The sequence below is a fragment of the Coptis chinensis genome, chromosome 3 (genome assembly GCF_015680905.1).
Source record: "Coptis chinensis isolate HL-2020 chromosome 3, ASM1568090v1, whole genome shotgun sequence".
NCBI lineage: Eukaryota > Viridiplantae > Streptophyta > Magnoliopsida > Ranunculales > Ranunculaceae > Coptis > Coptis chinensis.
In genome coordinates this window covers 29,812,793-29,956,971 of record NC_141458.1, presented here as the reverse complement: position 1 = coordinate 29,956,971, position 144,179 = coordinate 29,812,793, and the positions used below count along the sequence as shown (strand labels likewise).

Here is a 144,179-nt window from a genome sequence, read left to right as displayed (position 1 = left end):
CCATTTTAAAATGCAAAGCAGGTGGTTAGTTATAAGTGAATTATAATATTTTAAAATGCATTGTAAAACATTGAGATCAAAATAACTTAATGAATTTTAAAATGTTGAGTTAAAATGCAATACAAAATGTTTATTTTCAAATGCATTTTAAAATTTATGAAATTTTAGAGATTATGGGAGAGAAAATATAGTTGTTCAATAGGTGCAAATAATTAAAAAGATGGTATTTTTGTCAATTGTTGTAAAAAATGGTTAATGTGACAAATTATGGTTTTGGTGTAGAAACTAAAAATATTATGCCTATGGCTTTGGAGTCCAAACAATTATTTACCGACTCCCTTAAACTAATTTTCTAGTTTAAAAATTGGGGTTGTTATAGGAAGAGTAAGTGTTCTATGTATTTTCGGATCTGGAGATGAACCACAGTCATGGGGTCTCGCTTGTTTTTCTGAGCCTCTGAATACTAAATGCTAAATGACCCATCTTATGAATGTTGAATGTTGAACTCTGAAATACATATTTGTTTTCTGTCAAAATGATCTGGCTCTGGATATTGAATATAAATCATCATTTGGACAATTTCACCCATTGTTATATATTTTGAACACAACTTGATTGTTTATAAAAACAAAAGATATGAAAATACCAAGTTAAATTAAATTACAGGTTATTATTATAGAAGTGAAAATAAATGCATTATTTATCTATTTATTTTTATTTTCAGATAATTAGTTAGAAAAATGTGGGCAAGTTACCAATTTGTTGTAGAAAAATTTTCATTGGCTCATTTTTCTTTTTTAAAAAACAATGGAATGGGTTTTGCTTTTTAATTAGTTGTCATAACTTGTAACATGTAAGCAAGACCATTGTATCATATACCCACCCATCCCATTATCGATCTAGAGAACCCAATTGTTCATCTCACTCTCTCAAAAACGGAGGAAAACCCCATTGTATTTCGTGTTTCTCTCTCTCTAACATGGTTGAAAATGAAAGGGCACTACTGGAATTAGGCAGCTAAAACAAATAGATTCCACATTTAGGAAAAAGATTGCCGCGGAACGCTGAAAACTAAAATTGGAGCTATATACTGAATAGAAAATAAAAACAAACAAGTTGCTGAATGCTGAAAACTAATTATTCAGCACTAAACAAACAACCCGTTATTCTTGTCATTTAACTTTGTAAAACCGTGGAGGTGACAAAACTGAGCGTGGAAAAATGCGGTCCCTTGCATTATAGAGGTGATATCCATCAAGACTGTTACAGAGAGATGATTGAGTGAAAAACAACGATTGAAGCTTTGAAAGACATAGATGAACCACATGGTGGCCCCTCACGGACAATTGGACAAAGTAGAACTTAAGGACAATTAAAATGAACCCGGTAACCAGAAATGGAAAACCATAGATGAACGGCAAAATAAGTACAGATAACAATTGAATTATGTTCCAAACGTGTCAAAAGCTTGCAATCGATTGACCTAACATTTTAGATAAAATATTTGCATTTGGGAGACAGGGAACTAAGATGTCAAACGGTCATTTTGATACAGAAAAGGAAGAAATGTTGCACTCAAGGCAACGTACGAGGACAATGAACGAAATCAACCCACTCACTTTCTCACTAGTGGGCCACATTTCCTTGTACACGGTGAAAGGGACAATTGATGGAGGACATGTTCACTAGATTTCAATTCACAAATAATCACAACTCACATTCATACACAACAAAAATCTAAAGTAGCTTTTGAACCACATCAAGAAAGGTAGCTAGCTACGAGTTTCGGATGAAGTGTAAAAACTAAAATTCTATCACTGGAGAAATCAAAATTTGACTGTTTTAACTTCTTTAACCACACATAACCTTCACATCTATTAGTGTATATGTAATATATAGAGACATAGATCGAGTTCAGAGAATGTACTGTAACTCAACAGGAAGCATCATAGTTCAGCTCAAACTCAACATTGTGATCTCGAAGTACGTTCAGTATAGAGAATGTAACTCCTATAAGAAATCAAATCAACTGTTCCTATACATTCAAATGTATGTCCACAAATTTATTAACCACTTTTCGTTGTAAACAAAACCACTTTCGCAAATCGTAAAATTTGGTGGGCCTACCACAGTCACGGGGCACAAATGTTTTTGGACTCTAACTGATTGGATGCGTAGAGCGTACCTTCTTTTACATGGGCCCATGTAAAACTATCGTTACTTCAGCATTCGATCACAATCCGAATGGGCCTTGTTTCATTCATTACTGCAAGGTTTCTGATAAAGACCCATTGCTCTTTGCTGCAACTGCCATTGTACAATTTTGAAACTTGGAACGTGAAAATGACAGGGATCTATTACAAGTTTACAACCAAATCCACCCCCAATCATGCAGATGGTGAAAATTTTATTCCTGTGAGTGGTGAATGTATGAACATCAGCACAATGTAAAAAGATGGAGTCTAGCTGAATGAACAATGAACATAGTATATTTTAGTATTCCTTGTTACCTGATTAGTATACGTTTAATTTAAGCTAGGAAATTTAACTAATAAAGAATGTAAATGTAAAAAAAAAAAACAAAGAGAGAAAGAAACAAATAGAAGTAGAACTTCGTCAGCAACCACATGCACATTTTTTTCTATCAATTATTCAATCATACCACTACATAGCTAATTAATATACTAGTATCTGGACCACTTAGCTAACACATACCGACATACATTTCTCCACAGTCGCATGAAGTGCAACATATTCGCTATTCGCTAATGCAAACTACGTTTCATTTAAGGTGATTTGAATGATGGCAAGAGCCCCATGCAATCATCACCGTTGTTATTACTCTAATGAAGAGTCAATCTTGTTGACTGTTCGGTTGATTATCAGATTTGTTTTTCTCCGTTTCACCTTCATTACTGACGGCTTGACGAACTAACATTTTAGCTGTTGGATAATTTGGGTACTTTCCTCTTTTCCCACCTCTTCCCTCTTCATTGTTTGCTTCCATTATTGCTTCTTCTCAACGTTTCATAGTGTAGTGGTACGTTAAAGCTCCATGAGAATGGACATTTGTCAGTACTCAGTAGTTGCCAGCTGTAACAGTTATAATTTGGGCCTCCAGATATAAGTGTAGTGGGCCCATAAAATCCAGCCTAGGATTTCATCAGCAATCGATCCAAGTTCCTCGTTCCTCTTAATAGGGTTTCGAGGCTTGGTAAGAGGAAAAGGAGAGAACAACAGGTGAATGATCCGATTTCTGACTTGTCGGATCTTGATCTCGCTATGGGTTTTGCCTGTGCCACATGGCGCTCTAGAATATTCCTATTTGGGGGTATGATACTGACACTGTTGTCACTGGTACAAAAAATGTCCATTATTGTGACCTCGCCAATAAATCCATAATGATTCCATGGGATAGGTATCTTTTCAAAGCAGTAACTTTTGGTAACAAGATTTACGTGTTTGGATTGTATGACGAAGCTCATGTTACAAACCCTTAAGCTGAGGTATACGACCTTGATTCATGTACATGGTCACCTTGCTCGTCCGAGGTGGACTATTTGTTCTCGGGTTTGCAGTGGTTGATCATGAAAGAAAGATTTTACTATCTACAAGTCATGGATCAATCTCTCTTGATACACCTCTTGTCCAACGACCAAGTTGGGGCCAATATTATAACCAAGGCCGGACCTGAATTCCAATGGGCCCAATACAAGCTCTCCGCAAATTGAACTTTTTCTAAACTATAGTGAGCTTTTATTAGTAGAAGGGGGCTTTGATTTTCATTTATTTTTGGGGGCCCTATGCATGGCCTTAGGCAACACTGGGCCCTAGGCCGGGCCTGATTATAACCCAAAGAATGCAGTCCTAGGAAATGTGTTGATTATATATATATATATACCATGGTTTGTACCATAGCCCGCAATTTCACCCACAAGACGAACAAAAACCTAATTTTTTGTGGATATGTCCGACAAACCATGACTATCACTTCCACAAAATTTCAGCTCATTTGATGGTGTTTAACATTGTCAAAAGATGATTGCAAAATCGAAAAATCTAAGCCGTTAAAAAATTTAAAGTTGTCAACAATTTTTAAATAGGTTATAGATTTTCAAATGAGCCGAATTTTTGTGGAAAATCCACCCATAGTTAGAAGATTATATCCACAAAATATTAGCTTTTAACTCATCTTGTAAAGGGGCGTGGTATAAACCATGGTATAAAAAATCATGGTAAACGGATCCCTCCCCTATATATATATATATGGGGCTGGCTACCTTGACAGTTTATTTTGATAGCTTATCTTGACATCCACAAGTTATACAATGAACTAAGAGCTGATTTTTTGGGAATATATTCTCCATACAATAGATATTATCTCCACAAATTATCAAGACATTTGAACATGTCTAACCTTGTCAAAAGTTGTGTTTAAGTTCAATATTTATCTAACTGTCCATAATTTGAGACGAGTTTTGGTGGAGATTCTATCCAAGATAGGAAGATCTTTTCTACCAAAAATCAGCCCTTAGTTTAATGTACAAATTCACTTTTAGGTTTTGGATGTCAAGATAAGCTGTCAATACAATACCCCTTGAAAATGTGAACTAAGCCTTGATTATTTGTAAATATGATCTTCAGACCATGGAGATCGTCTCCACAAAAATTCAACTCATTTGAAAACTCCTAACCATGAGAAAAATTGCTCTCAATCTATGAATTTTTATTAACTGTCTAGAAATATCAATTTTGTAACCCTTTTTTGGCAAACTTAGAAATGGTCCAATGACCCGATTTTTTGGGAAATCATATACATGGTGAGAACATCTTATCCACAAAATATTAGCCCTTAAATCATCTTAAAGGGTTTGGGGGGGGGGGTATTGTATAAAATGTTGTATAAAAAGTGTTGTAAATGGAATCTACCCCTATACACGAGCAGGTTCCATTTACCACACTTTTTATACCATAGTTTATACCATGTTCCACAACTTTACCTACAACATGAATTATAACCTAGTTTTTTGTGAATGTGTTCAACTAACCATGAAGATCACCTCTATAAAATTTCACCTCATTTGATAATGTTTAACTATGTCAAAAGATGATTGCAAAATCGAAAAATCTGAACCGTTCAAAAAAATTCAAAGTTTACAACAACTTTTAACTGGGTTAGAGATTTCCAAATGAGATTAATTTTTGTTATCTATTAGCACTTAATTTATCTTGTAAGGGGGTGTGGTATAAACTATATTATGGTATAAAAAGTATGGTAAACGGAACTTGCTCGATATATATATATAGGGAGCTGGATACATCGACATACAGAAATGACATATGGAATTGACATACGCAATCCAAAAGCGGACTTGCATATTGCTTTAAGGGCTGATTTTTTGTAGATATTACCTCCCTACCATGGATAATATCTCCACAAAAAATCAGCTCAATTGGATGTGTCTAGTCTTGTCAAAAGAGTGTTAAAATTCTCAACAGTCATATAAATTTCAAACTTGAACTCAATTTTTGGTAGGGTTAGACATGTTCAAAGGAGCTGATTTTTTTCGGAGATGATCTCCATGTTATGGATATCACATCTCTAGAAAATCAGCTCTTATTTCATCGCGTAGGTAGGTAGAATTGCCTATGTCAATTATGTATGTCATTTCTGTATGTTGACGTATGTAGCCAACCTATATATCTCATTTCTGTATGTCAACGTATGATATATATAGGTTGGCTACGTCGACATACAGAAATGACATATGGAATCCAAAAACAAATTTGCACATTACACTAGGGGCTGATTTTTGGTAAAGATGACCTCCCTACCATGGATAGTATCTCCACAAAAAATCACCTCAATTGGATGTGTCTAGTCTTGTCAAAAGAGTGTTAAAATTATGAGCCGTAAGATAAATTTAAAACTTTAACTCAATTTTTGGTAGGGTTAAATATGTTCAAAGGAGCTGATTTTCTTTGGAGATGATCTCCATCATGTTGTAGATATCACATCCCCAAAAAATTAGCTCTCAGTTCATTGTGTAAGTAGGTTGGATTGTGTATGTAACACCTCTATTTTTATTAATGTCCAAAATTAATTATTTCACAAAATTTAATATATTATTGACTATGTCTTAAGTTGACTATTAAATTTAAGTGAATATGTACGCTTGACTTTTTGAGAAAAAAAAGGGAAAATAGTTTGTTTAGTTTGAAAATGGTTTAATATGAAAGTTTTTAAGTTTTAAAATAATGTGAAAATATTTTATTAATAAGGAAACATGAAGAGAAAAATTTCGTAATTTATAGGAGAAAATATGGAAAGACTTTGATGAGAAAGAAAATGTCTATAATTTGTGGAGAGAGAAAAGTTTTTATTTGAAAATAATGTGTAGAGAATTTATAAATATGGAAATGTCTTGAGTTTGTTTTAGATCTAAAAGAAATAAGAATAAAACAAAATAGAGAAAGAAAAACAAAAGAAGATTAAAAATAATAAGAGAAAAAAAGAAGAAGAGGAAAGAATGAATAAATGAAGTATTTCTATTGCTTGGTGATATGGATTTTACATGGCGTTGATTCTTTTCTATGATTGTTCTTTCGATGACAACAACAAAAGGGTGAGTAGATATATTTTCCTCAATATATATATATATATATATATATATATATATATATATATATATATATATATATATATATATATATATATATATATATATATATATATATATATATATATATTTTTTTGTGATTTTTATCTTGTTTGCTTCATAAATGCTTCATTATCATTTTATAAAAGTTTCATATTTAATTATGAATGTTTGATATTTGTTTTGAAATTTTAATTGTCGTTTGGAATGATGATATGTTTGCAGAATTCTGCACAAGTACTGACTTGTGACTTGAATTCAACTAATTACATGATGTAACTAGTTTTTTGACAGAACTAAACAATTTTAGTTATCTGAGTCGTCTTTCATTTTCAATTGGCCTTGACTGATTCCATTTTATATTCTATTTGATGTGAATTTTACAAGAAAGTGCGTCAAAAAATTGAAAAGCAGAATTTAAGTTGTTGGGTCTGTTCCATCACATAGTCTAGGGTACATACTAAACGAATTAGTGTTTAGGAATTTTTGTATTGAAATGGATTTTCTGTCTAATTTTCAGAATAGTATAATTGATTCAAAACTTTAATTATATAAATTCTTTAGAATTTTTAGAATGAACAAAGGTCAAACTGTCCTAACCAATTTCTCATGCATAGAATAATATACGTAACTTATTAGTGTACGTAGGTTTTAGTTGTACAAGAAAAAATGTAATAATCATGCAATTTGTATCGTATTAATATTTTAAATAAATGTGTATTGATTGGAGGAGTAATTATTTTATTTGTCTAAAGAGTTCTATTACATGTATTGGAATAAGAGTTGCATGTATAATTGTTTGATGAATATTGTATGTATAGAGCGTATATTGATACCAGAATAAATTAAATTTTTTTGGATGATGACAGTGTATGTATTAAATGTTGGTTTCGTATGAGTATAATTATTTATAGATTTTATTAGCATGTGATATACGTAACAAATTAGAAATGTTGTAATTGGAAAATTTATTTATTGTTAAAACGCGTTTGATGGCTAAATGGGGTTCGGATGGATTAATTAGAAATATTTGTAATGTAAATCAAAGTGTACGTATGATTTCAGTGTGACATGACATCTCTGAAATGCTATAAAAATATTATGCAGTATGTTTAGAGCAATGGTGATATAATATTGTATGTTATAATTGTTGTTCTGTTAAATGATATGATACGATATGATATCTATTAAATACGACATTTTTCAAAAATAAATGTAAACGCTCCATTATTATATTTGTGAGATGTTATATGAGGTATTATAGTCTTTGTGGATATTTCCAAAGGGATTGTGGTTTAGTACAATAATTTTATTTGGCACATGAAATAATAAAATGGTTATGAGATGGATGATGATATTTCCAAACGTTGTGTTTTAGTGTAATATATTTTATTGGCATATGATAAAATGTGGAATGATTACGAGATATAATGGTAAGATATTTGAATAAATTACGTAACGAAAATCTTTGAACCTAGCTACCACAACTCATGTGATTAACCCTTATGTAGGGCGTACATAATATGATTGACCCTTGTATAGGGTGTATAAGATGTTGATTGACCCATGTGTAGGGCAATCATAGCCGAATAGTGGCTTGATTATCTCGTTCGCAAAATTTAGAATGAGACGCGCGATATTTTATGCTGAATAGTGGTAGTACTCACCTAATGATGTTTGTGTGAGGGTTACATGGTATGCGATATCCCGCTTAGGGTAATTACATACGGAGTGGTTCATTACGTGAGGGGAGGCATGTGGATGTACATGTTCAGCGTTGGAAAACGATTGTGGTAGCTAAGGAAACTAAGTAAAATATATAGACGACGTGATTCTAGAGACACTTGAAGAAACTCTAAACAATAATTGTGATGATATATCAAAGTGTACGTTAAATCTGTAATAGATAAATGATTTATTGTGGTTATGAAATTGGTCATTGAGATTGTTCTTGTTGGTTCAATGAGATGATTGGAATTATGTATATAATATGTTGTTTTATTGTAATTTATTTTGCATTCACAATGGTTTTGCAGAAGGGTGGGTTGCATTGATTATTTATGCAGGTGTGACCTACTCTGCGATTAGGCCTACTGATAGATCGATATTTAACCAACATAAATAAACAGGTTAATTAACTCCTATTACTATTACTACTTGCAAGCGCACAAGGTCTATTGTAGTAAGTGTACGAGAACAAGGTCGAACCCACAGGGATTGTGATATAGGAATAACTGAGTTCTAAAATAATACTTAATCTAATCCGAATATTATAGTTGTTGATTGAAAGAGTAGTTAACTACTTCTATTTTAATTATACTATGAAAATTATGAAACTTGTATTAACTACGAATGGTGGAAACACCAAGGCGTTTGATTCCACCCTAGACTCTTATAGGTTATCTTAATTCACTATTTTAAAGTTCTCATGTAAGTACGAGTAGCATGAGGGAAATGAAACCCTAGCTTTCTCGAATATGTGTTCGTTTAAGTCCTGATATACATCTATACATGAAGTCGAATTGAATTTCAGCATGCAAACATATGAATCCCTAGCAAGAGTTGCCTTCTTACGACACAACTCCTCATAGATTCAATATACAAGTAAAAGCCATGCTATAATGCTAATGGAGTAGTAATCCTACGATTAACTAGTCAAGGTATGAAATTTAATCATTCAAGATATAATCAATGCAAATAAACCACTAACATTAGTGTGAAAACAATATATTAATCATTGAAAATTGTTTGAGAACAGTAACAGTAGCATAAAGATATCCTACACAAATCTAGGGCTTCACTAAAGCCCTAGCTTTTAGTTTAGTTACTCATAAACATGGTGGAAGAAACAAAGGAATAAGGAAGAGAAATCATCAACAAAACCGTGGTGGTAGGCGTTGACTTCTTCTCCAGCAACTCCACTTCTTCTTCTCCAGCAAGCTCTTGAACTGTTCTTGAGTTTTTGTGATGGGGGCGAGAGACCCAGAGCTCTCTACTTCTTTTATTTATATAGAGATCCCTTAGGGCGTACAAGCCTTGGAACCCCTTTAGAAAGCTTCCTTTCCGTGTTTTGGACACTTTTGGAACTATCCAAATTGAGTTCAAGCGGTGGAAGTAAGCTGCAAGGGTGTTGTGAAAACACTGGAATTCTGCGTTTTTAGAAGGGGGCGTGGGCGCGCTCTGGCATAAGCTTCTTATAGCGCGGGCACGCTATTACCTCTTGACAATAGTAGCTCAACTTTTTGCAGTAGTTTTATAATGTCATACACATGTTATTTCATATCTCGTTTTGTATAGTCTCTCTGTAATCACGACGTGAGAATCTCACAATTTCGTAAACTCTTCGGTCTCAGCCCGTTTCGTATTCGCGTTGATTTATGTAAAACCAAAGAAATAGACTAAACAAAAGAAGTTATATTAATTAACTAGAGAATATAACATAAATATGGGCATACCCTATGTAGCATTTAATTGTGTGTAGTTTGGTCTTATGAAAGGGACTTTCATGATAACTCTGTGAAGAGATATACATGGTGTGTAAGATTTGTGGTCAACGAGGGTTCAGACTCTTCTCTTTGTGCTGATATCAGGTCCCGTGCGACTTATGATGTTCCTGATGCCATTTCTTTCGTCGATTGCTTGGCGGTGTAAGTAATTTTTTTTTTTTTTTTTTTTTTTTTTTTTTTTTTTTTTTTAACTCTCTTCCCAGCAAAAGCATGTCTCATTAATCACACGTTCCGTTTCCTGCCAGCATGTATTCCTCATTACCATTGGTTTTCGATATATGCGTTGTTGTGTGTGCCGTCAATAGAATCCTGGAAATGTGAACTGGGTTGAGTATCAATCATGAGCACTCCTAAAATGGAATTAGTTTCCTACGAACGTTGTCAATTTTTGTTTTCTGTGCTCTCCAATGTATAGACTCATGATAGTTTTGAAACTCTGAGGGTTTAATTGCTTGTTTCGAGAACTGCTAGATGACTTTCAATATAGCCTCAGCCCTGAGGAGACTGTTTGACCGATCACAAATTTTTTTCGTCTTCTTCATTTTTCACTGAACAATCATTTTGTTGAAAATAGTCTACATTTCTGCCTCACTAGTAATGCCTTATTGCATGATAGACTATGAACATTTGTTCATGTGGTTTTTCATATATAACAGGTATCTCGTAATTGCACGGAGTAACTGTGATGTGCTCCATTCCAACTTAAATGCTTATGTTGTTTTATGTTTCACTTTTATTTAATTTAAAGCTTTATTAGAGAAAGTGCCATTTGCCGCATAATAAAGACTTTGGGAAGAATATATATACATCCTCATGATGTGTCCAAATATGAAATTTGAGTTATGGTTTGTGTTTTTGGTATACTAGGAGAGTTTAATACTAGCAAATAAGGAGAACACAGAGAACTGGGAAAAGAGAAAAGTAGGAAAACAAGCAAAGTGGTTGATGATATCAATAAGATTTTCAGGAATTTCTTATGGACAGATCCAGACTGCAAACAATCTCATGCCTTGATAGGATGGGATGATATCTGTTACCCATATGAGGAAGGTGGGCTAGGGATACGTAATATAGAAAAGGTTAACCAAGCAGCAACCATGAAGCCTCTATGGAAACTCATTACAAGGACTGATAATTTGTGGGTACAGTGGGTACAAAAGTATCTAGTCAGGAAGAGAGGATTTTGGCAGCTCAAAGTACCAAGTGATTGTTCCTCAAGTTGGAGGAACATACTTAAAGTAAGGAAAGAAGCATCATCAATAGTTCTGCATCAGATAGGCAATGGTAGAGAAACAAGTTTCTGGGATGAACCATGGCATCCCTTTGGTATTTTAAGAGAAATGTTCCCACAAGGTCTGTTATATAACTCAAGCTGTAACAAACAGGCAAAAGTAGCGAACTGTATTTCAAATGGCAAATGGGTGTTCACAAACAATGTCAGACGCCACATAAGTGAGATTACTGATGCAGCAGAAAATGAGGTGGAGATAATGGGTGATGAGGATAACATTGTTTGGTCTGCAGCAACACATGGAGAGTACAACATGAAGGACACTTATGATAGTCTGAGAGGTATGAGGCAAGAAGTTCAATGGCACAAACTGGTATGGTTTACAAACAAAATACCCAGACATTCTTTTATCAGCTGGATGGCACTTAGTGGGGGACTTAAAACACTACAGAAAATGAAAGCACAGAAGGTTGTGGACTCGGACACTTGCATATTCTGTTGGAGAGAAACTGAAACAGTGGAACACCTATTCCACTCATGTCTCATACCACAATCCCTATGGGGAATTCTACTTCAAAAAATGGGATACCACAGGACAATAGAAACCACATGGCAAGGGGAAATTTTATGGATTGCATCTGTAGCGCAGGGGAAAGGAATAGAGCATGATACAATGAGGTTAATGTGGAATGGTTTCAATTATTGGATATGGAAATCGAGGAATGATAGGATATTTGATAATAAGGCAGTGAATGTTCAGCAGATAGCTCGAGTTCTGATCGGTGATGTCAGATCAAAACTGAAGGTGATACAAATCAAGATGAATAACGGTCCAGAAGTGGAAAGGTTCACTGATATCTGGAATGTTGATGTGCATATTGAGCAAAGGAAGAAGAAATTAGTTCAGTGGCAGAAATCAGAAGATGGATCTCATATTCTCAACACAGACGGCACACTTCAAGCTTCACTAGGGGGTTGGGCAGCGGTGATTCGTGATAATGAAGGGAATGTTATAGTGGCAAGCCATGGCAGATCATCAAAGAACACGATCGATCTTATCGAGCTGGAAGCAGTTGAGCAGGGGTTGAAAATGGCGATGAGTAAAGGAATAAGAAGAATTCTCGCGCAAACAGACTCCATGAGTGTCTTAGCATTCTTAACCGACACGTGTTAGTATCCCTGGCAGGCCGAGAACATGATTCGGGCCATTAAGCGATTGAAGGCCCATTTTGAACAGTTTAACATTATTCATGTGTTTAGGGAGTCCAATAAACTTGCTCACACTATTGCAGCGAATATACCGCCATGTAATTACATAGAATTAGTGCCAAGCCTATTTACAGAGGATGTAAAGAATATTATAGATGATGAGCTAGGGGTAAGCAATATGTGAGAGAGTGAGAATGTAACAAGTTATTTTACAATTTTATTTTCAATAAAAGGGGTAGGGGACCTCTCTAAAAACCCCGCTTATCAACCAAAAAAAAAAAAAAAAAAAAAGTGTAAAGGGGATGCAAGTGCCAACTAGCAAAGTTGGTAAAATCTTTGGGTGATGATACCAGAGGTCTGGGGCTTGAACCCCACCAGCACCAACCAAAAAGTTATTGATCTCGTTTAAAACAGATTTGCCAATAAAAAAGAAAAAAAGTGTAAAAGGGATGGAGGCGGAATTAGGCTTTTAGAGAGCTTGTCTCTATTCAACCCAAAGCTTGTTATTTATATTATTGAATATCGAACGTGTGATATCACATAATCTTTCTAATATACTACTCAACACTTGCAGAATGTGTGAGATCATTGACAGAATATCCCTAGTATCTTTTTACCTTTTGATTTCCCCTCTTCTAGGATCATATATAATCACCTCCTGTCTAGCAGTATTTTACAATTGAAGAGAGATAATTGCCACAGTTGATGAGCCTGTATCTTTTTTCTTTTGGTTTTTCGCATTTCAATACCCGTTTTTTGTTACATTTTAGCTGCATATGATGATATGACTTTCGTAAAACAAATTAACCGTCCACTTAAATGTGATACAGGTAAGGCGACAGGCTTTGGACATGAGAACTTTGTAGCAGCTATGGAGTTGCTTCAATTGGACATTAAAAACCTTGGATGCATTGTAGCTCTGGTGCTGGACTAGTATATCACGCTTGGCTATTTTGTGAGGGGATATTCTCAATTAGGTTCGTTGTTCAGTACTGTAAGGGAATAATATCCTCATTAGAGAATATTAAGCACGCGTTAAGCATAAGTAGAGATCGCAGCGCAATCAGGACATCGTCCTCCAAGATCGACTCGCGAGTAGCTCGCTTTATGTAGGTGGTACACGCCAGCTCGCTCAAGAACGTTTCAAGAAGACTGAACGACCTAGAGCAGAACGCTTCAAATAAAGACATGTTCCTTAATCCAAGGGTAATCATTACCAAAGTCATATCTCTACTTCCAATTACTGGGAATTATGAACTACTGCACCCACTCCCAATGATCACCACCTTCCTACCATAACCAACCTAACACTCATTCGTAATCTCCACCTTACATATGTACAAGGGAGTACACGTGTCTCGAAGATCAACACTCTCTTGTGCCTATAAATACCACCTACATGAACTACGTGAGACCTGATTCTTCTCTCCTCCCAGAATCAAGAGAAGATACGTAGGCAACTCGCTACTTAGCGAACTCGGTCTTTCCCAAATCCAAACCCTTTCTTCTTCCCCCTGTATATGTAAGGAAAAAACGCCCCTTTACATTGGCGTCGTCTGTGGTCTCAATTACTTGAGATACCAATTTCACATAAATCAAAACTCAAAAATCGAAACTCTCAAGCCCACGAAGCATGGCAAGCCTCGAAACTCAAGTTCAAAGCCTCGCAAACCAACTAGGTTTAACAAATGAAAGCATTTCCTTGCTCCGGTAGGAAAATGCTGCTCTTCGTGCACAAGTAGATGCACAGCAACAACCAGCTGGGAACGTCACCGAGAACGGCATCAACGAAGTTAATCAGCAGATTAACGAACTATCGCAACGAATAGGCCAAAGCGCAATAAGAAAGGACGCAACCCAGATCGTCTAGAAAATGCTCAAGACGTACCGCGCATCGCCATTCACCACAGGGGTACTAAATAAACCCTCTCCTCATGAATTTTTTCAGCCACGTTTTCCGATGTACGACGACAGCACATGCCCTGGTCAACACATGGCTCGTTATATCCAAAGCTTGGCACTCTATAGTGCACTCGAATTCGATCACCTCCACTGCCGTTTGTTCTCAGCCAGTCTCAAAGATGACACACTCAATTGGTTCTTCTCACTCGAGCCAAACTCGATAAAGACCTTCGAACAACTTACCGATTCGTTTGCTAGTCAATATGTGCACAATAGACGTAAGAAGGCTGATCTGGACTCACTGTTCCAGCTCTCACTAGGCGAAGACGAAATAATTCGTGAATTTTTAGGTCGGTTCAAAGCCGAACTACTGTGCATGGAAGCAGGATTGAAAGAGTCTTTCGCCACCTTGGCATCCTACAATGCTTGCCGTGTGCGAAACACGACACTCGCCAGATCGCTGATGAAAGAGCTCCCCGAGACGTTATTTGAGCTTTACGCTCGAGTCGACAAGTATATAAAGTTGCAGGAAGGCCTGAAGCATCAAGGCCTACCAGAAGAAGAAGAGGTCGCAGCAATATCAGATGACCCCCCAGTCTCCAAAAAGCGGCCCCGACAGCAAGAGCGAAAGCCGTGTAACAGAACGAATAACAACCGAGAGTTCACCGTCCTGACACGCTCGCCTAGTTACATCTTAGAAAAGATCAAGCGAGCTTCATATTTCCGACCTGATGTGAGGCAACCAGTGGACCGACCTGACAAACCGTACTGCGCATTTCACAGAGCCAAATGTCACGAGACCGATGCATGCTGGGGGCTAAAACACTACCTCCAAGATCTCATCGAAGCAGGACATATCAAACAGTATACTAACATAGCCGACGGCGACTTACGCTATAAACTCATGGCTCGCCGAGTGCGCAGTAGATCCCCACCTCGTCAGGACCATCAAAAGGTTCAAGCTCGCCCCCCGCGCCAGGGCGCCCCGCTTCCCGGTCGCGGACCGTTCTCGCCATGAACGCCGGCCGACAAAGACTTCATCGATCGCGATAACGCAAGAACTATTCATATGATCACTTTCCCAAACGATTCCGTGACATCTTCCAGGGAGAAACACAGGCGTGTCAGCGCACTTCAAGAAGTTTATCATTTTTCTTCACAAGCGTCACACGCCCTGCGCAGTTCAGGTCGAAGCGCAGGAGATATTACTTTCACCGAGGTCGACCTCAACAAGGTTTGCCTCCCTCACAATGATGCACTTGTCGTCCATGTCAAGATCAGCGACTGGACAGTCAAACGCGTCCTGATAGACCCTGGCAATTCATGCGACATTCTCTTCTATCATATAATTCAAGAAATGAACTTACCTAAGTCAGTTTTTATAGATCTGATAGCTCCTCTTTATGGGTTTAATGGCTCCAAGGCCGACCCAATCGGCGATATCATACTTCCAGTTTCAGTAGGATCTAAAGAGGACAAAGTCAGCTTCAATACACGCTTCAGCGTTCTAGACATAAAATCGTCCTATAATGCTATTCTAGGGCGGCGTTGGATTCATCAAATACAAGCTATTCCATCCACATTGCATCAAGTCCTCCGTTTCCCAAGCCCAAGAGGCATGATGGAGCTTCGAAGCAATCAACTCGAGGCTTATCATTGTAATCAAATTCTCTCTGCAAAAAAGACCGCTGACCTGCATACTCACACAAGGAACGAGCCCACCAGTAATACAATGGCCAAAGACCTGGTTGCCGAGGTTAGAGCCAAAGCACCAAAACAGCTCGCTAGGGGCTCCAGCAAGAAGGTCCAGTCGTCTGTTTCAACTCCAGAAGTCAATCCAACCATTGTTGCTCCACCAGGTCGGACCTCAGAAGTCACATCAGTTGTTGTCAATCCAGCCGTCAAAACCCCAAAGGTCGCTTCCACTGTTGTCATTCCACCATTCAGCACCCCAGAAGCCGCGCCATCAGGTTTCGCACAACCAATATCAATTTCGAAGATCACTCCAGACTCTATTGTCATGACTACAGAAGCCATTCTAGCCCCTGTTGTCGTCACCACAGATATTGCTCCAGCTTGTGCAGCCAATTCTACTCTCCCTTAGATCAATAAAGTATCACCAAGTGAGGAAGCATCCATGCCAAAGACAACATCTCAGCATGTAGACAGAGAGCGAGTGAACCTAGGAACTGAGGATGATCCCAAGTTCGTATATGTAGGGGTTAACCTTGACCCCACACTCAAGGCCCAGCTTGTAAATTTTTTGGCCATGAATAAAGATGTTTTCGTTTGGTCGTATGTCGATGTGCCCAGAATAGATCCCAATGTTGCTTGTCATAGACTAAATGTGAACCCTAATGCCAGACCAGTTCGGCAACGACCTCGACGACTATCCCTGCGATTCCAGAAAGCCATCAATGATGAAGTCGACAAACTTAAGCAAGTCGGATTCATTAGAAAAGTAGATTATCCAGACTGGATCGCTAACATTGTCGCAGTTCCTAAAAAGAACGGCACAGTTCGTCTTTGCGTCGACTTCACAAACGTTAATCAGGAAACGCCAAAGGATAGTTTCCCTCTACCTCGCATTGACCAACTCGTAGATCAAACATGTGGCCATGAGCTCCTTTCTTTCATGGATGCGTACAGTGGATACAACCAAATCCCACTCGCTGAAGAAGATCAAGAGAAAACATCATTCATCACGGAACAAGGAATCTATTGTTACAACGTCCTCCCCTTCGGACTTAAGAACGCTGGCGCAACATATCAACGCCTCATCACTGACATGTTCCAAGACATGTTAGGTGACACCATGGAAGTCTACATTGACGACATGGTCGTCAAAAGCAAGAGAGCGGAAGACCACCTCACTCATCTCGAGAAAGTGTTCTCCAGGTTGCGCCGAACTCGAATGAAGCTTAATCCTGAGAAGTGCCTCTTTGGTGCGTCCTCTGGGAAGTTCCTTGGGTACCAAGTATCACAAAGAGGGATCGAGGATAATCTAGACCAAATTCGAGCATTCTTGGACATGCCTGATCCCCAGACAAAGAAGCAAATTCAGAAGTTGTCAGGAATGGTTGCGGCACTCAACCGATTTATATCAAGGGCATCAGACAAATGCTGACCTTTCTTGCAACTTCTTAAAAAGGATGAGCAGTTTTCGTGAAACGATCAATGCCACCAAGCGTTCTCCACCCTCAAAGAGTACCTGACTACACCCCCCGTCCTGGCCAAGCCTAAGGATGGCGAAACGCTGGGGCTATATTTGGCGGTATCAGACTTTGCCATTAGCTCAGTTCTTTTCAAAGAAGAAAACAATTCAGAGAAACCGATCTACTTTACAAGTAAGACGCTCACTCCAGCTGAGAAGAATTATTCGTACATTGAAAGAGCAGTACTCGCATTGTTATACTCGACAAGAAAATTCAGACCCTACTTTCAAGCACATCCAATCAAGATTCTCACCGACCTACCTTTGAAGAAAATTCTTCACAAAGAAAACAAGACAACTCGTATGGCAGTATGGGCCGAAGAGCTCGGAGAACACCACATGGAGTTCGTCCCTCGCATTTCACAGAAAGGGCAGATCGTGGCTGATTTCCTAGTAGATTTCCCTGTCGATGACCCAAATTGGGAACCAGAAGTAGAGGTCGTACCCACAAAGGAAGCCACCAAATCAATATGGTCTCTTTTTGTCGACGGTTCTAGTAACCCTGGAGGAAGTGGGGTCGGAGTCGTCTTAGCATCCCCAGATGGAGTCATGGTCGAGAAATCAGTTCGCATTGACTTCGCGACTTCTAACAATGAAGCGGAGTACGAAGTGTTAATTATGGGACTTCGCATGGCGATGCAGCTCGGTGTAAAGGAGCTTCAGGTCTTTAGTGACTCGCAACTGGTTGTTCGCCAGATTGCAAAAGAGTACACTACCCATGAAGGTAACCTCGCTAAATACCTTTAAGTCGTTAATCAGTTACTTCCTTCTTTAAAAAAAGTCACGATACACCACTTCCTGCGTGACGAGAACCGACACACAGACAGTTTAGCTTATTTGGCCACTCAAACAGCGAACTGGGCCCCTAGACAATTACTCATTGAAGTAGTTGACTGACCTGCTTATCAAGTAGACCATGTATTAGAAATCAGCAACCTATGCCCACTCTCTGCCAATCAGATGAGCCAAACATGGATGCAGCCCATCATTGAATACATCTAACACGGCACGCTCCCAGACAAGTGTACCAAGGCCAGGCAAATCCCATATCAGGCGCGCCGTTACTGCGTGCTCAATAGCAAGTTGTTCAGAAAGTCCGCTGGCATCCCTCACTTGAGGTGCGTAAGCCCAGAACAAGGCCAACTGATTTTCGCTGAGATTCATGAAGGAGAGTGTGGAAACCATGCGGGAGGTCGCTCTTTGGCTCACAAAGCGATCTCCCAGGGATACTTTTGGCCTCGCATGCAGATCGACGCCAAAGCATATGTACTCAAGTGCGTCAAATGCTAGACCTTTGGTCACAACATCATACAACCAGCTCGTGAGTTGATTAGCATCGCGATCCCTTGGCCATTTCACATGTGGGGCATGTACATCATGGGACCATTCATCCCACAGAAAAGTACTGGATTCCGCTTCGTCTTAGTTGCAACTGACTATTTTACTAAATGGGTCGAAGCTATTCCACTCGCAAATGTCAAAGAGTCACATGTCAGAAACTTCATCTAGACTCATATCATCACCAGATTTGGTTTGCCGCACACATTGGTGATAGACAATGGCTCACAGTTCAAAGGCAAAACGGTCAAAGAATTTCTGGCCAAGTGGAAGATAGTTCATGCATTTTCCACTCCCCAGTACGCACAAAGTAATGGTCAAGCTGAGGCTAGCAACAAAGCAATCTTAGAAAATTTGAAGAAAAAGATTGAGAAGACCAAAAGCCAATGGCCAAATCAGCTAGAAAACATTTTGTGAGCTCACCGCACTACCAAGAAGTACTGGTAATCGCCATTCTCCTTATGTTACAAAGACCACGAAGTCGTTATTCCCACCGAAATGGACAAATACTACTACTACGGGTCGAACTTGTTGAATCTGGAGGCAATGATTTCGTCTTAGCACGAGAGGGCGATCTGCTGGAAGAACGGCGCGACCTAGCCACCATCAGAGTAGCATCCTATCAACAAATTCTGAAGAAGTCCTACAACAAGCGAGTGTATCCTCGATCTTTTCAACCCGGCGATCTAGTTTTGAAAAAGACTCAAGATGACTCCAAATTAGCACCAACTTGGGAAGGCCCATACATAGTGGAACGCGTTGTAAGCAACAGAGCATACTGGATCAAAACTCAAGAAGGGAAATTATTACCACAACCTTGGAACACTTATTTGTTGAAGAAGTTCTATCAATAAAATTACATTGTCATATATCCCATGTTTTCTCTTACTGTAAATTCAAAGTTAATTTATTTTTATTTATTATTACAATTCACTTCATTTACTCACAATGGCAAATCTCGCAACACACTTTCATAAGCCCACACACTCTCCATGAGCAGAACGCTCAGGAGCTTACAGGCTCCACAGCCTCTCCGAGTCTTGCTAGTCGAGGACCTATACTTCTAGGATCGACTCAGCGAGAATGCTCCCAGTGAGCAACACGCTTTCATAAGCCCACACGCTCTCTGTGAGCAGAACGCGCTCAGGAGCTTACAGGCTCCATAGCCTCTCTGAGTCTCGCTAGTCGAGGACCTATACTTCTAGGATCAACTCAGCGAGAACGCTCCCAGTGAGCAACACGATTTCATAAGCCCACACGCTCTCAGGAGCTTACAAGCTCCACAGCCTCTCCGAGTCTCGCTAGTCAAGGACCTTTACTTCTAGGATCGACTCAGCGAGAACGCTCCCAGTGAGCAACACGCTTTCATAAGCCCACACGCTCTCCGTGAGCAGAACGCTCTCAGGAGCTTACAGGCTCTACAGCCTTTCCGAGTCTCGCTAGTCGAGGACCTATACTTTTAGGATCGACTCAGCGAGAACGCTCCCAGTGAGCAACACGCTTTCTTAAGCCAACACACTGTCTCCGGGCAGAACGCTCTCTCCAGCTTACATGCCCCAACGCCTTCCCAACTCACCTAGTGAGAAATCCTTAATATTAAGCTCAACTCGACGAGAGTACTCTCAATGAGCCTCACAACAGAGCGCAACATCCACGAACGAAAGCGATAACTACAAGCGTAACGCTTCTTTAAGATAAACCACAGGTTCCTTAGCCATTCCATCCCATACGCATTATAAACAAGGTGCTAGCTATACACATTCAAGCAGAAACATGCATTCCATACACATTCAAGGGGAATACTCGGCCAACACCAAGACACTAATTCACCAATCTGCTGGGTTTACCCAGGAAATCCAGATCGGTACTTCTAACATGTTAACAAAACATCGAACTACCACTCTCGAGGAAACCAATTCTCGATATCAAAATGGCGAACTGCTCAGGCAAGCCTGAAGACACAGCTCTATTGTTAACTCTCATATAAGAGAGGTGAACTTACAAAATATTTATAAAATTCCCACAACTGACAAAGACAAGAAGAGACATCACAATCAAGAATCAGCCACAACGTGCTTATCTTTCGGGGCAACGCTAGTCGAAGGGGTGTGCCTGGCAGATCTCAACACCACACGCATACCTGATCCCTGTTCCCCGCCGTGACTCGCCTTTTTCAGCTGGTGATATTTCTCGTCCAGCTCAGCATATTGGACACATGCCATGGTATATGCGTCTTGCGCGCCACCCTCTGACATTGTTTGGCATATTCAGTCACTTTAGCCAGCTCCCCTTGCAAATCAGTCATAGCAGTAACCAACACAGCGTTCTCGTCAGCAGCATCCTGACACTTCTTGGTCATCACCTCCAGTTTCTTCTTGTCAACTCCCCACGCAGCTCGCATGCATCCTAGCTTGACGTGCGGGTTAGTGTCAGTATCGGCGCGCTGCACAGCGTTCTTCAACTTGTCATACCCTGCAAAAAACTGCAGGTACAAGGTTAAAGTCAAAACTGCCCAAGTAACAGAAACAAAAACATCACACATAAATTACTCACCAAACAAGCAGCCATGTCCATGGTCCCCAACAGCGTATCCATATCTTCATCCTCTACCTCAGCCCTGTCACCATCCAACACGATCCCCTTTAGAAGACTGGTCGCTATGGGTGCCGAGTGGAAGGTGCAATCAAAGCGTTTCACTGCACGCTTCTTCCCCGTCTTCCCCATGTAGTATAATTTGCTCCCCACATCACCGAGACGCGGAGACGAACTCTCACCAACAACGTGGTGACTTTGCCCTAGGTTGCTACGCTCCGCAATATGCCGATCGGCATCGTCCACTCGCTGGGGCGACCTGAACACAACGCCCCCAGTCGAACGACCTGATCTTCTAGGTTGCTTGTTCCCTTTGGCCTCTACAGCAACAGATTTCCTTTTGCCCCGACCACCATGCACGTGGGGATGGAATTCCATTTCCTCCATTATCAGAGGAGAGGTCTCCCTCAAACTTTCTTCTCCCCTTGTATATCTGCGACACCTGGCCATAGTGTAATCTACGAGCAAGAATGACAATACGCGAGTTAACAGCCAAAACACCAGTTTTTGTTCCAACATGGTAGCCATATAAAGAAGACAGACGTACCTGAACAAGCAACGAAAAAGATGAAGCAACACAGGTTGGAGACGAAGAAATGCAGTACCAGGAAGGGCAAATGGGAACAAATGCCTTTGCTCTTCTACGAATAGTGTTACTTATTGTGTAATAACGTATTTTCCCTAGGTACATCATAATTACATCGAGACGCCAAACGTCAGGCCACCTGGCAGCCATCATTGCACATAGCTAATCGCTTTCTTTGCCTACACACATGCATGCACGCGTAACTATTTTACTTCTACAGAACGGAGATATCGACCTACGTCCTACTATCTCCGCAATGCCTAACGAATCACCAACTTCGGCGTTACGGCGACTTCCTATACAATGAAGGCCCTAGTAAGGACAGGGCGCCCATTTAACGATCACAGGTTACTTAAAGTCAACTATGGTCACAAGGAAGCGTCTACACAGATATAGCAATACCTCCATTCATACATTTAACCATACAAGAGTCTTACAAAGCAAAGAACCAAGTGTTAAGCATAACATATAAGCAAAAAGCGATCTGCTAGGGCGGACCCAAACATAGTTCACAGGTCAGCTGAGCTGCTGAGTCTACTCATGAAATCTAGCTCGGCTAACCAATATTCATCATCATATGGTCGTCCAGTATTATCAAACAGAAATCAGAAAAGCGAACTGCCCAGGTTATCCCGGGAAACCAGTCCTATTGTATCACAACTAACAAGCATTCAAATTACCAACCTTACATCACAACTCGCTAGTTCCAGGCATAACGGCCAAACCTCCGGCCACCAGCGAGTCGTCAACTTCAACTTCTTTCCCCTCAACTACTATGGACACACCGTCCAGATTTAGACTCATAAGAACATCGACACCAGCGGCGGCCCCGGTCGAGGCACAACAATCTCCGGAGCAGCGATGGAAGAAGGAAGAGCACCACTGATATCTCCTTGTACCGGTACCACTGGAGGATGAAGAGTATATCGTCCATGCTCCTCTTTCAAAGCTTTATAATCAGCTTCTAGATCAACAAAGTTAGCGTCCAGCTCGTCATAAGCTTTAGTAAATAGCTTGAGCAACTCCTTGCGGTCGCGAGAGCGTGCTCATTCAAATTACCAATTTCCACAGTCGATGCATTAACGTTCTCTTCAGCACCCTGTAGTTTCAGCTTCATCTCTTTCGTCTCAGTATCTTTTAGCATCTTCGCCAAACTAAGAGCTTGGTACGTTTTTTTTTCAGGTCTTCAAGCTCCTCGCGTTCCATCTTAGCAACGTCCTGAACATTCTTTAGCTCCTTGGTCAACTTCACCACAGTTTCCCTATCTGTCTCAGAGAACTGGGCAATCTCTTTCAACTTCTGAAATCCACTCACAAGCTACAGATGCACACATATGCTAATAATCAGTTCACAACGAGTTTAATAAGCAAGCAAATAAGTTAAAGCAGGACAGCCCCACGACCAGACATTGAGTGATTTCCATCCATTTTAAGTTATCCCCTCTCATCCAGCTCCTTACGGTTGCCATCCAAAGCTATATGATCAAGCAGACAGGCCGCTACCTTACTCGACCTGAAGCTATAATCAGTCCGCTTCACAGTACGCTGCACCCTGTTGTCATCCAGGTACACAAGTTGGGTCTCCAGGTCCTCAGCAGTCATAGTTGACTTCCCACTCCCCTTACGGGAACTCTTCGCCTTCGCTGGCGGACTAGGCTCTCGCACCCCCGGCAACGAGCTCGGCCTAGCTCCAAAAGTAGCCAGATCTAGAACCTGCTCCGGTCTCGCCCGAGTCTTGCGAGTGGTAGTACCACCAATTCGACCACCACCAGAACCACCCCCAGTGCTGGAACTCTCCCCCAAAGCATGCCTCGCAGCTTTAGCAACCCTTACAGCGTCTTGCTCAGACGCATCAACTTTCCTCTTCGACGACCTGCTCCTTACACGAGGGTTGAAGACCACCGTCTCCAACTCTACAGGAGCCTCAATCGACCCACCCTCAGGTCGCAAGCTTGACCTACCGCACTTGAGGCACCAGCACCTCCTGAGGGTCGTCTGGAACTAACACGACCCCGGTTTCTATCCTTCCTGGTTACCAAGTCACTTGCGCGCTTCTCCATCACTTCCCTCCTAGCTTGACCTCGAGCTCAATCCTTCTGAATCCTTCTTTTCTCCCGAATCGCTGGACCCACCCCCTTTCTCTACAAAGAAATGGGCAACTTCAGGCAGCTTCGCTTGTTTCTGCACTCGAGTCAACCGTGCGAACCACTCTATTTCCCCACGATCAGTTCGTGTTTTGACAGAAAAATCTACAAGCAAAGCAAAGACACAGGTCAGTTAGAATAGCAACAACTTACCCATTAAAATGACATGTACAAGACACTCCCACCCACCGGAGATATTGCAAATTCTAGTTTGCAACCTACACCCGCTAGCACAGTAGTTGCCAACTAGCAGCAACGGCCTCTTGGTCCAAGCCTCGTTGCTTACAACGTCGGTCACACCAGAACGCGTTGTCATAGTTTACAAGCTAAAGTTGAAATTACCAGATCGCCTTACAACGAAGTGCTCAGTAATATCAGACACCCCTATGTGGTACTCGCCACTTGCATTCAGCAGGTCGAACACCCTGAACAGCCGTCAGGTGTTACCAACAAACTGACAAGGGAATTTCCAACAATGAGCTAGAAAGTCGCAAACCAGCTTCGAGAACAGTATTTGCATATGCGCTCTCAGCTGGCCCTCACAGATTATTACCCCACCATTCGGCGGATTGTATTCTTCACTCCGCACATTTTCACTCGACCTTGGTTCGTATATCTCTAGGTCCGGTACGTTTATCCCATAAGCTGCCTTCAGTTTGGGGAATGCACTCACTGCACAACGATCCACCGTCCTAGGGGGCAACCCACTTGAAGATGACCCCACCCCTCACTACGACCTGACATGCTAGCCACAGAGCCAGATCGTACATTACCCTCATCTCCCCTAACTTCCTCACCATACTCAGATTGATTACCAAGACACTGACTCTTCCTTATCATCCTCATACTCACCACAACTTAAAGAGACCTCTCGAACCTCTTCAGATCGAGTATCGTCAAAGTCAGACATTTTTACGTTTTCTTCTTACCGACTACCCAAACTTAAATAATAAAGCCTAACACCGACCTATCTGCTAAACACACAACGCTTGACTAAGATGAAAGAAAATGGAAAATGGAAAGGCAGCAGCAGCAGAAACACTCACCTGAGAAACCCTAGCTTGCAGTTTTGCTGAAGACGAAAACAAAAAATAATTTTGCAGTTGTCCCAAATTTGATTTTGTGCAACCGCCCGTTCAGTTACCAAGGAGTTATGATTACAACCTACGGCCTAGCCCACACACGTGGCTCAAGGAACTGTCTTTTCACGATTTCGGAAAATGTGGCGACATGTTTCTCTACCAACTGCTATGATTCGGTCACATGCTAATCACGTGACAACTTTTGTTTTCCAACTGAATTGTCATGCAACCCAAGTCAAACATTACAGCGTGCCAATTACTCAATTTACAACAGCCACTCGTCCACTCATGCTCAACACGTATTGCTATTTTCTCTCAGCAAATCGCTTCAATGAACAGCACAATCTACTGAGAAGGGGCTGTGTAAGGGAGTAATATCCTCATTAGAAAATATTAAGCACGCGTTAAGCATAAGTAGAGATCGCAACGCAATCAGGACATCGTCCTCCAAGATCGACTCGCGAGCAGCTCGCTTTATGTAGGTGGTACACGCCAGCTCGTTCAAGAACGTTCCAAGAAGACTGAACGACCTAGAGCAAAACGCTTCGAATAAAAACATTTTCCTTAATCCAAGGGTAATCATTACCAAAGCCATATCTGTACTTCCAATTACTGGGAATTATGAACTACTGCACCCACTCCCAATGATCACCGCCTTCCTACCAGAACCAACCTTAACACTCATTTGTAATCTCCACCCTACATATGTACAAGGGAGTACATGTGTCTCGAAGATCAACACTCTCTTGTGCCTATAAATACCACCTACATGAACTACGTGAGACCTGATTCTTCTCTCTCCCCATAATTAAGAGAAAATATGTAGGCAGCTCGCTACTTAGTGAACTCGGTCTTCTCCAAATCCAAACCCTTTCTTTTTCCCCCTGTATATGTAAGAGAAAAACGCTCCGTACCTATCCATACTTGGAATTTTAGGTCTTTTAGTTTTGAGTCAAGCAGACTTAGTTGCATGTCGTCTGTGCAGTCCATTTTCATTTTGCCAGGTTCTGTAGATGTAGATTCAGTTGAATATTGATTTGTGTACTGCAATGAACATACATGTACTTGTTATAGGATACCAGGATATTATTGCCTGGATAATACTGTGGTGATGTTTTCGTAGTAGTTGTTCGTTCCTCTACTGACCTGACCTGTATACAGTATACTCCAATGAACACACAATCACTCACCATATATATCATGTGGCTTTACTTTTTCCATCATTTAGAGCCATGGGTAGGGTGCCTGAAAATGGACCATAACCTAAAAATGCCATATATCTGTATACATGGTGTAAGTGATGATTTCTAAATTAATACTACAAGTCCACAGGGCACTAGATGGCAGCTAGCAAGTGGTTAACATGAGGTGGCAGTACAATGCCAAATGTGTATGCTTCTAGCATGGCATTGAAATATGGAATTTAAGATGAGGTGGAATGACAAACATAGTGGCATGATGTAGATACATGAGGTGGAGCATAGTGACCATGAGGTGGCATACATGCTCTTTTCTAAAGAATTCTGCCTTATAGCTCCTAAGCTACTGGACCATTAGGTGGAGGTGGTGATTATTGGAGAGAGATTGTCATTGAATATGTATATATTGAGAAAGGAACAGAACAGGGAAGACACACAACAGTTGAAAGAAGACCTTTTAAATGTGAGCAAGAATTAGCCGTGAGCACACAAAACATATACTCTGTGACAAATCATCAAAACTGTAACACAATATTTACCAAGCCACAAACAATACCTTCATCGCCCACTTTATCACAAACAATTTATCAAAGTTGGTATATCCGTAGTTACTACGCTAGCGTTTCTTATCTGTACACCCGCAGTCATGATTCGTCGTTGCTCTGCGAATCAATTCTTCTACCGCTCCTCTTATTGTTAGAGGCTAAGTAGGATACCATTGTTAATGGTAGAAATTTGGCTTCAACAAATTGCGCCGTCTGTGGGGAATGCAACAAAAAGCTATGTTTCGACTTTCAAGTTTAAAGATATTGAAGTGGTGGAATTGATTTTTTAGTACGCATACAAGAGTGTTCAATTTAAAAGTTTATAGCATCAGATTTGAATGCAATCCAGTACTGTGTTCAGACTTCTTAAGTATTGTATATATGGGATCATGAGTACTTGGTGTCATAAGGAAGCCGTATCCATCATCAATTCATTCTTGGGCGCCACCAGAACCAAGAGGAACCAATACAGCGTACTCAGCTATTTCACCTAAATTGAACACATGCTAAGGGGTTGTTTGTTTTTTTTTTAATTCAGCATTCAGAGTCTCTTAAACTTAAGTTTTAAGCATTCAGAGGTTCAAAACTTGGTTGTTTGTTTTAAGTAGTTTAAGCATTCAGTGGTACTTTTAGCATTCAAAGATTCAAAGACCAAAATTTCTTACGAATCTTTGAATTATAATACTTGAAACAAGAAAGTCCCTTCTTGCTTTTTCTTAAGAACCCAATCTTAAGAACCCATCTACTTTCCTACCTTGACTTTTATGACTTCAAAATAAGTTCTTCAAAATTTGATGTTGGCCTCACGGGTTTTTTCATTTTTTTAGGTAAATGATATCCACTTTGTTAAAAATAGAATTATATATATATATATATATATATATATATATATATATATATATATATATATATATATATATCGGTTTGTCTAGGGTGCCACTCTTAGAGTGCCACCCTTATCTCACTCTTCATTTGAGCCGTCCGATCGAGCCCTCTAGATCTGAAGATCTAATTCACCCAATTTACCGATATTTACCGATATTTCAATATTTCAAAATTTTCCTCATCATCTTCTCTAAAAAAAAAAAAAAAAAAAACCGATCTTCACCAAAGAGTTCAAACCGATCTAACCAAAAAAAAAAAACCGAAATTTAGATTCTCTCTCTCTATCCCTCTGCTCTCTCGGCTTCTTCTTCTCATCATTTGGCAATTAGGTTTCTTCATTTGGTTTCTTCTTCTCTGACAGGTATCATTTGGCACTTCAACTATAGTGCACATTTGGTTATGGTGCTTGCCTATTAATAATGCTTTAATTGACACTTGGATTGTCATTATACCATAAAAACTTGAATTTTGATTTAATTTAGGTTGCTATGATTATAGTTATGATTAATACCCTCGTTTAAAGACGGCGACAATTTCGGTGAACTCTGTCGTATTCTTCACGTCGTATTATTCATGCCGTATTCTGTCAGAGTTTTGAACTCTGTCAGAGTTCGGTGAACTCTGTCGTATTCTTTATTCGGTGAACTCGCAGATTCTTCATGCCGTGATTCTCGCCGAGTTTTGAACTCTGTCGAGTTCGGTGAACTCTATCGAGTTTTGAACTCTTCGAGTTTTGAACTCGGCGAGTTAGTTGAGAACATATTCGGTGAACTTCGTCCGAGTTTTGAACTCTGTCGTGATATTCTGTCGAGTTCAAAACTCTTTCGAGTTCGGTGAACTCACCGTATTTCTTCAAGCCGTGATACGCCGAGTTCAAAACTCTTTTCGAGTTCGGTGAACTCGTCGTATTCTTCATGCCGTGATACGTGAGTTTTGAACTCTGTCGAGTTCGGTGAAGTATCATATTCGGTGAACTTTGACTCGTCGAGTTTTTGAACTCTGTCGTATTCTTCATGCCGATGATCGTCGAGTTCGTTGAACTCTGCCGAGTTTTGAACTCTTTTAGAGTTCGGTGAACTCTGTCATTATTCTTCATGCCGATTCTCGGAGTTTTTGAACTCGTCGAGTTCGATGAACTCTGTCGAGTTTTGAACTCTTTTAGAGTTCGGTGAACTCTGTCGTATTCTTCATGTCGTGATACGTCGTGAGTTTTGAACTCGTCGAGTTCGGTGAACTCTATCGAGTTTTGAACTCTTTTCGAGTTTTGAACTCTGTCGAGTTCGTTGAAGTAGCATATTCGGTGAACTCTCGCCGAGTTTTGAACTCTTTAGAGTTCGGTGAACTCGTCGTATTCTTCATGTCGTGATACGTCGAGTTTTGAACTCGTCGAGTTCGATGAACTCTATCGAGTTTTGAACTCTTTTCGAGTTTTGAACTCTGTCGAGTTCGTTGAAGTAGCATATTCGGTGAACTCGCCGAGTTTTGAACTCTGTCGTGATTCGTCGAGTTCAAAACTCTTTCGAGTTTCGGTGAACTCGTCGTATTCTTCATGCCGTATTCGCCGAAGTTTTGAACTCGTCGAGTTTGAACTCTATCGAGTTTTGAACTCGCCGAAGTTTTGAACTCGTCGAGTTTTGAACTCTATCGAGTTTTGAACTCTGTCGAGGAGTTCGTTGAAGTAGCATATTCGGTAAACTCGCCGAGTTCGGTGAACTCTGTCAAAGTTTTGAACTCGTCAGATGATACGTCGAGTTCGGTGAACTCTGTCGTATTCTTCATGCCGTGATCGTCCGAGTTTTTGAACTCTGCCGAGTTCGGTGAAGTATCATATTCGGTGAACTTTGACTCTGTCAGAGTTTTGAACTCTGTCGTATTCTTCATGCCGTATTCTGTCAGAGTTCGTTGAACTCTGTCAGAGTTTTGAACTCTTTCAGAGTTCGGTGAACTCTGTCGTATTCTTCATGCCGTATTCTGTCAGAGTTTTGAACTCTTTTAGAGTTCGGTGAACTCTGTCGTATTCTTCATGCCGTATTCTGTCAGAGTTTTGAACTCTGTCAGAGTTCGGTGAACTCTATCAGAGTTTTGAACTCTTTCAGAGTTTTGAACTCTGTCAGAGTTCGTTGAAGTAGCATATTCGGTGAACTCGTCCGTGATTTGAACTCGGAGTTCGGTGAACTCGTCGTATTCTTCATGCCGTGATTCGTCGAGTTTTGAACTCTGTCAGAGTTCGGTGAAGTATCATATTCGGTGAACTTTGACTCTGTCAGAGTTTTGAACTCTGTCGTATTTCTTCATGCCGTGATTCATCGAGTTTTTGAACTCTTTTCGAGTTTCGGTGAACTCGCATATTCTTCATGCCGTATTCTTTCAGAGTTTTGAACTCTGTCAGAGTTCGGTGAACTCTGTCAGAGTTTTGAACTCTGTTAGAGTTCGGTGAACTAACATATTCGGTGAACTTTGTCAGAGTTTTGAACTCTGTCAGAGTTCGGTGAACTAGCATATTCGGTGAACTCGTCGAGTTTTAAACTCGACGAGTTCGTGAAAATAGCATATTTGGTTAACTCATCCGAGTTTAGATGTTTAAGTTATTTACACCGTTTATGTACATTAGGATTTTTGACCGTTTAAGTTATTTATATTTTTAATTTTTTCGATTTATAGAAATGGAGACGAGAGACATCAATCAATATCGAAGAAGACGTGGTTGGGTCTTCGCCTACTAAAGCCCCCGCTCAAGACGCAAAACATTAGCCGCTCCTTATATAGGAATGACTTTTACAAGTATTGACGAGGCAAAGACTTATTACAAAGGGTATGGTCAACAAGAGGGATTTGAGACTTCGTGTTCGGACGACTTCTAAGCAACAAAATCGGTGGATTTGGTTAGTGGTTGTTCTTGGTTTGCTCACGTGAAGGGGTTAAGACTCCTAAGAGAGATGAAGTCCGATCAAGAAATACATCAACTATCCGGTGTGGTTGCCAAGCTAGAATTCGTATTAAGAAAAGAATGCATGAAGAGATATATGAGGTCAGCGTTGCTCATAATGACCATAGTCACGGTCTGGTGACCCCATCGAAGAGAATTTGCATGAAAACTAACAAACATATGCCTGAAGCAGCGAAGTGCTTGACCGAGATATTTAGTGATAACAGTTTATCTGTTGGGAAAGTGGCATCTGTTTTCCATGGAGAGGAAGTTGGGTTTACACAGAAAGATTGTTGGAACCATTATTATGGTTTGACCAGAAAGATGCCTAAAGAAGGTGATGCAACCGCCGTTTGCAATATTTTATCGCGAGAAGAGTCTTTGAGGATCCCCGGTTCTATTACGCTATTGATTTAGATGAAAATGGGACTGCGGTGAACTTTTTCTGGGTTCATGGGAGGTCTCGATGCCAGTATGAATATTTCGGAGATGTTGTGTCTTTTGATACCACATATCGTACCAATGCATATTCCATGCCTTTTGCCCCTTTTACTGGAGTCAACCATCATTATCAGTCGATTCAGTTTGGTTGCGCATTGTTGCTTGATGAGACAGAAGATACATTCATATGGCTATTTAAGGCCTGGCTTGCAGCCATGGGTGGTCTGCGCCAACTGCAATCATCAATTGACCGGGATAGAAGCGATGACGGCAGCCATTGCCAAAGTGTTTCCTAATACTCGTCATCGTTACTGTCTTTGGCATATTATGCAGAAATTCCAAGAGAAGATGTCATTTACCAAATTTGAGACATTGGTAACTGAGTTGAAGAACACTATTTCTTTTTCGTATAGGATTGTTGATTTTGAGAGAAGATGGTGTACAATCATTGAAAAGTATGAGTTGTCGAAAAATCCTTGGTTGACAGAGATATATTCAATCTCGGGAGAAATGGGTTCCTTGTTATCTCGGTGGCACCTTTTTTTTTGGTATGCACACACGGTAGTCAAAGTGAATCGATGAATGCTCATTATGACCGGTTTGTCAATTCGGCGACTACGCTTATGCGGTTTGTACATGGTAATGAGAAGTCTTTGACTTTGCTTGCTTGCTAGAAAGAAAGAGATTCGATTACGCGACGAGCATAGTTCACGGTTATTGCCCTAACGATGCTTTCATCCTTATGCATGCCGCGAAGGTCTATCGATCTCAATATTCAATAAATTTAAAGAGCAACTAGAAAAGGCAAAGATGGAGTACAAAATTGATGGGGAACAAATTGGCGTATGGAACCGGAAGCTACATGGTGAAATGGAGAGACCCATTTGAAGAATTCAGTTTGGAGAGTGAGTTTCGATAGAGGAACCTTAGAGAGAGATCGAATGCAAGTACTTTCAGTTTATGGGTTTGCTTTGTGGTCATATCTTAAAGGTTTTATATCGCTTCTGAGATTGAAGAGATTCCAAACCATTTTAGATTGACGCGGTGGATGCAAAAGTCTAACACTTATAGAGCGGAGTTTGATCTTTGGATTTGTGGTGGGAATGTCTCAAATGAACCTTTGAGAGTGGCTCATTCTATCAAGGTTGCTTCTCAAGTGGCTTACGATCGTCGCATACTTTTGAGGGTTATTCATATTTTATTGAAAAGATTGGTGAAATGGCTATTGAAATTTCAAAGTTTAATGAGACTTCCTACAAAGGAGACGAGAAGTCTCGCAGAGCCTCGATTCGCGAGCCTTCGATACCTTACGGTTAATACATCACGGGTTTTTTTTATTTGAATGTTTAATTTGATATAAATTTAGTGTTTAATTCGTGTTTAATTTGATATAAATATTTATTTTAATTCGGTCTTTATTTCAGCTATTGATTTTGAATCCCAACATTTCTCAAACAAAAGGGAGGGGAAGAAGAAAGCGGATAGATGGAAATCCCCAAAGAGATAGCCCTAAACAATTCGGGAAGAAAGTGTCACGGATGTGGATGATTGCTAACCATGACTCGAGAAATTGTCCGGAGAAAAATAATAATGTCATCATCGATTGTAAGTATAGATTTATTCAAAACTCTTTGATTCTAAATGTTCACTAGTTCTAATGATATTTTTATCTGCGCGTCATGGACTTCATTGATGTCTGGACTTGTTAAGAGTGGTTTAGATATGGCAGCCTTGTTAGAGTTTTATCAAGTGTTGTTAAGTTGAACTGTGTCGAGGGTTGTGTTCCATTGCATCATTCCATTGGATAGTATCTAATGTTGTCTGCTAGCTAGGCTCTAGATAGGAAACATCATAATGATAGACCGGTGCTTTTTTTGATAACTTCTTTCCCCCTTTTTATTTTCAAATTTTAATATTGCTGGTTTAGACTGAGTTCTAATCTCATTGATATTGTAGAAAAGAGAAGTATGGCTCAAGGAGAAATGGAGAATCTGGAGGCAAAGCTTTGCTTTAGGTAAAAATACTGCCTACTCATCTGTTCGTTTCCAGCCCCTCGACTTTGCATCAATCGATCTTCAGTCTTTTCATCATTCTCTGCGGTTATGTTTCTTACTGCTACAGTTCCACAAGATGCCACAGTATCACTGCCACCTTGACTATGCACCATTCGAAGAAAGTGCGCCAAAATTGAGTTATTAGCTATAACGGGAGAAATTGTCGTGAAAAGAGCGAGAGAAGAAGCAGAAGTGTTGAAAGAAGGTGGAGAAGTTGAAGAGAGCTGAAACTTGGAGTGAAAGGCTTGAACAAGCCAAAGCTAGGTCTTGGCGGGCTATACTTGTTGCTAATTCATTACGATGTGCTTAAATGTTGTAATCTGAGAACAATAATATTTGGGATTGCATAAAGCATTTTGATGTGCTTATTATAAATGTTCTTGTTGTTACACAAAGCGTGCCCTTGCAATTTTGTTCCGTAAGTTGATATGATGTATTGATCACGGATACTATACCACCGATTATAATGCCAGCGTTTGTCAACAACAAATTTACCTCAACTCATATGATCATCAATGAACATCAACACAAACAAACCAAACGATAAATTGCCAAAACATCAACATCAACGATATGGACTTAAATGCGGCGATATCGTTTGGATTTAATTTGGATAAAAAAAATGGCGTGTTTGTTTGGACTTTGTCCCAACGGCATGGCCAAACCGTTTGGACTTAGTCCCAAACGGCATGGCCACACCGTTTGGCCTTAGTACCAAACGGTGTGGCCATGCCGTTTGGGACTAAGTCCAAACGGTTTGGCCATGCCGTTTGGGACAAAGTCCAAACAGACACTATTTTTTGCAAGTTCAAAGTCCAAACGACATGGCCAGACCGTTGGGCCTTAGTCTCAAACGGCATGGCCACACCGTTTGGAATTAAGGCCAAACGGTGTGGCCATGCCGTTTGGACTTTGAACTTCCAAAAAAAATGGTGTCTGTTTGGACTTTGTCCCAAACGGCATGGCCACACCGTTTGGACTTAGTCCCAAACGGCATGGACACACCGTTTGGTACTAAGGCCAAACGGTGTGGCCATGCCGTTTGGGACTAAGTCCAAAGCGGTTCGGCCATGCCGTTTTGGGACTAAGTCCAAACAGACAAACCATTTTTTCAGTTCAAAGTCCAAACGGCATGGCTGGACCGTTTGGACTTTGTCCCAACGGCATGGCCACACCCGTTTGGCCTTAGTGTCAAGCGGTGTGGCCATGCCGTTTTGGACAAAGTCAACAAAGTCAAAAAGTCCAAACAGAACCGCCATTTTTTTTTGCAAGTTCAAAGTCCAAAGCGGCATGGCGGACCGTTTGGCCTTAGTCTCAAACGGCATGGCCACACCGTTTGGTACTAAGGACAAGCGGTGCAGCCATGCCGTTTGACTTTGAACTTGCAAAAATGGTGTGTCTGTTTGGACTTTGTCCAAAAACGGCATGGCGGAACCGTTTGGACTTTGTCCCCAAAAGCGGCATGGCCACACCGTTTGGAACTAAGGCCAAACGGTGTGGCCATGCCGTTTGGGGACAAAGTCCAAACAGAACCGCCATTTTTTGCAAGTTCAAAGTCCAAACGCGGCATGGCGGACCGTTTGGCCTTAGTCTCAAACGGCATGGCCACACCGTTTGGTACTAAGGACAAAGCGGTGCAGCCATGCCGCCATTGGGACAAAGTCCAAACAGAACCGCCATTTTTGGCCGCAAGTTCGAAGTCCAAAACAGACCGCCATGCCGTTTTCTAATGCAAGTTCGAAGTCCAAACCGGACCGCGACCGCCATGGCGCAAGTTCAATTGCTAGATTACTACATTGCTTTAAGCATTTCAACCCGATCAAGCAATGCATGGCTCATGCTGCTCGCTAAGATACAAAAATTAGACAACCAATTTGTATCAAAGTTACCCGAAGCAAGTAAAATAAATTTGAAAGTATATTCAACGTTACATTTGTAAATTCTACCTAAACGGTAGATAGATTTCCACGATTGGGTAAGATCGGCAATACATATCTTTGAGCTTTCACCATTAATGGGATCGATAATTCAGTATATATCCGGTCATTGTTTGAATTATCATTTCACGGGGCAGGTTTGGTTCAACTTTAGCATATATTTTTACGAGGCCACTTATTTTCTTAGCAAGAGGGGATCAAAATATCTTTGCTATTTAAACCTTTATTGATAGAAGTGAAACAAAAGAACCGAGCGATGCAGAAAATGAAACCACATTCACTGCAAATGACAAATGAGAGGACAACCAATAACCATTCAAGAACATAAAACCATATGGAGGTATCGAAGTTACAAATGTCTTAACCCTTTTCTTTGGTAATTTACACGAAGATAATCTTTGACAAAACCGAAAATAACGGACTTAACGACACCTCTATCACACAACCTTTTCCTACCCGACTTACAGCTTTCATCATGCTATTATTATACCGTCGAGAGCACCCCCAGTCTGGTGCAGCATCGCATCAATTTCATCACCGTCCTCCATTTCGAGCTACAAACAGCATAACATAAAATTCAAATTTCAAATGCAAAATCATGATTTCTAAGATTTTCATATATATGCCATTGTCCAAAAATATCAAACTCATAGTTTGGGAAATTACTGCTCATGAGAAGTGGCAGTTTCACATTGAGTAGACTAACTACACTCTAGACCCCAGAAATACATTAAGTAATTGCTGCATCATGAGAAACACCACTGTTACATGACCTAATCAAGACTTAACACTATCATATTTAAGTGACTGCAATGACAATTTGCCAAACTAGCTATGTTTTCTAAGACCCTAGCAAGTCCTCAAACTTTGTCGTTATATGTCTACTAAGAAAAGATCCAACTAATGTCGAAAAGGTCGCGAAGTTCCTCCTTTTTAAGCATAAAACACTATTGTTGATGCCATTGAACAGTAGGGTGTCTATTTCAAACTCAAAAGTGGTGGTGCTAGAGATAACTAAATCATATGAAGTTAATAATCTCTATCTTTTCTCCAATTTTCCCTCTTCATATGTGTATTGTGTATGAGTTTTATCTATGTATATGCTTTCTTGGGGGCCACAAAGCAATCCTATGCTCAACATTTTCAAGAGCAAAAATGAAGCAATTGGCCGGATACTAGGGAAGTGACTATATGGACACCTACATATAGGACAATGAGACTCTCCCATTCCACTCATTGCCCGATGGACACACCAAAAACAAGATATATATGGCCACAAAAGCTGCAATCCTATGCTCAACACACCAAAAACAAGATATATGGCCACTAAACCCTAAACCCTAAACTAACCAAACTCAACATACCTAAATCCTATGCTCCTTCCGCGATATCGTCCGCCAATGAACTTGCACGGGTCAAATTGTATGCCTCCATGAACTGGTTACGTGCATCCTCTGGAATCGCGATCCCACCCATTCGCGGGCCTTGATTGAGCAAGCGAGAAATTTCATCGGCGGCGAGTCTTTGTCAAAATTAAAACACAAAACTACATTAGTATATACATTTACATTTATAATATACCAAAACAAAACAAAACAAAACAAAATTAACGTTGTAAGATATTAACTCACCGGATTATGATATGGAAGACTCGTAGGGAGTAGTGACTAAGATGATCGGGGTTTATCATTCTCATATGACTATTGTTTTCGTACCAACTCATGTATCTACTAACACACTCCCATGGATAAGGCGGAATGGGTCAGCGTTGTTCAAGTTGAATCAAGTGATTACGCCAATTACTCGATGGGAAGGCCTTGATATTAAATTTCACATCATACCCGCGTCCGGAAGTAGTTAAGCGTCGAGGTCTTTGGTTTTGGGGGATCACGAGGGTACAAACTGCATATGACCCAACGGCGCTTTTAACCCTCGCAACATTGTCTTTGCTTTCGACATTATCAAGAAAGCATATAAATCCCTCGAAAAATGCTATTTCATCCACCGCCCGTGTAGCTCGGACTTCAACATAGGGATACCATTCAACCTGTCAAATAGCATATGATCGAGGAAATTAATCATTAATCACATACTAATAATATTAATTAATAAATAAAACTATTTACATACAAAAATGCTTACATCGGTACAAGTCATATTATCAATGGTGGCTCGGGTATACTTCAATGCAGCTGTTGTGCTAGCATAAAAGATCGAAATGGCGAGTACCTATTAGCACGGGACATGCTCAAATGATAGTCCTCATTTGGGTATGGCCTGAACACTGGGAAGTACTCATAAATCCATGCCTACATTAATATAGACACCGAGTTAATATTGTAATAGATAGATAAAATTGACATTGAAAAGAAAAACAAAAAAACTAATACCTGTAGGAGAGTGAAATAGCCTGAAACACCCTTCACCTTGGCACTTGTGGCAGTCCCAAGACCCCACGTACAAATAAGCCCGTAAAATTTTGCACCCCAGCGTAGTCTCGATCTCGGCAAATTTGGCGATCTCGGATAACAAACGGGAACTGCGGTTCGGGCGATGTCGGTGAAGCGGTACATCAAAAGAAAAATAACGGATAAGCTCTCCGCGACAAACTGCACCTCTTTTTTGGGTTGGCGCCTTCTTCACAACAACTCCATTTTCATCCGTAAATCTTCATCTCTTACCTTCCCGACAAAAATGCTTCATCAAAGAAATCATCATCCTAACTTTGGAAGTGAACTTATTGGATTTCATCTCCGCATCTATTTTATCCATGGGTATGCCAAGATTTTTGTGGAGAAGTCTTTTTAATCTGTTCCAAGGTCAAATCGGTGTCCCCGATCCATTTGCTTTGCCTCGATCGGAACTCCTAAGAGTTGGGAAACATCGTCCAGCGTGATTGTCATCTCGCCCCACGGCATATGAAGCGTGTTGGTCTCGGATGCCACCTCTCCACAAACGCAGACCCAACCGGGATCGATGCTGTATACACCTAAGACCCGAGCACATAAGCCGGTCCTTTGAAGCTCCACGTGAAAAGTAGAACGGTCGAACACTCTCCTCCTCGATATCCCATTGTACCAACTTGTTGAGGTGCCCATGGCACTTCACACCTACCCTCGCCTAAAACAACAAAAAAACTTAGTATTAATGTATGCACAAGTTTAAGTAATACAAAATTTAAATACTAATAGACACTATATGATAATATTACCTGCCCTCCCAAACATCGCGAGCCACGTGCGTGCATTGCATAGTCATACAATAGATGTGACACACAAGGGCCACCTCCATAAACACCTCTCTTGAACTCCAAGTCATTGTTAGACTTTCTCACAATATTCACTGGAGGTGCAGTGTACATGGACTTCCTCGTCATCCTCCTCCTCGATCCGCGTCCTCCGTCCCTCTTCCTCCTCGTCGGTCTCCTCTTACGCATCATCAACACCCTCTTCTTCACTATCAGCATGACTTAGAACTACACTCTTCCCCACGATCCATATTTACGTCATGGTCATCTACATCTCTACATCTACATCTACATCTAAATCTAAATCTACATCTACATCTACATCTACATCTACATCACTCATCTCTGTCCCCTTTCTTCTCTTTTGATTTCCTAACTCTACACCACTTACAACATTCTTTGGGATCATCCGGCTTTCCGATCCCTCTCTACGAACCCGATGCGAAGTGGTTGTTCTCCTTCCTCTCTTTTCTCGGGCTCCTCATCGCGACCCGAACTACTACTCCCCCCACCTAACAACTTCTTAGCACCCGTGAAAACACTTTTTGCTGCATTCTTCACATTCAGATTCTTTGTTCGAGGCATTGCTACAAAATAAATAGGAGTTAAAAATAAGACATTCAACTAATTCAAATTGTTGCAATACCAACGTGAAAAACAAAAAGAACAAAATAAAGGCGATTGTGCATGCCAATCTATATCTAAGGTGTGCATGTATCTAGGCAAACTATACTCCTCTATTAAATCCCCCCTCCACACACTAACAAAAAAAACCCAATCTAATTCAAGCATGCGAAATCGACTAGGAAAACTTTGCGAGAACGACTCATGTAAAACTTTAAAGCCGCCATGGAGATAATGAACATCGAAAAAAGAAGCACATTTGTAAAACGAAAATAGTCGATCTTTGCATAAGAGAAAAGACAATATAAGACATGTGTGATTCGAAAACTAGCAAGTCGGGTAACCTCTTTTTAGTTTGTGCTGGCGTGTGAGTTGAAATTTTACAACATCTAAACTTAAAAAGAATTTCTTAGGCCATAAGCTTTTATTAAGGGGTGGGACTTTTTCAAAGCCTTTAAAGCTTTGTGGAATCTTCTGCTGCTAGCAATCAAGGTATGTCATCAAGCATCAATAAACCAACTTTGAAAGCTGCGGCGAGTTCAGGTTATTTATTTGAAAGCCTGCCTAATCACTTGAGATCTTTGGGGGTGCCCTTAGAATAGAATTCTAAACCAGGTGGCGCTTTTGATCAATAGGAAGAGGATCACTCCGCCATGGTGAGCGTAACTCTTGGCAACTTCCATCCATCTGCCGTAGCAAAGCGCTGGCTTAAGCCCGACCTTTAGGAAGGCCTATATGAATGAGGCTAAATCAGGGGAGCTTACTCTCTCTCTTTCTTTATGGTTTAGAGAGTCTTGGCATACTATATCTTTTTATACTTATTTTGCGCATTTCCTATTGTGAGTAGTGATTCATTTCCTGCAATATAGTTAAGCTCCTTCCCTTGTTAGAGTTGGAGCTGCGAGCTCGACCTAAGTCTGTAAGCTCTCGAACTAAGTCGTTCTCTCTCCCCCCCAAGAATTCGTTTAAGCTCTATCGACCTAAGAAGTTAGTGCTTTAGAGAGTTATGAGAAAACTTCTCATCTCAAGACCTATAAGTATAAGCATAGTTCTCCATTCTCCATTAGTTAGTAGCCGTTTTATCTTAAATCTCAAGAGCTTTACATCTCTTAGCCCCTTCCTTGCCTTACCACTGCTTTGCTCAACTAGGGGCGTCCCGGCATGGGTTACATACAGATCGGTCGATTATATAAGATATAAGATCCCTGCATTAGTTCACAGTCACGCCTCGGACGAAAAGTGATTGTGGGGTTAGTCCTTTAGCGAAAGCTTTATGCCGGCCCCTTCTCGGGCTTTTAAGATTTTGAAGTCATCGTGGATGGCGAGAGTTGAGGAGTAGAATAGGGTAGGCGTTGAAGGCTCTCTTTAAGTAAAATCCCTTTTGTGAAATAATAGGTTCTCCCCTCTTTACTTTTATCGGGCAAGCTACTTTCTCTCGTTTCACTCCTCTTTATACCACGAAAGCAAGAGAAATTGAGTCTATAAAGAGCGAGAGCTTGATGACCTAAAACCGGGAGCTTCTTTCCCTAACCGGAAAAGAAGATCGAGGTATCTGACTTAGCATCAACGGGAAGAACGACACAAGATAACCTAACGGGTTTAACGTTTAACGAGTCCCGCCTTGCTTGAATAGGACTCATAATAACAACAAAAAAGCTTACTCCAACTACGGCTTGCAAGAATGACAAAGCCAAAGCCTGTTAAGCTCACTTGACTCGGTCGGCGGCTAAACCTTGCTTTAAGACAACTCCGCGAAGCCTGACTAAAAAAGAATGTGCACGAAGGCACTCTTTTCGGATATTGCACTTTTGAACACATATATCCTTATATGTATATATAACGTAAAAAAGTGCCTCTAAGGATAAAGTCTATCGGAATCCCTAAACCGATAGAGCTTAGACAAATTATGCTTGTTTAGATCACGGTAGCTCTGAACAAAAGCGTAGCCTTGAGGTCATTAGGTAACTAGCCCACGTCAACAACATGAACCGAGAATTTGGAACCCGACTTCTCCTTTTTTCAATAAATAAATAAGAAAAACAACAACGAGGTTGGAGAGACCTATCGAAGAGCACTTTCTCACTTATTTAGTTAGAGAAGTCGGAATAAGCCTCCAACCCAGTAAATAACGGCGGACGGTGGAAGGCAAGGAGGCGAGAGATGTAATCTCTTTCCCTTGCTTTCGAAGGGGAGTGAAGTGAGAGGAGACAACCAACCCATTTTGATTCCAGCCGAGAAGACTAGTAAAAGGAAGGATCGAATGTCATATATCTCGGGGAGCTAGATCGGTTCAGATAAACAAGTAAGAATTGCCTCAACCAAAATTGATGGAATTGGACCTAAAAAGCCATTCGGGTTAAGTTATCGATTAGGTATCGATTGGGAACATCAAGATAAAAGAGTTAACTAAGTATCGGATCGATCAAATGGAACAAATGATAGGTCAAGATCATGTTGTTCATTGGGAATTGAAGAGGGAGAAACGGCGGACATCGAGCGATTCATTTCTATTTCTAGATTATCGTGGAATTAGTCATCAAGATGGATGGATACCTTACGTGGTCAACGAACTCATACTAATGCACCTCGGGTTTCACTATCGAGCTATCAAAAGAAAAAGTAGATCATACTCTTAGGCGTTCACGCTCCTCCCTCTAGATAGAGGAGGGACCTCGCTTCACTCCCCTAGAGAACTGCAAGCTAGATAGATAGAGTGAAGTTTGTGCTTGTATTTATTTCCTATTACACCATTCTAAATGGTGTCACAAAGAAACTTGTCTAACTTCACTTCTCGATTATCAACTGATTTATCCTTCCCGAGTTTGGTGAATGCAAAACTTGATATCATTTGATGTGGATCTTCACGGAACGATATCTATATATATCTGCTATACTTGCGAAAATATAAATTTTGTTATACTTTCGAAATCTTGTGAAACTTGTGTTAGATGGATGACCACTAGCTAGGTTCACTTTATTTTGGTTTTCATGCATTCTTAACTTCATTTTAAGAATGGGTGATATCAACGAGGAAAGTACAAAATGGGTGTCTAGAATTCAAAAGAATTGAATCAAACATAACATTATATATATAAAAAAAAAGATAGAAAGATAGAAACGGTTACGAAAACGAGCTATATATTTATTTTGAATCAAGCAAGCGATACTCCGGTCGATATGGCCTCAAATAAAAATCTAGTGATATCAACGGGGAGAGACAATAAGTTCATAACTTCATTGTTTGATTTAATGATTTATTTATTTTGAACTTGGATAAACATATATTGATGTCTATGTCCCATTTCTAAAATCAAAAAATTAAAAATATAAATAATCTGGCGATCTAAAAAACAACCATATATACATTGCAAATTTGATTTCCATCTCTTCTTTTCTTTGCGGTATGTTAACCAAATATAATTCACCACATCTAATTTAGATCAAAACTCTCCGTTTATGTTGTTAGGTTCTAAAAACTATTTTTTGTTGCGTGGTATATTTGGTGGCTCGATGCATTTCAGCGTTGAAATCAAAAGGTTAAAACTCGACGATGCTTCCTTTTTCTCGATAGCATTTCATATATCTTTAACTTATATTAAACTGAACCTTATTAACTAATAAAATTAAACCCGGAATATTCTTTTTGTTTTAAGAATGTAAATTTACTTATGAAGTGGATGTGATTTAACTTGCATCTATGTCACATGACTAGAAAAACAACTAATAAGCCGATAGAAATATTGGATTCGAGCATTTTGCTTTGTATTATTTGGAAGATCAAATGCAATATGACTAGAAAACAACAACTAACCTATCGAATATCCTTGAATAACTCGACACCACCCTTCGACGTATTCAAAACTAGTCGTTTTAACTCGCGAGTTCATCAAATATCTTAACACCTAATTAAACACATTTAGCTTTAATTAGGTGTTAAGCATATTTGATGAACTTCATGCGAGTTGCGATGTTAAAACGACTCTTTGAACTAATACAAATTAGTGAATGGTGTCGAGTTCTTCAAGGATATTGGATAGGTTAGTTGTTGCTTCTAGTTTTGCATTTGGATCTTTGAACTACATCGAGTTCAAAATGTCGTCGAGTTGATCCAATATTTCTATCGGTTATTAGTTGTTGCTTCTAGTTTTGAACATTGATGCAAGTTCTAAATCACATCCAGTTTTGAATTAAGTAAATTTTGAATTCTTAAAACAAAAAGAATTATGTCTTGGTTTTGAACTTTTATTCTAAGTTAATAAGGTTGATTTAATATAAGTTAAAGATTTATGAAATGCTATCGAGGAAAAAGGAAGTGAATCTGTCTAACCTTAAATTTCAAGTTGATTGAATTGAGCCACCAAATATACCACTGTCAACAAAAATAACCTTTTTAGTTCCTAACAACATAAACGGAAAATTCTGTCTAAATTTGAACTGGTGAATTAGACCCGATATTTAGTTCACATACTGTCAAGGAAAAGAATGTTTAAATTATTTACCTGTTTATGTACATTGGGATTTTTTTGTAGATTTTAAGTTATTTATATTTTTAATTTTTTTTTGGTTTATAGAAATGGAGACATAGACATCAATGTTATGTTTATCCAAGTTCAAAATAAATAAATCATTAAATCAAACAATGAAGTTATGAACTTATTGTCTCTCTGTTGATATCACTAGATTTTTATTTGAGGCCATATCGACCGATCTTTTTTGCTTGATTCAAAATAAATATATAGCTCTGTTTGGGGTAAAGCTGTTCTATCTTTCTATCTTTTTTTATATATATAATGTTATGTTTGATTCAATTCTTTTGAATTCTAGACACCCATTTTGTACTTTCCTGTTGATATCACCCATTCTTAAAATGAAGTTAAGAATGCATGAAAACCAAAATAAAGTGAACCTAGCTAGTGGTCATCCATCTAACACAAGTTTCACAAGATTTCGAAAGTATAACAAAATTTATATTTTTTAGCAAAGTATAGCGGATATATATAGATCGTTCAAGTAAGATCCACATCAAATGATATCGAGTTTTGCATTCACCAAACTTCGGGAAGGATAAATCGGTTGATAATCAGAAGTGAAGTTAGACAAGCTCTTTGTGACACCATTTAGAATGGTGTAATAGGAAATAAATACAAGCACAAACTTCACTTCTCTATCTGGCTTGCGGTTCTAAGGGGGAGTGAAGCGAGGTCCCTCCTCTATCTAGAGGGAGGGCGTAACGTCTAAGAGTATGATCTACTTTTTCTTTTGATAGCTCGATAGTGAAACCTGAGGTGCATTAGTATGAGTTAGTTGACCCGCGTAAAGGCGATCCATCTTGATGGCGAATTCCGATAGCGAAAATAGAAATGAATGGATTCGATGTGCCGCCGTTCTCCCCTCTTCAATTCCCAATGAACAACATGATCTTGACCTATCATTTTGTTCCATTTTGATCGATCGATACTTAGTTAACTCTTTTATCTTGATGTTCCCAGCGATACCTAATCGATAATCGAACTGAAATGGCTTTTTAGGTCCAATTCCATCAATTTTGGTTGAGGCAATTCTTACTTGTTTATCGGGGCCCCGATCTAGCTCACGAGATATATGACATTCTGGATCCTTCCTTTTTACTAGTCTTCTGGCTGGAATCAAAAATGGGTTGGTTATCTCCTCTCACTTCACTCCCCCGAGGAAAGCAAAGGGAAAGATTACATCTCTCTCCTTGCCTTCCACTGTCTGCCGTTATTTACTTTCGGTTGGAGGCTTATTCGTACTTCTCTAACTAAATAAGTGAAAAGTGCTCTTCGATAGGTCTCTCCAACCTCGTTGTTGTTTTTCTTATTTATTTATTGAAAAAAAGGAGAAGTCGAAGTTCGGTCTACGGTTCGTTGTTGGCGTGGGCTAGTTACCTAATGACCTCAAATTCTACGCTTTGCTCCGTAGCTACCGCATCTAAACAAGCATAATTTGTCTAAGCTCTATCGGTTTAGGGATTCCGATAGACTTTATCCTTAGAGGCACTTTTACCGTTATATATACATATAAGGATATATGTGTTCAAAAGTGCAATATCCGAAAGAGTGCCTTCAGGCACATTCTTTTTTAGTTGTGCTTCTGTGAGTTGTCTTAAAGCAAGGTTTAGCCGTCAGACCGAGTCAAGTGAGCGAACAGGCTTTGGCTTTGTCATTCTTGCAAGCGTAGTTGGAGTAAGCTTTTGTTGTTATTATGAGTCCTATTCAAGCAAAGGCGGGGACTCATTAAGCGTTAAACTGTTAGGTTATCTTGTGTCGTTCTTCCCGTTGATCACGAATTTGTATACCTCGATCTTCTTTACGGTTAGGGAAAGAAGCTCATGGTTTTAGGTCATCAAGCTCGTTCTTTATAGACTCATTTCTCTTGCTTTAGTGTATAAAGAGGAGTGAAGCGAGAGAAAGTAGCTTGCACGATAAAAGTAAAGAGGGGAGAACCTATTATTTCACAAAAGGGATTTTCTGAAAGAGAGCCTTCAACGTCTACCCTATTCTACTCCTCAACTCGTGCCATCCACGATGACTTCAAAATCTTAAAAGCCGGAGAAGGGCGGTCTGACTTTCGATTAGCTAAAGGACTAACCCCACAATCACTCTTTTCGTAGGTAAGCGTGACCCGGAACTAATCGGGGGATCTTATATCTTATATAATCGACTTGGATCTGTATGTAACCCATGCGGGGGCGCTTCCCTAGTTGAGCAGTGATGGTAAGCAAGGGAAAGGGCTGGCGAGGAAAAGCTCTTGAGGCGAAGATAAAGCGAAGCTACTAACTAATGGAGAATGGAGAACTATGCTTATACTTATAGGTCTTGAGATGAGAAGTTTTCTCATAACTCTCTCTAAAGCACTAACTTCTTAGGTCGATGAAATAAGCGACCCTTAGGGGTGGAAGAGCATAACGGTTACGGAGAGCTTCTGGACTTAGGCCGGAAGCTCGCTCTCCAACTCTAACAAGGGAAGGGCGAACTATATTGCAGGAAATGAATCACTACTCACAATAGAAATGTGCAAAATAAGTATAAAAAGATATAGTATCGCAAGCCTCTCTAAACCATAAAGAAAGAGAGAGAAAGCTCCTGCATTTAGCCTCATTCATATAGGCCTTCCTAAAAGGTCGGGCTTAAGCCCGGGCGTTTTACTCTGGCGGATGGAAGTTGCCAAGGAGTTACGTTCACCATGGCGGAGTGATCCTCTTCCTATTGATCAAAAGCGCCGCTGGTTTAGAATTCTATTCTAAGGGCACCCCGACATCTCAAGTGATTAGGCGGGCTTTCAAATAAATAATCGAACTTCGCGCGAGGCTTTTCAAAGTTGGTTTATTGATGCTTGATGACATACCTTGATTGCTAGCGGCCATATTCCACAAAGCTTTAAAGGCTTTGAAAAGTCCCACCCTTAATAAAGCATGGCCTAAGAAATTCTTTTAAGTTTAGATGTTGTAAAATTTCAACTCACACGCCATTACAAACTAAAAGGGTTACGACTTGCTAATTTTCGAATCACACATGTCTTATATTGTCTTTCTCTTATGCGCATCGACTATTTTCGTTTTACAAATGTGCTTCTTTTTTAGATGTTCATTATCTCCATGGCGGCTTTAAAGTTTTACATGAGTCGTTCTCTATAAAGTTTTCCTAGTCGATTTAGCATGCTTGAATTAGATTGGGTTTTGTTAGTGTGTGGAGGGATTTAATAGAGGGAGTATAGTTTGCCTAGATACATGCACACCTTAGATATAGATTGGCATGCACACCCTTATTTTGTTCTTTGTTTTTCCGTTGGTATTGCAACAATTTGAATTAGTTGAATGTCTTATTTTTAACTCCTATTTATTTTGTAGCAATGCCTCGAACAAAGAATCTGAATGTGAAGAATGCACAAAAAAAGTGTTTTCCGCGGGTGCTAAGAAGTTGTTAGGTGGGGGGAGTAGTAGTTGGTCGCGATGAGGAACTGAGAAAAAAGAGGAAGGAGAACAACCACTTGGCATCGGTTAAGTAGAGGGATCGGAAGCGGATGATCCCGTAATGTTGTAAAGTGGTGTAGAGTTAGGAAATCAAAAATCAAAAGAAGGGGCGAGATGAGTGATGTAGATGTAGATGTAGATGTAGATTTAGATGTAGATGTAGATGTAGATGTAGATGTAGATGACCATGGCGTAAATATGGATCGTGGGAAGAGTGTAGTTCTAAGTCATCTTGATAGTGAAGAAGAGGGTGTTGATGATCACGAGAAGAGGCCCGGCGAGGAGGAAGAGGGGCGGAGGGGCGGATCGGGGAGGAGGAGGATGGCGAGGAAGTCCATGTACACCCTCCTCAGGTGAATATTGTGAAAAAGTCTAACAATGACTTGGAGTTCAAGAGAGGTGTTTATGGAGGTGGCCCTTGTGTGTCACATCTATTGTATGACTATCACGATTACCGCGTGGCTCGCGATGTTTGGGAGGGCGGTAATATTATCATATAGTGTCTATTAGTATTTAAATTTTGTATTCTGAAAACTTGTGCATACATTAATACTAAGTTTTTGTTGTTTTAGGGGCGAGAGGGTGTTGAAGTGCCATGGGCACCTCAACAAGTTGGTCTATGGGATGTCGAGAGAGTGTTGAGTGTTGTTTCTACTTTTCACGTGGAGCTTCAAAGGACCGGCTTATGTGCTACTCGTCTTAGGTGTATACTGAGCATCGGGATCTGTGTTGGTCTCTGCGTTTGTGGAAGGTGGCATCGAGACCAACCGCGTTTCATATCTTGCGTGGGCGAGATATGACAATCCGTTGGGCGATGTTTCCCAACTCTTAGGAGTTCGATCGAGAGGCAAAAGCGGTGGTAGGGACAGCGATTTGACCTTGGAAACAAAAGACTTCTCCACAAAAATCTTGGCATACCCATGGATAAAATAGATCGGAGATGAAATCAATAAGTTCACTTCCAAAGTTAGGATGGATTTCTTGATGAAGCGGTTTCTTTGGGAAGGTAAGGGATGAAGATTTCGTGATGAAAATGGAGTTGTTGTGAAGAAGCGTCAACCCAAAAAGAGGTGCGGTTCTTTGTGAGAGCTTATCATTATTTTTCTTTGGATGTACGCCTTCACCGACACGTCTGGGGCTACTGATTCCGTTTGTTATCTGAGGCTGCTTTGAAATTTGCAGATCGAGAGACTACGGCGTGGGGTGCAGCCTAACTTACTTATATGGGGTCTTGGGACTGCCACAAGTGCCAAAGGTGAAGGGTGTTTAGGGCTATTTCACTCTCCTACGGTATTAGTTTTTTGTTTTCTTTTCAATGTCAATTTTATCTATCTATTACAATATTAACTTCGGTGTCTATATTAATGTAGGCATGGTTTATGAGTACTTCCCGATTGTTCGAGGCCATACCCAAATGAGGACTATCATTTGAGCATGTCCCGTGCTAATAGGTACTTTCGATTACTCGATCTTTTATGCTAGCAACAACACCATTGAAGTATGCCCGAGCCACCATTGATAATATGACTTGTACCGATGTAAGCATTTTTGTATGTAAATAGTTTTATTTATTAATTAATATTATTAGTATGTGATTAATGATTAATTTCCTCGATCATATGCTATTTGTGAGGGTTGAATGGTATCCCATGTTGAAGTCCAGGACGACGGCCCGGTGGATGAAATAGCATTTTTGAGGGATTTATATGCTTTCTTGATAATGTCGGCGATTACAATGTTCTGCGAGGGTTGTCGTCGGTTAGGTCATATCACGGTTTGTACCCCTCAGATCCCTCAAAACCAAAGACCTCCGACGAACTACTTCGGACCTTGGGTATGATGTGAAATTTAATATTAGCGTCTTCTACTTTGGAGTAATTGGCGGGAATCACTTGATTGACTTGAACAACAGCGGACCCATTCCGTCTTATCCATGGGAGTGTGTTAGTAGATACATGAGTTAATGCGAAAACAATAGTCATATGAGAATGATAAACCACGATCATCTTAGTCACTACTCCCTACAGTCTTCCATATCATAATGCGGTGAGTTAATATCTTACAGCGTTAATTTTTGTTTTGTTTTGTTTTGTTTTGGTATATTATAAATGTAAATGTATATACTAATGTAGTTTTGTGTTTTAATTTTGGCGACACCCGTCGTCGATGAAATTTCTAAACTTGCTCAATCAAGGCACTGCAATTGGGTGGGATTTGCGATTCGAGGATACGAAAACGAGTTCATGGAGGCATACAATTTGACCCGGTGCAAAGTTCATTGGCCGGACGATATAAAATGAAGAACATAGGATTTAGGTATGTTGAGTTTGGTTAGTTTAGGGTTTAGGGTTTAGTGGCCGTATATCTTGTTTTGGTGTGTTGAGCATAGGATTGCAGCTTGTGGCCATATATCTTGTTTTGGTGTGTCCAGCGGGCAATGAGGTGGAATGGGAGAGTCTCATTGTCCCTATATGTAGGTGTCCATATAGTCACTTCCTAGTATCTCATCAATTGCTTCATTTTTTGCTTCTTGAAAATGTTGAGCATAGGATTGCGACTTGTGGCCCCAAGAAACATATACATAGATAAAACTCATACCTGATACACATATGAAGAGGAAAATTGGAGAAAAGATAGAGATTATTAACTTCATATGATTTAGTTATCTCTAGCACCACCACTTTTGAGTTTGAAATAGACACCCGGTACGTTCAATGGCATCAACAATAGTGTTTTATGCTTAAAAGGAGGAACTTAGCACCTTCGCACATTAGTTGGATCTTTTCTTAGTAGACATATAGCGACAAAGTTTGAGGACTTGCTAGGGTCTTAGAAAACATAGCTAGTTTGGCAAATTGTCATTAAGTCCTTAAATATGATAGTGTTAAGTCTTGATTAGGTCATGTAGCGATGGTGTTTCTCATGATCGACAATTACTTAATGTATTTCTGGTCTAGAGTGTAGTTAGTCTACTCAATGTGAAGCGCCACTTCTCATGAGCGATAATTTCCCAAACTATGAGTTTGATATTTTGGACAATGGCATATATATGAAAATCTTAGAAATCATGATTTTGCATTTGAAATTTGAATTTTATGTTATCTTTGTTTGTAGCTTCGGAGGGCCGGTGATAAGAAATTGATGCAATCTTTGCACTGGGGGTGCTCTCGGCGATAATAATAATAGCATGATGAAAGGCTTAAGTTGTAGGAAAAAGGTTGATTGATAGAGGTCTTTGTCGAAGATTCATTTATTTTAGGTTTTGTCAAAGATTATCTTTAGTGTAAATTACCAAAAGAAAGGGTTAAGACATTTTGTAACCGATACCTCCATATGGTTTTATGTTCTTGAATGGTTATTGGTTGTCCTCTCATTTGTCATTTCGCGAATGTGGTTTCATTTTCTGCATCGTCGGTTCTTTTGTTTCACTTCTATCGATAAAGGTTTAAAATAGCGACATATTTTGATCCCCTCTTGCTAAAAAATAAATAGCCTCGGAAAATATATGCTAAAGTTAGACCAAACATGTCTAAATGATAATTCAAACAATATTTGGATATATCTTGGTCACGATCCCGTTAATGGTGGCTTCGGTATATGTATTGCTGATCTTACCTTTGTGAAATCTATCTCTTTGTTTAGGTAGAATTCTGATCGAGCGTTGAATATACTTTCAAATTTATTTTACTTGCTTGGGGTAACTTTTGTATACAAATTGGTTGTCTAATTTAAGTATCTTAGCGAGCATGAGCCATGCATTGCTTGATCGGTTGAAATGCTTTACAGCAATGTAGTAATCTAGCAATTGAACTTGCGTCATGGCGTGTAATAGTGTCTGTTTGGACTTGAACTTGCATTAGAAAGCGGCATGGCGTGTCTGTTTGGACTTGAACTTTCGTCAAAATGGCGTGTGTTTGGACTTTGTCCCCAAGCGGCATGGCGGACCGTTTGTCCTTAGTACCAAGCGGTGTGGCCATGCCGTTTGAACAAAATAAGCGGTCGGCCATCTTAGTTTGGACTTTGAACTTGCAAAAAAAATGGTGTCTGTTTGGACTTTGTCCCCTGGCGGCATGGCCACCGTTTGGCCTTAGTTCCAAGCGGTGTGGCCATGCCCGTTTTGGGACAAAGTCATCAACCATGCGTTTTTGGACAAAGTCAAACGGACGCACCATTTTTTTGCAAGTTCAAAGTCGAAGCGGCATGGCCAGACCGTTTGTCCTTGGTACCAAAGCGGTGTGGCCATGCGTTTTGAGACTAAAGCCAAGCGATGCAGCCATGCGTTGGACTTTGAACTTGCAAAAATGGCGTGTCTGTTTGGACTTTGTCCCCAACGGCATGGCGAACCGTTGGACTTTGTCCCAAACTGGCATGGCCGCACCGTTTGACACTAAGGCCCAAGCGGTGTGGCCATACCGTTTGGGACAAAAATCAAGCGATGCGGCCATGCCGTTTGGACTTTGAACTTGAAAAAATGGTTTTGTCTGTTTGGACTTAGTCCCCAAGCGGCATGGCGAACCGTTTGGACTTAGTCCCCAAGCGGCATGGCCACCGTTTGGCCTTAGTACCAAGCGGTGTGTCCCATGCCGTTTGGGACTAAGTCAAAGCGGTATTCCATCGTTTGGACAAAGTCCAAGCGGACACCATTTTTTGGAAGTTCAAAGTCCAAGCAGCGTAAGCCCCGTTTGGCCTTAATTCCAAGCGGTGTGGCCATTTGAAGACTAAACAACCATTACGGCCATGTCGTTTGGACTTTGAACTTGCAAAATGAGTGTGTTTGGACTTAGTCCCACGGCATGGCCAAAACCGTTTGGACTTAGTCCCCAGCGGCATACGCCGTTTGGTACTAAGGCCAAGCGGTGTGGCATGCCGTTTGGGACTAAGTCCAAGCGGTTTGGCCGCCGTTAAGGACAAAGTCAAACAAACCGCCATTTTTATCAAATTCAAATCAAAGCGATATGGCCGTTACTAAGTCCATATCGTTGATGTTGATGTTTTGGCAATTTATCGGTTTGGTTTGTTTGTGTTGATGTTCATTGATGATCATATGAGTTGAAGGTAAAATTTATTTGTTGACAAGACAATGGTATAGTAGAAGGTGAAGAAGAAAAATGGTGGTAATTATGCGGGCGAATTGGTGAAGAGAAGTGATTGTGACTGCCGCGAACGCTGAAGGAGAAGAAAGTAGAAGGCCGGGAGTAATGACAATGGGTTGGACGAGAAAGAAAGGACCTCTATCCCGAACTACCCAAAGAACTTACTGGTTTTATTGTTTCAACAACATAACAAACAATATACTATATGTATTGGCTTAATTAGCACTAAAGTCCAAATACAGCATGGTAGATTCACGATATTCACACCTGATCATTTTCTTGATTGAAGTCTAGAATGGTTTGTAGATCGAAGTATAAAGGTTCTAGGTGGCTTGAATATAGCCATGATGGTTCACCTTGCTGAACGCTATCCCTACTCATTTGCTCTTCTTGAGCTTGTTGGAGTCATTCGCGATTGTTGAGTTTGTTTAGCTCGGTAAAATGCAATTTCACCTTGTGTTTTTGCTAGTTCATGTTGCAGCATAGTTATCTGCTGTTGTAACTGGTCTATAATCTTTACACAGCCATAACTGGATCTTGGACTCGATGTTGCCTCGCCTCGACAAACAATCTGCTGCTGCAGCCCGAACAGGGATTGGAAGTTGCTGCAGTCCAACAAAGCAGAAGATTAATTTGAAGCATCATGTTGTTTGACATGCAAGTACTCAGTATTCCATAAGGTACAAGTGATAGCCCCACCAAAAATTAAATGCTGCCGATGTCACACACACACAAAACATACTAAAACACAAGCTTCAATAAGAATTCTCAGTAGAGGAGATCGTATATATTTCTTCCTAGTGCCAGTGTGTCACTAAGTGACAATTAGAACTTAGAATCTACTCACTCTCTATACCACTAGAGGTGGTATTCATCTTCACAATGTTTAAGCTCGGCTGTTTAACATATTTAATAGATTTATAATTACAATATGAGCGAGGTCGAGCAGTGAGACCCTAGCCGGAGTAACTTGGTTTATTTAATTATTTACCATTGCCACTAGCGGTGTATAATGGTATTCCTGCCAAGCTTTCAGGTTTGCTCAGGCCTGGCTTGTATTACAAAAAGAATCTTAAACTATATCTAGGGTCGACTCACTAGCCGGACTTAAACGAGCCAAAAAACGAGTAGATAGATCTCGTAGACATAGTTCAGCAAGTCACTAGTGCTACTAGATAAGGTTTATTAAGCAGTTGCTTCCTCTCTACTGTTCTCATAAACTACTTCCTGTCGGCATGTATTAACAAAATTAGTTAATTCCCCATCCGATCTAAGCTATGGTAAGAAGATAACCTTGGCTTATTGATATCATTAATATTGAAATCACATACAGTACATTGATGTGAATGAGTAATTCTCTCAAATATTTATTCTCTCCATTATCCGTGAGAGGTTTTATGCTTTTATAAAGAACTTTAGAAAACCAAATAAAATAATTACCTTTAACATTCTACAAACATTGCTGGCGCCAAAGATTTTGTGAACGCATGCAAATCTTTTGTGGATTGTTTGAAGGAAAATATGGAGCCAAAAACGCAATCTTGAGCACATTTTCTTCTAAGAGATTTGCAAGCTGCACAACGTGTAGAATTTGACATTGTTTGATTCTGCAAAATCTTGTGAACTTGTATACTCGTGATTTGCTTAGAGATTTTTTAATATGCAATATAATGGATTTACATATTCTCAGTTGTCCAATATTGGAAAGATGATAACGGCTAGAAATTTAAACATAGTTAAGAAGGAATGTAAAGTTAATGGAAATGTTAGAAAATTTTCCTTAATCATTAGCAATAGAAAGTCTGAACTATGAGCCATTACCATATATATGTAGAAAATGAGCCGTTAGCTTGAGTTGAATGAGCATGCACACCATGCAAGATGAACATCTGTTTTTCTAGTTGTTTAAATAACATACTACTTACAGTAATAATCCCCGAAAAAAAAAAAAAAATTCAATTGAGTTTCCCTCCCATCTTTTGGAAAATTATTGTATGCTCTAATTAAGTAATTATCAATTCATCACCGAAAATACAGAGTGGATTGGACTTTGGATATAGGAAATTGGAATAAATTGTCAACTGTACACGGGCCATGGCAATTTTGTTTTTTTTACGAGGAATGCTATGTTGAATTTGCTCTCCCCATTGTTGTGGACATAGACTACCATATCACTTATGAAAAGAGAGATGATCATATGACATGCCCTGCTTTGTAAGATGGACCTTTGTACTGAGATGGAGATGGCCAATACGCGTTCTCATTTCATTTATTCACAACAAATTGTCAAATTTTCCAGTACGTTGTGAAACATATGATGAGGAATCTGGCCTTCATTCATATCACGTCGTCCTTCATGTCACTGATGAAAGTCAGAGGAGTGTGGCGGCAAGCACTGAATTCTAGTTGAGCTATAAGCCAAAGTATTCGCCTATAACTTCCCCTTGCTAGTTCCTACTTCCTACAAAGGTATGCTTCTATTCAATTCAGACATTTTCGAAATGACGCTTTCTTTATCTCTAATCCTATGTCACAAGAACAAATACTTGTGACTTGTGAGGGCTCCAGGTTTTAATGGATGTTTTTGGGAACGTTGAATTTACTGTTTAACAATTTCATCCCCATAATCCGCTCAGGAACCATCTTACAGTATATTTAGGTCCTACAAGGCCATGTAGCACAGAAACCGAAAAGTAAGCACACTCAACTGGACTCACCTGGGGAACTTTTAATTCTGGAGTTAAAGGAACCAAACCAACAAAATTTTCAATGCCTATTGAAGGGTTCTCAATACTCATTTCTATATATTTAGCTACCTATAAGCTATCTAGGGCTTCTCCATATTTTCTTACGTCCGATTATGCCAAGAGATAGGGCCACATGAAAAATTGAAGAACTAACAGATGGTCTCTACGCAGGTCCTAGCTAGAAGTATTCTGAGGACCTAGTCACAAGGTCTACACAGACAGCAAGGCTCATTACAATAAAACTAAGAAAAACCAACTGAATATCCAACTCTGACATGCATCGCTGGCTATAGGCTGTTACATGAGCTACAATCTGGCATGTGATGTGCTGTGTCAGCATCATTGTTTAAGAAAATTGTAAAACTTTTGACGAGATTTTCAGTTCAACTCTAAGTTGTTAAGCAGCATAGATCCCATCTATAACTATTGATTTTCAACAACTAAAGCTTTCAAGCAGCATAATTCTATTGGACATCCAAATCCTATCACAATACTAATCGTCAGGGGAAAATAGACTGATACACCTCACAGATACATTAATTGCTGCTGTGATACATGAAATAGAATACATTTGATTCACAGATATTATTGACCCCGTTGAAACATCAAACAGGTACACAATTATTATTCATTTGGTGAGGTTCTCAAACAACAGGCAATGAAAATGATGCATTGCTTTCTCAACGGTGGGAGCATACCTGCCAGTGCAGTATGCTGGTGATTCCAGGCCCTTTTGAACACCTTCACACAATGTAATGTCTTCCATCTACAGTCACAATAGATAGATAGATTTTTCAGGAAAAGGGAAGGGGGACACACATTATTTTTTTAATAAAAGCATTTGACAGTTCAAACCTGGACTCTTTCACTTTCTGCTAAACTACTTTCAATAAAAGATTTGTCATCCTGAGGCATTAGATGAAGAGTAGCTCAATCAGTTGATGGAATTAAAAAATGAGACAGGTTCAACACTTCGACTATGGTTTTGACTTTTAAGTTAACACCTATGTTAAATGGACTTAAAAATAATTCGTGTCGGACACATTGTATCTGATATACCTCGCTTTTTTGATATTTGGCCATGTCAGACACTTCGTATCTGTGCCAGATTCGGACACACCTATCCGTGTCATTGTAACTTTAGGTGAAAACAAAACACAGAATCGGAGATTTTTCACTTATGCATGGAAAACAATAGTATCCAACTTTATTGGGCAAAAAAGCGTCAACAATGCGGATTTTTGTGATTGGCAAAGATGATCTTAATGATCTTCATACCAAAAGATCACTTCATTTGGAATTTTCTGACCCTGACAAAAGCCTGAAAATTTTATGTAAAACTGATGAACTAAAAAATTTGAGAAATATTAAAAACTGCGGGGTACATTTGGCAGGTTCAGACATTTCAAAACCAGGTATGATGTTCTTCATGATGTCTAGATCAATCTCTGCAAACATCACGTCTTAGTTCCATGCCATTGTATGATATAAGTGATCTTTAGATGCTAGATTTACTCTTTCTAAAATAAGTGTGGTCAACATGGGTAGTACACGTTAAATCAATGCTAATGCTTGAGTGACAAAGAAACTCCACTGCCTCGAACTCCAAACCATGTGATGAGCATGGTGACAAATGACAACAACCTAACTCACTGGACAAGAACGAACTTCAAGTTCATCTGAAGCATTATTGATCTTTAAGTCACATGGGCTAGGCCAACCCATATGGCACGGCAATGCCTGTTGCAATTTGCAAATTGTAGCAGTATAATGGAATCTACAGCCCATTCTATATAAATGCGACATACCTTGAGAGAAGATTCGAGAAAGTAGTCAAATATCACTTGGCACTTATTAGGCCCAAGTGGAAGTACTAGATTAGTATCCATCCAAGGACCGTACCTACAAAAACAAAACTTCAGCATTAGGGAAAAACTGTGTGAAGTAGGTGAAGACAGGAAAGTCAAGAATGAAACAGAAAAAGAGTACCTATTTATCATAAAGTTTGGGTAGACGAACGCATAAATGGCTTTTGATCCAAGTCGATCACACTCATCTTTATTTTCTGTCACTCCACTCTCACACATTTGGAGACTAACCTTCTCAAATATCTATGACATCAACAACACCAACAAACGAATATATTGCAAATTAAATGAGGAGAAACATTGAAGAAGAAAAAAAATGAAAAAGGGGGAAAAAAGAAAGAAAGGAAGAGAGAGTAAATCTCACAGCCAATTCCATTCTGAAGCACATCTATCACACAGTCTAAGATTATAACTAAAAGGCCAGAATATTAAACAGGTAACGAGCATACTGTTGTGGAATAGGACTCGAGCTTAAGGCCAGATGCAAGACCTGTATGTGCATAAGGTACGTGATAACCTCCATCTAAATAGTTGTCACAGAAGACCTGCATTAAAAGGGATAACGGATGTTGGTGTAACTTGTTTGTACTACACATGCAAGCATTGTACCAAAAACAGACCATTCAGTGCTCATTCTTAAACAGGGGAAACAGGGATGAACATTTTAAAATGAAATAAACAGGAATCAAACCTTCCAGTTGCAATTGATGGTATACTCACGCCTGCAAACAAAAGCCAGTGACGAGTCAATCCCATTTGTACTCAGCATCTCTGAACAGCTACCAAGCCACTCATTTGCCACTGTCTTGCTATGAATCTCCTCTTGAAGAAGCTGGACATCTTTGTCTAAGTTTATAAGTACGAAAGGACCCCAGATGGCCACTTGGAATGGTATAAGGCCGAATTCCTAATCTTCGAAAGACACAACAGCAACAAAATAAGCACAACTTAGAAACTCGTAGTACAATAAGTCAATAACCATGGCTAAGAAGAAATAACACATACATTGACGTTAAAGTTTTGTATTCCTGATATTCTTGTAGCCTTGAGGAGTACTCCATCCAATCCATAAGTCCATCCCTTGGATACGTAATTTGCAGTTATTAGACATATTGTATAAAATACAAACATATTAGTAGATGAAAAAGAGTGGGTATTAAAACTCACATGATAAGGGCATACGAAGCATGACTTTTTCCCACTCCCGGAAGCAAGAAGAGAGGCATGATGACGACACACATTGTGGAAAGCGTGAACTTCACCATTCACATCTCGACATACCACAAACTCTACATTTCCCAATCTGATTCACTTTTATATAATTAGTAATAATTCATAAAACAAAAACAAAAAACAAAAGCACACACGTGTACCTGCCAGTGAAGTAGTGATGTGGGTTTTGTATTTGTTCCTTAAACCCTGTAAACAAATATATATAAATATAATAAGAAATGATTTTTGAAGGTAAGTATTAATAGGAAACGTATGTACGTACGTACCGACGGCTTGCCAACCGCGATAAAAGAGTTGTTGGAGTTCGAGATGATGGAAAGTGGGATCAGTGTACCATGAAGTTGGAGGAGTTTGAGCTTGTTCGAGGGGTATTTTCGGGTTGAAATCTCGAACTAGTTGTTGAGTTTTGGAGTTGGAGGTGATTTGTTTTGAGAAATTACGTGGAGAAGAATAATAATTACGAGTTTGGAAACAAGGAAGAGAGACTAGTTTGAGCAACGCCATGGCGGGTTTTTCGAAGCTAAAAATAGTTTACCACTTTTGCCCGCCTTTCTATTCACAATATTTCTCATTTCTTTTCGCTTTGAAATATCGAGTATACGTACATGTGAACTGATTACTACGATGAAGACAGAAAGATAATACATGAAGACAGCAATTTTATATGACACTTGATCCTAGAGGGAAGGAAGTGAACAAGTAGCCAGTTTCAACATTTACATGCTCACGAAACCTACTTTAAGGTCCATTTCTGTATCTCAATAACCAGGCCAAGAAGGAAGATTTGCTTCAGGTTGTGGTGTATATAGATTGTTAGCAGAAACACGAATGTGCCAAGTGGTTTTTCTTGGAGATGTAAGAGGAGATGAAGTCAGTGATGGAAGAAGAACTGGTTACTGCGGCAGGAACAAATATTTGAGTCTTTCCAGAAGCAATTCTCTTCCCTGCTACATTCGCATAAAACAGGCCAGAGATGGCAGGTACAAAGACATCACTGTGGGAGCAGATGTGAAAGTCGAGAGCCTTTTCAAAATCTGAACTTCCTGACTTGAGGAACTTCCCCTTTTTATCTGCTGGCATTATGCCTTCCTGCAGCATTTTATGAAAAACAAACAGGTATTTTAGAAGTTGAATACTCAAAGCTTTGAATCATCAATTACTTAGAAACTGACTGCTGAATTTCTGATACTTGAATTTGATGAAACCATTAGGGTTGCAGGTGAGGGCAATCAACATATCCACATGAACTACAGCTCACCCTTAGTTCCTACATCAACACAAAACCTTCACAGTCTAACATCTAACTAATTGCATTTTGTGGGACGGTCGCTTGACCATAAATCAAGCCAGAGGAGATGGAGCCGCAGCAGTTATGTAAATAAGTTGGTAATAGCTTTAAGAGTTCTATGTGGGGGGTCATTGTGATAGTGTACGTGTCCATGCTGTGACTATGTGAACCATGTTTAGACATGATGTAGTTGGTTACACCAATCAAATCTCAGTCTTGCCAATGGAAGGCCTCAATCTCAGTAATATATCTAAACAGGATTTTGGGTAATTTATAACTTGTGCTCCCCTCACAAAATTGGATAAAAACTGTAAGAATTTCTCATGCTTATGTTGGATCAATATCTCATATAATGCATATAACTAAAAGAAATAAATAAACAAATCTTACCTTTGTAAAAGTTTTTGGAAAGATACCCTTCAGAGCATCAAGACTACTATGCCACCTAGACTGAGTCAAATAAATTGTTGTGTCCCTACCAAAGCCGACATGTTCCTTAAGAAGACTCCAATTTCCAGAGGACCATAGCAACTTTTTGTTCCAGTACCACCTTCCCTTTGGCACCCTTTCTTCTCCAATATATCCATCCTCAGATCAACCGCAATAAATTGCCCATCTGACTTTCGACTCAAAGTTCTTAACCTCTCTATCATGGAGTCAACCACTTGTGAACTTCTGGTTGCAACTCAAGAGACCCATACGTTGCCAAGCATGCAATTGAGTCCACCCTTTTCTTTTCTGTCTGTCTCATATTTATGGAAGGGAAGTAAGTGGCAAGTCTTAAGCTTCCCTTTTCTCGAATATGGGTTCAACATGTTCTACAATGTGGTTTTCAGTAATCCTGTTAGGGACCCTCACTTACAGCAATTTCTTGATTGGATAGTTCTTCAGGCCAATGCTTCACTAGTTCAACAACACCATCAAGGCTTTTGACAAACTTTTCTAAATCATATATTTCTTGGAAGTACCTGAAAGAATTCCAGTCACTTTAGTATTTAAACATGATTCCTATTTGTTGCATAAATAACATAATTTCGCTGCTCAGGGGGGGAGATCAGGTCACCTAACAGACGTAGTTGATAAGTTCAGACATAAGCCATGAAAACACAGATTTTTGTTTCTAACATTTCTTGAGAAAACTTCTAGTATATCTGAAATTTACATTACTCTAAACTAGTTTCATTTCTTTGAATTGTATGTTTGTTTCCTTTTCGTCATTCACAGATGAATTATGCATGACTTGAAGTTTGACATCAAAAATATTTCAGTATTCTACATAACCGAGTATGTAGAGTTGCAACGAGTATAGGTTATACAATTGACTATTTCCAAATTCACTAGGATATCTTCCAGAAGGGACTCCGTATGAAGGTTCCGAGTTCCAACCATGGATAACAGGTGTAGAGTATAGTTATAGAAACCTGAATTTATGTTCATTGTTCTACTCTCTTGGTACGTCATCAAGATCAGTCACTTGGGTTCTTCCAAGAATGTCATGTAGAGACAGATTGGAACTTAATCAACATGGTGAAACACTGAAGCCCAATACTTCTTGGAAAAAACTAAAATTACTCTCCACACGAAGGCGTCTACCTTAATTCTTAAGCTTAGAAACTTATGGGATCTAATGATGAGGTTTAACAAGACTTACCTACATCACCAAGTTTTATAGGCACTCTCATGTTTTTCCTACCAATGCCTACAGCATCCTCACATAAAGATATCTAAGCTGACATCAGTGGATAATAAAAATACACACAAAGAGGTTTTCTTTGTTTCTATTTACTTCAAAAAAAAAGACACAAGGGAAAGATCTTACAAACAAAACCTTACAGAGAATTTTTTGTCGAAAGCAGGCACCTCTCCGTGGAAAGTGTTGTTTAAAATGGGTCTTTCAACCATATGTGCATGTTGGAGGGAGGGTATTTTTAACTTTTATCGAGCCTCAAGCCGGTTCCATGTGGTCGAATAGATACACTCGCTTGCCGCGACTCTCTAGACTCCCTAGCCTCACCCGAATCCTCCCGCGTGCCCTTAGTCCCTTTCTCCACCATTGCATTTGCCACAATATAATGCCACTAGCCTCACCCCGAATCCTCCTTCGTCCCTTTAGTCCCTTTCTCCACCATTGCATTTGCCACAATATAATGCCATGTGGCATTGTCCTTCAGTCTAACAGTTCAGTAACTGGTTGTGCAATGTGATTTGCAGTGGCACTGGAAAAACAGAGATGCCAGGTTAAATGATGTGGTCACATGGATTTTTTTCTTAAGTCAAATGACGTATGTGTTTTTTAAAAGAACTTCCCTTGTCCTATACATGAGGGAATCAGTCAAGGGGGAACATCTCCCCAATCTTCCGAGAAAAATAAGGTCAAACTTAACAGTTTTGGCGTTTCACAAAACCCTGCTTCTATTTCCAAGGGAAGTGTTGGTTTGGCAAAACATTCTGCATTCCACTGTTTGGCGGCTTTAATAAAAAGTGGAAAAGATGGTAAAGGGCAGACTTGCACATTAATCTAATTCTGGTTGACTCAAGATTTTATCTTGTATATATCTGAAATTTACATTACTCTAAACTTGTTTCATTTCTTTTAATTAAATATTTTGCTTCCTTTTTGTCATTCACAAAGGGAATTATGCATGACTCAGACTTTGACATCAAAAATATTTTACATAACCGAGTATGTAGAGTTGCAGGGAGTATAGGTTGTACAATTGGGACTATTTCCAAATTCAGAAGGTTCCGAGTTCCAACTCAGGATAGCAGGTATAGAGTATAGTTATAGAAACCAGAATTTATGTTCATTGTTCTGCTCTCTTGCTGTGTCATCAAGATCAGACATTATTCCAAGAATGTCATGTAGAGACAAACTGGAACTTAATCAACATGGTGAAACACTGAAGCCCAATACGCATTGGAAAAAAATAAAATTACTTTCCACACACAGCGTCTACCGTAATTCTTGAGCTTAGAAACTTATGGGATCTAACGATGAGGTTTAACAAGACTTACCTACATCAAATTTTTATAGGCTCTCATGTTTTTTTCTACCAATGCCTACAGCATCCTCACATAAAGATATCTAAGCTGACATTGGTGCTCAAATCTCAGTGGATAATAAAAAATACATGAAAACAATTTTCTTTTTTTCTGTATTTACTCAAAAAATACACAAGGGAAAGATCTTATAAACAAAACCTTATGGAGAATTTTTGGTCGAAAGCAGGCACCCCTTCGTGGAAAGAGTTGTTTAAAATGGGTCTTTCAACCATTTGGGGGTGGGGTGTGTTATTTTAACTTTTTATCGAGCCTCAAGCCTGTTCCATGTGGTCAATCGATACACTCGCTTTGCCACACTCTCTAGACTCTCCTCACCCAAATCCTCCTTCGTCCCCTTAGTCCCTTTCTCCACCATTGCATTTGCCATAGTATAACGCCATGGCATAGATCCTTCAGTCTAACAGTTCAGTAACTGGTTGTGCACTGTGATTTGCAGTGGCACTGGAAAACAGAGATGCCAGGTTAAATGATGTGGTCACATGGACTTTCTTCTTTGGTCAATGACGCATCTGCTTTTCAAAAGAACTTCCCTCGTCCTATATGTGAGGGAATCAAGCAAGGGAACATCTCCCCAATTCCCACAAAAATAAGGTCAAACTTAACAGTTTTGGTGTTTCTCAAAACTGTGCTTCTATGGCCAAGGGAAATGCTGGTTTGGCAAAACATTCTCCAGTCCACTGTTTGACGTGGTTTAATAAAAAGAGGAGGAAAAGATGGTGAAGGGTAAAAGGGGGGATTGGAATGAGGGAGAGTTGGCCCTCAAAAAAATTGCTACAATAATGCCAAACATAATTATAATAAAGATTTAAAAAATCATTTCATACAGTCTAAAGAAAATACCTAAACTAATTAAGTAAACTAGTAATCCTTGCACGTTATACTCATGTGTTCTTCCTCTTTCCCTCTCGTTCATTCATCATCTCTTCAAAAACAAAAAATTCTAATCACTCTCTCTCTCATATGCATCTCTGTCAGTACCACTTCTTTTTGAAGTTCCCAGCGAGCATGAGATTAGCATATATTGCAATTTATAAATTTATTGGGGAGGTTATTTTTTTTCCTTAATTTTGTTCATCGGTTTTGATTTTATTGATTAAACAGCAATACCCCTTGGCTCAATACTTAAAATAGTTTAGAGGTGATCGATCTATCTCTCTTTGATAGTTTGATTTTAAAGATCAATATGGACATCGGGGTTCATTGAAATTTTAATTGCATGATTTTCATAGATTTATTTCCTTTGAATGGGAGGAATTAGATGGGTGCTAATTTGTTGTGAGAGAGGATATGAGATGAGAGAGAGAGAGAGAGAGAGAGAGAGAGAGAGAGAGAGGACCCACTCTACAGTCAGTGGTCACCATGTATGCAGTAAAGCCAACAAAGTGGCAGAATTTTCAGTCTTGGGAGGGCCCACTATGCTTTTGATAAAGTAGTGAAGCTCAGCTGCTGCTCAAGCAAAATAAGCCTAGTGAGGCGTTTTGGTTGGAAAAGTATTTTAAATTAACTGAACACGCTTTCACGATTGAAGAGTTGATTGTAGTCTGAGGACAAAAACTGGAAAGATGTGCCAATTGATGGTGTATGAATTTTACTGTGGGTGGGGGACGGCACTTTAAAGAAGAAAGATTATAAAAATAATTCAAGATAGTTGAAGACGACTAAAATTTATAACACTAACCTCGTCTCACCAGGATTGCTTCCTCTGATGTCAGGGAGAACAAGTGTGGCCCCAAGATGTCTTGCAATTACGACCGTATTAGCAATCTAATATCATCAAACAATTTAACAAAATGAGCTTAGGGACCAACATGAGAGAAGAGAAATGATATCTTAAGTGGTAACAAGATACTTTCCTGTAAAACAGTCCAAGCAAGGACCAACAAGAGAGAATAGAAATGTGAACAGCTCAGTAAACAGTATAAACTAGTAACAACAGATTTAACGGTAAAACTAAAAGCGTCCAAGCAAGAAGTCTACAACAAATGAGCCTTATTATCAAGTGAGCATAGCTTAACGTTCTTGGGCCTTGGGGGGGTGTGGTTGTCCAAGAATCTCTCTCTCTCTCTCTCTCTCTCTCTCCACTGCTTTGCAGTATACTAGTGTTATGAAGCAATGACACATTTCACCCAACACATTTACCACTACTGACACTGCAAGTTAATGGGGAGTGAGCAGAGAAGAAGGTTACCTGGGGTTTTCAGAGAGAAGATGTGGAGAAAAATGGAAGAGGGAGGGTGGGTGGGCAGACAGACACAGTGACAAATGTTTTATGAACCCCTCCAAAAATAAATAAATAAATAACAAAACAACAACAACAACAACAAACTAAGAATTCGCTTTGCTCACAGAAGAGTACAAATGTCATCATCTCAAGAATTAAACTAGTGACGAGAGATATAACTGCAAACGAAGTCCAACAAGAACTTTTTTTATCAACAGAAGGGAAGGTACATTTCATAAATTAAAAGACAAATCACTTAAACAAAAGCTGTGAAGCCAACCTAGCAAGATACTACATTAAGGATACCACCTACCCTCAAGCTCAAAACCAACAAATTTTACACTATAACAGAAACCCAATTAATCCAACAAGAACCATCCAGTAAGTGATCCATCTTATGGTCCAAATAAAGAGATATTTGACATGAATGCATAACACATTCAGCACTTAATGCAGCCATAAAACTCAATCTGAGACCTCCTAGACAAAAAAAGAAAATCCAGTACTAGTTCAGAACATGATCAGTAATCAAACTTTAGGGAGATAAAGATACGATAATTCTTCAAACCAACTCATACCTATGTTCTAACGTACAAACTTGTTACACTTTCAAACAATTACCTCCACTCCCAATCATAAAAGCTAAGTAAAACATCAAAGACAATGTGATAGATCTAATGATGAAAAAAGTTCAACGAGAGTGAATACTTGAATTTAAGATCTAGACGAGGTTGCTTGATGGCATGCATCACCAAGGTGCTAGTAACGCCCGTCAACTATACCTCTGTAAATGGGTAGTGTTGAGAATGTTTAATCCCACACTGGGAGTTTAATGTCTTGTATTGTAGTATTTACTTCCTGGGTCTGCTGCACTCATTGCCAATTGGTTTTGAGTTGGATGCCCAATTTTAATAGGTAGCTTTCCTTGCCCTTAGTTACTATAAAATTTCAGATAGCTAAGTCTACAATGATTACAGTTAGCACAGCATACCTGTGAAATGTGGTATTCTGGGCCATTGGTTAATGAGAATATAATGAAACCCTTCGACGATTTGGCTTCTGCAAACCCAAAAAGAAGCGATGATCAGTAACACAAACAACAGCAAAGATATACAGAACCACAATGGTTAACAAGAATTCTTCAACACCACAGTGAACTTACTATGTCCTGGTCTGGTCCAGCAACTTTTAAGTTTTAATCCATCTTCCTTCCACGGCTCTTTACTAAATCTAGGAAGTGAGACAAGACTTTTCTCTGTAACTTTAATTGCATCGAATTGAACAGCCGAAAAATCTGGAATTCTCACCACCTTTTAGGTGGGAAGAAATAATATTGAAGAATATACAATTAAACACTCATCAAGGACTAATTTTCACTAAGCAAAGATAAACACATTGAAGCATTTATACCATAAATATTCATTGGAACTTACAAAACACATCTGAGAAAGAAAAAAAAAACCTGGATTCAAGCCTAATTTAAGTCAACAAATAAATACATATGGACAAATCAAAGTGCAAACCATCAATCAAGGCAATAAACTATTTACAGCAATTTAAGTATTCTTATAAAATCTATCAACAAAGAGAAAACATCAGCAATGACACTGATCCCATGCAAAAAGAACCATGCAGTTGCTGCGGGGAATGAAATCTATCTACAAAAACAAAGGACCTAATAAGATCCCCATTTTGAAGCGGAGAATAGATAGGTTCTTCAAAGTAAATATTAAAACAATTGCTCTAAATTGGTGTCATGGTTACTGAACCTTCTCCAATAAAATTAGAAATAAGATGGAATGCAACTATCTTTTTCTGTAAATAAATATACAAGGATGATCCACAACTCATCTATTCCAAAGAGCTGTTTAACTTCAAGCATTAGGGGTACAAAAAAGTGTCAGTGTTACCATCTTTCCACACCCACAAACCCACTGAACACTTCATCCCTTCCCCTACTCTCCTCCTTCCGTTGCTCTCACATTGTCCTTTTTTTTTTTTTATTGGTAAAATGTGTATACTTATATATAACTATAACATCAACAATCAACAACGTAGAATGAGATATCCCACATAAATACAACAAAGGAAACTAGAAAACATGAAAAATACAATGGCAAGTCTGCCTTTTAGAAACAAGCACCCCCAACAGGAAACTACAATCACGCTTGGCCAAGCAAGGACTCCCATCTAAACATAAAGTCCGCAAAGGGTGTCTCTCTCCACTCCTCCCAAAACTTCAACCAAAGAAAAGTAAAACCTCTGATCGATATAATCACCTCTGTCATAGACTCATAGACGTCTTAAAACCATCAAAGTGTCTCAATTTATTTGATCTCTCTCACATCGTTTCAAACGCATCTCCTGTTACCTCTCATCCTCTCTTCTTCTCTGATTGACTGATTCGTTCTCAGAATTTTTTATCAGAGAAGGAAAAAGAAGTCACCATGGCAGAAACAATACGAAGGTTTGCTTCAACACTGCAATCCATCTGTTAATTTAACACTCATTGAGACCCTAGTTTCGACTAACTGGGTACTAATGGTGATTGAAGAGAATGTGTCCTACAAACTACAAAGTCGTGGAGGAGGTTTATGTTGCAATTGGGTGGAGATGTAAAGTAGGGAAGCGGGGCAACCGATAGTCCCATCATCATAACGAAAGGTTGGTTTTGAGTTATTAGCTCTTGGGTTTGTTTAAGAAGTAAGTAGAGCAAACTGCATACTAATTGCTTGCATAAATAACTGATAAACTATTTCATTAATACACTCTCCATTTATACTAATATTCAGACGTAGATGCTGACTAGGTGTTATAATGAATGAGAGAACCAATCGGAAAAACAGGGTGAGAATATGGGTTCAAAGATTAAAGGTACTTAAACAGCAGCTGTTTGTTCACGTAAGCCGCTGTAGCTACCCCATCGATCGAAAGATTGCATTTGGGTGTTTTTTTTAGCTTCCACTAGTTTTGTTGCAATCTCATTCCATGGAGATTATTAGATTTATTTATTGCTCTAAACCTTCCTTTGTTCCTCGCCGCTATGTGCTAATACTAAGCGGAACTCTCAAGAGCATTGCAGCTTCCAATTTATCATTTCTGGCTAAGGAAGCAAAGTCACAAACTCGTAGCTTCCGCGTTCTTATGAATTACTAGAAAATTAATGTCTTATGAATAAAAAATAATCACTCATAATATGTCAAAATAAAATTCAAAAATATAAATGTAATTATATTACCTTAGGCTTTTTTTTCAATAAGCAAATTATACAAACTTAAGTCTGCCGTTTTTAATTGACTAGCTACTAACAATTACTTGAAACAACTCTCTAGCATTCCCTATTTGATTATCAGTTTGCAAAAAACAACATCTGATTGATAACAATGAATCCAACAAACCCATCTATAATATAGAAAAATGGACTACTCACCTCAACTGAATCAAAATGATCTTTCTTGATCATATTGATTAGCATTGTGAACATAGTCAGTGTTAAGAACGCACCCAGAACTTGCTTTGCATCCATTGCCATATTCCCAGATCTCTCTCTCTCTCTCTCTCTTGGATCTAGTAAATATCCAAAACCGACAAGTGGAGAATGAAGTGAAGTGTGTTTGGGCAAGTACAAAAGGAGACAAAGAGAGACAGCTAAGTTCAACTTAGCTAGCTTTTTTTGTTGCGTGTTTCTCGGTATTAATTAATGGCCATGGAGTAAACTATGACACTCTTTTTTTCTTTGAGGAATCTAACACATAAGATTTGGAACAGTGGACAAGCGTCAACGTGGTTCTTGTGTTTAGTTTGCTTTGCGTTTTAGTGAAACGACACCTAGAATTTAGTAACTCATGGTCTGATGCTCTATCTCTTTTTTTCACCTTTTTTAGTTAAACAAAATCTAGGGACTGCCTTTAAATGGGCTTTGGACTGGAACATCATGTAGCAATGTAGCATGTGTACACCGATTTGGTGAGGAAAATTATGAATTCAAATGGCAGTTTTAGTACCAGATGACTTACGTTCGTGCCTTGTTGACCCACTAAGTAACTCATTAACGAAAAAATGGCCCACTAACTAACAGATATTCAAGCCCAGGCCTATATTAAACTTTGGGCTTGGATGGGTTTGGTTGAAAAGAAGCATTGAGTTTGGTTCAAAAGAAGCGTTCTGCAGCTTTACAACTCAAAGTTCAAGCGAACTATCGACTGTCTGTGGTGAGGAGCAGAGTAGTGAATGATATGACAACCTATTTGCAGGGCCAACTATCGATTGTTAAGAAGTTGGGCAGATTAGAGTGTTAATGGTAAGGCTTGGAATCCAAGTAAACTATGTTAGTCTAGCCCCTAGACAATGTGTCTGGTTGAAACTTGAGGAATGCATGTTATAACACCCCGTCTTTTCTTTTATTTTTCCTAGTATAATACTAATACTAATAATAATGGATAATAGATAAAATAAAATAGGATAAGTGTTAGTGGAAATAGGAGACGTGGGTTTATAGGATAAACTCTCTTCCCTATTTCGAGGGTTTTTAAAAACAGAGAAGAAAAAGATAGGGTTGGTAAAACACAGAGAGTTTTACAGAAAAGAGAGTTTCACAGAGAGGAATGAGAGAAGTTTCTTGCTGGAGATCTTGCTGACAACAGGAGGAGCAAATAAGTTCTGTATCGGTGAGTAGATACTTTCAATGATATAAAATGTTACACTTTGAAAATAATTATAAAACACTGATTTACTGCTGAATTCATCGTTTTTCTGTCGACTGTAAATGTTAGAAATATGGTTGTATACGCGTGTGATTGTTTGAACTAAGTGGTATAAAACAAAGAAATACATAAGATTGTTAACGCAGAGGAACATATATACTGTAACCTCGTCATCTGATATTAATGGAAAGTTGAAGATTTATCTTTTTGTTTAACCAGGAATGAAATCGAGTTTCCATTGAATGATATAGTTAATTGTTCTTATATGGACTCAAAACTTATTGCTTGCTACGAGTGTAAACTGTTTTGCCTGATGAAGTTATATCTTTGATTTGTTGTTGTCGATTGAATTGAAATTGGGTGGGCTGTTGAAGCTTGGAAAATGCTTGAACAGGTGTTCATGGTATGGCTCGCACAAACATCATCCTAAAAATATTGTGAACTGTTATTATGTTGATTGTGTTGGTTGATTACCGATTGGTGGTGGTGGAATTGTTATATGAGAGCTGTGAAGCTTTGAACCGCCATTAATGGCGTCAATACCACGATTTTTGAAGGGCGAGGGAATTGGGATTTTATTATATAGAAAGGTTGGGGTTTTTGTGATGAGTGAAACCGTGGGGTTTGTAGTGGAGTTAGGTTGGGGGTTGTGGTGGTTGATCGGTGGTGGAGGTGTGCAGGAGAGGAAGAAGAAGGGGAGACGATCCTGTTCATTGTTCCTTATTGGGCTTGGGCCGAACTCAGTATTGGGGTTGAGTGTTTTAAATTTCAGATTTCACTTATGGGCTTAAGTTTAGACTTTGGGCCTTAGTCTTTGGGCTTTTGGGTTAGAGGAGTTTGGGACTGGTTGATTGCTGTTGACCCTTGGCAGGTTGACTTTGACTGTTGACCAGAGTTGACTTTGACTAGCCGACCAAGTTTGACTTTTAACTCGGATTATGATTTGGTGTATTAGGATAGGTCTAGGGCTATTAGCGTGCTTGGCTTTAGGCTAAGACTTTTATATATATATGCGTGTGTACGTGTATTAACTACTATGTGATATTTCAGTCTTTTATGATATACGACGCTATGACACTTAGACATCGATATATTAATAACGCGTAAATAATAATATAAGAAACAAGATACTCCTCCGTTCTTTGAAATAAAATATGCAATAAAGTTTAATAATGCGTAAACAATTTACCACACCCTTTTAGAACTCTCCACGTCTCAAGTTTTGGAAATGAGTTTTATGACTGATGATGTCATATGTTAGGTGGGCATTTATGGAATGTGTCATAAATGGCCCGTTAGCGTTATAAATGGGTATTCATTGAATGTGCCATGAATGATCCGGGTATTTATTGAATATGGCGAGAATGACCTAAGATACATAGTTACTAAATGGTGGGTGTATAAGAAAAGAAATTGATTAATTGATAAGAGAAATTGATTTGATTATGCGAGTGTGTTTGGGCTTACATTTGAATACCTATAGGATATCTACATATGTTATATAAAACTTCTAACTTTCTTTTGCAGGAGGGTAGGACTTAATAATATTTTGTGCAGGGACGCGGTCCTACCCTTATACAGCAGTAGCTATCGGTAAGTTTAATTCAATTCCTTAGCTATTTAAACAAATCATTATAATGAGTTAATAAAATGGAAGTCTTACTTGGGAAGAAACTATGCCGGTTGAAATGACGGAACTACTTGTCTTCCAGGCTGAGAATGATTAAGTTATGATATATTTAAAGTGTTAGTTTGATAAGTAAAGACTGGAAATGTTTTTATGTGGTTAGTCTACTCATACCAGCAAATTCTATTTTACTGACCCATGTTTGCTTTGTTTTGGCAACGTGGGTGTGTTCTTGGAAACATAGGTGGACGGCAGTGGAACCGCGGCGTGTGATTTGGATTTTTGCCTGGAGCAGTCCGTTAGTGCTTTTATTAGGTCCGATTCTTATTGGAAGGATGTAATAACGTAGTTTACATTTTCAGCATGACATGAGAATAAGATATTGAAGACTTTTATTCTTAGAGTTTGTTTGATGTTTTGTTTGGACGGAAGATAGCTTAATAAAGTGATGGTGGAAATTCTTGGGTTTATTCTTTTATGATTTGGGTTTTAGGTTTTGGCATGTGTTGTAGCCCCGTCATAGCCTAGGTTTTAGACAATTGAACATAGTAATGTTTGAGATATTTATATTTCAAATATTGACTTTGTAATTGTTTAGAAAATTTGTGACATTTTGGTATCGGAGCTTAGGTTAGCCTAGATTTGGAAAGTCTAGGTGATCCCGAAAAATGTGGTGATTGAGTGTGTTTGAGTTTAAGATGTTTGAAGTACTAATGGAAGTCTGTTTTGTTTTAAGGTGATGGATGGAGATGATAATGACATTACTGGTACTGGAAGTAATACCATACTTGCTGATTTGGGAGCAATATTAACTTAGTTGGTGCAAACTATTCAGAGGGGTCAACATGATAATCTAGGGGATTCTTTTGCTAGGAGAAACAAGGATTTTGCAACTTTAGGAGGCCAGAAGTTCAAGGGAGAGAAAGGGGCCATTGATGCTGAGAAATGGGTTACTATGTGTGAGTCCGTGTTTGCTAAGATGTAACTCACTGAGGTGCAGAAGCAGGAGTTGACTTCTCACCACTTGGAGGGGTCAGCTTTATTTTGGTGGAGGTCTATCAAGGATAATGTGGATGTGGGAACTATGATTTGGGAGGATTTCCAGGTAAGATTTGAGGGAAGGTTTGTTCCTAATGCTGTTAAGGAGCAATTAACTGAGAAATTCTTTAATTTGACCCAAGGAGGGAAAACTGTTACGAAGTACGTGACTAAGTTCAATGAACTATCGAGGTATGCTCCTTATCTAGTGGATACCCCAGTAAAGAAGAACCAGAAGTTCATCCGTGGACTAGAGCCATATCTATTGAGTTATTTGATACCCTTTGATTAATAAACTTTCGATTGCGTGTTAGATTTGGCATTAAGATATGAACAATTGGATAATAAACCCAAAGATGAGAAGTTTAAAGAGAATGCCCCAAAACAAGTCAGCTTACACCTTATTTCTAGTCAACCACGTCAAGGGCAGAGAAAAAGTCGGCATCACCCATATAATAGGCAAACAAGTAAGCATGTGAATAAGGACATTAGTACTTCGCTAAAGAAATTTGATGGTAATTGTTTGAACTATGGGGAAGTTGGTCATACTATTCGAAGATGTTCTAAACCAAATGAACTAGTAGGCAAATGTTATAAATGTGGACAGTTGGGACACTACGTTAAGAACTGCACTGGTTAATGTTAGGTATGTATGAATTTGTTGTTTACTAGTTCCTTTATTGATACTTAGCAAGTAAGAATTTATCGTATGATTATGAAAATAAAATGCTGGTTGCTTTAACGATTAGTTTCTTATGAAATTTATAATCGAAATTGTTCAGCATGTTATAGTGTTGTTTTTCCTAACGGAGTTTTCTATTTTAAATAAGTATTGATTAAAGAATAAATTGTTATTTTAAAATTTCATATTTGAGTAAATTGGAATTATCCAAGGAATAAAGAAACCCTTTCGGTAAAAGGTTGGATTTGAAATTGTTAATATTGTCCAAGTTATGTATATCGTTGGTGTGTGATCCAATATATATAACATCTCTTTGTATGCATCGTTGGAGTTTGATCCAGTGTGCACATGTACATCGTTAGAGTGTGATCCAGTGCGCATACCACACATCGTTGGTGTTTGATCCTATGTGATGGTAGAGAGCTAGTATGCATCGTTGGTGTGTGAACTAGTGTATACTTGCACATCATTGGTGTGTGAGCCAATGTGCATGCATCACATTGTAGGTGTTTGATCCTATGTGATAGTGGACATAGTATAGGTCATTGATGATATGAATCAGCCTATATAATGTAAAATTTTTATTTTCGAACATGAGGTGTTTGTGAGACACTGAGAGAAATGTTGATATATTTGTAAACACCAAGATGGTGGATGAAACATATGAGTTTTTAACCGAATAGTTTTGACAGGGAAGTTCGTTGAAAAGAAAATTATTATAGGTATATTTATTGTTAAACGTCTTGGATTAGTTGGGAAATACTAAGAGTGGAACTAACTGCCTCGATGTGAGAGGAACTACCTTGCCTTCTTAGTATGATTTAACTCGAAGAATATGAATTTGTTGAACCGAGAAAGAATGATTCTAATTAAGTGTTGGCAATGGAAGAAACTAATTATTATATTCTTTTTGAGTGGTGTATACTAAGCGTATATACGTGTTTATTGGGTTCTATATTATATGGACACACTTTCAAAGTATGTGACGGCGTATTAGTATGCCTATCTATATGATATTGTATATGTGTATTCTTTTTAAGGTGTGTATACTTAGTATACATTATGTCTTATTTATGATATTGGTTTACTATGATCATTGGGTGCAAGCTGTAAATGATGTGTTTAATTTAATCTCCCTGCTGACATGTTCTACATTATTACTTAAAGTTTAGTTGTCGGCATGTAATATGTTAACTTTATACTCTATAAAGATTTATTGTTTGACATACTGTTTGTTTGGTTACTCTACACTCTACTTTGAATCTTGGGACGAGATCCTTTTAAGGTGTGTATATTATACCACCCCGCCTTTTCTTTTATTTTTCCTAGGATAATACTAATACTAATAATAATGGATAATAGATAAAATAAAATAAGATAAGTGTTAGTGGAAATAGGAGACGTGGGTTTATAGGATACACCCTCTTCCCTATTTCGAGGGTTTTTAAAAACAGAGAAGAAAAAGATAGGGTTGGTAAAACACAGAGAGTTTTACATAAAAGAGAGTTTCACAGAGAGGAATGAGAGAAGTTTCTTGCTGGAGATCTTGCTGACAACAGGAGGAGCAAATAAGTTCTGTATCGGTGAGTAGATACTTTCAACGATATAAAATGTTACACTTAGAAAATAATTCTAAAACACTGATTTCTTCTTTGAATTCATCGCTTTTTTCCGCCATTGTAAATGTCAGAAATATGGTTGTATACGCGTGTGATTGTTTGAACTAAATGGTATAAAACAAAGAAATACATAAGATTGTTAACGCAGAGGAACATATATACTGTAACCTCGTCATCTGATATCGATGGAAAGTTGAAGATTTATCTTTTTGTTTAACCAGGAATGAAATCGAGTTTCCATTGAATGATATAGTTAATTGTTCTTATATGGACTCAAAACTTATTGCTTTGCGAAGTGTAAACTGTTTTGCCTAATGAAGTTATATCTTTGATTTGTTGCTGTCGATTGAATTGAAATTGGGTGGGCTGTTGAAGCTTGGAAAATGCTTGAACAGGTGTTAATGGTGGCGGTTCGCACAAACATCATCCTAAAAAATATTGTGAATTGTTATTATGTTGATTGTGTTGGTTGATTACTGATTGGTGGTGGTGGAATTGTTATATGAGAGCTGTGAAGCTTTGAACCGCCATTAATGGCGTCATTACCGCGATTTTTGAAGGGTGAGGGAATTGGGATTTTATTATATAGAAAGGTTGGGGTTTTTGTGAGGAGTGAAACCGTGTGGTTTGTAGTGGAGTTAGGTTGGTGGTTGTGGTGGTTGATCGGTGGTGGAGGTGCGCAGTAGAGGAAGAAGAAGGGATAGAGGCGATCCTGTTCATTGTTCCTTGTTGGGCTTGGGCCGAACTCAGTATTGGGCTTGAGTGTTTTAAATTTCAGATTTCACTTATGGGCTTAAGTTTAAACTTTGGGCCTTAGTCTTTGGGCTTTTAGGTTAGAGGAGTTTGGGACTGGTTGACTGGCTGGTTGACTGTTGTTGACCCTTGGCAGGTTGACTTTGACTGTTGACCAGAGTTGACTTTGACTAGCCGACCAAGTTTGACTTTTAACTCGGATTATGATTTGGTGTATTAGGATAGGTCTAGGGCTATTAGCGTGCTTGGCTTTAGGCTAAGACTTTTATATATATATCGTGTGTACGTGTATTAACTACTATGTGATATTTCAGTCTTTTATGATATACGACGCTATGACATTTAGACATCGATATATTAATAACGCGTAAACAATAATACAAGAAACAAGATACTCCTCCGTTCTCTGAAATAAAATATGCAATAAAGTTTAATAATGCTTAAATAATTTACCACACCCTTTTAGAACTCTCCACGTCTCAAGTTTTGGAAATGAGTTTTATGACTGATGATGTCATATATTAGGTGGGCATTTATTGAATGTGCCATAAATGGCCCGTTAGCGTTATAAATGGGTATTCATTGAATGTGCCATGAATGACCCGGGTATTCATTGAATGTGGCGAGAATGACCTAAGGTACATAGTTACTAAAGAGTGGGTGTATAAGAAAAGAAATTGATTAATTGATAAGAGAAATTGATTTGATTATGCGAGTGTGTTTGGGCTTACATTTGAATACCTATAGGATATCTACATATGTTATATAAAACTTCTAACTTTCTTTTGCAAGAGGGTAGGACTTAATAATATTTTGTTCAGGGACGCGGTCCTACCCTTATACAGCAGTGGCTATCGGTAAGTTTAATTCAATTCCTTAGCTATTTAAATAAATCATTATAATGAGTTAATAAATTAGAAGTCTTGCTTGGGAAGAAACTATGCCGGTTGAAATGACGGAACTACTTGTCTTCCAGGCTGAGAATGATTAAGTTATGATATATTTAAAGTGTTAGTTTGATAAGTAAAGACTGGAAATGTTTTTATGTGGTTAGTTTACTCATACCAGCAAATTCCATTTTGCTGACCCATGTTTGCTTTGTTTTGGCAACGTGGGTGTGTTCTTGGAAACATAGGTGAACGGCAGTGGAACCGCGGCGTGTGATTTGGATTCTTGCATGGAGCAGTCCGTTAGTGCTTTTATTAGGTCCGATTCTTATTGGAAGGATGTAATAACGTAGTTTACATTTTCAGCATGACATGAGAATAAGATATTGAAGACTTTTATTCTTAGAGTTTGTTTGATATTTTGTTTGGACGGAAGATAGCTTAATAAAGTGATGGTGGAAATTCATGGGTTTATTCTTTTATGATTTGGGTTTTAGGTTTTGGCATGTGTTGTAGCCCCGTCATAGCCTGGGTTTTAGACAATTGAACATAGTAATGTTTGAGATATTTATATTTCAAATATTGACTTTGTAATTGTTTAGACATTTGGGCTGTGACACATGTCAAAGTTAAATGCTAATGGGTCACTCTCTGATAACGGTGGTGGATGTGGAGGTGGAGGTGTTGTAAAGGATCACCAAGGAGAAGTGCTACTAGCATACACAGGTGCTGGTGGAATGAGGTCAGTATTGTTTTAGGAGTTGAAAGCAATCTACATGGGGTTACAAGGGTGTCTGTTTATACAGCAGATGCGAGTTGAAGTAGCTTCTGATTCGTTGATGGCAGCAAAAATCCTTCAAAATCAAGAGAAACCGCCATGGTACTATGCAGAAATCTCAGCTGCAATACTGGAGAGGGTAGGAAGTGTTAACAAAGTTGTATTTAATCATGTTTTTATGGAAGCTAGTAGGGCAGTAGATCACCTAGAGGAAATATATATAACCGAGTACTTTGTCCCTCCATTGTGTCAGAAACTTAGGCAATTTTTTGAGGAGGACAAAAATGGAGTAATTTATCTAAGATATTAATACAGGTAGAGGTCAACCATAACCACAAAATTTATTAAAAAAAAAGTTAAAGAGAACTAAATGTACGACAAGTATGCAAACCGTGTTACGCATCGTTTTTTTTTCTTGAGTCTTGAAACCCGTCACTCGAGATCGATAGTTAGCATGGTTTCTTTGGATTCTAAATGTAATTGGTAATTGCAATCATATAGGGGAGGCTCATCTTATTTTTATTATTTTTTATTTTTTTTTCTTTAAATAGGGAGTAATTATGTTTTTTAAGTGACATTAACGAGTTTTTTTTTTTCTAAATTTTATTAATAGAAGAAGGCTTATTCTAATTTCAATGAGGGAAATGGGAGATTGGGAGGTTCTTCTAAATTATTAATAAAGAGGTGGTTTGTTCTAATTTTTGGAAGGGAGGTGTTTCTAAATTGAGCAGATAGGCTGACCCTCAACAAACTGAAGATGGTCACAAATTGCTGACCCTCAACAAACTGAACAAAGGCATTAGTAGTTTTATTATAATTAAAAATTTTAAGCATGTTATTTCTTAATTTCTTTTTGCCAATATTTAACTCTGAAGATGTTGAATAATAATAATAATAATAATAATAATAATAATAATAATAATAATAATAAAATTAATTATCAACAATAAAAATAAAAATACATATAGAAAAACACAAATTATAAATTCAATAATAATTTTCTCTCTATTAGATTCATTTGCTTTACCATCAAAATGGTGGTTCATGTGCTTGGACCTCAAAGTTTCTATACATGGAGCACTATATGTTTTAAAAGGTTTAGTTTTACTCTTGTAAAATTTGTCTTGAATGTGATCAAGCAAATTTCCACACTTCATCTTCTTGATCATTTTTTACTCGAGAAAGTGGAAATTCGATTGCTTTACATAAGTCATATATGTCTCCCACTTCCTAATATGCTAAACTATTTTTGGAAAGGGATACCTAAAGATTATTTATAATCATGAAATGTCAAAGATTATTTATGGTTTGCTATTTTTCTAGAAAAATGAGTGAAAAAGAAGACACGGGGTCCTTTCAAAAGGGAGTTTTTCAATCTACAAAATCTTCTTAGATTTGGTTAAGCAGTTGGTCACTGATCCTAGATGAAGTATGTAGATGTACCATTCATAATTTCACATTACTCCACTTCTTAATTACTTGAGGTTATCAAAAGAGAAGTGTCATTTCTTTTGAATAAAACTCCTTTTGAACTCTTAATCAAGCACCTTGTTAGCAATTCGGGATATGACAAAAATACGGCACGGGAATAATTCAAGAATTATTCGGTGACTCAAAAAAATGGTACGGTAAAAAATTCACAACACGGTAATTATGCGGTGTTTAATTATTACACGTTTTAAACATTTGGTTGCAAAAATTCGAAAAGTAAAAAATTCGTGATATTATGTTAGTAAATATTAATGATAGTTGTCAACTTGTCATTCTCTACAACATAACGAGTATATCCAAACAGTTTAGCTACGAAAACATTGAAACCAATTGAACGGTCTACATAGGTACCTATATTTATTTGCTCATAATTTAAATATTACAAAAAAAGTATAAAAACAAAGCTTTTGGATTAATTTATTACTAAGGATGTAAGAGTGGGGGACTTAAAGTAAAACTAAGGACATAAAATATATAAAAAATAACAAAAACACAACTGAATTTTCATTCATTTCTTTTAATGCCAACAACCACCGAATTTTTGAAAAATTCGTCAAAAACCGTATTATATTTTCAAGGCAAAAAATCATGAATTATTCTGAATCTTTCAAACATTCGGAAATATTAAGTGTATAACCCTTTAAAGATTCGATTTGTAAATAATTCGGCGAATTGCTAACACGGATCAAGCATGAATTGGTTAACTTTCAATTTTCATAGCCGTAGGGAATCTGATGTAAGAAGAATTTTGTTAATACAAATACTAATTCTAAGTTAGAAAAACATGTACTAGCCTAACAAAATCCATGCCCTTTCCAGGATCGACTCAACTATAAAGCAAAATAAGCACGGCCCAACATACAAAAGGCCCCCAGGTTCACATCTAGCCCTTTATAAAAGAAAATCAAAAGATTATTATGTATTATAAGTATTCATATTAAGCATGGGGAGGTATATTAGGCCACGTAGGGAAGCATACTAGTTTTAACTAGTTACTGTTGTGGGCTTTTAATTTACAGTTTAGGAAAGGCCCAGAAAAAGGGGAAGGGGAATGGGAGATGCTTATAATCCCACGATGAAATGTTATATATATGTAGAACTCTAAAAGTCATAATTTTATAATGGATTTATTAAAGTGAATCTCTTATACACTATATTTACTTCTACAATAAAATTGTTATAGAACAAAAAAATAAAAAATAAAGGAAAACTTTTTCTTACTTTTTAAAATTGGTCAATTTAGTGTTTTCAAGAGTAAATTTCATTTCAAAAGCGAGTTGAAGTTCACATTTAGAACAAGTGACGTAACCAAACATCGATACTAAAAGGGTCTATTTTTCACCTTTCCCTAGGCCCCCATATGTCTTGAGCCACCCCTGGCTCTTTCTAGTGAAAGTTCCTATAGAAGTAGTTCATGCAAGGTTAATGATGAAAGACAAAAACAAGATAGATTCACAACATAGAACAAAATGAGATTTGATAAAGAATAATTAAATACCTATTTTTTCATTGATATGATTTATAAGCAGTGAGCTTAATGTCTCCACCAACAGTGGTGAAGCCAGGAATTTCCTCCAGGGGGGCCTAGTGTGAAGTCACTAATAAAGACAAATAGACAAATAAGTAAAAAAAAAAAAGAACACTTGTAACAATATTAACAACTTATACAATCAATATTTTGTATTAGAAAGGATCACCCAACAAACGAAAATGAGTATCGATTGTACATAAATAGTATAAACGTAAAATAAATAAATAAATACATTTTTCAACTCTATTAACCTAACAATTCACAATTGCCCTCGACGATGTGAAGGACCCATCTTTTAGAAGCGTTGAACGATTGCTTCATCATCAATGCTATCAAATATATCTCGTTCTATGTATGTAACCAAACAATCATTCAACCATTCATCTCCCATTCGGTTGCGTAACCGATTCTTTATCATGTGCATAGCAGAAAATGCTCTCTCTACAGTGGCGGTAGCAACAGGCAGAATTAGTGACAATGTTGTTGTGACCTATCTCTTCTCCTCCTCTACTATTCTATTTATAATCCCCCTCCTCCCTCCTGGGCCCTCCATCTGTCCACTCATCTTACGGTCTCTGGAGTGCCATGTGTTGAGTTCCCGTACGGCGTTAGGGTTTCGCCCTTCTTCCTGCTAGGCACGTGTCTAGATGGTTCAATTCCATGTCAGCTAGCCTTTCGAGCCGCGGCTCTCCACTATCGGTCCTCGGTTCTCGACCTCCATATTTGGCTTCCATGCCCACCGTCTTAAGTAGCCTGTCCGTCATCCCACACCCCGTCCTCTTCCCGGCTCCCTTACCCGACAGACCCTCGGCCCTCATGAATTGGGTCGCTACAATGCCCCCTCTCGAGTTCGCGAACCTCTCGAATGTTCGTGGACCCGAGAACTCAAATCACCGCCTTTTTCCGTAACCTCTCTTTGCCGCGCCTTTCTATTATTGGCCTTGCGTGTTCCCCGCGTGCTTGGTTTTGGTTTGTGTCGCCTCGTTTCTTGCCCCTCCACGTGTCACCTTTCCTCTGGTTCAACTGACGGTTTCTTGATTTTCGATCCTATTTCTTTCCCCTTTTACCCCCTCCACGCTTCAACTTCTACTTACCCCTTCTTTCCTTCTCATTCCTTTCTCACCCTTCTACTTCTTCCTTACCAGTCGCCATTTTCAAACCTTCCACTTTCCTTCCCCACTACTGTCGCCCCTGTTTACAGTCAACTCCATCCTTCTTCTAACTTTCCTCCTACTCCTCCATTCTACACACCTTGCCCGCTCGAACGTTTGCCTCTGCTGCTGGATTGGTGCACCAGGTTGGTACTCTTCTCTCTTTAATTTTCGCATTTCTTTTTGTAAACCGTTCATATTCCCTAGCTTCCTCCCATGTCGGATTCTCAATCCGACGGTCCGACTTCCTCAGCGATTAGGTATCGCGGAGGAGTCTTCTCCTCCGCCGATCCCACCGCTGGCCCCTCCACCACCGGGCGGCCTTTCAAGCTTCCACCGCCTCCCCCACGCTCCCGTCGACCTAATTTGGAAGCGATTAGGGTTGGCTATGGCATCCCAGACGACATCCTCCTCGAGCACGTGCCCGACGTGACTCACTTCCCTCATCTAGTCCCCCCCAAGCCGGGATGCCTGCGGGTCACGATCGGCCAAATTGTATGCGGCTTGCGCTGCCCTTTGTCTCGACTAGATGTCGACGTATGTAACCACTTCAACATTCCCCCTTGCCAGGGTATCGGCAATTTTTGGCGTATCATGTATGCCGCGAACTATTATAACCTCCACCACGAGCCCCGAATAGTCCTCCGCGACATAATTTCTCACTATTACATACGCAAAAGTACCAAAGATGTGGCGTTGGGTACCATTCTTTTCGCGGTCCGTCTCGATGTAAACAAATCCTTCATTCTCAAACTCACCACCTCGGACAAAGCTTGGCATCACTACCCCTCGTATGTTTTACGGTAATTTCGTGTCCGCGGAGGTTCCACCTGAAGTGACTCTCAACCATCTCATCTTCCTGCCTCGTGGTGAGTTCGCTTTACTGCCTCTTTTTCTTATATTGACTTATACTGCGGACTCACTCATTGTCTCTATTTCTCTCCTGTGCAGGTTGGAAGTCCGACTCCAAGTCCCGATTTTACGTCGGCCTGAAGTCTGCAATCTTTGAGCAAATCCGCAATTTGGGCTCTTCTTAAGCTGAAGTCCTCGGCATAGATCCCTCTCATGGAACCCCTTTACTGACTGACCCCTCTTTGCACACCTTGGGCAAATATTCAGCTCCCTTTTATCGTCCTCCGCCCCCAAAAGAACGAAAGCCTCGCCCTTCTCCATCCTCACTATCCGCCTCCCATCCGTCCCAACGTAAACCCCACCGCCGCGGCTTCACTCGTAAAACCACCAAGTCTCAGGCCCGGGCTCGGGCTCTAGAGGAGATAGTCAGAAAGTCCACCGCACATCTTTCTTCTCGGCCTCGCCAATATACATCTCCTTCTTTCCGTTCCCTTACTGACTGGGACGATCAATATATTCCCCCCAATTCCCCTCCCGCCGACTCATCACCTCCCCCTATGGACGTCTCCAAGATCAAGCTGTTTGACAGCGACTCGGACGATGACGTGACTGAAGTCCCTCCTTCCCGCACTGTCCCGGCCTCTGCTGTTCCCCACCTATCCGCGGATCCCTCATCTGAAGAGCCCCCCCACAAGCGCCGCAGGTCTTCTCCTTCTGCAAGCCATTCTACGGCTCCTCCGTCTTCTCCCCATCCGCAGCCGGCCCGGCAAAAACCGCTTCGCTTTCTCCCGTGGTAATGCGACTCGAGAACTTTCGCCCTACTTCAAGGTCGGCGGCCATTTCGGTCAATGTAGAGGACTCTGCTCTAGAAAACCCTGCTGTGGCCTCAGCAATGTTCTACGGCTCCCATCTTCCTCGTGACTTGGCCTATGCTGACTCTGGGACCTTCGAACAGCATCGCACCTCTTTGTATGCCGGCTGGGAGAAGGTCTGTCTCTCTTGCCCACTTTGCACTTTCTGTATTGACCCTTATTCTGACTGCTCTTCCCTTGCTAGGTGAGCCTGGACATGGCCTATATGATCCGCGGCCTCTTCTCTTCCCTGAGTTCTGTGGAATCCTTGGAGAAGGAGGTCGGGTGGCCCCCGATGGACTAAGGGCCACTGTGGCGCCACCAAGCCGAAGTTGTCGGCAGCGGACATGGCCAAACTCCGAAGGAGGATGAACCGAAGACCGCTGAAGCTTCCCACCAGGCCTTCATGGGACGGAGTGAACGACCGCCTAAGCAAACAACGGACGCCTTGCCCTCCAAAGATAAGGAAAATACGGCCGCTCTCCTTCGAACACACTTTCAAGACATGGGAGCAACCGCGGGTAAGCTTCAAGGCCTGCCGACAAGCGGGTGGCCAAAAACTTGCCGAGGAACATGTGCGTTTACTCAAAGAGGGCCGACTCTTCCCGAAAAGCCCCCTCTCCCATGCCGGAAGATCCATCCACGCGGTACCCCATTGCCAGAGAGCATTTCGTTTCGGTCGGTGGACGCCCCTCCTCAATCCGGCTGCTGAAGGCTCGTTTTGCGAGGCCGCCTCCCTGGTCCCCGACTCGAGTGCTCTTGACCAAGCTCCCCTTGCCGAAGATCTGGTGCAGAATTTAGACTAGCCCTACATTGGCTGTCTGTTATTGTATTAGCTATTTTGTAACTTACTCTTCCAACTAAGTGTGCCACTAATCTTATTTGTTCTCTCCCTTTCATTCGTATGTTGGCGTGATTAGAAACTGTTTCACTCTTCCCGATTACATGTATAATCTCTTAGCTTTAATTGTTGCTTTGTCTGGCATGCTGCTGTTCGTCATTTCTTGCCTCTATTTCTTCTCATTTCGTCCTTATCTACGTTGGGGCCTTCTCTCTTCTTGCCCCCATGTGTGATCCCCGCCTCTCGCTTGGGAATTCCTCTTTTCCCTTTGGAGTCACTCGTTGACTCTAGGTTCCATCGGGGCAGCTCGACCTGCCGTGGGCCCGATTCGAACCATTCAACCGCGGAAGGCTCATCCCCTCCGCAGCCTCTTTTTGGAGTAGCTTCGCCTACCGTTGGGCTTCTCTCTTTGCCCCCGGTGCAGCGTATGCCTTTCTTCCGCGGACGGCTCTCCCCGACCCGCGGCTCTATCTTGAGGTGGACCTCTCGTCCTCGGGCGTCTCTTGCCCTCACTTGTGTTTAGCCTGACCGTTGCAGTTTATGTAAAATGGTGAAATTTACTCCTCAAAAGTGCCATTGTATTATATATTTACAAATAGCTCCAGTGTATCATTCTGGACTTTCATTACATTCAAACATGAAACTTTTTTAGCATTCTCACATTCCATGGCTTTTCTAGCACCTTTCCTTCCGCTGTTCTTAGCTTGTAAGTACCGGCTCCTCCCACGCCGACCACTGTATAGGGCCCCTCCCAGTTCGGCCCGAGCTTTCCATCATTCTCTCTCTTGGTACTCTGCGTCACCCGTCGCAGTACGGCATCCCCTACCCTGAACTGTCTCGGCTTGACTCTCTTGTTATAACGCCTCTGCAGGCTGCGGTGGTACTCCTCTAGTCTGATTCGCGCCTCGTCTCTTCTTTCTTCTGCTAAGGTCATATCCACTGCCAGTATGCCCTCGTTCAGCCCCGTCTCCACCGCCCTTGTCCTCGCGTAAAACATTTACCATTTCCGTGGGAATCACGGCCTCTACCCCGTAAGCCAAAGCGAAGGGAGTTTCCCTTGTTGATGTCCGAGGCGTGGTCCTGTATGCCCATAGAACATGACTAAGTTCATCTGCCCACACTCCTTTCTTATCCTCTAGCTTCCTTTTGAGATTGTTCATAAAGGCCTTGTTGGAAGACTCTGCTTGCCCATTGCCTTCTGGATTGTATGGGGCCGAGAACCCCTGCTTCACCTTGTATGCTTGCAAGAACGCCTTCACCTTGGACCCGGTGAACTGGGTTCCATTTGTCGCTATGATAATATATGGCAACCCAAATCTACGGATGATATTCCCCCACACGAACTTGATCCGTGAGTTTCCTTGACTGTTCATGCGGGGCCACTACCTCAATCCATTTGGTAAAATAATGCGGGGCGCCAACATGAATCTCCTTTGCCCGTAGCCATGGGCAGCGGGCCAACTATGTCCATTGCCCACATTGCGAAAGGCCACGGACTTGACCACACCGCGGTAACGGTTCGCTGGTGCAAAGATCATCGGCGAACCACGGCGCTTCTCGCATCGTTTAGCATAGTCCACGGCGTCCCTTTTCATGTGCGGCCAAAAGTAGCCTTGTGATATCAGTCTGTGTGCCGTTGTTCTGCCCGCTGAGTGACTCCCGCAGTCTCCCTCATGCAACTCCACTAACACTTCTCTAGGGCTAATCTCGGCCCGAGACACTTTAACAAAGGCCCACTGAAATTCCTTCGATATAGCTCCCCCTCTATGAGCACGTATCTCCGAGACGTCTGCTCCAGTCTCCTCTTCTCCCCTTTATCTTCCACCACGTCCCCCGACAAAAAACTCTTGATGGGTACGATCCATCCCCCTTCTTCCTCCTCGGCCTGACATATTTCCGCCACTCTTTCCTCCCCCCCCTCTGTGCTAGGCTTCTCCAATCGCTTTACTCTTATCACCCTCTCTTCCGATTCAGGGATTGCGGCTGCCACGTATGCTAGGGCGTCGGCATGTCTGTTTTCACCGCGACCTAAGTGTATGAACTTAACCTTCGCAAACCCGGCAGCCCTCTTTTGCAGCACTTCCAAATATTTTGCCATGCGTGGGCACCGCGCCACAAACCCTCCGTTTGCCTGACATACCACCAGATTTGAGTCGGAATACACTGTCAATTCTTTCACCCCTACCTCTTCTGCCATTCTCATGCCCGCTATCATCGCCTCGTCATTTCTCGCCGTTATTTGATGCCGCGAACCCAAGCTTCATGGTTAATTCTATTCGTTTGTTTTCCGGGCGTGACTAACACCGCCTTATCCCATCGCATTGTTATGCGTAGCCGACCCGTCGGCGAAGACTCTCCACCCATTCCTTCGATCCCAGGGGTCCAACCAATCCTGTTCCATGATCCTTTCCGGCTCCATGACCATCGTTTTCCCCGGTGGGGTCCTCCGCTGGAAACTCTGCTAAGAATTCCACCGCCACCGCCACCGCTGCGCCTTTTCTCTTTGTTCTAATCGAGCATCAGATCTCGTGAAGAACTCAACATTACTGCCCATTTCAGCATCCTTCCCGACTTCTCAGCTTTCAACGCTTGCTTCAGCGACAAATTGGTCACCACCACTATAGAGTGCGCCTCAAAATACGGTTTCAACTTCAGGGCTGAGAACACCAATGCCAAGGCATATTTCTCTATTCTGCTATATCTGGTCTCGGCTTCCAGCAGTGTTTTACTTTGGAAGTACACCGGCTTTTCCAATTTACCCACAATTCTGACTAGTACCGAGCTAATGGCGTACTCCGTGACCCCTAAATATAAGTACAACTTCTCTCCCTGTTCTGGTCGCGACAGCATAGGGGCCTTACCTAAATAACCCTTTAACTCTTGGAACGCCCTCTCGCATTCCGTGGTCCATTCAAAATCCCGCGTATTCCTCAGCAACCGATACAACGGCCTACACTTATCTGACGACTTCGAGATGAATCTATTCAAAGCCGCGACTCTTCCGGCAAGTCTCTGCACCTCCTTGACATCCTGAGGCGACGGCATCTCCACTAGGGCCCTTATCTGCTCGGGGTTGGCTTCTATTCCCCGGTGAGTAACTATGTATCCGGGGAACTTCCCGTAGTGGCCTTGAGCGTACATTTCTCGGATTAAGTTTTAAATTGTACAACCGCAAAGATCCTAAATGTCTCTTTCAAACCCTCTAGATGCTCTTCTTCCTCCGACATGCTCTTTCTCCACCATGTCGTCTATGTAAATCTCAATCCCCTTTCGAATCTTGCTTTCGAACATTTTCTCCCCTAGCCGCTGAAATGTGGCCCCGGCGTTCTTCAATCCAAACGGCATTCTTGTGTAACAGTACGTCCCACCTTCCACCACGAAGGCTGTCTTTTCCTGATCTGGCCCATACATGGCCACCTGGTTATATCCCATTGACGCGTCCATGAAAGAAAACACTTTAAACCCTGCCGTTCTATCCCACCATTTCGTCTACTCTCGGCATGGGGTAGCTATCTTTGGGACACTCTGAATTCACGTCCGTGAAGTCGACGCACATCCGCACCTTGCCATTCTTCTTAGGTACCGCTACCACATTTGACAACCAGTCGGTAAAGGACACCTCTCGTATTATATCTGCCCCTTTCAACCTCGCGACCTCTTCGCGAATTCCTTCGGCGTATCTCGGTCTAATCCCTCGCGATCTTTCGCCTTCTTCGGGTTTCGCGTCCCCCCTCATATGTAACTTATGACATGCGAACTCCGGGTCCAATCCGGTGACTTCCTCGATCATCCAGGCAAATACATCTTGGTTAGCAGATAAGAATCGTACTAATTTGCTCTTCCACTCCTCAGACAAACTGGACCCCACTGATGTGAACTTCTCTTCACCGTTCTCCCCCAAGTTTACTACCTCTATCTCATCCAAGGTCTTCTGCCCTTCTACTAACTCCGCCGATCCCTCCCCGACGGGGCACTGTAATTGCTATGCCTGCCTCTTCCTGGATCGCGAGGTCTCTTCCCTTGACCCGCGGATCAATCTCTTCACTGTACTCTGGTGGCTATTCTTTGCCGACACCTGATCTCCGCAGACCTCGTATACCCCGGTAGGGGTAGGGAACCGAATCACTTGGTAGTACGTGGAGGGAACTGCTTTCATCTCGTGAATCCATCTCCTCCCCAGGATGGCGTTGTACTGCGAGTCGGCATCCACCACCTTAAACCTTGAAAACACCGTAACAGGTCCCGCAGTCACTGGGAGCAAGAGCTCCCCCAGGGGTTCCGTCATGCTCCCGTTGAACCCAAACAAATTTGTTGGTGAGGGTCTCAGCTGCTTCCTTTCTATGTTCATTTCTTCCATTGCTCCTCGAAATAGTAAATCCACAGCACTGCCGCAATCCACCAACACCCTCTTTACTATGTAATTTCCCATAGTCACCGTGACCACCAACGCGTCCTCATGCGGGGAGTCGATGGCTCGGAGGTCCGCGTCGGTGAACGTGATGCTCTTCATTCCTTTTGCGACCCCGTAATCCGTCCGCAACTGCCCTGCTGTCTCATGTACTTGCTGTATGCTTGCCGCTCGCCTTATCCTGTCGCGGTGTGCATTGTGGCTCAATATCTCTCCACTGAAGATCACGTTGATCGTTCCCAGTATCCTCCCCTGGGTAGGCGCCTGCTCCCCTTTTTCCCCTTACGCTACAAACTCCTTCAATAATCCCTTTGCTATCATCCTCTGAATTAACCACCTTAACGCATAGCAGCTGTCCGTCTCGTGATTGTGTATTTGATGATAAGCACAATAAGGTCTGCCTTGTACCTCCACTGGCTTGGTTCGCGGACCCTCATACCCCTGCAAATTCTGAATCAACAACAGTATTTCACTCAACAACTTATTCAGTGGCACTTGCTCTTCCTCGCGATAAGGCTTTTTGTCTCGACCCTCCCTCCTAGCCTCTTTGCGGCCCCTCTCGGGCCGTGATGAGTACTTTCGATACCCGCTGCCCCCTTTGTCAGAGGGTTCGTATTGCCGACGCCCCTCCGCTTTGTCCAACGATAACACCGCCTTTCCTGGCCTTCTCACCTCCTTCTGCATGGTGTCCTCATACCTGATGTACTTTTCCACCCTCGGATACAAGTCCTGTAGTGTTGCTATCTCATTCTTTGCTACCGATTCATGTACCCTGGTTCCCGGGCGCAACCCTCTCTCGAAAGCTATCCCCGCAGTCCTTTCATCTAGATTTTCCACTTTCAAAGTTTCCGCCTTGAATCTACACAAGAAATCTCTCACTGATTCCGCAGATCTCTGCCTTACGTTGAACAAGGCCGCGATGTCCACCACACGCTTCTTTTGATGTATGAAGTGATCAATGAACGCCTGCTCCAACTCCTGAAAGTTATCAATACTCTTAGAGGGTAACCTGTAATACCAATCGGATGCTCCCCCTTTTAAGCTTGCCGGGAACATCATACATCTTAGTCCGTCATACCGTGGCTCCTGCCACAACGGCATCTGCTGCCGAAAATGATGAATGTGGTCCGCTGGGTCTCCCGTTCCATCATACCTCTCAAACCTTGGCTGGTTGAACCTCTTCGGCACTTCTGACTTCCATACCAAATCTGCCAGTGGGTTGCGATTCAACCCCGCCACCACCTGACTCGCCGTACCTCCTACTCCCTTGGTCTGTCCCAAGCTAGCCTTCAGATCGCTGGCTATCATTTCCCTGACTTGTTCCTTAGTGAGCCCCACCCCCGTTTGTTCTTCCGCATCCGTTCCCCCTTCCTCCTCTTTTCCTGCTCTAGACACCTCCCTTTCCGACTCCTCTATTGTTTCTCTCTCCCTTCTTAACCCCTTATTTTCCTCCCTCAACCTCGATATTTCCTCATGCAACAACCTTGTTTCCTCCGCTCCAGACATTATTGTCTCTTCCCTATCCCGCTCCTCCCCTTCGCTCCTTGTTGACTCCACGTCCATCTCGGCGACTGTCTTCTTTTTTGGTCGCCCCACTCTTCTTTTTGTTGCCATCTCACTATTTTTTCTTACTCTCTCTTTCTTTTCTCTCCCCACAGACGGCGCCAAATGTTGTGATCTATCTCTTCTCCTCCTCTACTATTCTATTTATAATCCCCTCCTCCTCCCCCGGGCCCCTCCATCCGGCCCACTCATCTTACACGGTCTCGGAGTGCCATGTGTTGAGTTCCCGTACGGCGTTAGGGTTTCGCCCTTCCTCCTGCTAGGCACGTGTCTAGATGGTTCAATTCCATGTCAGCTAGCCTTCCGAGCCGCGGCTCTCCACTATCGGTCCTCGGTTCTCGACCTCCATATTTGGCTTCCATGCCCACCGTCTTAAGTAGCCTGTCCGTCATCCCACACCCCGTCCTCTTCCCGGCTCCCTTACCCGACAGACCCTCGGCCCTCATGAATTGGGTCGCTACAAATGTCATCAACAAGAACACTAGTGGATAGACAATATTTTTATTCGTCTCTACCATCTTCTTAACAAGTTCAATAATCCCTTTCAACTGTGAAAATAGATGGTTGGAGCACACATCGACAACATAATTATCTAGCTGATCTTGGAAGGTCATGAGATCAATAGGTGAAAAATCATTAGGATAAAATTTAGCAAGACGTATTAAACTCTTCTTATCAAAAGCAAGGAAGAAATCACATGGATTTAAGCAAGCAACACAAAGAAGCAATTCTGTATTCACTTTGTCAAATCGACTATTTAACTCACGAAGCTGCCAGTCTATACATTTGTAGAATAAATCCACACGATAATAATGAAGATTTGTCATATCTTCAGCATTACGTCGTGATCGTCCCCTTGCTATAAACTTTTCTTCCATGTTAGGTATGGAGATAATATTTTTAGCAGAAAAAGAAGATACATCAGCCATAAGCATATCCCATTTATCATCTCTCATCCTTTATAGTCTTTCCTTGGATACTTTAACTAGTGCCATTGCATTGAAAATATCTTGATCACTTCTTTGCAATGCTTTTGATAAATCATGAGTAATTCCCAGTATCTTTTTCATTAAGTATAAGATGAAAATGAATCAAAATGTTGCAAAGAGCCTAACAAAGCGGATGTTTCTCCTCTTTGTTCTGAATTTAGACCATCTTCTACCACAACCTCAAGAACTTCGATAACTAAAGGAAACATGACAAGAAAGCGGACAAGTGTAGCATAATGCGAACCCCAGTGTGTGTCACCAGGCCGTTCCAAACTAATCTCTTGATTGAGACCCTGTCCACTTGGAAGTTCACCAGATTCTACTTCTTCAAGAACTCTGTTATTGTGGCTTTCCGTAAGAATTTCTCGACATTTACAAGAAGCTGCACAAGTATTCACAGCACTAGAAACCAAGTTAAAGAACAAAACAATGTGGGTGTTATTTTTAGCAACAACAACTAGTGCTAATTGAAGTTGATGGGAGAAATAATGAACATAGAAAGCATATCCATTATCCTTCAAGATGAGGGCTTTGAGACCGTTGAACTCACCTCGCATATTACTAGCTCCGTCATAACCTTGACCACACAATCTTGATATACACAGTCCATGCTTGCAAAAAAGTGATTCAAGAGCCACTTTAAGAGATATGACACTAGTTTCTTGAACATGAACAATTCCTAACAAATGTTCAACCAAGCATCCATGAGTATCTACAAAGTGCAAAACAACAACCATTTGTTCTTTAATTGATATGTCTCGAGATTCATCAACTAACACAACAAAAAAAGAATCTCCAAGCTTTTTAAGGATGGCATTTGAGGTTTCCACTGCAGTGGAGTTGACAATATCTTTCTGAATATCAGGAGAAGTCAAGGTGACATTCTTAGGAGAATATCGTGTAGCAGTCTTAATGGCATCATTGTGATTGGCTGTGTAGTTTAAGAGGCCAAAAAAAATTCCAGGATTACTTGAGGTAGGTTTCTTGTCATGGCCTCTGAATGCTAATCCTTGTCATAGAATAAATCGACAACAATCAATCACTACTTGCAAATGAACTCGGTAGTCCCATCGAGCTTTCTTTGATTGCCTATCAATAAAAGTTCGAATTTCTTGTTTCTGATTTAGTAAAGCTTGCCCTTTCCTATATGCAACATTGTGAGCACTATTAGGTCCCCCAACATGTTTCTACAATGCTTGTATATCTTTCCAATTTCTATAACCCTTAATCACAAAAGAATCACCACCTCCTTGCTCCCTATGGTCTAGTATGAATAGATAACAATGCAAGCAAAAAACTGCATCCTCATGTATGATGTACTCTACCCAATCACCTTCACGAAACCAAGTAGCACAGAACTTGCAGTTTTTATTGTTCGTATGTGTAATTGGGTATGTGTGCTCTTTAGGCTGAAAAGGATATGCTCGTTGCACAAATTCTTGCTTATTATGAGGATAATCTGTTATTCGATGCCGTAACCCAAGATCCGAAGGAAGATTTGTATGATCAACTTCTACACGACTTCGCTTTAAGGCAGGTTGCTCTTTAATGACTTGATTGAGGGGAGTGTTTTCTAATACCGTCGATGTCGTCGGTAATTGATTAGGATTTGACTTCTTTATAAGGAATTTATCCATAGTTGTTATTCCTTCAATGGTACGGGAGAGATAGGACTTAGGAGTTAGGAGATGCAGAGAAGGGTTGCGCCCAACTGCCCAAGCGAAGCCAAGACGACTAGTAGACTTAGCAGTTAATATAAACAAATAATGAGAGTAGGATAATCACAGGAGCATATGAGAATAATTCCCAAAGACCATTCTTCGCCAAACCCGAACTAACCAACCGACCCATTTGATCCAACAACAACAACAACAATCCCAAACCTAAAAAAAACCCTTCACCCAATAATCAAAAATAGAAACATGTGGGCGGGCCTAAGCTGCTAAGCAATTAGTTTTATTTTTATTTTTGGGTTCAATTGTGGACTGTGTATGTGGGAGTTTTGTTTAGTACTAGTATTTTTTTTACACAAATTCAGGGGGGGCCTATGCCCTACCTAGCCTATACATGGCTCCGCCACTGTCCACCAACAAGACCAATGTTTGAAAATGAATCTCCTTCATGCGATATATAACATTTGAATAAAGTTCTACTAATGCATCACAAGTGTTCCTACAAATAGATAGATGATGAAATTGTCAATGATCAGTATCGAAAACAAAACTATTTGTATACTTACTTAATAAACACTATTTTTACCCCACATATCCTTTGGTTCTCTTGCCTCCAAAATTTTGAACTATCACCCACAATTTTCATTATTGTTGAATCAAAGTACTCAGTTACAAAAGTATAATTTTTTTTATTTTGATTCCAAAAAATTGCAAATGGACTTACAACACCCTTGTTTCTAATTTTAAATAGTTTTCTAAACATCTTTTCATCAACATTTAGACTACACACATCGAGATTTACTCTGTCCATGTCATTGGGACGGAGTCTGAGTTTTCTTTGTTCATATGTGTCATTTATTTTTCCAAACATGTACTTTGCGCAAACTTCAAACTACTGCATAAAGAAAACAAGATTGTAGATTTCATAATATAATCCCATTGACTATAATCCAAATGTTACAATGTAATGTCATTCATCAACACACTAGTTATCATGTAAAGGCTCGATTTGGTGTGAAACTTTACAGGCCTTGATTGGAGAGGGGAAGGTGCAAGGTGGATTGTATTTAATTTTGACTCAGTTCCTGTTAGATGTGAACTGCCTACGTATCAAGTTCTTTTGCCAAAACTTGAATCAAGTTAGGCGTAGTTCCTCTTCTCTTTATATAGGCAAGATGCTTGGGCTTCCTCCTCTCCCGCATCAGGTCAAGTACAGGACTTGAGGACATTTAATGAGCCATGATGGCGAGTTGTGGTGGAGTAATGGAGTGCGCACCTAGAGCTCTGGTCTTGATGGTGACAGATGTGGCATCCGTTACTATTTGTTATTGTATAAGCAAGTGTGGACCTTCTGGAGGTCGCTGTAATAGTCGAACTATTTAGGCTATCTCTCTGGAGAGATCATGCTCTTAGTTCGAGTTGCTAAGAAGCGATTTGGATGCGCTTGGTGCATTGAAATGACTTGAAGGAGTACTTGGTGCAGATCAGTTGGTGGCTTCGCTTGTGTTGGACACGTGTATAATATCCATAAGATGTGGGTATTAGTCCCTCACATATCCCCCGCTCAGTAGATCATTTTAGAACGTTGAGAGCGATTTGGTGAGAGTTTTAAGGTAGCACGTGACAAGCATATGTGAAGGGATATTTGAAAAAGGAATAGTAACCGCTTCTGTTCCACGGGTGGGTGCAAATAACTCGAGATTACCAAAAATGGCTTAGCATAAGACGTGTCGTTATAGGGTTTGGTGTTATGATTACTCATATTGGGAATCGAAAAGGTGTCATATTGAATATGCTTTGGAGAACTGAAGGGTTCACTTTGTTTATATCTTCATTTCAGTTGCACCATTCTTCTTTAGCACGGTTTAGAGAGTAATAGGTTAGTTCTTTGCCATTTTCTTTCTCTATCTTTGTTAGATAGTATATGTTTGGTAGATAGATCCTCTTGTTCGCCTTGTAAAGTTTGTGTTAGTAAAGATGTCTGATTCCGAAGATACCCGCTCTGACGAAGTAGAGAGGTTGCTAGGGTCTGAAGAGGCAAAGATTTCTGGGTCCGTCATTGCTATCTCGAGTAGTGATGATATGGAGGACGGTTATTTCTCTAGTAGCTTTCCATATAGGGCAATAGATAGGAGTGCAATGAGAAGTTTTGGAGATTTGAGGGAAATGTTTAACATAACCATACCCAAACTAGAAATACATGACCTAGGGAATGTTGATAATGTGTTTAGCAGTAGTTTTCTTCCTATAAATAGAGGGGTCGTTGTTTGTGTAGGGCAACTGAGAGCAAGGATGCACTTGTTGTTATCAAAGTTGACGTGTGATGTCTTAAATTTTTGTGGGAAGGCTCAATGCCAGTTCATTGGGAACAGTTGGAGACTCTTTAGGGTTTTTGATCTGTTGAACAAGTCGGGGGAGTACGATATCAGGCTGAATGATATGTTAGAGCACTTCGCTGTGAAGCGATCTAGGTCGAACAACTTTAGCCTGCAAACTATGACTAGTAAGTCGTTTGTTTTGGATGGAGTGAGCAATGAGTCTTGAGAGCAAAGACCATTGTTGCTGAGGGGGGATTACTGTGTGACTGGAAGTAGTTTGAGGCGTATGAGTTGTAATTTTGATGGTACGTTTGTACATTTTTTTGTATTCGGGATGATTTCTTTTTCTTTTTCTTGTTGATCTTGATATTTGTCTATTTGCTTGTGTCTGCAGATGTGGTGATTACAAACCGAAGTTGTCGGGGAGAGATTGAGAGGTTTGCGAGACTCTGACGATCTGAGAAGAGGGAGATACTTGAGGTCGTAGCGAGTTAATTCATTGAGCGTGGTGGTGAGGGGGTTAGGTCGAATAAGAGGTAGCAAAAAAGAAGAGCGCGAGCTGCGGTTGTTACTAGCTCAGAAGCAAAAGTTGTCATGGAGAGAGAAGAGAGTGATTTGATTACCCTGGAAGGTCACCACAGGAACCGTTTTGGACCTTCGAGGACTGGGGGTGATGCAGGTGCGACGAGAAGCGGAACCGATGTGTTGAGGCGAATTGGGCCGCGTACTGGGGGAATTATGAGGCTGCTCCTGTGGGGCTTGGTAAGTAGCAAAAGGAGAGCTCTCCACTTGAGATGGATGATATTGTCTTCTCAGGGCGTGATTCTTAGCTGAAGAGGAAGGCTGGCCCTTTGGATGGTAGGCCTAGGAAGAGTTCAAGAGTGGATGGTGGCAGTAGGCGCTCTGGAACTGTCGTGGAGCGTACTGGGGGACGACCTGCTTTAGCTCCTAGGTTGAGGACTGAGCTCGACTTGAACGGTCTAGATTTTGAGACTTTTAAGGCCGGGTTGTCTCAGCCTACTACCCCTGGCTTGCGTGCTCCGGCTGGGAAGGTGAGAATCCCTGGTAAGGTAAGTGGAAAGCTGTAATGATCTAGGAGGATTTAGATCATAACCTGGTGTATATTGATGAACAAGGAAAGAAGTGAACTGTGAAGCGAGGCGACTGCAGCTATAAGTCGGCCAAAGTGGCGAGTTGGTTGTTAGAAAGCATCGCACTTGATGGGGACTGGAGCGACCTTGATGCCAAGGACTTGGCTGATAACTTGAGGCTGATGGACCTGGCGCAATGTCTAGTGAGTGTTATGAAACCTTTGCTTTCTAGCTTCTTAGCGAGTACCAGAAGCTAAAGGAGGTCTCCCAGATTGTTGAGTCAGAGAAAGGTGTGATTGAGAAGCTAAAGGAGGAATTGGCTAATGTTCAGGCGATTCAAGTAGCGGAAAAGAAAGAATTTGATGATATGAAGCCGTAGTACCATGACATGTTCTTGGTGAAGATCGTTCTGGGAAACGAAGTAATAAATCTGAAGGCTGAGCTGGAAACAATGAATGGCTATGCCAAAAATTGTAAGGAGATTGCCCAGAAAGCGAAAGACACCTATGAGATTTTGGACAAGGACTATGTTGAACTGGAGTGGATGTATTACGCTTTAAGGGAGGAGCATGAACGTGGGGCGGGTACACCAGAGCTAGACATACTTGAAGATACATGTGATGCTTCTATCTTGGCTACCACTTCTCTGGAGATTATTGAAAGTCGTCCTGACTAGAACGATGCGGGTACTTTTTTGGCTGCAGTGGAGGGTGGAGTTTCTATGGGGGATGACTTGGAGCCCCTGCGCACTAAAAATTTGTCTATTAATGTTTCTTGATCTTGTCAGCTGTGAGTGAATGTTTCTCTTTATTCTTTATGCTTCTTGTTGTAAGTGGTTACGATACAATAGAGCTGGTTTCCTAGGCTTGCCCTGACAGTTTGCCTTATTATAATTGTGTGGCATGGGCCAGATACATTAGGAGCTGATAACCTTGGGCGACCTAGGCAGTTCACCTTTATTATTTGTTTTTTTGGTGGTGATACTTGGACGAGCTAGTTTCTCGAAATGTTCTAGGCAGTTTAGTTTTTGTTATGATTGTATTCTAACAGAGCTGGTTTTTTGGGATGGCCTGGCAGCTCAGTTGGTTTGTGAACCGATTTCCTGAGTCTGTTCATGTGGTTCACACTGTGCACTTATGAAATACTAGCTTGCTTTATGTTTGTTGATTTCCCCTTCTTCTGTGTAAATATTGTTGTATGTTGTTTGGCTACTCGTGTCAGAGTTGGACCTAGAGATGTAGGTCGTGTCATCTAAGTGCTAAGTAGCATTTGAGCTCGGGTGAGCGTATTGCTTTGGAGAGCGTTCTGCACTAAGTTGACCTTAGAAGTGTAGGTCCTCAACTAGTGAGAAGTAGTTATAGCATTAAAGCTCGAGTAAGCGTTTTGCTCTAGAGAGCATTCTGCACTAAGTTGGCCCTAGAAGTGTAGGTCCTCAACTAGTGAGAAGTAGTTATGCTATGTAGCATTAGAGCTCGAGTGAGCGTTTTGCACTAAGTTGACCCTAGGAGTGTAGGTCCTCAACTAGTGAGAAGTAGTTATGCTATGTAGCATTAAAGCTCGAGTGAGAGTGTTGCTCTAGAGAATGTTCTACTCTAGCAAGCGTTCTGCTCTAGTGAGCGAGTTGTTAGTTTTGTTTTGAAGTTAAGAGACTGCTGTGTATTGATACAAATAAGGGGTGTATGCACAGTAATAATGATAAGAATAAGAACTTAAGTAAGGAAAATCATCTATTGATAAAACTTTTTCAACAAATAAGTATTAATTCCAAGGACGCGGCAATAGCTGACGGTCCTGAGTCTTGATCCAGTATGCTCCATTTCCGATGACTCGGTTTACTATGTAAGGGCCTTCCCATATTGGTGCGAACTTCGAGTCGTCATTGGTATTTTTCAGGACTAGGTCACCAGGTTGAAAACTTTGAGGATTTACTTGTTTGTTGTAGGACTTCCTCAGAGTCTGGTGGTAGGCCGCCACTCAAATAGTGGCTAGGTCACGACGTTCTTCGAGAATGTCAACTTATCGAGCGAGAATGGAGTCGGTCAGGCCAGATTCAACGATCTCTGATCGAGTCATTGTAATTGTCAACTCAGAGAGAATGATGGCCTCTGTGCCATAGCATAGTGAGAACGGTGACTTGCTAGTACTAGAGCGAGATGTCGTCCTGTAAGCCCATATAATGTTCTCCAACTATATTGGACATTGGCTTTTGTTCTTTTCAATCTTTTTCTTCATGTTCTCCAAAATTGCCTTGTTACTTGCTTCTGCTTGACTATTACTTTGAGCGTATTTGGGAGTGGAGAACGCATGCACAATCTTCCATTTTGCCAAGAACTCCTTGACAATTTTACCCTTGAACTGGGAGCCATTGTCCATGACCAGCGTGTGGGGTAGACCGAACCTGGTGATTATATTAGTCCAAATGAAGTTTCTAACATTGGACTCTTTGACATGAGCCAAGGGGATCGCTTCCACCCATTTGGTGAAGTAATCAGTGGCGACTAGGATGAACTGAAAGCTTATTCTTTTTTGTGGAATGAATCGACTCATGATATCCATGCCCCACATATGAAATGACCAAGGGCTGGATATGTTGATCAGCTCGCGAGCTGGCTGAATGATGTTGTAGCCAAATGTTTGGCATTTGATACATTTCAGTACGTACTTCTTGGCATCGATCTGCATTCATGGCCAAAAGTATCCTTGTGAGATTGCTTTGTGTGCTAATGAGCGACCTCCGGCGTAATTTCCACATTCTCCCTCGTGGATTTCTGCAAAAATCATCTGACCTTGTTCTGGGGTTATGCATCTCAGATGGGGCCCTCCGATTTTTTGAAAAGCTTGTTGTTTATCAAGTAGTAACGACCTGATTGGTACTGGACTTATCTGGCCTTGTTGCGATCTGGGGGTGTTTTCCCTTATTGGATGTAATATATGATAGGTTGCATCCATATTTGACTAATTTGGTCATCTGAGAGTGGGCATAGGTCGGTAATCTCTAGGGCGTGCTCTGTTTAATAAGCAGGCCGGTCAATTACTTCGATGAGTAATTGTCTAGGGTCGCAGTTCGAGTGATTGGGTAGCGAGGTAAGCTAAACTGTCGGCATGACGATTCTCTTCCTATAAGAAATGGTATATGGAAGCTTTCTTGAAAGAAGGAAGAATTTGATGTACAATTTGAAGGTATTTAGAGAGGTTACCTTCATTGGTAGCGTACTCCTTGGTGATCTAGCGAACTACCAATTGTGAGTTGCTGAACACCTTGATCTCCTAGACATTCAGCTGCAATGCCATTCAGAGACCCATGATCAAGGATTTGTATTCGGCCTCATTGTTGGAGGTCGCAAAATTGATGCGAACTGACTTTTCAACCATAACGCCCTTTCGGCCCAATCCCGCTTCCACCTGGATTGTTGGCTCCATCTACAAAGAGTGACTAGACTGAGTTGTCGAGTGGTTTAATGGAAGGGATATCGACCTCTGGGTCCCAGTTCAGGTTGTCAACTGGGAAGTCGACAAGAAAATCAGCAACAACCTATCCTTTATGAGAAGTTCTGGGTGTGAACTCAAAGTGATGTTCACCGAGTTATTTTGCCCACATGGCCATGCGAGTTGTCTTGCTAGTTTTGAGGAGAAGCTTTTCCAATGGGAGTTCGGTAGGCACTTTGATTGGGTGTGCCTAGAAGTATGGGTTGAATTTTCGTGTTGAATAGAGCAATGCTAGGATGGCTTTTTCGAGGTGGGAGTAGTTTTTCTCTGCTGGTAATAATGTTTTGCTTGTGAAGTAGATGATCAGTTTTTCTATGCCCTTTTCCTCTTTGAAGAGAAATGAGTTGATAACAAAGTCAGATACGGATAGGTACAGTCCCAGTGTTTCACTATCTATTGGTTTTGCCAGAATGGGTGGTGTTGACAGGTAATCCTTACGAGTGGAGAATGCTTGGTGGCATTGTTCGCTCCACGAGAACTTTTTGCCCTTTCTGAGAATCTATAGGAAAGGGCGACATTTGTCTGAGGCTCTCGATATGAATCGGTTTAGAGCTGCCACTATTCCTGATAATTTCTGTATTTGTTTCTTTTTCGTGGGGTCGGGCATGTCTAAGAACGCTCGAATCTGATCTGGGTTAGCTTTGATCCCTCGTTGGGAGACTTGATACCCTAGGAATTTCCTGGAGGATGCTCCAAAGAGACATTTCTCGGGGTTCAACTTCATTTGATCGAGTTCGGCGTAGTCGGGAGAATGCCTGATTAAGATGATCTAGATGATCTGTTGTTTTCTTACTTTTGACGACCATGTCATATATGTAGACCTCCATGGTGTCTCATAACATGTCTTGAAACATATCTATGACTAACCGTTGATAGGTCGCTCCAAGCGTTCTTGAGGCCGAACGGGAGGACGTTGTAACAATAAATGCTTTGTTCTATTACGAATGAGTTTTTTTCTTGGTTTTCTTCAGCTAATGGGATTTGGTTGTAACCACTATAAGCATCCATGAGCGACAGGAGCTCGTGGCCATAGGTCTGGTTGACAAGTCAATCAATTCTTGGCAAGGGGAAACTATCTTTAGGAGTTTCTTGGTTTAGGTTGGTAAAATCTACACAGAGGTGAACTGTGCCATTTTTTTTGGGACTGCTACAATAATAGCGATCCAGTCAAAGTATTCTACCTTCCTAATGAAGCCGACTTTTTTTAGATTCTCGATCTCATCATTAACTATTTTTTTGGAACCTAATAGATAATTTTCTAGGTCGCTGGCGAATTGGTTTAGTGTTTGGGTTGGCATTTAATTTGTGACATGCGATATTAGGATCAATTCTAGGAACATCGATGTACGACCAAGCAAAAACATCTTTATTCAGAGATAAAAAGCTTACAAGTTATGCCTTGAGAGTAGGATCTATGTTAGCTCCGACATAAACAAACTTAGGGTCATTCTCAGTTCCTAGGTTGACCTTCTCCTTGAGTTCGGGTTGAGTTGCTGCACTGGTGGGAGTGGTGACCTCTGGGGTCTTGGTCACTTGGTCTCTTGTGGTGCCTCCCTCTCCTGAGTTTGTTTGGCGACCTCGGAGGTCTTGACTTTGGAGGTGACTCCTTTGGCTGAGCCCCCAAATTTCTCCTTTGCCAGTTCGTCGGGTGTGGCCTTGGCAAAGGTTTTGACTTCAGTAATGAAGTTTTCTGCCAACTTGGTTTTGGCGATATCTCCCCTATTTTTGAGTGAAGCCCCAGCGAGCTTGGCTACTGAAAGGATCTGATTACAGTTGTAAGCATCGAGCAGGTTACTTCGAAGCTCCATCATGCCTCTGGAGCTAGGAAAGCGTAACACCTGATGGAATGTTGATGGTACTGTTTGCATCTTGTGGATCCAACGTCGTCTTAATATGGCAGTGTAGGATAAGTTAACATCAAGGACGCTGAAACGCGTGTTAACGCTGACTTTGTCTTCTTGCGACCCCACTAAGACAGGTAGAATGACTTCACCAATTAGGTCAGTGATAATCGTAAAAAATGAAATAGTTTTACTAATGAATAAAGCAATGAAACTCTAAATGAAAGTAAAACTAAAAACTGAACTTATACTAGACTTATCAAAGATTTCTACTCTCGATACTATTGAAGTAGAGTTGGAATAGAAGATTCGTTCCACTCCTAGTTCTTTAACATTCAAGTTTCCTATGACTATCAATCTTACCAAAGTCAATGAGAGAATTATGAATTATACTACGAAATCCTACTGAATACTAAGGTTTGAATCTAGAATAAGAATTAGGGGGGAATTGAATCCACCTTGAATTCAACTTAAGAACTCGCATAGATTGTTGTAATCCAATTCTTATGTTCTTACGGTAAGAATTGGTCGTTCTAATCCCTAATTATACATGGCATCTCTACCAATTCATAACTAGTATGTGAGGAAGTCTACCCATTCTCATGGCGAATCAACTCCCTTCTAGAGTGGAATAGACTCTTATAACGTTTCTACGCTACACAATCAAGTTTTCATCAAGGCTTCATCAAACCCCTGTAATAGAGGTTTAGCCTCGATTCATCAAACTATCATTTCCAAATGAAATTGAATAAGACATAATATAAAAATTCTACCTTTATTGAATTTAACTAAACAATAACTGAAATCTAAATTATCAACTAAGAATTGAATAACAACTAATAACTGAATTTAGATCTAAGTAATTCAATAAATAACAAAATCAAATTTAACAAGAACTAACTATTTTATTTATCTAATGAATGATAAACAATGATTCAATACTTAATCTAAAACAAGGAATGAAAACTAATTAATAAACTAATTAAAATTCTCAAAACTAGATCTAGAACTAAGGTTTTTAATGGCTACTCTAATGGATCATTTCTAACCTAAGCTAATTCATACTTAAAAGCTAAGTCTTGTGTGTAGAAATGGAGGAGACCAGATCCACATTTTCGTGCATGGGCTGAGGGTCTATGTTTTGGGCCGGAAAATCGAGCCCAAAGCCCAATTTCTTCAGTCCACAGGGCCCTTTTCAGCTGGTTTCGACTTCAATAGGCTTTTCGTCCGCTTTTACTCCTCTGATTGGGTCAAAGTTTTGACCATTAGAAATCTCTTTCCGAGCCGGTCGTTTTGCCATAAGGTATGCCCAATTCCGAGGCCTGAGTCCAAAGATACGATTTTTGGAAGTTCTGCTGACTTTTGTGTGCTGTTTCTGCCCGTCTTGGCCTTTAATCCCAGAACTTCTTAGCAACCAACCCTTTGCTCCTTTATATCACCAAAGTGGCACATTTCTGCACATAATTGAGTTCAATGCCTGAAATATATAAAAGCATGTAATTAGCATTAACTCTTATTTATTACTCGTATAATTGGTCTAAAAGTATTATTATTAAGGGGTTAAAACTACAGTTTTGGGCTCTTATCAAACCACCCCCAGACAACATTTTGCTTGTCCTCAAGCAAATATGAGAAATTAGCATAAGTGACCAAAAATAGAGTTCTAACTAATCTCGTTTCGCCAAGTGCGATTTCATTGACCATATGCAACAAGGCCTTAAACCACTAGGAATTCCCTAGTGGACGAGTTATAGCCTCGTGAGAGTTTTCCAGTGAAGATACTCACAAACTTCATCTATACTACAACGACTCAGAAATAAACTATTGTTTCATTATCTATGTCTCAATTATCTATACATCTCACTAGCAATGAATACAGAATAATCAAGTCGAAACCTAAGCTAATATATGCATAATAATCTATCATCTACGAATAAATATATATAATGAGTAATACTATGAGATGTACTAGCAGGTCCGTTTATGAAAACTCGGAATAGCGTCCTTAAGTAGGTCCTCACATAAATGTCAAGATAAAAACCACTCTGATTTTTCCGCTCAAGTTTCGCTACTCTAGTGTGTAGTGGGCACACTTTACCTTACAAACTCAATGACACACAAGGAAGCCGGAGTCGAACAAACACATCTGCCACTTACTATCACACTAACCTATTCCTAATTGAGTTAGAGGTCTTTATTATGTGTTGCAGGGATTAGAAGATGGTTTAAGAAGGAAGAAAATGAATATTCAAAGAGGACAAGTCTGAGATAATAGAGTCTTCATATTATGTAACTAGAGAAAACCTTATTCTTTACTTTTGCTTTTACACTTTGTTTCCATCCTTAGCCATATTTTTTTTTCTTTGGCTTTTGACTCATTGATTCTATTTTTGGAGTTCTAACTCTTTATTTCCCTTTTTATTATTATTATTATTATTTTTTATTTGGATGGAAACTTACTTTTCTCTTCTGAAGCGACTAACGAATTCTTGATTTCAAAGGTTCTTCTCTTTTCTATTCTTCATCTCTATTCTCAGACTTATTCAGAGAATTGGGTAGGTTGATTTTTTTAATTTTGTTTTGTTTTGTAACAGGGTAAAGGATTTGTGGTTTGTGAAAGGCTTAAAAAAGGCTCAGAGGGGCGACTAGCGAAAAATAATTCATAGGTTTGAATTTCTGGCTATATCGATCCAAAGAGAGCCTAAATTCTCGCTTAGGATATGGTATAGTGATCAAGCAAGTGGACGTGTGATTTCTCTATCCGGATTTTACTTCTCCCTTGTGTCATTTCTCAAATGTTCACTCATATAAGGCTTTAGGCTATATTCTCACAGGATTTGTAGAATAAGTACTCTAGCCTAGGTTTCAGAAACTTACTGCCAACAATCATAGATACTCATGTAACATATTTATAGATAGATGCAAGGATTATTACCTACATATTAGCCTAAGTTTATAAAAACTATTTTAATGCAAAAACTACGTGAGACTTCTAGATTATTGAGAGCATAGAGAAAGAAAACAATACCAATATTCATAAGTGTATATCATACTTTTTATTTATATTTTAAATTTTTTTGAATTTTTTAACTAGAAAACAAGTGCATATTATATATATTTATCCTCAAAGTATTTAAATAAATAGGGTAAAGAAATACCATTGAAATGCGTGAAATTCTGGAACATCTGCAAAACAAGGTTATAACATACTAATATATATAGCAAATAAAACTGACACAACTCGATATGAGTTCCACCCATTATGGGGTTAACAAGAATCAAATTTCTTGGGACATAAGCAGACACTAACTGAAATAATAACTAACCTTAACTCCCGTTTAAGCATTTTCCTCCTCATCCTTAATGAAGAAATGAGGTTCTTTCGCATCCTGCCACGCCATGGTAATTTGCTAGGCTTCACGCCACTTATCGTCTACTATAGCTAACCTGTCAAGCGCCACTTGGTCGGATGGGGTGTAGGGGGCAACCAAATGAGGTTGCACCTGCCATCCCAGCCAAATCATTGCACGGAAAGATTGAATAATAGAATTGGTGGGTCTCACAGTGTCCACCCCAACCCGATCCGTGTAACGGGCACAAAAAATAGGGAAGAAACATAGCATAATACGGCAAACTAAAATAGGCATAAGAAGATACTTATGCCTCATGCTCTGGGCTCGTGCTAAACTAGACATTAATGTCTTGGGAAGGTAATATAGCAGACGTCCCTCAGCTAAAGCAAGGAAAACGTCGCAAGTGGCTTCATTCGCAGAAGAAAAATGCCACTCCCCTAATATGTTTAGCATTATAAAAAACATCACTGTGCCCACGTTCATGGACAGGATACCAAGGGCGATGTTATATTCCCCTTGGTCCTCTATCTTAAAGATTCATGCCCCATAATGCTCATGCAAATCCTCATAGTTATAGAGGTACATATTATCTACCAAATAGGCCCATGAGTCTTGTATTTCAGCGGGCATAGCAAGTCCGAGAGCAAAGGCTAACAAGAACCTGGTAATTTCCATTGGTTCATCCCCGATGGTGATGGAGAACACTTGTTCTCCATCTGGTCTATCAAAGAACTTACAATTATCATAAAAATAAGATGTAAGTGCGGGAGAATAAAGTTTATCAGGACTTACCAATAGTGGCTCCCATCCTGCTAGAATGATCACTTCGCGAAACCGCGCACCATAGGTGTCACTTTGGAACAAGTCTTTGAAAGACTGTTCTGGTATGATATGAGGGAATGTCATCCCCAAAAAACTCGATGGAATAGTTGCGAAGGATCCTGGAACACCCCACAAAAAATTGGAGTTTTTCGTGCCTACAGGGTTCTGGGCGCGGGGCGCTCCACCTATGCCTGGATAGGGCGTGGGGTGCGCCTTGGTGATTTTCGAGTTCCAGGCACTTGGGCGCAGGTCGCGCTCACTTTGTGCTTGGGATGGGTGCGGGTCGCGCTCAGGATGAAAGCTGGAATTCCAGTGTTGTGGGCGCAGGTCACGCTCAGCTCAGGGCTTGGTAGGGCGCAGGTCGCGCTCTGATGAAATTCTGTCAGAAGGTGCCTAGGGCGCAGGTCGCGCTCCTCTGGGGCGCAGGCACGCTTTGAGGTGTTGATAGTGCTAAAATGGATAAAAAGATGGGAATCGTGAGAGTGAAAGGTGAGAGATGAAAGTAAGGTGTAGTGTGGGTTGTGAGTGTAGAATGAATGAAGTTTTTATAGGTTTTAAGTTGCTAAAATGAATCGGGAAGTTACCAAAAAGTTTTAAGGCAATTTGCCGGAAACAAAAAATTTCCAAACCCGAAAACGGAAACAACCCATATTCTCTATTCCAAAACAAACCTAATACCTTTTAAGTTGAATTTAGGATAGATACTGCCTAATTCATCGAGATTTCATCCTATCACAATATCTATTCATAGTGATGCCCATATCGGCAATATTCTCAACCCTCACTCCAACACAAATTCTAAACCAGAGGATCATATAAAAAATTATGCTAGAATACATAATACAATTCCCAAACAATTCGGGAAGGTGAGATTAATGATAAAAACAATGCACAATTTAAAAAGAACCGGATTATATTAAAATGGAAATTCAAACAACATTTAACAACCAAATTCAAAATTAAATACAGAATTCATAAATTAACATCCGATCTAAAATAAAAAACAAATACAAAACAACATCAACTCATAATATTCCTAAACCACTCGCTGCTGGTAGTGGAAGGGACATGGGAAGGTGATGTCTCCTGGGCTCCTGATGGGCTAGAGCCATCAGTCCTACGGTAACGACGCTCGTGCCTCACAGACTGCTCCTCAGAAGAAGCACCCCCCTGGGGTGGAAAGCGTGCAAGCATATCGTCTCGGAACTTGCGCTGAGCTTCCATCTCTGCCGTCGTCTGTTCCCACCGCTCATCCTCGCGCTAGGCACGAGTCTCAAAGTTATGATGTATGGTAGCCTGCCGAGTTCGGAGGTCTTCACAAATAGTATTGAGAGAACGCATGCCACGATGAATCACAGCCATACGTTCTGCATCCGACCTACACCTCTCCAAGGCATCAGCATCAAAACATGTCGTGTCCTCCTCATCCTCCGAGTCATCCTCCTTATAACACCCCGTGTTTTTTTATATACGTATTTTTCTATTTAATTAATTAATTTAATTGTTTATTTTAAAAATTCGTCGGATTGGACTCGGGATACGTGGGCTTGGTTTTGGGCCCGAAGTCGGTGTTGGGCTTGGGTTTCGGACCCAAGTATATAAACACATTGTTCTAGAGAATAGGGTTTTGAAGATAATAAAAATATAAAAATGGAAGAGAAAGAAGCCGGTTTCTTTGGAGAGGTGGAGCACGACGATTCGGGCTAGGAAAATTCGTCGAGCTGTTAGTTAAGGTGAGTAGCTATTTTGCTATTTCACCGAATTTATGGTTTTCTGTGTATTGATACTGTTCATTATCCGTGGTATTGGAATTCGAGTCATCTGTTTTATTAAACTTTATTGAAATTTCGGATTTGAAGTTAACTGTTGAACTGTTGATGCCCTTCATTAAAACTGTTGGAACAGTTCAAGCTTCGGAGCTCTGTTAATGGAGGCGCGAGCTCCATGAACTGTACTGCCTTTTATTATAGTTGTTGTTTTGAACTGTTGTAGCTCTGTTCACGCTCTGAACAGGCGCTAGTGGCGCTAATGGTGTCGCGAGGAAGCGCCCAGTTTTTGGTTGTGAAACCGTACTGATGGTGGCGGGTTGAACTCGTTTTTGTTGTTGGTGTTTGGTTGTGGACTGATGAGTGGGTTTGATGGATTGTTGGGGGTTGGAGTACGGTGGTTGGGCTGTTGGGAGCCTTGAACAGGCGTCAATGGCGCCGAACACCATTACTGCGATACTGAGGTTTTGATTTTTATGTGAACTGTTGTTGTGAACTGTTTTGTTGGTGTCGTGGGTTGTTTGTTTGAGGAATGGGGGTAGTGAGTGAGGGCTGTTGATGGGGGCTGTCAGAGCTTGGAGCAGCCATTAATGGCGGTCCAAAATTCTTTACAGATCTAGTTTTGGGTAAATCTAGATTAAAGGATTAGAGTTTTTGGTTTTATAAATGTTGTTTGGTTTGGTAGGAGGGTCAAAACCGCTAGGATGATGGAGGTGGTCGAGTGGTGGTTAGGGGTGGCTGACGGTGGAGAGGAGCGGCTGATGGAGCTGGAGAAGAGGACACTGTAGCTGTGGTTGGGCCTTGGGCCTAACCAATTAGCTACTTGGGCCGGTTTTAGTTTTAGGGCTTTAGGTGGCTGTTGGGCCAGGCCGAAATGTTTAAGTTCTTTGGGCCATTTTATTTTTCTTTTATTTTGTCTTGGGCCGGTTTCAGTTAATTTTGGGCCGAACCCATTTGTATTTTTTTGGATCAGTTTAATTAAGTTTTGATTGGGCCCGGTTTTGTTTTAATTTGTGGACCAGTTTAATTTAAAGTTTTCGGACCGAACCACTTAACGTTTTTGGGCCAGGTTCTAATATAGCTTGGGACCAGTCCTTAGGACTTAAATCGATCCAATTGGGTCGGGTAGAATTAATAAGTTGGTTTTAGACTTTCGGGTTCTAAGGTTTGGGCTTGGCCAGTTGGGTCCGGACTATGACCTTAACCATGAGCCCATTGAGCCATGCACATTGACCTTAGCCATGAACCATGGCTATGACCCCAAACTTGTCGAACATGGAAATGACAGTTTGACTTTGACAATGACATTTTGACGTTGACCATGATGTGTTGACTTTGACTAGGGTTGACTTTGACCAGAGTTGACTTTGACCGTTGACCAGAGTTGACTTTTAACTCGGATTATGATTTGGGTTATTTGGATAGGTCTAGGGCTATTAGCATGCTTGACTTTAGGCTAAGACCTCTATATATACGTGTGTATGTGTATTAACTACTATGTGATTTTGCAGTATTTTATGATATGCAACGTTATGACACTAAGACATCCCTGAAATTAATAACGCGTAAATAAAAAATACAGGAATCAAGATACTCATTCGTTATCTTAAATGATATATAAAATAAAGTTCAATAATGCATAAATAAATTTACCGCACTCTTTTAGAACTCCACGACTCAAGTTTTGGATTTGAGTTTTATGACTGATGATGTCATATGTTAGGTGGGCATTTATTGAATGTGCCATAAATGGCCCGTTAAGCGTTATATAGGGTATTCATTGAATGTGCCATGAATGACCCGGTATTCATTGAATGTGCCATGAATGACCAGATTGTTTGGACTACCCTAGAGAGGAACTAAGGTATTCGCCTTGCGGGTTAGTTGTATTCCTTGAGTGTACAGGAATGTAAGGTTGGGTATTCCTTGAATGTGGCGGGAATGACCTAAGGTACATAGGTTGTGAAATATGTGTATAAGAAAAGTAATTGATTAAGTGATAAGAGAAATTTATTTGATGATGCAAGTGTGTTTGGGCTTACTTTTGAATACATATAGGATATGTACATATGTTATATAGAAGTTCTAACTTTCTTTTGCAGGAGGGTAGGACTTAATAATATTTTGTGCAGGGACGCGGTCCTACCCTTATACAGCGGCGGATATCGGTAAGTGTAATTCAATTATTTAGATATTAAAACGAGTGATTTGAATGAGTTAAGATAATATAAGTTTTGCTTGGGAAGAACTATGCCGGTTGAGATGACCGGAACTACTCGCCTTCCAAGCCGAGAATGATTAGGTTATGATAGAGTTAAAGTGTTGTTTGGATAATTAAAGTATGATAATGTTTATATGTAGTTAGTCTACTCATACCAGCAAATTCAATTTTGTCGACCCATGTTTGCTTTGTTTTGGCAAGCGTGGGTGTGTTCTTGGGAACATAGGTGGGAAGGCAAAGATGGAATGGCGTGTGATTGGGATTCTCGCCTGGAGCAGTCTGGGAGTTTAGTTTATTAGGTATGATCTTTTGGAAAGATGTAATAACGTAGGTTACATTTTCATATGACATGAAATACAATGTTGAAGACCTGTTATTCTTAAAGTTGTTTATGTTTGTATTGGGATAGAAGAAAGTTTTTAATAAAGTGATAGTTGAGGAATTTGGAGATTTTTGTTGTTAAGTTGATCCTGTTGTGATGTGGGTTTTAGGTTTTGACATGTGTTGTATCACCCCGTCATAGCCTGGGTTTTTAGACAATTGAACATAATGATGTTTGAGATATTTATATTTCAAATATTCATTATTTTTAATTGTTTAGAAAATCGGGCTGTGACATTTTGGTATCGGAGCTTAGGTTAGCCTAGATAGTAAAGGTCTAGGTGATCCTCGGATTGTGGTGAATGGGTAGTAGGAGTGTTTCTTTGTGGTATTTGGTTTAGCTTGTTGTTTTGTGTGTACTTTTATAGTGGAATGTTGGGATATGATTAGGAAAATAAAATGCTTGTTTTAACGGTTAATTTCTTATGAAATTTTATAATCGAATTTTTGCATGTTATAGTGTTGTTTTCCTAACGGAGTTTTCTATTTTCAAGTAAGTATTGACTAAAGAAGAAATGGTTATTTTAAAATTTCATATTTGAGTAAATTGGAATTATCCAAGGAATAAAGAAACCCTTTTGATAAAGGTTGGATTTGAAATATTTGATATTGTCCAAGTTATGTATATCGTTGGTGTGTGATCCAATATACATAACATCTCTCTGTATGCATCGTTGGAGTTTGATCCAGTGTGTACATGTACATCGTTGGAGTGTGATCCAGTGTGCATACCACACATCGTTGGTGTTTGATCCTATGTGATGGTAGAGAGTTAGTATGCATCGTTGGTGTGTGAACCAGTGTATACTTGCATATCGTTGGTGTGTGAGCTAGTATGCATGCATCACATTGTAGGTGTTTGATCCTATGTGATGGTGGACATAGTGTAGGCCGTTGATAATATGAATCAGTCTATACGTTTTATTTTTTTTCAAACATGTGGTGTTTGTGAGACACTGAGAGAAATGTCGATATATGTGTAAATACTAAGAGTGGAACTAACTGCCTCGGTGTGGGAGGAACTACATTGCCTTCTTAGTATGATTTAACTCGGAAAATATGAATCTGTTGAACTGTGAAAGAATGATTTTAATTAAGTGTTGGTAATTGAAGAAATTAATTACGTTTATTCGTTTGAGTTGTGTATGCTAGCGTATATACGTATTTCTTGGGTTCAATATGTATATAGACACACTTTCAAAGTATGTGTTTTGCATATTAGTATGTCTATCTATATGATATCGTATATGTGTATTCCTTTTAAGGTGTGTATACTTGCGTATACACGTATGTCTCGTTTTAATTGGTTGACGTACTGTTTGTTTGGTTAATCTACACTCTACCTTGAATCTCGGGACGAGATCCTTTTAAGGTGTGTATATTATAACACCCCGTGTTTTTTTATATACGTATTTTTCTATTTAATTAATTAATTTAATTGTTTATTTTAAAAATTCGTCGGATTGGACTCGGGATACGTGGGCTTGGTTTTGGGCCCAAGTCGGTGTTGGGCTTGGGTTTGGACCCAAGTATATATAAACACATTGTTCTAGAGAATAGGGTTTTGAAGATAATAAAATATAAAAATGGATGAGAAAGAAGCCGGTTTCTTTGGAGAGGTGGAGCACTGACGATTCGGCTAGGAAAATTCGTCGAGCTGTTAGTTAAGGTGAGTAGCTATTTTGCTATTTCACCGAATTTATGGTTTTCTGTGTATTGATACTGTTCATTATCCGTGGTATTGGAATTCGAGTCATCTGTTTTATTAAACTTTATTGAAATTTCGGATTTGAAGTTAACTGTTGAACTGTTGATGCCCTTCATTAAAACTGTTGGAACAATTCAAGCTTCGGAGCTCTGTTAATGGAGGCGCGAGCTCCATGAATTGTACTGCCTTTTATTATAGTTGTTGTTTTGAACTGTTGTAGCTCTGTTCACGCTCTGAGCAGCGCTTAGTGGCTTAATGGTGTCAGCGAGGAAGTTTGATTTTTGGTTGTGAAACCGTACTGATGGTGGCGGGAATTGGTGGGGGAATGATTTGGAGAAGATTTATATGGTTTGGGAATGAATTTGGGCGTGGGTTAAGTTAGGTTTTTATTTATTATTATTTTTTTATTTAGGTTCTAGGTTGAAAAGATGTTAATGGCGGTGGTGAAGGTGAGGAAGAAGAACGCGATGCGTTCTTGGGTTGTATTGTGGGCTTGGGCCCAAGCAAAATTTGAGTTTCAAAAAAATTCGATTTTTAGCACAACTTCAAACTAAAATTGCCGCTTCGTTACCGGTCTAATTTTTGTGAATGAGATATGGAAATGATCAAGAGAAAATTTCCAATCCAATGAACCATAAAACACTCTATTCCGACTGTGGATGACATATAAGAAGATGAAAAATGCCTCAATGTGCGTGCAGAACGTAAGTTATGCGAACGAATGAACTCTAATTTCCTAGATAATGTCAACCCGAATCGGAATACAATTAAATGGCGTAAACAACATAACTAGAAAGTTGAACAATCCAGTACATAAATGAACACCCCACCCCAAACAAATTTTTGGCAACGAAGTTTAGAAAATTTGTTTTAAAAGCGGGTCTTTTAAAGTCAGACTCCCGATATGTAATGCCCGTATTTAAAATACATATTTATCTATTTATTAATTAAGTTATTTATTTATTTAAAATTCACTGGATTGGATTTGGGATATGTGGGCCTAATTTCTGGGCCCGAGTCTGTGTTGGGCTTGGGTTTCAAACCCAAGAATATAATCACACTTTTCTAGAGAATAGGGTTCTTAGAAAAAAAAAGAAAATAATAAAAATGGAGGCGGCTTGTTTTCTCGAGCGTTGGAGCGAGACAACTCAAACTAAGAGGGATTCGTGGTGTTTTTCATTAAGGTGAGTAGCTATTTTTGCTATTTCACCGAATTTATAGTTTTTCGTGTATCGGTGTATACTGTCTAAGATTTCTGCCTATTGATATTGCTTATTATCTTGTTTTATTTGACGTCGTGCCTGTCGTATTATTAAACTTCGTTAAATATCGGAAACTTTATTTTGAACTGTCGAAGCTTTATGGGCGTTAATGGCAGATAAAGCCCAATAGCAAGAAATCGTCTTCTATGTTTATTTTGAACTCTGTTGGGGTAGTGAACCCTTACTGATGAGGCTAGGATTGAATGACGTTGGGTTGATGTTTGGTTTTGGGTGATTGAGTGATGTCGGGGTAGTGAAGCTTGGAGAAATCGTTAATGGCGTCCCCTGTCATACTGTGGTTGGAACTTTTGTAGTTTTGCTTGTTTGGTATTTGTTGGTTTGATGAATTGTTGGTTGTGGATGTTTGATTGAGTGTTGTAGAGTGGTGGGGGGCTGTTCAAAGCTTGAAGAAGCCATTAATGGCGGATGGTTCAAATCTAGATTTGAGGAAGAGTATTGATTGAAGGAGTTAGGGATTTCGCTTTTGTTAAAGTAGTGGGGGTTTTTCCCCTGAGTATTTTCGATTTGGTTTGGACGAGTGGAGATTAGTGGTGGCTGGTGGTGGCCGATTTGGTGGGTGGTCTTTGGAGGAGAAGATGACGAATTTGGGCCTTGGGCCGGTTTCGGTTTTTGGGCCTTAGCTTATTAGTTGTTGGGCCGAAATTTCTATTTTTGATTGGGCCCGGTTTTGTTTTAAGTTGTTGGGCCATTTCTAGATTAAGCTCTATGGGCCAGTTTCATTTGTTTTTATTAGGCCCGGTTTTGTTTTAATTTGTGGACCAGTTCAGTTTAAAGTTTTTGGGTCAGTTTCTAATATTGTTCGGGGCCAGTCCATAGGACTTAATAGAGATCCAAATGAGTCTTTCAACATGTAGACTTTTGGGTTCTAAGGTTTGGGGTTTGGGCTCAGCTAGTTGGGTCCGAACCGTTTCCTTAGTCATGAGCCCATGAGCCATACACCTTGACCTTAGCCATGAACCATGGCTATGACCATGAACCTGTTGAACATAGAAACGACAGTTTGACTTTGACAATGACAATTTGACTTCAACCATGATGTGTTAACTTTGACAATGACGTGTTGACTTTGACTTTGACCGTTGACTGTGGAATGTTGACTTTTTCCAGTTTTTTTTTCACATGTTTAAGAATATGGACAAATGTAGTAATAAAAGATTGTCGATATTGTATAACCTTGTTTGTCATTATCTAATTAAGATTTGATGTAAGTAGTGTGTAAAACATATAAATATTGGCACGTAACAAGAAGGGAATTCGGATAATAAGACTTAGATATATATGTTTTTCTGAGTATTAAGTTACATACGGACTTAGATTCATGGACTTTAGTTTTGGGCTTTTTGACGGTTGATCAGTTTGACTTGACTTGTGATTTGGACTTGAATAATTATGCGTGATATTTGGACTTGAGTTGTTCCTTCTTTTAAAGTCGTTTCATTTTGATATTTGGTGGAATGGTCTTATATTTTGATTATTTATATACTACTTATATTGTGCACCAATGGAAATAATGCGTGCCTTTGATGGTGAATTGAGTTCACATAAATTTATGGAATGAATACGTTACATGATTGATTGCAATTATGAGTTGCTACTAAAATGAATTGTAGTATGTAAGAAGGCTTGAGATATTCCATATGGTGTAGTGCAATATATGATTGGCACGTGAAATAATAAGTTTTGAGATTTGATATAGAGATACTTGGATATCGTGCAATGAATAGTATTGGCACGTGATAATGTGGATTGTATTATAACGAGAAACGTTGAGTTTCAGTACAATTAAGTATACTGGCATGAGATAGAATAAGAATTATTCTGAGATATAAATGTATGACACCTGAATAAATTACGTAACGAAAATCCTAGAACCTAGCTACCACAACTCATGTGATTTGCCTTGTGTGGGCGTATGTGATATGATTGGCCCCTGTATAGGGTGTATATATATGAGATGTTGATTGACCCATGTGTTGGGCAATCGTAGCGGAATAGTGGCTTGATTATTCCATTCGCAAAATAGAACGAGACGCCATGATATTTTATGCGAATAGTGTGGCGATACTTACATAATGGCTTTTCGTGTGAGGGTTACGGTGTCGCGGCATCCATTTTCGTGGTAGTTACGCACGGAGTGGTTCATTATGTAAGGGGAGGCATGTGGATATACATGTTCGGCATTGGGAAGCGATTGTGGTAGTCAGGGAAACTAGGTAAGACATAGATACGACGTGATTTTAGGGGCACGCAAAGAAAGCCTTAATTAATATAATTATGGTAATATGTTGGTTAATGATATATCTTTAGATAGATGATTGTATATGGTTTTGCAGAAGGGTGGGTCAAACTAATTACTTTTGCAGAGATGACCCACTCTATAATTGAGCATGGAATGAGGTAAGTATAGAATATGTTTGGCTGGTTATTAGTTAGTTAGAACCTAAGGCGCCTCGTGGAGGAACTAAATGCCTTTTTATTATGTGTATGGTTAGTTGTGTGGTTAGTAGGAAGTTAAGGCTACCAAGCCGGTGGGAACTACACGCCTTTAATTATTGTACTTAAGGATGTCGTATTAGTGGTTGGAAGTTAAGGCGCCTCGGCAGAGGAACTAAATGCCTTAGGGATTTGTGTATATATAGGTATAAGTATAATTTATATTTTAGGGCTACTCACACTAGCATTGTTTATAATGCTGACCCTATTTGCATGTTTGCTTCTCGGGTGTGTTCATTAAATGAACATAGTTGATAAGTCTTGACAGGTTTAGTGTTGAAGAAAGCTGGTTGCTGCTTGTGGTTTGCGTTAGTGTTGCATTTCATGATATGTTTGTTTTCCCTTAAGGTGATACAGATTCTCAGTCTAGACAATGTTTTTTGTATTTTCATTTGTAATTTTAAATAAAGAGTTATTGAAAAGAGATTTGTAACCTAATCTTATTTGTGAATTTTTGAAATGAAGAGGACTTTTGTTTAATCGAAATTTTTATTGGTTTTTAATTATCCGCATATTTAAACTGTTTATGGGTTTTGAGAGTTGAGAGTGCGTCACACCTCGAAGATCGAAAAGTCGGGAACAAATGTTGTTTTTCCGAATTCTGTCGAAATTCGGGGTGTGACACGAAACTTCCTAAATTACTATTTTTATGATTTTAACAATTTTTATTTTTATGAATAAGATTTAATATAAGAAAAACAATAAAGCAATAAATGCATAATTCATACCATAGAAAAACATAACTCAAAATCCGAGAAAACATGCAAGAGTGGAAAACGTGAATTATGTTTAACGTGGACTTAGGATCCGGTACTTACAACCACACACTCCATAAGGAGGGCCCGGTTACCTGAATGGTGCACTTACCAATATATGGAAATGAAAGGAAGTATACCAATGACAAAGGTCAGTCCTCATAGATAGGGTCCTATAAAAGGACTTCCTCTACATCAGGGGGCAATAGCTCGTGAAAATGTTTCAACCGTTGGCCATTAACTTGAAAGGCATTGTTGTCCTTGGGATTTACCAAGGTGATTGCCCCATGAGGGGTGACTTCAGTAACCAGAAAAGGACCAGACCAACGGGTTTTTAATTTTCCTGGAAAAATATGTAGATGGGAGTTGTAAAGCAAGACTTTTTGACCTACCACAAACTCTTTGCGCAAGATTTGCTTATCATGAACACGTTTCATGTTAGCTTTATAATCCTTCGCGAGATCATAAGAATCGCTACGGATTTCTTCTAGCTCATTCAATTGCAACTTGCGCTTGACACCCGCCTCATTGACATTGAAGTTAAGGCTTTTTATAGCCCACATAGCACGGTGCTCCAATTCAACGGGAAAAATGACAAGGTTTGCCAAATACAAGTCTAAAGGGAGACATACCTATAAGAGTTTTGAAAGCCGTCCTATATGCCCATAAGGCATCAGATAGACGCTTTGACCAGTCTTTCCTATCAGGATTTACAGTTATTTCTAATATCTTTTTGATTTTCCTATTAGAAACTTCTACTTGTCCGCTAGTTTGTGGATGATACGAAGTTGCTACTTTATATATAACTCCATACTTTTTCACTAGAGATGCAACAACTCTGTTGCAAAAATGTGTTCCACCATCACTAATGATGGCTTTGGGAATGCCAAATCGACAGAAAATATATTCTTTAACAAAAAACACAACTGTCTTATGGTCATTGCTACAGCAAGCCATAGCCTCTATCCATTTAGACACGTAATCTACGGCGACTAGAATATAAATGAAACCGTGGGAAACTGGAAAGGGACCCATGAAATCAATGCCCCATACGTCAAAATTTTTTACCACCAATATTGGATTCAATGGCATCATATTACGCTTCGTGATTCGCCCAAGTTGTTGGCAACGAATGCACATCTTGCAATGTACTTGGGCATCTTTAAAGATAGTGGGCCAATAAAACCCACATTGAAGAATTTTAGTAGCTATTTTAATACCACTAAAATGGCCACCACACTCTTTGTTATGGCAGAATGAGAGAACCTCATTATATTCCCATTGGGGAATACAACGACGAATAATCTGATCTGCACAATACTTGAAAAGGTAGGGCTCATCCGGTGAGTATAGTTTTAACTCGCCAAGAACTTCTTACGTTCATTTCTTGACCAATCATAAGGAATAACATCAGACGCTAAATAATTCACAATGTCAGCATACCATGGTGCAGAAAAAATAGCATAAAGATGCTCATCCGGAAAAGAGTCCGGTATGGAGTCAGAATCACTATCATTGTCGTTTGTAAGTCTTGATAAGTGGTCGGCAACTACATTTTGACCCCTCGTTTGTCCTTTATTTTTAATGTGAATTCTTGCAGGAGAAGAATCCATCGGATCAATCTCTGCTTAGCATCCTTCTTAGCGAGAAGGTACCTAAGGGCTGCATGGTCCGTATAAACTAAAGTCTTAGAACCAAGCAAATAAGGACGAAACTTATCTAAAGCATAAACGACAGCTAAGAATTCTTTTTTAGTAGTTGTATAATTCCTTTGAGCATCGTTTAAAGTTTCATCGCTTTATTCATTAGTAAAACTATTTCATTTTTTACGATTATCAAATGGCGTCGCTGCCATCTTAGTTGCCTTTAGCATTGTTTTCTTTAGAATTATTAATTTTCCAAAGTCCCATAACCCACCCACCTTTGTTTGATTCTCACTATGGTTGTCCGTTTCAGCACTGAAAATTTTGCTCGAAAAATTACACGGAGCGCGACCCGCTCCCAAGCGCCTGGAACTCCTCTCTCTTTTTGGTCGCCCAGCGCCTTGCCAAAACAAAAACACTGGCCCGCAGCTGGAAGTGCCTAGACCTCGAGGTTTCCCTGAGCGCTACCTGCGCCCTACCAAAGCTAAATTGGAGCACGCCCTGCCCAAGAGCACGGAACTCATTTCGAACTGGCTACTACCGCCTCTACTAAAAAGCGCTTTCGATTTCCACAGATTTGTTTCAAATTTCCATTTCTTTATAGTTTCAGTGTTTTAACTTGTTATACACACTGAGCAAGCATAAACAAGACGCTATTTATAAGCGAAGCAAGGAGGCATTCAGGTACTCTTTTCTTCCACACATCGCATCTTCTGTTAGAGGTTCATACTAGCATATCAGGATTGTTTGGAGTGTTGTTGTGTTCGTTAAGATTGGCTTAGCCTTACATGAGATTAAGGTTAGGCCGACGAAAAACGCCTAACGTAATCAACCGGCAATGTCAACAAACACGCCTTTCTAGTATACCATCGACTACACCTCTAACTAATATACCACACACATCACCTGAAGTAATGGCTGAAGAAAGAGAGTCTCCTCTCTCTGACTTTTACAAAGCCTTGAACGATAGCCCTAAATCTTGCATCGTTCTATCAGACCCGATGGGGATTTTTGAATCCCCAAATATATTTAATTTGTTACCCATTTTTCATGGGTTAGACCATGAAAAGCCTTATCAACACATACGTAGGATTGACCAAGTCCTTACTACATTCCACCATCCTACGGTTGGTCTTTGAACAAATTAAACTAAGGGTATTTCCCTTCACTTTAGCCGATAAAGGCGTCTTGGTTAGCGCCCAAGTGCCAAATTACGTGGACTCGTGGGCTAAACTTGTTCAACTATTTATGGAACATTTTTACCCCACCATCGAAGACCGATGAAATGCTTTCCAAGATTCATTTCTTTCGACAGAATCCTCATGAATCATTTTCAGAGGCTTGGAATCATTTCACCGATCTAATTATAGAGTGTCCACACCATAACCTCGCGAAAGACACGCTAGTTCGTGCCTTTTTCAAGAGACTGTTACACCACCACAAGGAGGTGCTTGACATAATGAATGGGGGTAGTTTCCTAAGTAAAGGGAGCCTCGAGAGGCTTATAAATTTTAGAAGATCAAACTAAAGCGTAATAATAACTGGGGGGGTAGTGACGATTTCTCCCGTTCTGCTAGTTCTTCTACAACAGTTAAAGTCGTCGGTATGTTTGAGATGAAACCTGATCCGGAACTTAAAAATTTAATCGAATCTCTAACTAAAAAGGTAGAGGCTACTTTTGTTCAACAAACGCCGATCCCCGTCATGAATGTCAACTCCAATCCATGTAATTTCTGTTTGAGTCCAGAGCATCCCGACTCCTATTGTCCTTTCGCCTATGAACAACAACAGTCACAACAAGATAACGTTTGTTCCATTAATAGCGAACCTAACGCAGCTTGGCGACAAAACCCCAACTTCAGTTGGCGAAATAATCAACAACCTCCAAGGTTGTTTAACCTAAATGTTAGGCCAACAAACAATTACAACCAAGGTTCACTAAGGCAAGGACAAGGCCAGGGTAATTATAATTATAACAACCAAGCTCAACCACGACAAGCACAAGGTTAGGGTAATTATAATAATTATAACAATAATAATTATAATGCTAATAGAGGTATCGTTCCGATAAATAATAACTATCAAAACCCACCCATTAATAATCAACGTGACATAGTTCCTGTCACACAACCTATAGCTAACACTCTTCCACAATCGGATCGTTTCGACTCCTTTATGCAATCTCAACAACAGATTTTACAAGCCATCCAACTTTCCTTACAGCAGTTAGCTCAAGAGAAAGTGCAACCCAAAGGTGTGTTTCCAGGACAAGAGATAGCTAATCCTAAAACAACAAACACAGCCTTTGAGGTAAATGGTAATACTAGTACAAAAAATGAAAATGTAGGTGAGCTAAATGCCATCTCCACTCTCCGTTTTGGGAGAGTGGTTGATAACAAAGTAACTATGCCTATAGTTACCCCACTAGTTGTCCCTACACTGGAGATTGTACTATATACTGTAATAGAAACTGAAGAGCCTACTCCTGTAGAGGTACCAATTAAACCACAACCTAAGAAACAGAAAGAAAAGGTTAGACATCCAGTTAATCCATACGTTAAATATAGAGAGAAACCACCGTTTCCTCATAAATTAGCTATGTTAAACAGGTATACAAACTTCGATGAGATTAGGGAAGTTTTTAAAAATCTAACGATAAACTTACCTTTTCTGGACGCAATTAAAAAATTACCTCACCATGCTAAGTTTCTCAAAGAGTTGTGCACTAAAAGGCGTAAAACAAATATTCCTAAAGACGCCTTTTTAACTGAACAGTTTTCAACTTTAACGGAACACAATGGAATCGTTAAGTACAAGGACCACGGTGAGCCCCTTTGCACAATGCACCTTAGGAGATTCCCATGCGACGACCGCTTTACTAGACCTGGGGGCGAGTGTTAACTTACTCTTGTATTATCTATATAAACAAATAGGTCTACAAGATATGCAACCTACAAAAATTGTAATCCCTGAGGTACAATTTCTTTAGATGTAGAACTGTTATAACATGGTTTTGCAAGCATTTAGACCAACTGTTATGGTCAAAATGATTTCTGGAAAGAAATAGATCGTTTTTGATTTTATGATAAATTTGCTACACCAAAACAGCTTTTTTGTGACGCCTATTTGGCGTCACAAATATTATTTATGACGCCAAATAGGCGTCACAATTTAGGCATCTCAATTTGTGTCACAAAAATTTATGACGGCATATTGGCGTCAGTAATTTGTGACGGCATTTTGGCGTTAGTAATTTTGTGACGGCATTTTGGCGTCAGTAATTTTCTGACGGTATTTTGAATTTGTGACGGCATTTTGGTGTCAGTAATTATGTGACAGTATTTTGAATTTGTGACGGCATTATGTCGTCACTAATCATATTTTCGTTTTGCTTTTTCAAAAAACATAATAATTAAAAAAACATAATAATGCACTTGCTGCCATATATTTAGAAACTACCTGCAAGTGCTCTAATCACTACTATACAATTGTTTCCATTCATCCATCCACATCTGATTACCACACAAATAAAAGAAGAAATCTTGTATTAAAAATATTTAATATATATAACATTGTATTCTCAACAAACAATATAATTGTAACCCTGCTACATGCGTAGTCCCACATAGTAAATTTCACTCAACAATTGTATTAACACGCCTACACTTATAAAGAACCAATTCTAACACTTACAAGGAACCATTGGACAACGACTTATAAAACGACAAGAAAAACCAACCCACCATAGTTTGTCTTCATAGCCTTCTTTTGAACTTCTCTCAGCCAAGCTTAATGCAGGCTCACTGCCGAATCTAACATTGAAGAATTGACTCTATACATACTGCCTTGTAACAAACTTGAATTGCAGAAGAAGCTTTACAGATCGAAGCTTCGATCCTTTACAGTTGAAGAGTGAGACTGCATCAAAATATCAAGCTTTTCGCATAAGTGGGCAGAGACCAACCGTTTTACCTTATTTGCATCTAAAAGCCTTGGATTTGTAAGACGAGTAATCAGGGTTAAGAGAGAAGAAAGAACAATGAATATGAATAGTAATGATATGATCAATTAGGGCCAGTACAAAAAAATAGAAAACAGACTTAGTATGAAGCCAACATAAGAATATACCTGACCTCCTGATTGCTCAATGCTAGGGAAAAAAAAAACCATAGTTCAAAATACTTTACAATGAATATGTGCATCATGAAATCCCTCTATTTTAGTGGCACTTAGGAAGTTGAACTCCCTTTTGTATATTACAGCCTAGAAGGACCATCTGACCTCATATCATTAGTCCCTAACATAACACTAATGCTAAGGGGCACATATTCCATATTCTATAGAAAAAATATCTGGGTTGAGCTGCGAAGAGCGGGAAGCACAAACCTGTCTTCTGCATAGTAAATGTGTTTATTTGTGAGTTGATTGTCTAGGGAATGCAGCATGGAATTTAGTTTTTCAATTTTCTGCAAAAAGGAAAAGGAAAGGAATTAAAGCAATCAATAACAAACACTACTGTATAATAACACTAAACAAACTATGTAAGACATCAGCTCCTTAGTTAATAGTAATCTCAGTTACCTTCTTTTCACTCTGCACTTTCTGAAAGACATAACCACTATCTTGGGTTTTCATCAGCACAAGTTCTTCATGAGTGTACTGTTTTGGCGTCAGTAATAAAAACACAAAAATCCAGTGTAAACGATGAGTCGAGGAGAAACAAGGAAATGCATATATCTTAAGAACTTGAAACTTAAAAACAAGAGACAAGTATATTACTCTGATTTGTGTACTCCACCCACAGTTTTGGACTTAATCATCTTATAGTAAAACTCATCCGGGTTTCTAAACGATGCCTTCTCCTTGAGTTTCTACACAACCAACCAAAAACCAAAGTAAAACTCATCCGGGTTTCTAAATGATGCCTTCTCCTTGAGTTTCTGCACAACCAACCAAAAACCAAAGTTATTATTAACAACGTTTAATAATTAGCGTGTTAGACAAAATTGTTTTCATATTACATTTCAAACTCCTCATGTCTCCAAATTTTACTTTGGAAGAAATAAGTCATAAGTGAAACTCAATCTGGTCGGGACTTATTCATGATAGCAACTCAATCACGGTGTCCCAAACAAAGTGAGGCCATTATTGGGCTAAGCATATTCCTAGTTATGGTGCCAATAAGGAATAAGCCAGAGAATGGGTAATTTCCTTCCCGCCTCACTGTTGCCAGGACTAAGCACTCATATAATGAAGAGGAAAGTTTAGGGTCTTCGTGTGAATTGTGCACTTGCCTAAAAGAGATATAGTTGAGGTTGACCAATTTAGTGATTGTTTTGGTAAAAGATGAATTACTCCCATTTTAATTAAAGTTTGATCTAGATATGATATCAAATCAGTGTTCATATATATAGTTTGGAAAGGAATCATGGTTATCATAAAATCTTCAAGCATATACCTATCAATATATAAGAGCAAGGTCTCGTCAACTCTAATGAAGATCCATCACACGCTACATATTCTTAACAAAAATATATTTGTACTACATTTCCTGTCTGAAATACCTTTGTAAGTCATATACCTGAATCGTAACACTGAATATGTCCAATTGCATCACCAACTGCCAACCGTGCATGTTGACGAGTCCATTCACAGACACCATTGGAAATGCACGAATTCCATGAAGGCCGCTGCAGAGCTCCGGAGGAAACTTTTTCGCATGACTAAGTTCTCAAGGCTATTTCATGTAGAAGAAAAATAATTACCTACAGATCTATCATAATGTCTGAGTAATCAAGATAGAGAAAATCAAGAAAATAAATTATCAACATTAGATAGGCAGATAGGGAATCAAATTAATAGATGAACTTTATGGTATATATGCACTTACAAGGAAACCAAAATAGTGAAAATACCTTTATATAGTTTCCAATTATATAGTAAGTTCACCAAACTTATGATTTGAGCCTCCACATCAGTTGGTGCTATGAAAGAATTGCACTTTGACTACTCAGTAATAGAAACATAACTAGAGCTATCAATCTAGTCACCAAGAAAACCACCTTCCCTAAGCATTTTCCATTCTATTGTTGGTCCAACTTTCCATGGGTATAAAAATTCTATACGAAGAATAAATTTGTTCATTTGACGAAAAATAATAGAAATGTTCACATTAAGAGGATTACAAACAGTAGGGACAGCAGGGATCTCACACGGCAGTTCAAACTTGAATGTGTCATATGAACCTACAACTTTATACACTAGTCCAACACCTCTACTATTCCAAACAACAAAAAAATTTCTACAAATCCTTTAGGTTTGTAGTTTGTATATAATGTCTCACAATATTTGTCCCAAACAAGAAACATACCCCTTATAACATGAGACTGAAAGAAGACCATCACCACAAAGGGGACCATCTAATATAGATATCACGCCAATAGCAATGCCACTATCTACTAATCGAAATATATAATGAGTCCCATATAGAAGCACTGGATTCTAATCAGGTCTGGGAGCTTGTAGAGCCACCCAATGGTGTTAAAACCATTGGATGCAAGTGGGTCTATAAAAGGAAAAGAGGGGCAGATGGTAAGGTTGAAACCTTTAAAGCAAGGCTGGTGGCAAAGGGCTTTACTCAGAGAGAAGGTATCGATTATGAGGAGACCTTTTCACCAGTAGCCATGCTTAAGTCTATCCGGATTCTTTTATCTATTGCAGCTCATTTCGATTATGAAATTTGGCAAGTGGATGTCAAGACAGCTTTCCTTAATGGAAGTCTTGAGGGAACCATCTATATGAAGCAACCAGAATGATTCATTGAAAAAGGTCAAGAGCATCTTGCTTGTAAGCTTAAAAGATCCATTTATGGACTTAAACAAGCTTCTAGATCTTGGAACATTCGTTTTGATGAGGTAATCCAATCTTATGGATTCGATCAAAGCCCAGACGAATCTTGTGTGTACAAGAAATTTGATGGAAACGTAGTGGTATTTCTTGTGCTTTATGTAGATGACATCTTACTCATTGGAAATAATGTGAAAGTGTTGTCAGACATAAGAGTATGGTTATCAAAGCAATTTGATATGAAGGACTTGGGAGAAGCGGGTCACGTCTTTGGGATCAAAATTATAAGAGATCGCAAGAAAAGGATGTTGTGCTTATCCCAGGCTACCTATATTGATACTGTGTTGACTCGTTTTAGCATGCAAAACTCCAAGAAAGGTTTCTTGCTTTTCAGGCATGGAGTTCCTCTATCAAAGGATATGTGTCCCAAAACACCAAAAGAGATAGAGGACATGAAAGCGGTTCCTTATGCTTTGGCTGTAGGAAGCTTAATGTACGCCATGTTATGCACGAGGCCAGACATCTGCTTTGTCGTAGGCATGGTTAGCAGATATCAGAAGAACCCAGGACAAGGGCACTGGACTGCGGTAAAACATATTCTGAAGTACCTGAAAAGGACTAAGCATTATATGTTAGTATACCATGCAGATAGTTTGGTTCTCTTAGGGTATACAGATTCTGATTTTCAGTCAGATAAGGACAAGAGTAAGTCTACCTCAGGTTGTGTGTTTACCTTAGGAGGTGGAGCCATAGTATGGAGGAGTGTCAAGCAGAAATGCATGTCAGACTCTACCATGGAAGCTGAATATGTGGCAGCTACTGAGGCAGCCAAAGAGGCAGTTTGGCTCCGGAACTTCTTATTGGATTTGACAGTGGTACCTAGTTTACCTAAGAGTATCACACTTTATTGTGATAACACTGGTGCGGTATCTAACTCGAAGGAACCACGAGCCCATAAAGCAAGTAAACACATTGGCGCCAAGTACCACTTCGATCACGATCAATCGTAAAGAGAGGAGATGTCACTGTTACCAAGATAGCATCAGAAGATAACCTGGCTGACCCCTTTACAAAGAGCTTACCGACTAAGTCTTTTGATAGGCATGTTGAGGGGATGGAAATCAGATGTTTGGCAGCATAGCTTTAAGTATAAGTGGGAGATTTGTTAGTAGTATACTAAAAAGCAATGCTTTGAGTATAAGTGGGAGATTGATAGGGTTATATACTAAAAGCATTACTTTTGTATTAACTCTAATTCTTTTTTTTTGAATGAGAATCATATGGGCAAATATTATGCATATTATATATGTTATTAGTTATATGCATGTGTCTAATACTTTATGTTGTAGATGATATGGTGTGAACACACAGAAGATCATATCATCAGTACTGTATTAAGTATAAGCAATCATTCACAACCTAGATGGATTTGGACAAACCATTAGTACGGTTGTAGTATAATCTGGTATTAGTCTATCTTGACTATAGGATTACACTAGTACACTTTGTGTATATTGAACAGGACCAAGTGAGGTTGTTTCTCCTTATACCGACTATATAAGAGAACAAACGCCTCTGTTATTATGGATGCTTGTCTTCCTAATCCGGATATAATAACGGGCACTTACATGCTTTGTACATTGCTTTAAATCATCAATGAGTGAGATTCATTTGTGAATCAACAAACTCGTTGGATTGGGTAATGACATTGTATGTAAGGTGTGCTGTTAATTATAGAAGAAATCCATGTCCCGCAAGAAGTCGGGTTGATGATGTCCCCTTGAGGAGCTCAAAAAGATTGTCATGTAAACCTTGCAGGTGGATTTATTCCGACATGACAATGAGGTTGAGTGGTACTACTCAAGGACATAAGAAGTTGATTAATGTAGTTGTCAGTATATCTTGACTTAATCAACAGACATTCGATATCTTAAACACGGAGAGATCAACAAGCATATAATATGGAGCCCATAAATGCTGACACGTAATTTGGGATTAGGGTGGTAGTGCAACAATGACCTTTAGTGGAATAAGCCATTTGTTGACGGACTTGGGCCGTGTGTTCTGGGCGAACATGGGAAGCCCAAGCCCGTTGATAAAATGTAAAAATGATTAGTTTACCTACGAAATGAACGATGAACTCAAAACGTACGTAAACTAAAACTATTTACGTGTCTATTATCAAATCTTCTACTCTCGATGCGAATTGCACTAAATGGAGTACGAAGTTCGTTCCACTCCTAGTTCCCTAGCATGGATTGTTTTCTAGTCTAACTATTAAGCTCTTAAGTCAATGAGAGCTTTCACGAAGGGTGTTATACTACGATGAAACTAAAATGAGTCTCGTTGAATTTAACTTCGAATACTATGGAAATATGCTTGTTTTTGAATCTAGATAAAGGATTAGGGAATTGAATCCACCTCGAATCCAACTTAATAACCTAGTATAGATTCTTGTATCTCGATTCTCACGTTCTTACGGCAAGAAATTCGAGTTCTAATCCCTAGTGTTCATGGCATTTCTACCGAGTACTAACTAGCATGTGAAGTCGTCTACCCATTCTCATGGCGAAACACGACTTTCTAGAGTGGAATAGAATCTACAAACAATTCTACACTAACAACTAAGTTTTCATCAAGGCTTCATCAACCCCTCTAATGGAGGTTTTAGCCTTGATTCATTAAACTAACATTTCCCATTGAATCTAAACTAAACATAATATAAAGATTCTAACTTTATGAAATTTAACTAATCTAAATTAAACAATAACGAAAATCTAATTAACAACTAAGCATTGAATAACAAGTAGTAAATGAAATTAGATCTAACAATTGTAATTGACAAATCGAAATTGAATCAAGAACAACTATTTTATTATCTAATTCAAGGGAGAACAATCATTCAATACTAAATTTAAAACAAGAATAAAACTAATTACTTTAATATAAAAACTAGATCTAGAACTAAGGTTTAATGGAGGCTAACTAATCTAATTTATTTTCTAACCTAACTATCTACCATTAACAAAGACTTAAGCTTTTGTTCTTATACATTCAGATCAAAATTCGTGCATGGGCTTGGAGCCATGTTTTGGGCGAGAGAATCGGGCCCAAAACCCAGTCTTCGATCCAAAAGGCCTCTTCAGCTGCAGTTGACTTCCACAGACTTTTCGTCCACTTCTGCTCCTCTGATTGGGTCAAGGCTTGGACCATTACAAATCTCTTTCGAGCGGTCGTTTTGACATAAGGTATGCCCAATTCGAGTCACGAGTCAAAGATATGGCTTTCGGAAGTTCTGGCGACTTTTTGCTCCTTGTATCTCGCTAAAGTGGTACATTTACGCACATAATGGACTTTGAAGCTGAAATGCATAAAAGCGCGTGTCGGTGTTAACTCTTACTTATTATTCACATAATTGGTCTAACGGTATGATTATTAAGGGGTTAAAACTACAGTTTTGGGCTCTTATCAAACCACCCAAAGACATTTTGCTTGTCCTCAAGCAAATATGAAAATTAGAATAAGTGACCAAAAATGGAGTTCTAACTACTCTCGTTTATTTGAGTCGCGATTGCATTGACCATATGCAACAAGGCCTTAAACCACTAGGAATTTCCTAGTGGGCCGAGTTATAACCTCGTGAGAGTTTTCGATGAAGGTACTCACAAACTTCATCTATATCTTCTGGCGACTAAGAAAATAAAACTATTGTTTCCTTATTCATGCTCAACTATCTATACATCTCTCTAGCAATTACATAAGAATAACCGGTCAAAACCCTAAGTTAATATATGCATAATAATCAATCATCTACAATAAACATATATCTGATGAGTAGTACTATCAAATGTTTAGCGGGGTTGTTTCGAGAACTTCGGAATAAGCGTCCTTAAGTAGGTTCTCACAATAATAGTCAAGAAACAACACTCGATTTTTTCACTCAAGTTTTAATTTACTCCGATTAATGCGGTGGGCACACTTTACCTTACAATCTCAATGACAACAAAGGAAGCGGGTCGATCAAACACATCGCCACTTACTATCACACTAACCTATTCCTAATTGGCTAGAGGTCTTTATTAGGTGTTCACGGGGATTAGGAGATGGTTTAAGAAGGAAGGAAATGGATATTCAAAGGACAAGTCTGAGATAATAGAGTCTTCATTATTATGTAACTTAGAAAACCTTGTTATTTTCTTTTTGCTTCTACACTTTGTTTCCATCCTTAGCCGTATTATTATTTATTATTTTTTTTTTTTTTTTTTTCCTTGGCTTTTGACTCCTTTTTATTCTATTTTTTTTTTTTGGAGTTTTTATTTTATTTCTATTTTTTCTTTTCTTTGGATGGAAACTTCTTTTCTTTATTTTTGAAGCAACTAACAATTTTTGTTTACACGAGGTTTTCTCTTCTTCTTTCTTCACTCATTCTATTCTCGGACTTATTCTAAATTGGGTAGGTTGATTTATTCTTTTTTTTTTTTTTTTTTTTTTTTTGTTTTGTTTTGTAAGGGGTAAAGGAATTGTGGTGTATATGGAAGGGCTAAAGAAAAGGCTCGAGAATGGTGACTAGCGGAAAATAATTCATAGGTTTGAATTTCTGGCTATATCGATCCAAAAAGCTGGCCTAAATTCTCACTTAGGATATGGTTTAGTGATCAAGCAAGTGGGCGTGTGATTTCTCTATCGGATTTTACTTCTCCCTTGTGTCATTTCTCAAATGTTTTAGCTCATATAAGGCTTTAGGCTATATTCTCCACGAGATTTGTAGAATAAGTACTCTAGCCTAGATTTCAGAAACTTCTTGCTAACAATCATAGATACTCATGTAATATATTTATAGATAGATGCAAAGATTATTACCTACATTATTAACCTAAGTTTCTAACAATTATTACGATGCAACAACTATGTGAGACTTCTAGATTGTTAAAAGCATGGAGAAAGAAAACAATACCAATATTCCTAAGTGTATAGCATAAACTTATTTATTTATATTTTTAAATTTTTGAAATTTTAACTAGAAAACAAATGCATATTATATATATCTATATCTAACGGATGTCTTAATTACCGTGATTCTATGCCCCCAAACAAAAAGCATGCTTTGTCCTCAAAGCATTTAAATAAAAGAGGGTAGGAAAAATACCATTGAAGCTAGCGTGAAATTGTGAAACATCGCAAAACAAGGTTAGAGCGTACTAATATAGGAAATAAAAAGCGCCTTGACTCTATAAGAGTTCCACCCATTATGGGGTTAACTTAATTAAATTGCTTGGGACATAGCGGACACTAATGAAACTAAAACTTACCTCCACTCCGGGACATGCATATTATCTACCCAATAGCATCATGGGTCTTGTATTTCAGGCCGGGCATGGCAAGTCAAGAACAATTGCTAGCAAGACCCGTAAAAGCGGTTCCTAGCCTTCGTGTGTGATCACCTCATGAAACCAAGCACCATAAGTAGTGCTTTGGAACAAATCTTTGAAAGACTGTTACGGTATTATTATAGGAGATGTCATCTCAAAATTACGCTCTGGAATAGCTATGAATGATCTGGAAACTACCCGTAGAAAACTGGAATTTTTCTGGTCCACGGAAGTCGAAGTAGGTGGCCTTCATTATAGAGCTAGAAGAGTGGCTCTGAAATTTTAAATTTCAGTGTTTTAGGCGGGTCGCTCTCAACTTGAAGGTGGTATCTAGAGTCGATAGATAGATGAGATGGTCGGCTCGGCTTGAAGCTTGTATGGCCTTCGAGCAAAATTCAGAACAAAAATATCTGAGGCCTTGAGTCGCTCTGTAGAAAGCCTTGAAGTCTTTTCGGAGTTCTGAAAATTGAAAAATTGAGGCGAAGCGTGGGAGTGAAAGGTGAGTGATGGAAGTTAGGTGTAGTGTGGGTTGTGAGTGTAGAATGAATGAAGTTTATATAAAATCATCTTTGGAATAGATAACACCACCCCAAACAGTTTGGGAAGGTGGGATCAACATTAACTAATCACGCCAATGAAAATAGCGACATTATATTCATATTGTCATTCAAACAACATTTCACTACAAAAGTCAAAATTAACTCGAGATTTAACAGCGTAACATCCTATCTACTAAAAATAATAAAAGACAACATCAAAACAACAAACAAGTAGAAATCTAGCTACTCTTCAAGGGGCGAGGTGGGGGTAAGAATAGGAATTTGAGTGATCAAGAATGGAAAAACCAAACACCCCCCCAAACAAATTTTGAAAACAGGTTTGTAAAATTTGTTTTAAAAGCGTGGGTCTTTTTAAAGTCGATTTCGAGACTTGCTAGATTACTATTTTTATATATCTTTAAACTTTTTACTTTTTATGAATTAGGTTTAATATAAAGGAAAACAATAAGCGATAAAGACATAATTCACACCATAGAAACATGACTCAAAAACCGAGAAAACATGCAAGAGTGGAAGCGTGAATTATGTGAAGCGTGGACTTAGGATCCGGTACTTACAGCCACACACTCCATAGGGAGGGCCGGTTACCTGAATGGTGCACTCAATAATATATTGAAATGAAAGGAAGTGCACCAAACACAAAATTGAGTCGTTTATAGTCGGATACTTTCGAGACTTTATCTAAACATATGTATGAACATGCGTTTTTATCATATATCAACAACGAAATAGTTGTGGATCATTCCATAAATAAATATCACAGCAAACATATCCAAACACAATCAAGCACCAAGATTTCCTAGGACCTGACCTAGTGGAATGAAAGCGAAGCCGGATAGACCTATAACATAACCGAGCATACACCTTAGGTTTCATCTTTGAGCGAGAGGGTGTCCTAGTGAATAAATGTGGAAAAGTGAATGGTTGTGGAAGATATGGTGGATTGGGATAAGTTTTAGAGAAAAAGCATGGAAAAAATGAGGATGTGGGTTTAGCACAAAACTTCATTCATGGTGTAGTTAGGAATTTGTCTCAAGTCACGAAAAAATGAAAGTGTCAAGTGGTTTATCCTTGGGAAGTATTTGTTTACTAGGTGGATTTAAAAATCATGAAGCACGGGGAGAAACTAAAGGATCGAGTGCAAACTTCGAGGTTCCTTTGAAAAGGTGGAGGGTGGGGAATATTGGTGATGGAAGGTGAATGATTCTCAGCTAAGCTCTCAAGTCCATATCATGAGAAATCTTGATATATGCAAGACATTCCTCAATAGGTGGGTCAAAAGGATCTTTGGGATAAAGATTGAAAAATTCATCTTCCGTCATAGCATCAAGGGATGAATGGTTGTTGGCAAGGGGACTCATGAAGTGGTAAAAAGTGGTGCAAAAGAGTTGCGAGGAATTCTTCTTGATTTTAAATCTACTACGGGAGTCATTGTTAAAGTCGAATTTCGAAGGAAAGGAATTTGTTAATCTGTTTCTCGGAAACATGTTTTTGAAGTAATCTTGAGCTAAGCTCTCGATCATGCTAACCTCTCCATTTGTAGATGAATCGGGATCTTTGTGTCCTAGTTTTGAAAACATTTACCTCATGAGAGAAAGATGGCCAAAGGACAAGGACATCGAACCATCGGCGGCAGTTTATAAAGCGTTGGCGATAGCCAAGAAGGGGCGCCCTAAAATGATAGGTACAGAGTCGTTAGTGAGTTACGTGTCTAGGACAAACGAAGTAAATTTTGGGTAGTAAAATTTTGGACTTTAACCCAAACCGTTTTCAACCACACCCTTAGGATACTTAATAGACCGGTCGACTAATTGCAGCGTCATTTTAGTAGGTTGCATCTCCTCTAGACCTATTTGTTTATACAAATAAAATGGGAGTAAGTTAACACTAGCCCCAGTCTAATAAGCGGTCGTCGTGTGAGAATCTCTAAGGTGCATTTGCTGATGGGGCGACCGGGGTCCTTGTACTTAACAATTCCATTATTTTTCGGATAAGCGTTGGGAATTGTTACGTTAAAAAGCGTCTTTTGGTATATTGGTCTTCGCCTAGTAGTACCACAACTCCTTAAGAAACTTAGCATGGTGTGGTAGCTTTTTAATAGCCGAGAAAGGGAAGGTTTATAGTTAGATTTTTGAAAGCGTTCCTAATCTCCTCATAATTTGTATCCCTAGTTAACATGGCTAATTTTTTGGGGAAGCGGTGTTTTCTCTCTATAATTAGCATATGGATCAACGAGGATGTTTAACCTTGGCTTTTGTTTCTTAGGTTGTGGTTTAAGCTGGTACCTCTCTACGGTTGTAGGCTCTTGAGTTTCTATTTTGATTATCTAGTTCGATATCCGTTGTAGAGAATCTTGATGGGGTAACTATAGGCATAGTTACTTTGTTATCAACCACTCTTCGAGCGGAGAGTGGTGATGGCATTTAGTTCACCTCGTTTGTAGTTTCGTACTAGTATTACCGTTTACCTCAAAGTTGTGTTTCTTTGTTCTAGGGTTGGGTATCGCTTGGCTGGAAACCGCCTTTTGGTTGGGCTTTCTCTTGGGCTAACTGTTGGTTTAAATTATTAACAGATTGTAGAATGTGTTGGTTAGATTGAGCCATGGTTTGGAAAAGTTGTTGGCTCACTTGTATGAAGGTGTCAAGGCGATCGGTTGTGTGGGTGTAATAGTCGCGGGTGGTGTATTTGGAACTATGTCGCGTTGATTATTTATAGGCGGATTGTGATAGTTATTATTTTACGGAGCGATACCTCTATTAGCATTATAATTATTATAACTATATTGACCTTGTGCTTGACCTTGTCGGTTGTGCTTGGTTGTTATAATTATTATAATTACCGACGACAATCCTTGTCTGGAGGAGCTTGGTTATAAGCGTGTGTTGGCTTTAACATATTGATTATTGTACCACGGAGGTGTGACTTGTTGGTTATTTCTCAACCGAAGTTGGGATTTTGTCTCAAAGGCGTTAGGTTCACTATTAATAGAACAAGAATGTTCATAGGCTATAGGGCCGATGGAAGTCGGGATCTTTCGGGACTCAACAGAAACTACATGGATTTGAATTTACATTCATGGCGGGGATAGGCTTTTGTTGTACAGAAATGGCCTCAACCTTTTTAGTTAGAGATTTGATTAAATTTTTAAGTTCTAGATCGGGTTTAACCTCAAACATCTTGGTAGCCTTAAGCGTGGAAGAAGAACTAGCGGGGGGAGAATATCGTCACTACCCCGGTTGTTATTTAAGCTTAGTTTGATCCTCTAAAATTTGTAAGCCTCATTGGCTCCTTTACTTAGGAAACTACCCCATTCATTATGTCGAGGACTTCTTTATGGTGGTGTAGAAGTCCTTTGAAAAAGCCGCGAACTAGCGTGTCTTTAGCTAAGTTATGGTGTGGACACTCTATAAGCGGTCGGTGAAAGCGATTCCAAGCCTCGAGAAAATGATTCATGAGGATTTTGTCGGAAAAAATGAATCTTGGAAAGCATCTCATCCGTCTTTAGGGGTGGGTAAAAATGTTCCATAAACAATTTGAACAAGTTTGGCCCACGAGTCCACAGAATTAGGCTTGGGCGAGTTAACCAAGGCGCCGCCTTATCGGCTAAGGTGAAGGGAAATACCCTCGGTTTAATCATTCCGTACCAGCGGTAGGATGATGGAATGTTGTAAGGACTTGTTCAATCCTACGCGTGTGTTGGTAAGGTTTTTCATGGTCTAGACCATGGAAAGCGAATAACAATTAAATATGTTTGGGGAATTCGAAAATCCCCGTTAGATCTGCTAGAAGCGATGCAAGATTTAGGGCTATCGCTCAAAGCTTTATAAAAGTCGAGGAGAGGAGTCTCTCTTTCTTGACCATAATATGGTTTGTGGGTGTAGTGTGTGAAATTCTAGATAGACTTGTTTGTTGTGTTGTATTTATTTCTCTGAAAAACAAGTTAAGCTTAACGATTATACTAGAATTAAAACTCCTCGGCCGGAAGATCGCGAGTGGAAGAAAGGAATGCCTAAGCGTCCTTGCAGCGTTATGAATAGCGTCTTGTTTCTGGCGTGTTGGTGTAAATAAGAGATTAGAACACTGAAAAACTTGACAATTCGAAGTTTAAATCAAACTGTGGAAATCACGGAATTTTCAGCTAAGAGTGGCTCTATCTATCTTAAAGGGCTTCAAGTGCAAAAAGTCGAGTTCGATAAGATAGCGAATCGGCTCTCTCTTTGAAGCGTGGCCTTCGATGTATAAGAAAATTCGATTAAGATAAGCGAAGGTGCTCTCTTTGAAGCGTCGCTTCGGTGTATTGATGAAATTCGGTATTTTTTTTCGGAAACTCAAAATTTTTTCCAAAAGCTGAAAGAATAACCACGTATGAATCAAACAAGGGTGGGTGGGTTGAAATGGGACTTAAAATAACTATTTCTACAAAGAAAACAATGCTAAAAAGTGCAACTAAGATGGCGGCGGCGCCATTTTGATATCTATAAAATGAATAGTTTACCTCACGAAATGAACTATGAATCCAAAGCGTAAGTAAACTAAACTTATAATACTTTTTACGTGTCTATTATCAAATCTTCTACTCTCAACGAATTGCACTAAATGGAGTCTGAAGTTAGTTCCCTCCTAGTTCCCTAGCATGGATTGTTTTCTAAGTCTAACTAATTAAGCTCTTAAGTCGATGAGAGCTTTCACGAAGGGTGTTATACTACGATGAAACTAAAATGAGTCTACGTTGAATTTAACTACGAATACTATGGAAATATGCTTGTTTTGAATCTAGATAAAGGATTAGAGGGAATTGAATCCACCTCGAATCCAACTTAATAACCTAGTATAGATTCTTGTATCTCGATTCTCCGTTCTTACGGCAAGAAATTCGAGTTCTAATCCCTAGTGTTCATGGCATTTCTAAGAGTACTAACTAGCATGTGAAGTCGTCTACCCATTCTCATGGGCGAAACCGACTTTCTAGAGTGGAATAGAATCTACAAACAATTCTACACTAACAACTAAGTTTTCATCAAGGCTTCATCAACCCCTACAATGGAGGTTTTAGCCTTGATTCATTAAACTAACATTTCCCATTGAATCTAAACTAAACATAATATAAAGATTCTAACTTTATGAAATTTAACTAATCTAAATTAAACAATAACGAAAATCTAATTAACAACTAAGCATTGAATAACAAGTAGTAAATGAAATTAGATCTAACAATTGTAATTGACAAATCGAAATTAAATCAAGAACAACTATTTTATTATCTAATTCAAGGGAGAACAATCATTCAATACTAAATTTAAAACAAGAATAAAACTAATTACTTTAATATAAAAACTAGATCTAGAACTAAGGTTTAATGGAGGCTAACTAATCTAATTTATTTTCTAACCTAACTATCTACTATTAACAAAGACTTAAGCTTTTGTTCTTATACATTCAGATCAAAATTCGTGCATGGGCTTGGAGCCGGGGTTTGGGCGGAGAATCGGGGCCCAAACCAAGTCTTTCGATCAAAAGGCCTCTTCAGCTGCAGTTGACTTCCACAGACTTTTCGTCCACTTCTGCTCCTCTGATTGGGTCAAGGCTTGGACCATTACAAATCTCTTTCGAGCGGTCGTTTTGACATAAGGTATGCCCAATTCAGTGCGAGTCCAAAGATACGGCTTTTCGGAGTTCTAGCGACTTTTGCTCTGTATCTCGCTAAAAGTGGTACATTTCTGCACATAATGGACTTTGAAACTGAAATGCATAAAACGCAGCGTAATTAGTGTTAACTCTTACTTATTATTCACATAATTGGTCTAACAGTATGATTATTAAGGGGTTAAAACTACAGTTTTGGGCTCTTATCACCCGTCAGGAGGCCCAACCCTAATTTCTCCGGCCTCATGGTCCTTGTTATAGCCTATAAATAGAATACTCTCTCTCTAGCCAAAATTCACTATTCACATGGTTTAGAAAAAGAGGCTAGGAAAGATAGATCCAAAATTGGATCTAGCTTTGTGAGAAAGAAGGGGATTGGTAGATCGTTGTCCACACAACGTCCAATCTATTCTAAAGGAATACAACAGAAGATCAAGGGGTTGACTTTGGATTTGATAAAGCTTTGATTCTCAGAGATTACATCTAAGCCAATTCTCAAAAGGTATGTTCTCTATCCAAAATCGTGAGAACCACATTGATTCCGCTGCGTGTGGGTTCTCGCGGTTTGTAGAAATATTCGTTCTAAAATAACGGTTCCAATTCATTTGATAACCTGTAAAAACTCAACTAGATTTCTCTAACCTAATTCTTACGGTATCAATTCTTTTATTTCCTACTCCCACATATAGATTCATGCAATATATAGAGTACGGAATCGTTCCACTCTTAACTCTCAAGACTTAAACAAATTCAATTGAACAAACACAAAGAACAATGGTGAGAGTAATGTGTGATGTGAAATTTCTATACTATCATTCCCAACACAAGAACAATAATAACAAGTCATAATTTAATAACTAATTTTAACTTTATAAATCTAATTTTAACAATAGTCTAAGAATCAAAATGAAGACAACCTAATTTATGAATTTAAAACAACTAAAACTAAACAAGAATTTAATCAATAACTAAATTGAAATGAAAACTAATACTTTATTCTAAAACTAATAGTGATTCTAAATAACAATCTATTTGTTCTAATACTAATTAATTGAAAGGGAAAACTAGATCTAAACCAAGCTATTCTAACTAATTAATGGAGTCTAACCTAATTTTCTAATCTAGATCTAGGTATGCTTAAGAGTTAAGTCTTCTCCATACAAATGGAGGAGACCAGGTCCACTTTTTCGTGCATGAGCTGAGGAGCCATATTTTGGGCTGGAAAATCGAGCCCAAAACCCAATCTCTTCATTCCACAGGGCCCCTTTCAGTTGGATCTCACTTCAGCAGACTTTTCATCCACTTCTGCTCCTCTGATTGGGTCAAGGCTTGGACCATTTGAAAGCTCTTTCCGAGCCGGTTGTTTTGACATAAGGTAGGCCTAATTCTGAGGCCTGAGTCCAAAGATACGGTCTAAACCAAGCTTTTTTGGAAGTTCTGTTGACTTTTGTGTGCTGTTTCTGCCCGCATTGACTTTGACTTCTCAGCTTCTAACCGGGCTTTACAAAGGCTTTTTCTTCTTGAATCTTGGCCTTTATTCATAGAACTTCTTAGCAACCAACCCTTGCTCCTTTATATCGCCAAAGTGGCACATTTCTGCACAAAATAGACTTCAATGCGAAATACATAAAAAGCGAATGTCGGCATTAACTCTTATTTATTACTTGCATAATTGGTCAAAAAAATATTATTGTTAAGGGGTTAAAACTACAGTTTTGGGCTCTTATCAAACCACCCCCAAACAGCATTTTGCTTGTCCTCAAGCAAATATGAGAAATTAGCATAAGTGACCAAAAATGGAGTTCTAACTAATCTCGTTTAGCCGAGTCGCGATTGCATTGACCATATCTGACAAGGCTTAAACCACTAGTAATTCCCTAGTGGACGAGTTGTAGCCTCGTGAGAGTTTTCCAGTGAAGTTACTCACAAACTTTATATATACTACAACGACTAAGAAATAAAATTATTGTTTCCTTATTTATGCTCCCAATTATCTATATATCTCACTAGCAATGGATACAGAATAATCAAGTTGAAACCTAAGCTAATATATGCATAATAATTAATCATCTACGAATAAACATATATACAATGAGTAATACTATAAAAAGCACTAGCAGGTTCGTTTCTAAAAACTCGGAATAGCGTCCTTAAGTAGGTCCTCACATAAATGTCAAGACAAAAACCACTCTGATTTTTCCACTCAAGTTTTGCTACTCCAGTGTGCAGTGGGCACACTTTACCTTACAATCTCAATGACACACAAGGAAGTCGGAGTCGATCAAACATATCTGCCACTTACTATCACACTAACCTATTCCTAATTGAGCTAGAGGTCTTTATTAGGTGATGCGGGGATTAGGAGATGGTTTAAGAAGGAAGGAAATTGATATTAAAAAAGGACAAGTCTGAGATAATAGAGTCTTCATATTATGTAACTAGAGAAAACCTTGTTCTTTACTTTTGCTTCTATACTTTGTTTCCATCCTTAGCCATATATTTTTTTCTTTTTCCTTGGATTCCGACTCCCTTGATTCTATTTTTGGAGTTCTAACTCTTTATTTTCTTTTATTTATTTATTTTTTATTTGGATGAAAACTTTCTTTTCTTATCTGAAGCAACTAACTAATTCTTGATTTCAAAGGTCTTTCTCTTTTCTATTCTTCATCTCTCTTCTCAGACTCATTCAAAGAATGGGTAGGTTGATTTTTTTTTTTATTTATTTTTTTGTTTTATTTTGTAACAGGGTAAAGGATTTGCGGTTTATGAAAGGCTAAAGAAAGGCTCAGAGGGGCGACTAGCGGAAAATAATTTATAGGTTTGAATTTCTGGCTATATCGATCCAAAGAGGGCCTAAATTCTCGCTTAGGATATGGTATAGTGATCAAGCAAGTGGACGTGTGATTTCTCTATCCGGATTTTACTTCTCCCTTGTGTCATTTATCAAATGTTTCACTCATATAAGGCTTTAGGCTATATTCTCACAGGATTTGTAAAATAAGTACTCTAGCCTAGGTTTCAGAAACTTACTGCCAAACAATCAAAGATACTCATGTAATATATTTATGGATAAATGCAAAGATTATTACCTACGTATTAACCTATGTTTCTACAAATTATTCTAATGCAAAAGCTACGTGAGACTTCTAGATTATTTGGAGCATAGAGAAAGAAAACAATACCAATATTCTTAAGTGTATAGCATAACTTTTATTTATTTATTTTTAAAAAATTTGAATTTTTTAACTAGAAAACAAGTGCATATTATACATATCTATATCCTAACAGATGCCTTAATTACACGTGGTTCTATGCCCCCCCCAAACAAGAAGCATGCTTTTTCCTTAAAGTATTTAAATAAATAGGGTAGAGAAATACCGTTGAAACGCGTGAAATTTTGGAACATCTGCAAAACAAGGTTATAACATACTAATATAGCAAATAAAACAGACGCAACTCGATATGAGTTCCACCCGTTATGGGGCTAACAAGAATCAAATTGCTTGGGACATAAGCAGACACTAACTGAAATAAAAACTAACCTTAACTCCCATTTAAGCATTTTCCTCCTCATCCTTAATGAAGAAATGAAGAAATGAGGTTCCTTCGCATCCTGCCACGCCATGGTAATTTTCCAGGCTTCACGCCACTTATCGTCTACTATAGCTAACCTGTCAAGCGCCATTTGCTCGAACGGAGTGTAGGGGGCAACCAAATGAGGTTGCACCTACCATCCCGGCCAAATCATTGCACGGAAAGATCGAATAATAGAATTGGTGGGTCTCACAGTGTCGACCTCAACCCGATCCGTGTAACGGGCACAAAAAATAGGGAAGAAACATAACATACACTACAAGAAAAAAGGCTTTATATCACTGTTAAAAACAGTGACAAAAAGTCTTTTGTGACGGTTTTTTTTTTTCCAAAACCGTGACGGAGTGAGTCATTTATTTTTTTCCCAAAACCGTCACAAATATTTGTTCGACTAGCCTCTCTCTACCATAAAAACGGTAACAACTACTCTCAAAACCGTCACAACAAATCATATCATTTGTGACGGTTTTAAATAAACGGTTATGCATTCCTCTTTTTAACGGTCACAAAATCATAAAAACGGTAACAAGCTGCTCAAAACCGTCACAACAAATCATATCATTTGTGACAGTTTCAAATAAACAGTTATTCATTCATCTTTTTAATGTCATAAAAGTATCATTAGTCATGATTTGTTTGGGTAAAACATGATGATATGTATATATAAATATATTTTTTTATTAAAAATAATAATAAAACGTGAATATATATAAAAACCCCCAAAATTGGGGACTGCAATAAACTACACACTGAATAAACTACATATCTGAATATGATCCATTAAATTTCAAATAACACTCATATATATTGCTAATTTCATTGAAACATTCCAATCCCATTAGATAACCAATATATATTTGTACTTAATCGTAAAAGCGTAATGAAATAAATAACACATTTCCAATCTAATTCATATAAATATAATCAGCCTAATCCAAATCCAAATCCAAATGAAAAATAATCTAATCTCGTCAAATTCGATCACCCATATATATGTCTCTTGACCTTATGGTCCATCTTCATCTTGAGGATAGTTCATAATACATTCTTGGATGAACATAACAAAATCCATTCGAACTTCATTTATTTCCTTGTCGGTGAAGGCCTTTTTTATTGCTAAGATTTTTATCCGGAATATAAGAAACAAGTTTAATATTTTGCAAAATAGAGAATAAAAAAAGTTAAAAACACGGTTGCTAAAGATATCAAAAGCATAAATTAAGTTAAAATGTGAGAGGTATTTTATTTACTTTCAATGACAAAGGAGAAGGATCGCTCATTATGTCTCGCGATAAAAGCATTGAGTGAATACCACATTGTTTACCGTCACAGTTTGAGAGGGCCTGCAAAAATATCAAATTATCAAATTGAATCAAGGGGCAAATTACTTATTAGGGGCAAAATTATATTTTCAGAACAAATTAGTTCTAAATAGAAAAAATGCAATCGGAGGCAAGGGTTGAGCAATAAGAATTGCAAATACCTGCATCAACCAGTTGTTTGTAAGCTGTATATTAGGGTCCTACGATCGATGTCAAAATATTGTCATTGTTAAAATGATATAACCACAGGGATAGGAACATTGTTAAATTAGTTTCGAGTACAAAAGTTACATTATTTATACAAATGGAAAAGCTAATGGTAAAAAAAGAAAAAAGCGAGGTGATCTTTGCTTCACTTCACTTAACCACGGAAAGAACAGGGATGAGAGAGACTACGCACCAAATATATTGTTAGCAATACGGTTGCATCAAGTAATAAAACTACTGAACTATAGCAATTAGGGTCGATACACCAATCGTATTAGTAGTCATATATTAGGCGATGAGTTACACTACAACTAAACAAACACAACTAAACAATCTATTCACTTCCAAACAAGTCTCCAAACCTTCAACATCACCATTTCCAACACACAAACAACAAGGTACCACGACTTGCACTGGGGGACACAAAGACATACACCACCGCACCACACCCAGCCAACACACACAAGCACCAAGATGGCTTTCTAGCATTGGTCTATTCTTGCTCTTTGCAATGTTGACTTGATCTGTTATAGCACAAGGTCCAACCACCAACTGCTACACCCCATTGGCTTCACCACCAGACAAGAAACTGCTCCGGTAACAACTATTGTACCCACACCATCATCTGCTCCTTCAATGGTTCTAGTGGGGTTCTCTACATCACCCCTTGCTCTGTTGAATCCCCACACCCCACATTCATAACAAAGGTGAAACTAATCAAACTAGTTTAGGAAAACAAAGAGGATATAGAAGTATTCAAATAGAGAAATTAGGACATGCCCATCGCATGAATATATCATTAAGTAGACATTAGTTACCAATTTAAAACCAAATATTATATGCCATTTTTCATCTACTACTTTTGACTCTTCGTAATTACTTCGATTAATCTATTTCTTTAAAGACAGAATCAATGTTTCACTTTTACACATTTAATTGAAACCCATCATCTTATTCGGAGAACTAAAACGTTATATTATTCTTCTTTTTCTATAAATATGTTTTCATCAATACCAAAGCAAAGTCTAGTTTCACAAGGAAAACTATTATACAGAAAATCAAATAGCACTTACTGGAATACATGTGAACATTTCTACCATACAGAAAATCAAGCAACAGATACTCATTTTTGAACTTCAACTAAAATCAAACAATCAAACAATCAATCAAAACCGCTGAGAATAAGAGAATTTCTCACCTTTATTCAAATGAAGAAAGAGATGAATCATTTATCCCAAAATTTGAATTGAAATTGAAATAACAGTTAACCAATTAAAATTGATTTTTTTATAATAAAATCAAATGAGAGGGAGAGGGAGAGAAGCAAATGGGTTTGTCGCACACTAGGGTGATTAAAATTTTGGTCAATTTTCGCAAAATATATCCCTCCCTTTCCCTACTCCCGATGGGAATTCAAATGCTTGTTTGGTTGGCCATCCTTCGGATCCAAGAGAATAAGAATGCTTTGGAAGACCGGGAGATATCGCCGAGTCCTCAAGCGTTGGAAAAGTCTAAGGAGATAAAGGTTCTTTCTATAGATCGAAGAAATTCATTGCATTTTCTCTAGTTCTATTTCTTCTATCTCTATTATTGATATCCGGAGGTTTTCTTTGATTCTTTGAATTCTACCCTTCTCTTCGAATTTATGGTTCTCATTCGATCTCTCAAGTGGGAAAGCCTTCTTCTCTAAGGCTGCTTTCTCATTCCTACTCTTCTACCCCTAGTCTCGATTCTCAAGAAAGTGAGTGAGATGGCAAGTCTGCCTTGTTGTCGAGCGGAAAGCAAGCAAGAAAGCTAGCCATCTTGACCTCATCTTCTGGCCACACTTCCTCGGGCGATTTACGACTGAAGTCACTCGAGAAGTGGTGAAGGACCGATTGACCACGACTCTTGGCTTGTCGGGCCCTGCTTTTGGCCAAGGAAAGGGTAGGGAAGGGTACAACTGGCAGGCGGTATCTTAAGCACTAACGCGTCTTCTCACACGACCCCAAAGTCTGCTGCGGGAGGCTTTCCCTGAATGGCAAGGAAGTGAGATCAAGGTCCACTTCAAAAGGCTTGGTCTTCGAGTGATCTTATTTCGGTTGAGTGATAGCTCCATGGCACTTGGTGAGTGTCGTAATAGGTAACTGCTTGGGAGTCACTATGGTAACTTTGTTCGGGAATTTGGCGGGATTGGTGCTTTAGGAAGCAGGCAAGGTGATCTTCTTAGAAAGATCAATCTTTGGTGCAGGCAAAAGAGCCTTGGAGCCAAGGTTAGTAGTGGCTTCTCGGTGTCAACATCATGAATACATGTGGATTGCACCCTCTTAGCTCGATGTAGATTACTTTCCCGAGGCTTCCCAATGAATATGGATGGATCAAACTCCACCTCATCCGCAAATCGTTTAAAGGGGCAACCGAAGATCTGCAACCTAAAGCTGCATCCGCCATCAACCGATGCTCTTATCATTTGTTATATATCCGGCATCCTTTACTGGGGGAGAGGCAGCAGTGAAATCACGGGCAGGCGGACCACTCTTCACTTAGAACGGCTTAAACTCCCCCCCTACTTACTCGTTAATTACTTATCGGAGGACAAAAACTATAGGAAAAGGTGCCCACGACTCCATTCTTTCCTAAAGTCGGGGAATGGCGAGATACACTGCTTACTCCTACGGGCATTCTGAGGTTAAAGAGTCTAGTCATAACAGTTCTAACTTCGATCTCTTGAACAACGGCACTCTCAAGCGGGTTCTTTCCGCTCAAACTCTTTTTTCTTTGTTTTCATTTGAATAGAAATCGGAGGTCTCACTTTTTCGATCTGATGCGGTACACTTCAAACCCACCCAATCTCGATGTTGAAAATTGTGATTCACGAAGATCTTGGCGAGAGGGAGGAATGCTTTCTTTCGAAGGTTATTTACTAGAAGAGAAAAGGGCAATCCCTGCTATTATTTATTGGTTTTACGGGAGATATCCTCTTTCCTCATTCATGAGCCCAAAAAAGAGATTTCGATTTGGGCGGGCAATGGCAACCACTTTGCGCCAAAGGGATGTAGGGTAGTCCTCTTCCGTACAAAATGAATAGGAGGGAGTAACTTCTTTAATGGCTTGAGATAGTGTTTTCGTTTCCGTAGAATGCGGCTTGAGAGCTTTTCATCATACTATAACGAGGGAGGAGGATTTTTCGTCAACAATCTGAATATTCCTGAAATAACTTGATTTACCAAAACCTTCT

At 39.5% G+C, this 144,179-nt stretch overlaps 4 protein-coding genes and 2 pseudogenes across 7 annotated transcripts; all 6 read right to left on the bottom strand.

Annotated features, from left to right (window-relative positions):
- Positions 1-52,776: 52,776 nt before the first annotated feature.
- Positions 52,777-54,001, bottom strand: LOC147509086 (LOB domain-containing protein 23 pseudogene; annotated as a pseudogene).
- Positions 54,002-55,597: 1,596 nt separating this feature from the next.
- LOC147509085 (choline monooxygenase, chloroplastic-like) lies at positions 55,598-58,755 on the bottom strand. Of its 3 annotated transcripts, XM_086601378.1 has the most exons (10): positions 58,518-58,755; positions 58,392-58,437; positions 58,186-58,321; positions 58,024-58,098; positions 57,710-57,925; positions 57,468-57,563; positions 57,140-57,261; positions 56,959-57,052; positions 56,006-56,056; positions 55,598-55,916 (listed from the first exon to the last, which is right to left on the bottom strand). In XM_086601378.1, exons 1-10 carry the CDS (start codon positions 58,753-58,755, stop codon positions 55,779-55,781), a joined length of 1,212 nt encoding a protein of 403 aa, XP_086457504.1. In that variant the 3' UTR covers positions 55,598-55,778. The 3 variants fall into 3 exon arrangements, with proteins under 3 accessions (XP_086457504.1, XP_086457502.1, XP_086457503.1); XM_086601376.1 differs by having other exon boundaries at positions 58,024-58,321; XM_086601377.1 differs by having other exon boundaries at positions 56,959-57,261.
- A 45-nt stretch (positions 58,756-58,800) lies between these two features.
- LOC147509084 (protein MANNAN SYNTHESIS-RELATED 1-like) lies at positions 58,801-68,549 on the bottom strand (annotated as a pseudogene). Its single transcript, XR_015218357.1, has 6 exons — positions 68,254-68,549; positions 65,986-66,133; positions 65,815-65,882; positions 64,281-64,366; positions 59,930-60,507; positions 58,801-59,340 (listed from the first exon to the last, which is right to left on the bottom strand). The product of XR_015218357.1 is annotated as a protein MANNAN SYNTHESIS-RELATED 1-like (transcript).
- A 16,762-nt stretch (positions 68,550-85,311) lies between these two features.
- LOC147509083 (uncharacterized) lies at positions 85,312-85,824 on the bottom strand. The gene has a single exon (XM_086597711.1). The coding sequence runs from the start codon at positions 85,822-85,824 to the stop codon at positions 85,312-85,314; it is 513 nt and encodes a 170-aa protein (XP_086453837.1).
- A 1,785-nt stretch (positions 85,825-87,609) lies between these two features.
- LOC147509082 (uncharacterized) lies at positions 87,610-88,056 on the bottom strand. The gene has a single exon (XM_086597710.1). It carries the CDS (start codon positions 88,054-88,056, stop codon positions 87,610-87,612), a length of 447 nt encoding a protein of 148 aa, XP_086453836.1.
- Positions 88,057-90,667: 2,611 nt separating this feature from the next.
- On the bottom strand, positions 90,668-92,224 carry LOC147509081 (uncharacterized). Its single transcript, XM_086597709.1, has 2 exons — positions 91,921-92,224; positions 90,668-91,518 (listed from the first exon to the last, which is right to left on the bottom strand). The coding sequence occupies exons 1-2, from the start codon at positions 92,222-92,224 to the stop codon at positions 90,668-90,670; spliced, it is 1,155 nt and encodes a 384-aa protein (XP_086453835.1).
- Positions 92,225-144,179: the final 51,955 nt, after the last annotated feature.

Excerpts from the sequence above, each read along its gene's own strand:
- LOC147509085 (XM_086601376.1), bottom strand. The coding sequence starts at position 58,755 with ATGGCGTTGCTCAAACTAGTCTCTCTTCCTTGTTTCCAAACTCGTAAT. Across the intron at positions 58,438-58,517 it reads TCGCGGTTGGCAAGCCGTCG|GGTTTAAGGAACAAATACAA; the intron begins GTACGTACGTAC and ends ATTTGTTTACAG. Across the intron at positions 57,564-57,709 it reads CCATCAATTGCAACTGGAAG|GTCTTCTGTGACAACTATTT; the intron begins GTTTGATTCCTG and ends CTTTTAATGCAG.
- LOC147509083 (XM_086597711.1), bottom strand. The coding sequence starts at position 85,824 with ATGGCAGAAGAGGTAGGGGTGAAAGAATTGACAGTGTATTCCGACTCA.
- LOC147509082 (XM_086597710.1), bottom strand. The coding sequence starts at position 88,056 with ATGGGAAATTACATAGTAAAGAGGGTGTTGGTGGATTGCGGCAGTGCT.
- LOC147509081 (XM_086597709.1), bottom strand. The coding sequence starts at position 92,224 with ATGGATAAATTCCTTATAAAGAAGTCAAATCCTAATCAATTACCGACG. Across the intron at positions 91,519-91,920 it reads TGCTACTTGGTTTCGTGAAG|CCAATCACAATGATGCCATT; the intron begins GTGATTGGGTAG and ends TAAACTACACAG.